This window comes from Phaseolus vulgaris, chromosome 9 (assembly GCF_051622355.1).
Source record: "Phaseolus vulgaris cultivar YP4 chromosome 9, ASM5162235v1, whole genome shotgun sequence".
Taxonomy (NCBI): domain Eukaryota; kingdom Viridiplantae; phylum Streptophyta; class Magnoliopsida; order Fabales; family Fabaceae; genus Phaseolus; species Phaseolus vulgaris.
In genome coordinates this window covers 30,931,898-31,034,883 of record NC_143506.1, presented here as the reverse complement: position 1 = coordinate 31,034,883, position 102,986 = coordinate 30,931,898, and the positions used below count along the sequence as shown (strand labels likewise).

General features: G+C 32.1%; 5 protein-coding genes and 1 long non-coding RNA gene across 18 annotated transcripts; 3 read left to right on the top strand and 3 right to left on the bottom strand.

Moving 5' to 3' along the window:
• Positions 1-18,399: 18,399 nt before the first annotated feature.
• Positions 18,400-21,001, top strand: LOC137820324 (SNAP25 homologous protein SNAP33). 2 transcript variants are annotated; one of them, XM_068624354.1, is made up of 6 exons: positions 18,400-18,564; positions 18,825-19,312; positions 19,434-19,527; positions 19,615-19,745; positions 20,480-20,577; positions 20,741-21,001. In XM_068624354.1, the coding sequence occupies exons 2-6, from the start codon at positions 18,863-18,865 to the stop codon at positions 20,838-20,840; spliced, it is 873 nt and encodes a 290-aa protein (XP_068480455.1). In that variant the 5' UTR covers positions 18,400-18,564; positions 18,825-18,862; the 3' UTR covers positions 20,841-21,001. The 2 variants fall into 2 exon arrangements, with proteins under 2 accessions (XP_068480455.1, XP_068480454.1); XM_068624353.1 differs by having other exon boundaries at positions 18,692-19,312.
• Positions 21,002-25,091: 4,090 nt separating this feature from the next.
• Positions 25,092-40,068, bottom strand: LOC137820016 (heparanase-like protein 1). Of its 5 annotated transcripts, none has more exons than XM_068623778.2 (11): positions 39,633-40,068; positions 38,935-39,014; positions 38,587-38,854; positions 38,398-38,434; positions 38,099-38,282; positions 37,092-37,240; positions 36,771-37,004; positions 26,802-26,991; positions 26,540-26,665; positions 26,306-26,408; positions 25,092-25,876 (listed from the first exon to the last, which is right to left on the bottom strand). In XM_068623778.2, exons 3-11 carry the CDS (start codon positions 38,794-38,796, stop codon positions 25,469-25,471), a joined length of 1,641 nt encoding a protein of 546 aa, XP_068479879.2. In that variant the 5' UTR covers positions 38,797-38,854; positions 38,935-39,014; positions 39,633-40,068; the 3' UTR covers positions 25,092-25,468. The 5 variants fall into 5 exon arrangements, with proteins under 5 accessions (XP_068479879.2, XP_068479882.2, XP_068479883.2 ...); XM_068623781.2 differs by having other exon boundaries at positions 39,682-39,986; XM_068623782.2 differs by lacking the exon at positions 39,633-40,068 and adding an exon at positions 39,291-39,486.
• Positions 28,216-31,818, top strand: LOC137820017 (uncharacterized). The gene is made up of 2 exons (XM_090294818.1): positions 28,216-29,175; positions 29,504-31,818. Exons 1-2 carry the CDS (start codon positions 28,216-28,218, stop codon positions 29,954-29,956), a joined length of 1,413 nt encoding a protein of 470 aa, XP_090150944.1. The 3' UTR covers positions 29,957-31,818.
• Positions 40,069-40,414: 346 nt separating the features above from the next.
• LOC137820973 (uncharacterized) lies at positions 40,415-44,281 on the top strand. 6 transcript variants are annotated; one of them, XR_011082721.2, is made up of 5 exons: positions 40,415-41,742; positions 42,181-42,293; positions 42,597-42,924; positions 43,515-43,627; positions 43,891-44,281. It is a non-coding gene; the product is annotated as an uncharacterized LOC137820973 (long non-coding RNA). The 6 variants fall into 6 exon arrangements; XR_011082723.2 differs by having other exon boundaries at positions 40,472-41,591; XR_011082722.2 differs by lacking the exon at positions 42,597-42,924 and having other exon boundaries at positions 40,468-41,591.
• A 3,768-nt stretch (positions 44,282-48,049) lies between these two features.
• On the bottom strand, positions 48,050-75,462 carry LOC137821998 (SNF2 domain-containing protein / helicase domain-containing protein / HNH endonuclease domain-containing protein). Of its 3 annotated transcripts, none has more exons than XM_068626837.2 (24): positions 75,107-75,462; positions 74,659-75,021; positions 74,418-74,550; positions 72,430-72,602; positions 68,132-68,205; positions 67,903-67,938; positions 67,718-67,808; positions 67,177-67,236; positions 66,394-66,574; positions 65,640-65,785; positions 64,919-65,020; positions 64,272-64,382; positions 61,558-61,623; positions 61,357-61,455; positions 60,273-60,476; positions 60,029-60,148; positions 59,840-59,950; positions 55,560-55,892; positions 55,250-55,437; positions 55,073-55,175; positions 54,780-54,925; positions 54,541-54,620; positions 50,021-50,193; positions 48,050-48,943 (listed from the first exon to the last, which is right to left on the bottom strand). In XM_068626837.2, the coding sequence occupies exons 1-24, from the start codon at positions 75,419-75,421 to the stop codon at positions 48,851-48,853; spliced, it is 3,501 nt and encodes a 1,166-aa protein (XP_068482938.1). In that variant the 5' UTR covers positions 75,422-75,462; the 3' UTR covers positions 48,050-48,850. The 3 variants fall into 3 exon arrangements, with proteins under 3 accessions (XP_068482938.1, XP_068482939.1, XP_090151931.1); XM_068626838.2 differs by having other exon boundaries at positions 59,840-59,944; XM_090295805.1 differs by lacking the exons at positions 72,430-72,602; positions 74,418-74,550; positions 74,659-75,021; positions 75,107-75,462 and having other exon boundaries at positions 67,903-67,948; positions 68,132-68,207.
• A 7,283-nt stretch (positions 75,463-82,745) lies between these two features.
• On the bottom strand, positions 82,746-85,925 carry LOC137822620 (flavin-containing monooxygenase FMO GS-OX-like 9). Its single transcript, XM_068627533.2, has 7 exons — positions 85,271-85,925; positions 85,032-85,102; positions 84,721-84,879; positions 84,441-84,523; positions 84,058-84,193; positions 83,718-83,891; positions 82,746-83,338 (listed from the first exon to the last, which is right to left on the bottom strand). The coding sequence occupies exons 1-7, from the start codon at positions 85,827-85,829 to the stop codon at positions 83,141-83,143; spliced, it is 1,380 nt and encodes a 459-aa protein (XP_068483634.1). The 5' UTR covers positions 85,830-85,925; the 3' UTR covers positions 82,746-83,140.
• Positions 85,926-102,986: the final 17,061 nt, after the last annotated feature.

Below are 102,986 nucleotides of genomic sequence, written 5' to 3'. Positions count from 1 at the left end.
AGTTTTGAAGTTTATCACACTATAAGTAGTCTTTAAATATGAAATCAATTACTATCAAATCAATATAATAATATTAATAAATTATCTTTTTTTCTTGTCACGGTTCCTAATTTTTCTTAATTATATTGCGTTCAATAATTTAATTATTATTAATTTGATGAAAACAGAGATTTACAACTTTTAAAATAATATCACTACAACAAAATCAGGAAATAAAAACTAATTTTAGAGACAAAAAATAATTAGTTGCAATAGTAATTAAATTAGACACAAAAAATTTGGTTTCTAAAATTAGTTTCTATTATTGTAAAATAGTTTCTAAATTAGTATTTAATTCACTACCAAGATTTTAACTACCAATTATTTATATTCTAAATTTGGTAGCAAAAACCTTGGTTGCTAATTAGATATCAATTTAAAAATCATTTAACAATAGTAAAAACTAATTTAGAAATCATTTTTTTTTTAATCTCTACAATTGGTTTTTATTTCATGATTTTTCTGTAGTGTATAAATATTTGAATTATAAAATTATTATTAAAAAACTATAAAAAAAAGAATGATTTGTAGTTTCAAATATATAGATATTAATTTATAACAAAGAGTCTTCTTAAATATTTGACGCTCTTATCCTAGGTCTTTTAGCTGGACTTGATGAAAGTTAAAGATATATTGTTATAATTATGACAAATGGAAGACACCATAAAGTTTTAGATACATAAAGCTATGTAGTAGGTGACATTTCCATTTCTAGAATTTGATAAGGTCAAATAGATTTAAGGGTTAGTTTTTCAATAGGTTAGTCATACTTACCATCATTATTTATTCAACCTTCTTCTTATTTTTCAAATATTTTAAAAACTATAAAACCGATTTTATTAAATAGTTAAGAATTTTGTTTTGTAAAGTTATCTAAAATAATGGTTTCGTTTTTATTAACATAAAATCAATCTAGTATTCATTCCTAAAATTTAAAGAACCAAATTTAAATTTAAATTATAGATTATAATTATTCTGTATATCCATTTTGTCAAAATTTAGTAAAAGTGTAAAATATAATTTTTACAAGTGTTAGGTCGCATAAAAATATTAAATTAAAAGGAACACTTCAGGGTGTCTTAACCCTTATATACTCTCAACACCTATGTAACTCACCAAAATATTCATCGAGCACAAAGGACTACTTTGGTTTTAGGTAAAATAAAATAAAAACGTAGCTAAGTCAAAAAGGGCCATCTATATCAGCTTCTTCCACCACACTTCCTATCTTGTAAACCTATAGGCTCCACTTCTCATCATCTACTATGCAACAATAGGATGCATAGTATAGCACCAAACTTAATTATGCAGGCAAAGAGTACCACTATGATGCATAGTACATGGCTCCACTAACCATATAATTATGTTTACACAAAACAGTCGTTGTCACATTAGATATTAGTCTAAACCAGTACCAACTTAGACTAACTCCTATATAGCAGCAACTGGCATCAAGCTGCAAAAAACCATAAGTTTCCTTCTGAATCCAATCATCAGGCCTTTTGTGTGGCTCATGACAACAACTTTAGCTGACTCCTCTCAACTGCATCCTAGAAACCTGAAAAGGTGAAAACTAGCAAACCTGCACCACACGCACACTGGAACCAGCTGACATATGTTCTGCATTCTACAAATCTTTGTATTCCTTGACAAATTGTCATTGTTCTCATAATTCTTGACCACAATCATATCTCAAGCAATCTCTTGTAGCAGCATTTGTATTGTATCAGCAACAACAACATCCATTTTCCATTATCAATGATTGACCGAACCAGAAACCAGCACTTCAACAACTTTTTAGGCAGAGAACAGGGTTCAAAAGCCAATCCGATAAAGCAAAATTAAAGAGTGGAACCTGTACTTCATTCTTAGCCAAAAAATAATCTGAGCTGAATGAAAAATTTCCTCAGCATCGGGAACTCCTTCATTAAATACCACCAGATTTCTCTGTTCCCAAATACACCGGACAATGGTCACCCACATACCTTTCCAAACCTTATTGTGATTGGTAGACATAAATGGTAAGTGAAAGTTCTCAAAATGGTATTTGATATTGTTATGTTGTACAGATAAGATACCTATCCATCTAAAACAAAGGGACCAAACTCGGTGTGCATAGATGCATTCAAGAAACAGATGTTGAGAAGATTCTTCCATCGCTTTACAAAGCATACAAACTGAAGAGATACCCACCACCCCTCTTCTGATAAGGTTGTTACTCTGTCAAGTAGAATCCTCCAAGTTGTGGTTAAAGCTTTAGGCGTCGCTTTTGATTGCCACAAGAGGTTAAACACATCATCCATATAGCCACTGGGTTGATTATTCAAGCATCTATAGGCAGATTTCACAGAGAATGTTCATGTCGAGTCCCCTTTCCATACAATCTGATCCTTAATTTTTTTAACTATGCTTCCTTTATTGATAAGATTAAACTTATCTTCCTCCAGGATGGATTCCCAGTCAAACCTCACTCTCCTCCAACTTAATCGCCATAGCCACCCATAATCCCCTCAAATACCTACCTCCCTCACCGTCTTCCTTTGATCTAAAGATAAAGAATACAACCTAGGGAACATGAAGCTGAGTTTCAGTTGTTGTCAACCCACGGATCCTCCCAAAATCTGGCTTTGTCTCTAGAGCCAATTTTCCAAGCTAGTTTTTCTTTAAACCATTTGTCTCCTTCTTCCTCACCAGATACCTTAGACAAGTCTTGCCACCACCAGGAGTGATGTTTTTTTATAGGCTTGAGTTCTTCCTATTCCATTGTAATATTTATAGATAATAATGTCTTTCCACTTCCCTTTTTCCTCGCTCAATAGTCTCTATTTCCATTTCGCCAACAGTGCATTATTAAACTTTTTGATATCTTTGATCCCTAATCCTCCTTCCTCCCTAGGTTTGCAAACATTCTCCCATTTAACCCAAGAAATACACTTATGATCACTGCCCCAAGCCCAAAGGAATCTCCTTTGTATACTAGTGATTTTGTTACAAACCGAAATCGAAACTTTAAAGAACCAAAGGTAAAAGAGAGGTAGAACAGTAAAGACTGATTTGATTAAGCAAACTTTACCTGCTAACGACAAACATCTCCCATTCCATTTGCTCAATCTAGCTTTAATTTTCTCCACAATTGGCTCCCAAAACTGCTTCCTCCTTGGGTTACCTCATACTTCTAACCTCAGATATTTGAAGGGAATCCGCATCATGTTACAATTGAGAGTTCTTGCATATGTTTGAAGAGAATTCCTTTCAACCTTAATGCCCGTCAAATTCGATTTGTGAAAATTAATTTTAAGACCGGAAGCCAACTCATAACACCTTAGGATAAACTTGATTGTGAAAATGTTGGCATAAGAATCTTCGCACATGAATAATGTATCATCCGCAAATTGTAGCATGCAACATTCAATTTCAGACCTCCCCACCTTTAGCCCTTTAAGTAGGTTCTCCTTTATAGCTTTTCTTACTAGACTAGTCAACCCTTCAGCTACAACAAGGAAAAGAAATGGTGTCAAAGGGTCTCCATGCCTCAACCCCCTCGTTGGTTTAAATTCATTCGTAGGACTACCATTAACCAAAATTGATGTCGTTGTCGATTCCAGACAGCCTTTTACCCATGTTATCCATTTACTATGGAAACCCAACCTCTGTAGCATATTGAACAAGAAATTCTAACAAACCAAGTTATAGGCCTTTTCATAGTCCACCTTTAAACAAAACACACTTCTCCGACTTCTCCTCACCTTTAAACAAAATTTAAGAATAAAAATTTCTAGAAATCTTATTTATGATGGGCATTACAACGAAATGGCTAACGGAATCCAGAATTCATCAGAATTTTAGTTGAGATATTTATATTAAAAAGTAAATATGAAAGAAAGTTTATTTAATTGTAAATCAAATTAATAATTTTCATTGAAGTTTTAAAATGTTTACAAAAATCAACTTAATTAGTTTACTAGAAACTTAGTTGTAATGATTGGAAATTGGCTAGGGACTAAACTATAATTACTAAAAGTATTCAATGACTAAGTTGAAAATAATAAAAATAATAATTAAGGATCAATTTGCAATTAGTGGTTAATTTGTCATTTTAATAAATGGTAAGGGTTTATATACAATTATAAAAATATTTCTAGAGTTAACAATATTACTCACTTTTACTTTTCAAGGATCTAAAATAAATTTTTAATTCAAGTAGAAAGTCAAACAAAAGTAATAATTAATATTTCTTCCTACATTATGTACATATAAAAAGAAGGTGTTACAATGATAGGCTAACGTATGATATAAGTTACTTCATAGAGCTTTTCAAAATTTTGATCCCTATATATAATATTATACTATAGTTGATACATCATATAATCTAATATTTTCTTATATATATTTGACTAGTCTTAGTTAATGGTACAATTCCTAAAATTTCACTTCTGTATTAGTTTCATTAAAAAATAATTAAATAAAAAATAATTTTAAAGATAAAAAATAATTAATTATTATATTAAATAAATTCAATAATGTTTTATAAATTAAAAAAATTATTGAATTTAAAGTAATTTTTATTATTAATAAAAAATATAAATTAATTTTTAAATTGATATCTAATTAGTTATCAAAAGATTTTAAAGTAGGTATTTAAAATCTTGGTAATTAACTAATTTATAAATTTTTATTAAAATAATAAAAACTATTTTAATCAACATTAATAAATTTTTAATTTATAAAATAATATTTAATTTAATAATATTTATGAGACGTTCAACTTTAACTTTTTACATATTAACATCATGTTATATATTTTACTCTATCTTTTTTTTTTTCATTCTAGATCACTAAATTATTTCTTTTAATTCCTTATATATTTTTGTCGATCTTGGGTGAATATGCAATTTATTTTTTTATGTTATTCTAAAGTAAAATTCTTTCTCTCTTCATCGTTCAATATATATTACGTACTTAAATCTCAAAATATTATCCATTTATAAATTAAATTCTTTAGCCTTTTTATTCCTATCTAAAATTTGATTTTTGCTTTATAGACAACAGTTAAAAAAAAGCCAATGAAGACGGTTCCAAAGCCATTATTGATACATACATTATTAAACGTTTTGACAACATGGTTCAAGGAAAACCGTTAATGTAGGTGTGGGGATACACTCAAGGTTATAAGGAATCCATTGTTATATGGTTGTCATGCCACTATCCAATATATAATGTTTGAAGCCATGCAATCACTATTGTGCTCATAATCGGTTTCATATGATTGTTTTTATGACATCTGGTGTTATAACCATAATCGTCACATATATTGCATTATTTAAATGTTTGCTTTTTTGTTTTGTTTTTGTTATTCCATACCTGCAATCCACAAACAGTTCAAAAAAGTCTACTTCATAACCATATTCTTCGTAATCAACCATATTTAAAACAATAGTCAATCTTCTAATATAATAATTATAAAAAACTATAATATAAAAAAAAACAATAGTGATGGAGGACCATTCAACAATCACATCGTTGGCTAAGATGAAGGGAGAAGATAAAGTCTTTTGGAGGGAGAATCAATATTTCAAAATCATTTTCTTATTTTTAGTAGTCTTGTAAAAATGTGTAGGAGTAAATAAAATGGAAGTAGAAAATTGTATAAGACTAGGATTTTTCTTATGTAAAAAAATTAGATGCATAAGTGGGCTTAATTTGGGCTCAAATTAGGGTTGGAGTCAAAACCCTAATTTGAGGAGCCAACATGCAACCATCTCCATTAGGGAAGTCAAGACCTTAATTGGAGAGACATGGAGAGAGTGCAACATGACCCACTATAGACCCACATGGCTAAACAACAAGTGGAGGAGCATTAGAGCTCATAAACACTTTGAAAATCAAAGAATTGAGTAATGTGGGACTTGCATCATATGGGGTGATGAAAATTCTAATGTACATTTAGTCTCACATATCCTTGATCATTGTGTGTATAAAGCTCCTTTTACTATAAATAAGAGACATATCTCCCTTTTGAACTCACTTTTAAAATGAATAAGACTGAACTTGCATATTAGATTGTCTTTTTATTCTTCACTTAAAATTTTCTATCATGTCACTTAAAATTTGGGAGTATCTTTCTCTTCGGTTCTCCACCTCTCAAGTTTCTCTTTTGAAACTTGGGAAAAAGTTTTAAGTTATTTGTGAGTCTTTCAAATGATAAAGGGTTGGGCGAATACAATACTTAACCATGAAGAAAGCCCAAATTCGTTCAGAAAGGGCTCAAGCCTAAATGCACCGAAGTTGGGACTAAAAGAATCTCACTTGGAGCCTCTGACAAGCCAATCCTACATCATGATTAAAGATTTGGCAGAGATTGGGAAGATCTGAAGTCAATCTTTGATGAATTCCTGACTCTGGAATCCTAAGAAGCCCAATGAATTGCTTTGCGTTGAGTGAAACACCAATTACCTTGGATTCCTTTGAATCCTAATTCTAAAATCTTTAAATAGGGACCTTGAGGTAACGCCCAAACATTGAGAGTCATTGAGAGGTACCAAGATGAAGTGAGTGATAGATAGTAAGAGGCCTCAAAACATCAAGAGGTACTAAGATATTTAGGTAGAAGAATCAAGTGAGATCCTTAAAGAGGCTTAGATAAGGAGGTTCTACTAATTTAGACTTAGAAAGTATAACTTCATAATCTAATCAGGTTAAGAAGCCCAAAGCCTCAAAAGAAGTGAAGATCAATTTTTGGAGAAGGGAATCTATAAGCCAAGTTGGCCACAACATTCAAGGATCCGTGTTTGTTGTAGCTTCTCATCATGATATGTAATTTAGCTTTCCACTTGGATTTGGAGACATCAAAGCACCTTGTTCAACAATTCCAATTCCAACATTTGTGTTATCTTATATCTCTCTACTTCAGTGATTGTCTAACACTTCACCTCTCAATCTAATTAATTAAGTAGTATTATTAGTACTATTATTATTTTTATTTACATATATTATATGAAAACCACTTTTAAACACACATCACTTCATTATAAAATATAATCATATTGTGTTATCATTAATTTTCTGTGGATACAATAACATTCAACTGCACTACAGTTGACTCAGTCCACTTGTTGAGTAAAAGAATGAGATTTTCTTGAATTAGAACTATATTTATATGTCCCACGCACCAGCCATTCACTAGGTTTTTTAATGTGCTAGTTTTCAAATTATGCTTTATTTTGTTGCTTGTCTTTTCTTCTATCTTCTTTTGAGTATTGTCATTTTCCCTAAATCACTTGATGTTTACCTTTTCAATTTGAGCTTTTCTAGTTTGAATCGCTTATTACTTCTATTGAAGTCATTTGGAACTTGAAACTTTTCTTTAAGCTTCTTGCTTGAAACTCAACACTTCTAAGGTAGCATCTTAGGTGTTGATGGGAGAGATAGTGCAAGGGTTCTTGCATACAAGACTTTGGAGGACAAGGAGCTTGAGAGAGGCTAAAAACTTGAGAGGAAGATTGACTGAATTAGCTCGATGTTCATTTGTTCTGGTCACATAATTTTTATGTTTTATCTTTGGTTTCTTTGTAATCTTTATTTTACTTTGATGTTTTTGAACATGTCTTTAGTGTAATTCTATTGAAAATTTGTAATAACTAGGACGTGTTAGTTGTGAAAGTGTGTCAAGGGGTTCTGAGTGCTACTTGCACTTTCACTTAGGAATTTGTCTAGTTTATTTGATTTCTTTTTCTTACAAATTTTACTGTGCTTCTTTGTTCTTATTTAGGTATCTGTGACACTTAGGGTAAGTTCTTTAAATAGTAACCTTTCTTTGGTCAATAGGACACTTTACATGCACATTAGAATTCTTTTTTTTTTTTTTTATGTTTTTAACAAGGAAAATTGTAAAGGCATTATAAGGGATCTTTAACTATGAAAGACTTATTTAAAATTCAAAATACAAAAAAAGTGATAACTGAGTTGAAGGACATGTTTGCTCAATTCATTAAGAGTCAAGAAAAAACTAGGAGCAAACATGGAGTGGGGTCCAGTAGGAGAAAGGATTATCATGATGATCCCTATTCTCAAAGTGATGGATGTTTAGTAGTCATCACAATGTTGACTACTACCAACAACCCCCTAGGCATCATAGGTCTAAATATCCCACCTTTCCTAAGGAACCAAAGGTAGACTTTCCCTCATTCTTTGGAATGCCACCAAGTAGACGAAGAAAGAAAATTGTCCATGAGTACTTTAAGTTTTCAAGAATATGTTGTCTTGGTGGAAACAAAGGCAATATAATGTTCCAATTAGAAAAAAAATAAAGATATTGAATTGGCACGAGTTAAAGGTGTGCGTGAGAAGAAACTTTGTTTCGTTTGTTAGACGCTATGTTTGATTTGTTTTTCAGGTTCGTAAATTGATTTCATGCTCCATTCAACCCCATCCAATCTAAAGTTGTTTTGATGTAGACCTTTCTCGTTGACCTTTCCTGTAGACCTTTGTTATGTTTCGTTGCGGTCTCCTTCTGATCTCAATCTTGGAGATACACTTCGTGGACTCTTAGGACCCTAGAAACTTATCCCAAGTAAGCATCTTCAAGTCACAAGCTTTCTTAATGGTAGTGGTTTTGGGTTCCCACACCTTTGGCATGTTGTCTAGCAAGTTCTTATTTATTTGAGCTTTGAATAAGCTTTCTCCTAAAACTTCTAGCTCTTTTAGAAGAACAAGCCTTCTTCCAAATATGTCATCAACAATTCTTCATGTGAATGACTCATATTGACATGTGAGGGGGACCTTCTTCTTTAGTTGAATATCCTATTTCCCTTCATTGTTGATTTTTAAGGAGTCTCATATCTCCCTGGTCATCTTTAACTTGTAAAATTTCTTATACTAATTTTTAGATAAAGAACAAATAAGAGTATACAGGCTTTGTTGTTCAACTGAATGCAATCAAACTTTTCTCCTATAAATATCCTAGTTCATGGTGATACTCTAAACTATCTAGATATTCACCTACTTGGTAAGTACTTTCTTAGACTCCCCAATAATTTTTACCTTTCATTCGGCATTGTACCTATGACTTTCGAACTACATGCTCTCATCTGTCAACATGGTCAAACAAAGAAACTTAAGACTCATCCTATGTTCAACTAAAATAACTTGAGACACATTTCAAGGATCATAAGATTTTGATTACTACTAAAATACATCATATTTTGTCTTAACCACACAACTAATCAAATATTAAAGAATAATTGAAAAGTATGAATATAACAATAGAGTATATAAATAGTTTCTTTTTATCCAATTTTATTATATTAAATTACTTACCTTTTTATTTTCATTTTGTGTATAAATTTATTAGCTTAAATTATAAAAGAAATAATATTTAAAATATTTTACATAATACATCATAAAAAAATAAGACTTAAAAGAAAAAACTTTAATTAAATAATTAGATGTGAACTAGCATATTACATATAATAATTTTAAACAAAAGAGCATAAAAGAAATGGACCAATATGTTATTGAGAAAAAATTAAACAACAAAAGGATGAATAAATTGAGAAAAATATGGTTTTAATAAATAATTAAATGACAAAAACATAAAAGAATAAAAAAACCACTGCATAATTGGAAAGTAAATTAAATCAGAAATATAAATTAATAAAATGACTAGTACATATCTGAGAGAAAAATAAATAATAAGAGAAATGAGAGTACACAAATCAATGTGCACTAAAAATAAATGAAGTTATAGAAATATAAAATATAAAGAACAAATAAATTAAATAAACATGCAAAATAAAAATAAAATGATTAATGCATTATTGAAAATAAATTAAACAATAGAAACATAAAAAAAATATTAAAAAATATTATTCAAAATAAAATAAAAAATTATTAGAACACATATAAGTCTATAAATATTAATGTAAAAAGAGTTTAACCTCACATTTCTCCTTACCTTTTACTAATTAAATCACGAGACAATATCATAAATTTTGTAATACATAGATAATAAATGTAGAGAGAAAGAAATTAAGAAAAAAAATATTATTTTGACAAATATGTACCAATTTACTTTATGGATGATATGTCATAATATAATTTTAAAATTGTTAAATTTTAAAAAAAAAATATTTTCTTCTCAAATTATAATATGATAAAATCGTGAACATGTCATTATTAATATAATTTTAAAATTATTCAATTTCAATGAAAAAAAAATATTTTCTTTTTTAGTTGTAATTTGGTACAGGTTGTATCATTATTAAAAGAATTCTAAATTTTAAACTTAAAAAAAAAATAGGAAAGATAAAGAAAGAGAAAGAAAAAGAGAGATCAATATTTAAAGAGAGAAAGAGAAATAAATGGGAGAGAGAAGGAGAGAGAAAAGGAGTGAAAGAGAAAGTTTTGAAAGAGAAGGTAGCACGTTAGAAGTATTTATTTTTTATAAATATTAATTGATTTTTTTTAACTAAGGTTCACAAATTTGATAATCCAAAACCTTGACTTTTCTTAAATATTATTATTATTTATTATTATTGTTTTTATTTAAAACTTGTCCTGCAACTTTTTTTTAGTTTGCATTATTATAAAAAAAAATCTTGTTATTTTCATTTTATTTTACTATACTTCTTTTTCTAAAATACTTGATTTGTTTTTTAATTTTTAATTTATACGGATAAAACAATAATAAGTTTTAAAATATAAATTGTTTTAAGAGTTAAAGCGTGAATTTTTCAAACTTTTATATTTAAATTAAAGATAAAATAAATAATATAATTATTTAAAAGTAAATATTTTACAAAAATGAAGATAAAAAACATATACTTATCCATATCTATTTTCATAATTTAAAAAAAAATAGGTATATACATACAAATACCATTGTCCAGACAACACAGGAGAGTTTATTTATTATCCCTAGAAAAATATGTATATATATTAAATTTGTAATAACTATTTTTATTTAATAACGTTTATATATTTGACAAATATTTATTAGATGTAAAAAATTAATTTCGTTTAATAAATATAATATTTACTAATATGATTAATGTTAATTAAATATTATAATTGATTGATGAAACAGTTCATACTAAAATTAATTTAAGAATCATGCATTTCTTTCATACTTAATATTATTTATATTAATAAATTAATTAATTAATATAGGATAAAGATAATATTTATTCAAATACTGTTATTAATATATATTAATATTATCATAAATGAATATACATAAATGAATATTAATAAATTGTACATTTAAGACTTGTTTTTTAGTGTAATTTAACCTAGCATGTTTAGCATTTCAACTATAACTTTTATTTAGATTTTCTTTCAACCATATTTTATTTTCATTCAAAAGGAAAATATCTGAAACCTTACTTAAAAGATATGACCAATTCCACTGAAACCAACATTATAATTTATTTTATATGTGTGACTATAAATATAATTGTAAATATAAATAGAAATATACTTTATTTATATATATATATATATATATATATTATAAAAGAGAGAAAGGAGAGTGGTGATACCAAATTATAATTAATCAATTCAATTGGAAAAAAATTCACATGTATCACTACAAGAAAATCATGAAATAAAAATCAATTTTAAAGACAAAAAATAATTAGTTATTATAGTGACTAAATTAGATACCATTTTAGAGACTAAAATAATTTTTTATTTCTAAATTAGTTTCTGTTAAATAGTTTTTAATTTGATATCTAACTAGCCGAGGTTTTAACTACCAATTATTTAGATTCTAAATTTGGTAGCAAAAACAGTTAATTAGATATCAATTTATAAATCATTTAACAACAATGAAAACTAATTTAGAAACCAAAAGGTTTCTATTTGATGATTTTCTTGTAGTGTATTAATAGATAAGTTAAACTAATATATATTTATAGATAGATAGAAAGATAAACTTTAAAAAAATAGTGAGAAAAATAATAAATATTTATTAAATATGACAACAAATTTATTTAATATATATTTAATTATATGATAAATGTTAATTAAATATTATATTTAATGAAAGAAATTTAATTAATTTTTATTTGGACCGTTTTGTTTGGTCTTTATAAAATATTTAGTTACTCACTACAATAAAATTATTTAATACCAACTATTTTGAAGATAAAAAAATAATTAGTCATAAATATTATTTTATAAAAAAATTATTAATATTTAATTTTTTTTATTATTAATAAAAATTTATAAAATATTTTTGTATTGGTGGTATACTATCAAGATTTTAGTTACTAACTAAATTTTAAGTTAACTTTTATTTTAAATTAAAAACTAATTTATAATAACTAAAAATTTGATAGTTAATGTTAAATACTAGTTTAAAAATTATTTTATAAATTTTATTACTTTTAAAAATTATTTTAAATATCAATAATTTTTTAATTTATAAAATAGTATTTTAATTAGTGATTACAGTGACTAATTTTTTTATTTTTTTTAATGTTTCTTTGATCTTTATAAATTTTAAAAATTAAATAATTAAGAATAAAAAAAAAGAAATTTTGGGATTAAAAGTAATAATAGATACATTAAAAATATAATAAATGTAAAAAAAAAATATGAAGACGAAAACTCGAACACGCATTCTTTAGAGTAAAAAACACAAAATATACTTGGAAGGCTAAAATTTTATTTAAGGGATGTTTATGTAAAAATGGACTATTAAGATATCAAAAGCAATAGTCAACAATATGTTACAAGTCTAATTGAATACATTTTAGGAGAGAGAAAAAAGAATTAAATGAAATAAGTATTTTTCATAATTGAAAATCAACTTATAATTAATATTTGTATAAGTTGGGTATTAATAATATTTCTAAAACCTTATCTTTTATAACTTATACATAAATTAATTTTATCTTAATAAAAATATTAATTTTTTTTTTCTTTTCCAAAACTGCCCATGGAACAATTCCCTCTAACACAAACTTGTAAACCCTAACTTTATACATCTATAAATAGTCCCCTCTCAAACATTCCTTCACACTCACTTTCATTGCCTCCTCTCATGGTGAAGATCATGCACATAACATTTTCTTCTCTTCACACTTCATACACTGTTCTTCCTTAATCTTTTACTTCTTTTTTCCTCAGCTTTTGCTTTCACTCATATTTTTTTTTTCCACAGCTTTTGCTTTCACTCACTTCTAGAAAATAGTTTTTTTCTTTTTTGTTTATCTTTTACAGAAACTTGCCTTATATCTTGATTATGAGTCAATACTCATCATCTGAATCTTACCCTTGTCATGCCAAAAAGACACACTCCAATTCTGTAAATTATTTTCCCATGAACAAACCATTTTATGGCTTTTTTAAATTCATCAAATTATTATTTGTTCCATTTTTTTATTCTACAATTTCTAATCCTTTGTTTTAAACTTGTACAGTTCATGATTGCATTCAATTTTTTTGTGGGTTGTTCATTCAAGAAAATTTAAAACGAGATCCCTTTTGGATGAAAGGAGGAAGTTATATCATTTCAACCAAAATTGTTTTGGGTAAAACCATTTTTTTTGTCACTTTGTCTAGATCTGGTCATTGTGAATGTTTTTCAAATCCACCCATAATTTAATCAAAGAACTTTCTTTCATCACACATTTTTTACTGATTTTCTTGGTTTATAGTATGATATGGTGTATTAAAATCATATCATATCAAATCGTTTCTTTCATAAACTATCAAGAGTTCTTATGGTTTTAAATCTAATTAGTTGATTGTGTAATTTTCTCTTTATTCAATATTTTTATTTTCTTACAAACCAAATCCCTACTTTTTGGTGTATCCCTAATTTTTTATGATTTAATTATCAATTAAAAATTATAAAAATATATGTATTAACTATAAATAAGTATAGATTTTTAATTTGCCCAAACTTTTTGCATGTCATCTAGTACACTAACACTGGATGAATTTGATTTGATAAGAAGGTATTTGACTGAGTTTTACAAGCAAGTGAAATTTTTTAATATTATTTTTAAATTTTTTAATATATATGCATAAAGGGTATTCTCATATGCTTTAGTATGCACATGATTAAACAGGTTGAGATCGTGATGAGATTTGAATATAAATTTGCCATTATTTCAGTGAAGGTAGAGTTGAGAACATGCTTAATTGTTCAAGAAGTTGCTGTTCTAATTCAGAAGGTACATATGGTAACATTTTCTTTTTCTTGTCTTTCAAATTTTATAAGGAATTGTCACAAGAGTATATAAATCAACAATATTTTGTAGAAATGGTTTAATTTTACTACATCATATTAATAAAGTTATAATACTAGTAGTGTCTCATTCTTTTTTCTTATAAATATTTAAAATGCTTTGGTAATGTATTTCAATAATGAGTTTTAATTACTTTTGTTCACATAAATTGTAAATTAAGTTGTTTAATTGATCTTAAACATAACCAAAATTCCTTTCAAGGAAGAGAGAGATGAAAAGTACATAGGGCTTGCCATATTTTTGGGGTCACTTGGATATTCATAGCCATCTTCTTCTAAGATCTATAAGTAACTTGTTTGTGTTGTGGGAAAATGAATGGAGTAATCCAAGTTGAGATCTTCAAAGACTTAACTTGTGGTTCAAACACATTGTACTCTAGCATCAATAATTCAAATCATAATTGAGCAAAATGAGATGAAGCATTGTTGATTATAGAAATGGGTTAAAACATTTTCAAGATTATATGACAAAAGGGCATTTGGAATGAAGAAAAAGACTTTTGCTTCAATGGTTTTCAGAGTTACTTAAGCTTTATGAATTTTTTTGACCATGTCATACTTCTCAAACAATAACATTGATTAAGAAATCCAAAATTATCTAGATTAGTAAATATGTATAACTTGTAATCACTCCTTATGAAAAAAATGTTTGAGAAGATGGTATGTACCCAAAATTCATACAACTTTAAGAACTCTTAAGTGATGTCATTTTCTTTACTCTATAAACCCTTTATATAATGGAATGATATATGTGTTTAACCCATTTATTGAACCCAACAATGTTCTCTTTTGCTCCATTATAATTGGGAAAAATGCTTTTAAAGGATGAAGTGTTTGAATTGACCATTGCAATATCCCACAAATTCTTCAAAATGTTATACTTTGTTCTTGAAAAAGCTTGGCTCTGAATATCCACCTGATCCCATAAGTGTAGTGAGTCTATGTAGCACATCTCTTTCTTCTTTGTTAAATGGATTTTTGTTTAGTTTAATATCAAGATGATTCAACCGACTTAATCTACAAATATGTCCAACAAAAGAATAATTAAAATTAGTAATTTAAATACATTACAAAACTTTTTTATATGTAAGTGGAAATGGAAAAATGAGACACTATTATTATACATCTATTAATATACTCCTTTTGTAGTATAAAATTGTTGTATTAGGTTTACAATACTATGAACATTTACATAATGTGTTTGTAGTAGGAAATATTAATAATAGTACATTATATATATTTTTTAGTCTAATTTGAACTACAATGCTTATTTATTTTTTAGATGATTAATTTTTATGAGAGTATTTTATAGTTTGCTCTATATATATATGTAAAAGAAAAAAAATCGAATTAAATTTCAAATGAATAATCATAATTATAAAAAAAAAATTTAAACATATTGATTTTTAAAATTCACTTTTCATATATCTTGGATTATTTTGAATGGACATACAATGAGACAAAGGATTGATGTTAATGGAGGAATTTGGACAAAAGGAAACACATGGGTAAATAAGTCATAATGGTGTTCTATGGATCTGTCCAACTTTATCATTCAACTGTTTAAGCTTCAACCACTACAGCTTCAACCACTACAGTAGCTGGTGTGCTGCGTGAACCAAATGTGCATAAACCTCAACTTGTGTGGTTGTTGTCCTACGAGCCGATGTGTGTTTAGGGTTTGGATACTTGTATTGGTTGATGAGACACAATAAAGTTTTATACTTGTAAATTGGGTGGGATTAGATATACTTTTTAAACATGTGTTTTGTATGTTTTCTGTCAATTTACTTAGGTTTAAACTTTGATTTTATGTATAAGGGTTGGGGTATCCCTGAAATACCTCTATTAATTTATTTTATTCTTTGTTGATAAAAAATATATAAAATTAATGATGATATAATTTACACAAATATAATCTGATTCTTATATATAATTTAAAATAATTACAAAATAAATCAACTAAAATTATTTATATAATTTTTCTATAGATATATTTATTAAATATAATAATTTTTTTTATTTAATAAATATACCATTAAATTATATGGTAAATGTTAATTAAATATTATATATACAAAAATAATTTTGTTTCTAATTTATTTTCTTAAAATTTAGTATTATGAAATTTATTTATTTTTATTTTCTTCGTTGTTATTTTTCTTTCTTAATAAAATATTTACTTAGTTATTGGTCTTTGTAATATGTTCACATTTTGCTTTTCGTCCTTATAAATTTTTTCAAGGGAATAATTCAAACTAAAAAGAACAATTTGGGGACTAAAAATAATAATAGATACATTAAAATGAAATAAATACAAAACGAAAAAATATTTTATAGGGACCAAAAGTCGATTAAAATTCTTTAGAGTAAAAAATATAAAATAACGTGGAAGGCTAAAGTTGCATTTGAAGGATGTTTGAACGAGATTTTGTCATTAAGATATTGAAAGCAATGGTCAATAATTTATTATGGCTCTAATCCGATAAAAAAAATAAGTTTTTTCATAATTAAAATTAACTTGTGACTGATTTGTATAAGTTGTATCCTAAAATAACTTTTCCAAATATTATATTTAATCTATACATAAATTAATTTTAACTTATGTAAATTGATGCATTAATTATTTTGTAAAATACAATCCCTTCATTCTAGAAAAGGAAGTTGAAAAAGAAAAAAAAAACTTTTAATTTTGATAAAAGTATAAATTTATAATAAAAATTAAACTTATTAAGTGGGAAAAAATAATTCCAAAATATAAACACGTGACATTAATTAATATTAGACAAATTTATTATTAGCAAAAATAAATAAATCATCTACGACTTTTAGTCTAAGATGGCATCCACCCTATTACATCTTAAAAGGTCCACCGTAGATTAATTCCAAGGAGGAAAAATTGACTGAACACATATTTGAAAAAATATAATTTTTATTTAATAAAATATAAAACAAGTTTAATTTGATTCATAAATAAATGGGATTTTTAATTGATTTTTTTTTTCAGTTCAGTTGTTTATATATATATATATATATATATTTAACTGAAATTTCATATTGTAACTTTTTTATATACATTATACAATTATAAACTTACTTCTTTTAATATAAAGTAATAAATAAATTAGAAATCAATACTATTACGTTTCTAATATTATTATTATTATTTTAGTTTTTCATGAAAATAAATATACTTAAATGTTTATTTCTCTAATGAATAAAAGAAAAACCAGAAAATTGTTTTATGACCTTAGTTCAATATATTTAACATTTTAGTCATTTTTTTTCAAAACTATTAATATTTTTTATAGATTTAAATATGGATTCAAAAAATGCTTTTTCGCCTTTGGTTTTTTACATAAATTTTAATTTTAGTTCTTATACTTTAAAAGTAGATTAATTAGTTCTCAAACTTTAAACATATGTAAACTTAATCATTGTTTTTTACATAAAAGTTAATTTTAGTTCTTATACTTTTAAAGTAGATTAATTAGTTCTCAAACTTTAACAACATGCAAACTTAATCCTTCTATGATAAAACAATCACTACTAAATATTAAATTTAAGTATAATAAAGAACAAATACCATTCATATAAATTTATTTCTTTTATCAACTTTGTAAAAAGTTGCCACTAAATATTAAATTTAGTTATAAAATAATTAAAACTATTATTTCTAAAAGTTGAATGAATTAATATACCAATTTGAAAGTATAAGGACTAAAGACAATTTTGAAAAAGAAAAATAAAAAAATAAATTTCTATTTTTAAAATAAAATTAATTATTTTCTTAACTTATACTGCTTTTAATTTTGATATATTTTTTCACACTTTCAATTAATTAAGTTATTTTAAATATTCTAAAATCAATAAATTTAATTAATCATAATTGGATGATATATATATATATATATATATATTTATTTATTTAACACGTAATAATAATTTATTCACATGAGATACTAAATAATACAGTAATGTTTTAATTTAGAGAAAATAATAATATTTAAGTTTTATATATTAATGTTAAATATCAACAAATAGAAACAACTTGGTGTAAGAAAATTGACAACTATAATTTAGTGCAATAATAATAATAATATAATATTAATTCAAACAAACGCATACGTCAGCAGCGAGCAATTCCCACAGGAAAATTTCAACGCCATTTCGCAGAGCTTCCGCGTTGAAACCATCCAATCTCTTAACCTTAAATTCGTTGTCTTCACTTTCTTCCTTCTTTCGTCTCATTACATTATCTTCTGCAGGTACCTACGTCTCTTCCTTTCTCCTTCTACCACCGTGTTCTGCTTTCACCATTCTTTATATATCTTTTTTTTCACTTTCAATTTTGTGACTCTCAGTACGTTTTAACTGCAATTTTGATGATTTCAGCTTAATTTCTATGAACTTGGATTCATCGTAATTTCAAAATTCAATTTTGAGTAGAGGGTTCGTGCTATAGAGCTTGATTTTGATCTTTGGATTTTTGCTTGTTTGTCTTTCCGGGGTCAAATTGATACACAAGATCATTGTTTCCTTGAGAAAGAGAGAGAGAGAGAGAGGATGTTTGGTTCAAGGAAAACTCCTTTGAGAGAGGCTAAACCTAGCTCTGTTGGTCCTGTCCATAACCCCTTCGATTCTGATCAAGAGTCAAAAGATAAAAAGTATAATTCCTCTAAGAAGACTTTAACCAACACCAACCCCTTTGATGATGGTGTTGAGGTCAGTGGACACTCTTCATCATCTTCCTATGGCCTTTCTTCTGCTCATAGAAATAGGTATAAGAACGATTTCCGCGACTCCGGGGGGTTGGAGAGTCAATCTGTGCAGGAATTGGAGGACTATGCTGTTTACAAGGCTGAAGAGACCACAAAATCAGTGAACAGTTGTTTGAAGATAGCTGAGGAAATGAGAGAGGATGCTACCAAGACTCTGGTGATGCTGCACCAACAGGGGGAGCAGATTACAAGGAGCCACCATGTTGCTGCTGATATTGATCATGATCTGAGTCGGGTATCGATCTTGCTATTCCTCAGTTATATGGGCAGCTTCTTCATCTTGTGAAAAAAAAATGTTGCTGCTTCAATTCGTATTCTTCGCTACTATTTTGACTGTTTTGTTGATGTATTTACAGGGAGAAAAACTTTTGGGATCTCTTGGTGGCATGTTTTCCAAAACTTGGAAACCGAAGAAGACAGGCACGATAACTGGCCCAGTTGTTTTTGGAGGTTGGTATTTTCTCCCCTTTCATCTTTTTTATTTCAACTGATTTGGGTTGTATGATAATTGTATTTGTTATGTTCTTCACGATATAGATGATCCTGTGAGAAGAAAGGGCAATCACTTGGAGCAAAGAGAGAAGTTAGGATTGACTTCTGCTCCTAAAGGCCAATCAAAGTCACGGACAACACCTTCTGAGTCAACAAATGCGTTTGAAAAAGTCGAGGTTCGTATTGATTTGATGCAGATTTAACTGTTCGTGTTGAAGTCATTTGAAGTGCTGAACATGACAAAGCTTCAGTTTCTTAGTGCTTTGATGTGTGATTAATATCTGAATATATGTGTTCTTGTGTATGACACTCTTTTTAAATCTTTTTAAATCAGTATTTGTTAGATTTATGACAATTACGGTTGTAATATAATTTTAAAAAGGAAAAATATATTAATTTTTTAAAAATTTAAATTTTATTGTATAAATTGTTATTATGATTATAAAAATAAGAAACAAATCCTTCTGAACCAGTCATGAAAAACATTTTTTTTTCTAAAAATAATTTGAAACATATTTGTGCTTATAAATCTTTATTGTCAATTTATATAATTCATAATTATATAATATATATCTGTGTTTTCGTGTCCTACATTTTAGAGATTTTATGTATCTCCGTGTCCGTGTCGTATCAGTATCCTGTGTTACATAGGTTCTTGTAGTATTATTCTGCTTCTGCTTGTCCTTAATGACTACCATATCACTAGTATCGAGCCAACCATTTTATTCAAAAAGAGACAATTTTGCAACTATCCTCCCCCTTCTGCACATAAACCATCTTATTCTATAGTCAATATTAGTGCACTCTGGATACTAATTTTTGTTTTGTGACTTTCTACTTTGCCTTGTAGAATATTGTAATACATTTTCTTAGCGTCGAACTCAGCTAATGACTAGAATGTCCTGAACAGGTTGAAAAGGGAAAGCAAGATGATGCACTCTCAGATATAAGTGATCTCTTGGGAGAACTGAAAGACATGGCCATTGATATGGGATCTGAACTTGGGAGGTAAGTTTATTGGATTCTATGCTATCTCTAATTTTACCTTACAGACATTCTTTGACGCTGACAACAATGTTTGCTCAGGCAGTACTACTAGTTAATAATTATTCAGAACCGTTTCACTTATTTCAAGATGTCATAATTTATACTGTTTTTGATAATGTTGCAGGCATAACGATGCCCTGAATGGTTTTGACAAGGATATGGAGAAGTTGACCATCCGTGTGAATGGTGCTAACCAACGTGGCCGTCATTTGCTTAGGAAATAGGGGTGTATATCATGAGACTGATACTAATTTTTACTATACATTTTTCAATTGAAGGAGCTTCCAATGTTCCAGGATTCTGCTTTCAAATATAATAATGTACAATCCACTTGTGAAATATTTGTCTCTGAAATATATATAGTATTGATTGATTTGTGAGATTATTTATGATTCTATTATCCACATCGTGATTCCTACTTTACCTTTTCTGGGCATGGTTCATTCTATAACTCGTATTTTTTTACCAAGAAATTATACTTTGTATTGAAGAGTTTTTTTTTTAACTATCAGGGAGTTCTTCGTGCTATTTCTCCTTTTGATTTGGGGTAACATTATGTAGTTTTGCTCTCCACTGCTTTGGTCTTTTCAGAGTTTCAAATAATTCTCTTTTAGGTCTTCCATCTTAATGTTTGATTAAGTTTATTTTAGAGAAATAATAGATTATTTTTGTTAACTTGTTACGATAAATTTCCAAATTTCAAATTTAAACCATAGTAGACGAACTAATCTAACATCTTAACAAAAGAAAATTTAACATCATACCTTCTCAGGGCAAATTCTTCCTATGACCTTCATGTGTTTCTTCTTACACCTCCATTATTCAAAAAATACTAAAATTATCATTCTCATTTAGTTTTTAGGAAAATTGGTATACAAATTTTGCATTTAAATTTATTTTTTTTAGATAGCACAAATCAAAATATAAATTTTATATTCTGAATTCTACAATTCAAAATACAAATTTTTGCATTTAGCATTTCGTATTTCAGAGTTCAAAATGTAATATTTGCATTTTGGATTATACAAATGATGCAAAATTTCATAAATATTAACTTTCAAATTATTAAGAAAGTCTTTAGATTCCATATTCAATTTTTTTTAAAAAATTAATAGAATATGGGGGATAATTTTGGTATTTTTAGAAGTATGGGTGAAGAGGAAAATATGGAGGTGTGGGAAGAGTTTACCCCTTCTCAGTCTAGGTGTAGAGACCAACTTTGTCTAGGGTTTTGGGCTTTTATATTCAACTTTATATTGGGCTCATTTTTACTAGGCCCATGCATAGTCATGCTTAAAGGCTTTTTCTTCTTGTACCCCATGTTTTCAAGCTACAATCCATAAATTTTGAAATTTCAATTTTATCATTATGAAAAAAAAATAATTATGGTGAGTATTGAGTGAGTTGGTGTTGTAGTGTTTGGATATGTTTGTGAAGGTTTTGTGCTTGGTAGGTGGTGGTAGTTAGTAGTTGGTGTTGGTTGTTGATTGTTTTGGATTGTGCAATTCAAACATCTATCAGATTATGCAATTTGGAACATAAAACTTAGATCTTTGTATTACAAAATATATAATTCAAAACGACAAATTTGTATTCCATGATGTACACTCTGAAATACAATATTATATTTTCGATAGTACATTTTGAAATACAACTTTGTTATTCTGGATTGTATTCCAAAATGCTCAATTCGAAATACAAAATTTGTATTTTGGTACGTATAATCTAGAATACAATATTTGCATTATGAATTGTGTGTTTTGGAATACAAGTTGTAAAAACATAGCATAACCACCTGATTGCGGTGTTTGAAACTAGTCATACATGTGGGCAAGCACAACAACCTCAATTTGTTTGTAAGGGATCACAAGTTTTCTTAACTTGCGACTATGGGAGACCAACTCCAGTTCCTCTTAAACCTAACAAAATATGGTTGTATCTAAATAAAAATAATAACATGTGACCAAATAGCTTTATATTAAGTGCAATTTTTAAGGGATGGAGTGGAGGACTATAAAACCCAAGAAAGGATTCAGGAATAACATAAATAATAATAGATATGAATCATAAAATTTAGTTTTAATTACCTTTTTGGTCCCTACATTTAGGTCAATATTCAATTTACTACAATGACTTTTTTTAAAAAAATTAATTTGATTTTAAGGTTTTTTAAAATGTACTCAAGTTGGTCAATTCTGTTAAATTTGGACCAACGACATTAAGTTCTTGTGATGTGGCAAAAAGAAGTGAAAATGTTGACCGTGAAGTGTTATACACATTGAAACTCTTATGTACATGTAGGACACATTTAGGGTTTAGGATTTGCCCCCTTTTAGGGGTTGGTTTTGTCCTTTGGATTGAAGGTTTTGTGAGGTTTGTGTTCTTTGTTGGAGTTTTACTACACTCCATGTCCACTTTCTGGCAAGGTTATGGAAACAGTAAACATCAACAATTGTGATGGTAAGGTAGTATCAAGATTTTGGAGGTCTCAACACCACATCATAACTGAAATTGCGATTGTAACATCATGGTTTCGGATGCCTCAGCTACCAAGTTGCAACCAAAATTGTAGCCACAATTTTCAATAACATCAACAATGACAATTTCAAACCTTGCTCTGTGGCGTCTTAACAAAATTGTAACACAATATAGTAAAGTTTGAATAAAATAATTTAAGTAAATAGTAAACCCGTGAGTGACGCACTTACTTAGTAACTAGAATTTTCTCAAAAAGTACTCTGACCATGTCATGTCTGCACTTCACTCTTAGAAGATTCTGCGTGTGACTACCTCCCTTCCTAATAGTGCCACCACCTTCAATCAATTAGAGAGTGTAAGCTTTGGATAAACTTCAATGCCTCTGCTAGATCATGAACTTGCATCACCACATCAAACGATCAACCACAATCCATTCCAGAAACTAACATAACAAACAACATCGAGTGAAGAGTACCTAACCTTCAAAATCAATGATCTGCACCACTAATACGCGAACACCAAAACCAACATTGTACCACAATCAAGAATCCAAATTGCCATAAACCCAAATTAGTGATTGCAATTAAACAAATCCTAATCTCTCTTTTCCCAATTTCGTCATGTTTAACAATCTCCCAAACCCTCCAATTGCCACATCAAAAACCTTCATTATAAATTTCTCCCATTTCACAATCCACATTTGCACTTCTTTGTGCCACATCATAAGCACTTAATATCGTTGATCTAAATTTAACGGAAGGGACCAACTTGAATATATTTTAAAAACTTCTAAGACCAAATTGATTTTTGTAAAAATCACTGTAGTAAATTGAATATTTACCCTAAATGTAGGCATCAAATAAGTAATTAAACCTAAAATCTACATAAAAAATATTTACATAACACAATATTTGTTATACATTGATGTTCCCAAAAGGTATAAAATCAAACTAAAAGCTAATCCATATATTATATTTATGAGTTTACAAGAAAAATACAAAAAGCTAACGAAGCAATCCATAAGTTGCATGAAACTTTAAAGCTACTTTATACTATATAACTTACTTTTGAACTACGTTAGATTAACTCAGGGAATAATGATATAACATACAATAAATAAGTTTATCATTAAATTTTTTATAATTAAACATTTTATAAGTTAGTATTTCAAAAGCAATTAAAAGAAATTATATCTCAAATATATTAACTAAATCTAACTTAAGAAGTAGTAATGTTTGTTTGTTTTACAGATTTCTTTGACTTTTCTTTTTCATGTTGTTGACATAACGGTAGCTCAATCATTTATGAGAAGTGTCCCTCTCCTCATCATGAATGAGTTTACGATGTTTATATCCCACTCAAAGTTATTCAGAGACAAACATATGAATACTCTTTCAATGATAAGTTTTCCACAAGTATATTTCACAATTTCTTTTTCTAAACAACTTGTGAAATATGAACTTCTTAAAACTTTATCACACTAAAGTTATGTTTAACTTTAAAATAAAAATAACTTTCAACAATTCTCATAAAACATTTCATAATCAAAGATTTTCATATGAAAGAACAATGGTGATTCTAAAAATATTTCATATAAAATGTTAAAAAGAAAACATATATCTTTTATAAAATGAATCCGAAATTAGTCTTTCATAACCCCTAACCTTATATTTCTCCTATATCACATTTCTCACCATAAAACGAGGAAAATGATAGAAATAAGAGAACTAATCATCCTAAGAAAAATTAATCAGTAAAACTTAAAAAATATGAGAAGAAGCGAAATCAAGTAAAGATGGAAGAAGAAAAATCTCTTGATTTATTTTACAATTCAAAATAAAACGATTTGTGTATCAAATTGTACAATCAATAGTTACAATGGAATAAGTAATTCTCTATTTCAAATTAAAAAAAATCCAAAAACAACTTTGAAAACCATAACTTAATAGAAAATATAACGTGGTTATTTTGAAATAAATGGTTATGCAAGAAGAATATGAGAAGCTGGAACCACCTTTCAAATGACATTTAGAAGACTGAGTTCTCTCAATATTTCTCTTATACACACAAACTTGAATAAAATCTCTTAACCACACTAAAAAGAATATTATTTGTCAACCATGTTGATTTCTTACAACGGAATTAAATGGCTTTGCCAAACTAAGAGTGAAACAAAATCACTTCTTTATCATTGGACTTGAAACTAAAATTTGATCAAACAATTTGCTTACAAGTAGATGATACAACTTGCATGTTCCTTCAATACTAAATTATTGCAAGGTTGTAACTTTCTTCTGAAGCCAATAATAGCTCACTACTTACAATTACCATGAGCTTGCAATTGCCAAGTTATTTGCTATATATAATCCTTCAACTAATGTTTTTGCTGTGAAGCACATGCAGGAGCATCAAAGTTGGGGTATACAACAAATGCAATGGACAAAGGAGTGATGTATATTGGAGATCGCACATTACTACTCACTGGATCCAACCTTGGAAGATCTCCCTGCTCTGTTAACTCCAGTGGAATACCATTAAGCACCATGGTTTGGCTTTTGAGATAACCATCTTTTGGAGTTAAGTGGTACTCTTCCCTAAATGTCACCTCTGACCCTTTTGTTCCTACCCAAGAAAATGCCTTCTTCAGTTTATCAAAGAATGAGTCTTCCTTATGGATGTTTGTGGCCACTTCCTTTTCAATACTTGCACTCACAGGGTTTCGAATACTGAGAGTAAAGCGAGTCTCATTACTTAAGTTGATTAGAAGTAATGTCACACCAACCTGTAGAATGAAATTGATAAGAACTAGAAATATGCTAAAAAAAGTACTAAATGAGTCAGAATGATAAGTCATATAATGTAAAGCTCAAGTTCTATCAAATTCCATTTATTTAACAAATTTTCCCAAATTCATTACCAACAATGTCATATATAACAGACCATCAAAAACAAGTAATCAAAGATTTTTATTGGGTGGATGAGCTAAAATTCAATTTTTATAAACTTTTGAGCCTATAACTTCCCTTGACATATTCTTGAGTCTAATGGTCAAATTTAAATATCACGTGTAAGTGTGCTAAGCTTCATATGATGTTATATCATGTTTGATTTTGTGGTAGTTGGAATGCTAATAAAAACATATATAGAAGAGTGAACCAGATAATAATGTGATTCAATAACTATCCAAGTTGAACTAAATTATGGAACTTACCCTGTCTTTTGAACAATGGCCATAAGTGCGTAAAAAGGGTGAAGAAACATCACTTGAAACTGTAAGAACTTTCTTTCCCATTAATCGATGCCACAAAAGTGCACTGTTTAGAAACAAAACCAGAAACTAGGTTTAGTTATGCTCAAACATGATAGCATAAAACATCAAGTGACCTTAAGGAAAAAAAAAGGGTATTCTTTTTCTGTGTTTTTTGCAATTTCTATCTGTACTTGCCTGTAGTAGTCAGGATTGGGAGTGAAGGTGGTGGTATTGAGAAGTCCATAGTTCCCTCCAATTAGAGTCTGCCTACAATAGACTTTAGTGTTGTATCTGGATGCTATTCCAAGTTGATCTAAGTACCTAAGCCATTTCAATTTCAAAACTTTAAAAGAATCACATCACAAGTAATTGTTTTTGCTAATATAACATCATAACTTCAGCTATGAATAATTGGAACATAAAATGATGGAAGGAATAGACAACCAATATCACCTACCAAAAACTGTTAAGAAAAGTATTAGATACATGATTGCCACCACTGTTGTATGCCCCACCAGCTTCTCCTACCCATGCAGAAGACCAAGGACCATATGTTTGAATGGTTTCAGAAAGATTGCCAAAAATCGATTCCACCTTGCTTAAGCGTTCAGGATCTAGAATCTTACTTTCAAGATGCTCATCACTACCTGAAAGAGAAATCAACTTAGAAACTGACCATGAATGACAAACAACACTATTTTTCCAACTTGTAAACAAAGTATATCATCTTTGGTACAACATAAGCTGATAAGGTTAAATGTTGAAATAAATATATCAATTGCCAGCGCATGTCTCTAGCATTTATGAGAAAAATAAATTAAACAGAAATACTGACTGTATTGAAGTACATGAGCAGGTAGTTCTACACAGGACAATTTCATGTTACCATTCATTATTAGCGTAACAATCTTTGGGTGGCTTTGGAGATAATCAAGGATACAACAATCTTCATATATTAGCCCTCTGGATAATGAGTTTTGTCAAAAAAGGTTGATCATACTCTACTCTAGCAAACTCTTGCAATTATTTAGTTTTTAAAAAAATGCAGCATTTTCCTTTAAAAGAATGCAATACATAAACAAATATGATAATAGACCTCAAGCTTTGCTTGAACAAGTTTCTCCATAAGCACTTCAAGGAGAGAAAAATAAGAACAAATGTAATAAGGTTCTCCATAAGCTAAAATGAGCTTATGTATTATAAGCTAATTTTTAGAAGTTAATGTTAGCTTGTGGAGAAACTGATTTCAATTTTTTTATTCTTTTAAAAGTGTTTATGAAAAAGTTTGTCCAAACAGACCCATCATCTATCTTGTCATGAAAGAGAAGCAATGAACATGCCTTATTGCCTCAACTGATTTAACTCAAGCCAGTATTTTTGTTAGAAATTGTCAAAACTGTTTAGGAAGTTTTATATTTTATCCTTATTATATTTTTATTTTGTATCACAGTTGTATCTTACTATTAATATTAGGATTATGTATTTAGAAACAATCCCACAATCATAGGGATTTGTTTCTCTAGAATTAGTTGTCCATATTTCCTAAAATAACTAGCAAGCTCTCATGTATATATAGGTCTAATGACCTCATAATTTATATAGAAGAAAATATTATTCCTTCTAAACTTGATATGGTATCAGAGCTCCTGATCTTTAGGAGTCTCTGACCGTGCCTGAAAACCCTAAGTTGCAGCCGTCATTGCTGCACAACATTGAGCCTTGCTGCAGCCTTCATTGCTGCACAACCTTGGCCTAATCGCAGCCTTCATTGCTGTGTAGCCTTCACCGCGGCTACTGTTCACCGCGGTTACTGTTCACCACGCACTGTTCATCACGGTTACTGTTCACCGCCGCTACTGTTCATCACTGTGATGGCTGAGATCACTGAGATCGTGAATCCTATTGGGGACAGATCCCAAACTGCTGGAGAATTGCAGAATGTTCATTCTGCTTATAGATTAAATGGAAAAAATTATCTCAAATGGTCTCAACTCATTAGAACCATCTTGAAAGGAAAAGGAAAGGTCAGTCACCTGACTGATATAGCCCCTGATGAACAGGATGCCAAGTTCAAATCATGGGATGAAGAAGACTCCATGATCATGGCATGGCTGTGGAATTCAATGGTCCCAGAAATCAGTGATACCTGCATGTTCCTTAAATCAGCAAAGGAAATTTGGGAGGCAGTAGAACAAACCTATTCTAAGGCCAAGGATGCTGCTCAAATATATGATGTAAAAGTGAAAACCGTGGCTGCCAAGCAGGGAAACAAATCTGTTACAGAATATGCCAATCAACTCAAGTCCCTATGGATGGAATTGGATCACTACCGAGTTATAAAAGCAAAATGTTCAGAAGACTCAGCAATCCTTAAGGAGTATATTGAACAAGATAGAGTCTATGATTTCTTGGTAGGCCTGAATCCTGAATATGATCAGGTTCGAATCCAAATCTTGGGAAAAGAGAAGGTCCCAGGGCTTAATGAAGTGGTAGCCATTATTCGAAGTGAAGAAAGCAGGAGAGGACTGATGTTGGAGACCCCAACTACTGAAAGCTCAGCAATGAAAGCTGAAGGAGAAACAGCCATGCTAACTAACCAGAAGAAAAGCGGGTTTTCCAATATAGAGAAAAAACAGGAGGAAGTCTGGTGTACCTACTGCAACAAGCCGCGCCACACAAGGGAAAAGTGCTGGAAATTACATGGAAAACCCCCAAGCAGAGAATGGGGCCAGAAAGGAGGCCCTCCAAAAAGGGAAGGACAAAGACAAGCACACATTGTTAATGGACAAGGAGAAGAATCTGTCCAGCTGAATCATGAAGAGATAGAAAGGGTAAGGTCCTTTCTTAGTAAATTGGAGAAGCCCTCAGGTATGTGCTCCTTAACATATTCTGGTAGATTCAGGTGCTACTGACCATATGACCCCTCTACCTAAATACTTCTCCACATATATCCCATGTCCTAGCAACAAGAAAATTTCCACAGCAGATGGAACATGTATAACTGCCGCAGGTCAAGGAGAAGTCCAAATAAGCCCATCTATAACATTAAAACATGTCCTTCATGTCCCTAAATTGTCCACCAATCTGATTTCTGTACAGAAACTCACAAAAGATCTCTCTTGTAACGTTGTTTTTCATAACAACTATTGTGTATTTCAGGACAAAAACTCAGGGAGGACGATTGGACATGCTAGAGAATGGAATGGCCTATACTACATGGAGGATCCTAATCTTGGTATCAATAGTCACTCTCTCATATCTGAATCCACCATGACCAGTAAAGAGAAAGCTCAACTATATCATTGTCGGCTAGGACACCCTTCATTTCAAGTTGTAAAAGTGCTCTTCCCTTCCTTGTTTCAGAATTTAAATGTGGAGAGTCTCCATTGTGAGGTGTGTGAGCTTGCGAAACACAAGCGTGTACCTTTTCCCATTAGTAATAAAATGAGTCCTTTCCCTTTTTTTCTTATCCATACTGATGTCTGGGGTCCTGCTAATATTCCTAATATCTCAGGTGCTAAGTGGTTTTTAACCTTCATAGATGATTGTACACGGGTGACTTGGGTTTTCCTATTGAAACATAAATCTGAGGTTAGCTCCATTTTTGTTTAGTTTGTGTCTATGATTAAAAATCAATTTGGAGTTAATATCAAGAGAATTAGGTCTGATAATGCCAAGGACTACTTTAACCTGGTGCTAAACTCTTTTTGCCAAAAGGAAGGGATAATTCATGAGTCTTCATGTGTTAACACACCCCAACAGAATGGGATTGCAGAAAGAAAAAATGGGCACTTATTAGACCAAACTAGAGCTCTACTTTTTCAAAATCATGTCCCTAAGAAATTTTGGGGGGAAGCCCTTCTTACGGCCACCTACCTAATCAATAGGTTACCCTCTAAAATCTTAGCATCAAAAAGCCCCATGGAAGTCCTATCCTCCTTCTACCCACACCTAAACCCTACAAATAAACTCCAACCTAGAATATTTGGGTGTGTATCCTTTGTGCATGTTCATAGTAATGAAAGGGGAAAGTTGGACCCTAGGGCTGTCAAATGTGTATTCTTAGGGTACTCAACCACACAAAAAGGATACAAGTGTTTTCACCCCCCGTCAAAGAGATTCTTTGTGTCAAGGGATGTCACATTCAACGAACACGAGAGCTACTTCCAGCCTCATCTTCAAGGGGAGAATGTAAGAGAGGAAGATGAGCCTCTCATGCTTCCAAATATGGCATTTGGACCTGAAATTGGGACAAATAGCATTGCTGTCCCTGAAACTGAGACAAGAACAAAACAAGCACCTGAACCAGCAGCAAGACCTGAATCAGCTCCTGAACAGGCACCTGAATCAGCAGCTGAATCTGCACCTAATGGTGGTGGGAAATTCGGAAAAAATCTGGTATATTCAAGAAGAGGAAAGGTCATTCCAGAATCTATCCATGTCCAAGAATCCAACCTACCATCTTTACATGAGGTAACAGTTTCTAATCCTAGAAATTCCAATAATTCTAATGAGTTTATTTTGGAAAATTCAGAAGCACAGGAGGATCAAAACCTGGATCTTCCTATTGCCCTTAGAAAGGGAACCAGAACCTGCACCCAACAGCCACTTTACCCTCTATCAAATTTCCTATCCTTTGAAAAATTCTCTCCTACCCATAAAACCTTTCTCACAAACTTAAACTCTACACCCACACCTTCCTCTGTATCTAAAGCATTATCTGACAGGAAATGGAAACAAGCCATGGATGTGGAAATGGAGGCACTAAACAAGAACAGGACCTGGGAGCTTGTCACCTTACCAACTGGAAAAAAACCAGTAGGGTGTAAGTGGGTATACGCTGTAAAGTATCGGGCTGATGGGACTATTGAGCGTTACAAGGCAAGGTTAGTAGCCAAAGGATTCACTCAAACCTATGGAGTGGATTACTTGGAGACATTTGCTCCGGTTGCTAAGATGAACACAGTCAGAGTAATATTGTCATTAGCAGCAAATCATGATTGGGATATGCAGCAGTTCGATGTGAAGAATGCATTCCTACATGGAGACCTTGAAGAAGAAATATACATGGAGTTGCCCCCTGGCTATGATGGACAGGTTGCTGCTGGAACCGTTTGTAAGCTAAAAAAGGCTCTATATGGGCTGAAACAATCCCCAAGAGCATGGTTTGGAAGATTCACCAAAGTTTTGACAAGTTTGGGCTACAAACAGAGCCAAGGAGATCACACTTTATTTATTAAACATTCCGTTTCAGGAGGAGTAACAATATTATTGGTGTATGTAGATGATATTATAATAACTGGAGATGACAAAGAGGAGCAGCAAACGTTAAGTCAATGTCTTGCCACGGAATTTGAAATTAAGACATTAGGGAGACTTAAATATTTTTTGGGAATTGAAGTGGCCCATTCCAAGAAAGGAATCTTCATATCTCAACAAAAATATATTACTGACTTGCTTAGAGAAACAGGAAAGACAGCCTGCAAACCAGCAAGTACTCCAGTTGATCCAAATATAAAGTTGGGAAGTGCGGAGGAGGATAATGCCGTGGACAAGGAAATGTACCAAAGACTCGTGGGCAGGCTTATTTACTTATCTCACACTAGGCCAGACATTGCTTTTGCTGTGAGTCTAGTCAGTCAATTTATGCACCAACCAAAGGAGGCACATTTGCAAGCTGCCCTTAGAATTGTGCAGTATTTAAAAGGGACTCTAGGAAGAGGGATTTTGTTCAAACGAAACAAAAGTGTTCGTCTTGAAGCATACACGGATGCAGATTATGCAGAGTCAGTTGTGGATAGGAGATCAACTACTGGATACTGCACCTTCCTTGGTGGAAATCTAGTGACTTGGAAGAGTAAAAAACAAAGTGTAGTAGCTAGATCAAGTGCTGAAGCAGAATTTCGAGCAATGGCCCAAGGAATATGTGAACTTCTATGGCTGAAGATTATATTGGAAGACTTGAAGATAAGATGGGATGAACCTATGAGGTTATATTGTGACAATAAATCTGCAATTAGCATAGCCCACAACCCAGTACAGCATGATAGAACTAAACATATCGAGGTGGACAGACATTTTATCAAGGAAAAGTTAGACAGTGGCTTGATTTGCACCCCATATGTGTCCACTCAGAGTCAACTTGCAGACATACTCACCAAAGGACTGAACTGCAGTAACTTTGAAAGAATTATATCCAAGCTGGGAATGGAGAACATCTATTCACCAGCTTGAGGGGAAGTGTCAAAACTGTTTAGGAAGTTTTATATTTTATCCTTATTATATTTTTATTTTGTATCACAGTTGTATCTTACTATTAATATTAGGATTATGTATTTAGAAACAATCCCACAATCATAGGGATTTGTTTCTCTAGAATTAGTTGTCCATATTTCCTAAAATAACTAGCAAGCTCTCATGTATATATAGGTCTAATGACCTCATAATTTATATAGAAGAAAATATTATTCCTTCTAAACTTGATAGAAATTAACACTATTTTCAAAGAAGAATAATGAAAAGAAAAACTTCTATATATTTCACCAAACATACAATAAATGTTAAAAAGGAGCACTGTCCTTTCCACTAGATTATTCCAATTACAAGTCTCTCAAATCTCAAAAAACTCCTCTTTTTCCATCTGAGCTTCCTATTAAAGGGCTCCTTTATGCTAACTAACTCTTAGCCGCAAAAACTACCGTACAATTGTATTCTTAGTTTTTCTTTTAAACCTCCTATATCTTGTTATCAACTTGGTGTGCTTGCTCTTGCCATACAATACCACCCTCAAAACCAAAATTTTCCTCAAGGCTAAAATCAGGAAATTTATTTGGTATAGTACACAAATCTTCCCACGTGGATTCCTGTTAGGCAGGAAAATAAAGACAGCACTTGGAGGGTGTATCATAGAAGGAAATTTAAAAAATAAGGGTTGAGCGGGTTAGTTAATTGTTGGGTTAGTTAGTTGTGGTGAGGGGGTCTTTAAATAAAGACCAACCTACTGTGGGGAAGGGGATCTGAATTGTTGTATGAAGTTGACAGGAATAAACCTGTGTGAAAGGAGCTATTTTTCTTTGTAACCCTTTTGGGTGTTCTGTTCTGCACTGTAATAAAACAGAGTTTCTTTCTTCTTGCTGTGCTTGGGAGGGATTCTGGGTTTTCTGTTTGGGAACCTAACAATTCCTCAGTTGTTTTCCCCTTCCATTGCACCCCTTCCGTTTCATTGATACTTGTTGTATGGGTGCATCATTTTGAGTAATACCTTAAATGTAAGCCCGAATTAACACATGTTCTTGCACTTCTAATGGTAGTGCAACTTCCACTTAATGATCCCCTATTTCCTTATTGAGCTGAGATATGTAGAACATAGGATGAATTCAAGCTAGTTGCGGTAATTGTAATTTAAAAGCCACCTCATTGATTGCTTAAGAACCAAATATGGTCCATAGTAACATGTTAACAGTTTGGGATGAAGCTTGTTAGACTTAACTCCGTCTACTTGGCCAAATTTTTAGAAACACCAAATCACCTAGTTTGATCTTAGAAGGTATATGATCGTTATCATGAATTGTCATTTTGAGCTTGATTTCTTCGCAAATGAAATTTCAGTTGTCTCAAAGTATCATCTTTGTTCATAAGGTTCTGCGCCAATCAAATAAAGGGATTGCTCAATTTTGCAGATTGCACAATTTTGCAATAAATGAAATATATTCCTAAATGTCCCCGAATGTCCCGATAGTCGAAGAATGATACTCTTGTAGTAACTTATGAATCCACTGTGATGATGTTTCCAACACCAATCTTCCTTTATGATACAATTGTTCATGTTCCAGAATATAATGGGAGTGCAAGTTTGGATCCTTGGTTAATTTCTCCTTGATTTTGACAAAATCAGGTCAATATTAACCTCCTCATCAATAGACACAATATCCGGCCAAAAAGGTTTAGATATGGCTCATAGCTCTTTGTCTTCTTCTTTCCTTGATAAGGCATCCACTATCCAATCTTATTTTATTGAAAATGCGAATACTTGCTTTGACAGGGATGTGATGGTCTACTTCTCTGATGTAAGCCTTTAGGTTCTTTAAATAGTAAGTATTTTTTTTTTATCAACAAAGAATGAAATTAAATTAAGAGGGATACAAAAGGGGTATCCTAACCCTTTTACATAAACCAAATCACATTAAGAATCTCCAAGAATAAAGAGATGAACAAACACCCCAGAAGCAATAGATAGATAATGTTTGCTGCATAAGCTAGACATCCTATTCCAGCTAGCACCGTGCTCGTATAAGCACTGCAAACTGCAGCTACAAAACCATCAAAATACACCAAAATATTGGTTATCTCCACCACCTCATTGACATTCCTTCTACCCAGCTTGCAGTGGCACGATTGTAGCACTAGTCACAGAATTAATCACTTCAATGCAGCAACTTCCATTCGCTCCTTTTTGGACTTTGGCTTCTCCCTGTTTGCTCCTTTTAAGCTCACTTTTATCAGAAACCAACTTCCTACTTGCTAGGGTCCATCTTGCACTTAGATTGGTTGGAACTCTAGAGATTTGTTGAAGTTTCCTATCCTTGATTGTAGAAACCATAGACGTTTTCCGTTGTTGCTTCTCTAAACTTTAAGTGGCTTGGGCTTCTACTATCCAAAGCCTAGCAACCACTTCTATTTTTGTTAACTTCAACAATGCTCGGGATGAAAAAAAAGCCTTTGATAAATTAGGATCTCTTATGATTTCTACCCTTTGATCTCAATGACAAAAAGTCACAGTAAAGGTCCTTCAATTGATGTTAACCTCACCTATAGTAGCAATAAAGTCATCCCAAAACTATAATCACCCACCTTCACATTTAGGTCTTATATTGGCCTTGAGTTCTTTTATACCCACATCCAAATCTCACCTTTTACAAATTTGTCGGACCAATCTTCAACCCCAAATTCTATACCTAACATGTTGATATGAAGTTGTCACCAGCACCACTATCAATTAGAATCAACACCTTTCGACGCTATATTTCCCTTTATAATTTCATTGCTTGCGGTCAAATCATATCCCCAACTAACCAAGTTAATAATTTTAACCACTAACAATTTAACTCTTGGTGTTCATCCTCCTTTTTTCAACAAAACCCTCTTCTTTTGACATTAATTGCCATATCTCTCTTGCCTCATTAAGCTAAAAGAACAATCCTCAAACTCTTTTCTAGACACTTATGATTTGGACCAAAAGCTTCGTATTCAAGATATGAAAGGTTCATGGTTTCTCTAATCTCTAACCCTATCTGACCCAAATGAGCCTTGGCCCATTGACAACCCAGAGAACAATTTCCTACCCCATGCCATGTTTGTCCAAACTCATTGAACATGCACTAAGCTGCATCCTTGAGTGTCCATTCGAGACACAATTCCTCTTCCACCTTGATAAAGAAAACCTGAATTAGGTTCCTGATATGAAGGTCTACTCATGTGCTGCACCGTTTATTGTAGCACGTTTAATATATATATATATATATATATATATATATATATATATATATATATATATATATATTAAACAACAACTAACTCTATTGACACGGTAACTGACTCTCAACTATTTGTAATTACATAATAGTTTTATTCCCTTTTTCTCTTATTTCTTCTCTCATAATAAACCTTCATAATAGGAGGTTGTGTCCTATCAAAAGGATTCTTCGATTTTTGTCACTAGAATTTGAACCAATGGTTAGCATTTCCTTCCATGCTAATGAAGCCTGGGCGTAATTTTCCAACCTTTTGACGATTTGTACTTCAAAGAAGTTTTTTCCCCTTGCTATCAAATCCTTGTAGATCACTCCCTTCAACAGGTAAAGTCTTTATTTCTCTCATGTTCGGTATGCTTTCTTTCACCAGAGTCGTGTTTGTTCTCAGGTCTGCAATCTCCTTCCTCTGTTCACCAACTCATCTCTCCAAAGCCCTCACTCTACTTTTCATTATGCCACTCGTAGATCTTACAGATAGGACCAAAATTGTTAGCAATCAGAAGGATAACCTCTTTATATCACCAAACATAAAAAAAAAATGCTACAAAGGAGCACTCTCCTTTCCACTGGATTATTCCAATTACAAGTCTCTCAAATCCCAAAAACTCCTTCCCTTTTTCCTCTAGGCTTCCTGTTAAAGGGCTCCTTTTTGTAACTAACTCTTAGCTGTAAAAACTACCTTAAAACTGTATTCTTAGTTTTTATTTTTAAACCTTCTCCTATAATAAAGAAGCAATGCTGTCTTATTATAACCTTGTTGTGCTTGCTCCTGCCTAACAATATTATTACCCACAAGAATGAGAAATAGAAGCAAAGGAAGGACTTTCCAGCAGTTTCAGATTATTAAACATTTGGCAAGAAAGCCTATAGTAGAAAGAATTAAGTGACAGTCAAACCTGGGCCCAGATTGTATAAATGATGAGTCAGAACATTGATTATGCCTGAGCCAGAAACCTGAAGAAGCTTGTCATACCACTGTCTTTCATAAAATCCTCCCGGTGCCACAAGTGAAGGCTTGAACTTGGAGTTCTCGTACAATGTTCCTAGAATTTGCTTAAGCTTTATCAAATCTTTCCCATACTGTGCAACCCCAACACTTGCACCAATGCCCTTACCACTCAACTCATTCCCTACAGCAGCAGATTCAAGAATAAAGGTTAATTCAAACAAAAATAAACATAACAAATAACCCTTCCACTTGTTATATTTAGTCCTACCAAGTTCCCATGAATCAATCTTGTATCCCTTTGAAATAGTGTATTTTATAAAATCATAAGCATTTGTCGGGTCCCAGGTTCCTTCCCAAACATTATGACTAATCTGGTGCTTCCCATGTAGTGCATTCAAGCCAAACGTCACAATGGCCCTGCAAGTGCCAAACTCCAGTTAAATTACATCACAGCTAAACAATTCCTCCCTTATCCTTTCTTCTTTACCCTTTACCATTACATAATGCATATAAAGACATAGTATACTAATCATGCATGTACTGACATTCGTATTCCATGTCTTAATTTATCTAGACAAAGTCACGTAATAGGAATGGAATCAAGCCTACAGATCATAGACTAATATCTCAGATATTCACCAGAACAAAAATCTACACCAATACTTGCAAAAATGGAATATAGAAGCTATAATAATTAAAATAAATAAAGCATCTAGAGAGTGTGATAATCAAGTTAAATAATATGCTTTTATTTGCACGGTTTAGAGATGCAATTATAGAGCCTATAATACCAGCAATGACTGCATATAAACTGCATGTTATTGGAATAAGAAAGTAAGTCGGTAGAGTCATATAAGCTTTTATTTGCAAGGTTTTGTGATCAAGAGTGGTAGAATAACTTAGTGACACAATTATAGAGCCTATTATACAAGCAATGACTGGATATAAACTGCATGTTAATAAACAGCTAAGTCGGTAGACTCATTCAAAACAAAGTTTAAGAAAATAACTAAGAATGCCACTAGTGAGTCTCAATTACCAATGAAGGGAAGTTCACTAGCATATACTTTTGTGATGAAACATTTAAACAGAAGAAGAGACTCCTTCAGCATCTATTAATGTTAAAAATGTGACCCAAGCAAATTAAAGTCATTACTTTGTTAAAGTACCACATTAAATAGCTCATCTTATTTTTCATACTTTTGCTTTGAGTTGAAGGAAGAGGGGACAATGGAGGAGGTGAAGATAGATAAGTATCAATGTTAAACTTCTCACCCTGTCTCATTGAAAAACTGATTCAGCTCATCCCACCTTTTCATGTGTAAACATCCCTTTGAAAATCCAAATAATCCACCTTTAATCTTTTGCAAGGGATGACAAGGAGACTTCAAACTTCCTACATCATATAGAACCTGGTCTTGCAAAGAACCTCCAAGTCGTATCCTCAATGGCTTGAGTGCTATCATGCAACCATTACAAAAAGAATAACATCATACTTAACATAAATACTCCAAAGTTAAAGATATCATAAAGACTTTCTAGATCATAAAGAAGTAATGCAAATATACACACACCTTGGATGGCCTTGGAAAGGAAAGGAAGAGACAAGTCCTGGAAAATCAATCCACATTGAAGTGAACAATGAATAAAACAGATTAATTGGTATCCATGGTTCTAAATAGGAGAGGTGGGAGTGGAAAGGGATGATAAATTGTAGAGTGTTTCATTTCATTTCCCATACAAATGAATTTCAAAATACTCACCAAATTTACAACAGATGAATATCCCCAGGGGCAATGGTTGTAGTCACACTTGTCATGAGGCCACCAATCAATAGTGGCACAAATAAAGTTATCACCTGTTTCAGCCTTTGTTTGAGCTCCATCTACTAGAAGTGAACCATGTTCAATATCTTGACTTAAATTGGCTTGAAGAGAAGCCAACAAAAGAAACAATGCAAGGAGGAATCTCATTAGTTGATCAACTGTATAAGCAGCGGCCTCCAAGTCCAACACAACTAATCCAAACCAACTGCAGCAAAGGATATAAAGAAAATTTTAAGAGAGATTTTCTCAAGCTATATAATTGGAAAACATTTAAATGAACACTACCTAATGATTGCTCATAGTTAAATTGTTGGGTGGAAACCAGAAGATTACAAGGGGAATATATATTATGATCGCCTAATTTCCTGAAATGGAAAGTAATAGTGCTCAAAATTATTTAAAAAAAATAAAATAAAATGAATATTATGATCACCCAAATTGATAGTTTCAAAACATAAGCTAGAACTACTTAGTTGATGTTACCAGTGAAGAGTAACACTGGTGTCCTATCATGGTGTGTCCCAATCATGAATTACAGTGTCCTAAACAACTTTATTGTAGCGAAAGGCAACTAAAAAATAGAGAACCACTTTTCAAAATTTGGAGCATTACAGAAATAATTTCAAAGTCAGAATTCTTACCATGATCAAAATCACACGCTAATTAAATAAAATAAATCCATTAACAAGGTTAACCAGAAACAGAGACACCGGAAGCGTAACAGCACTCAGATATATTTTATATGCAGAGATCGAGATCCGAATGAAACATCAAAGAATTATGAGATAATAGTATTAAATAAGAAGGTCCAAGGTTTGAAAAAATATCAGTGACCACGATTTCAGCCACGGTATCAAGATTTAAAAAAAAAATTATTAGTGACTGCATCTATCACGTTTGTCTGCCACAATATTGAAGATCACGACAAAACTGCCACAGTAATTTAAAATCTTCAAAAAGAGTGAAATGAAGTGGGTTTTGACCTTCCTTGACTAGTTGATGCAAAAATGTGGAGCTCTGAACTAAACTCACATGACAAGAAGAAGAAGAAGAGGAACCCAGAAGAGAAAATTGAAAAACCAGAAGCAGGGGCACAGAAAGGAGGAAACTTTGGAGATGGGGGTTGTCAACTTGAAGCTTCTTTCGCCATTGATGAGTCTCAGGAGTGAGTGTCAATAATGGCGGAAAAAAGTGTTTTTTCTTTGCTTTGGTTTTCAGTGTCGGTATGTCTGATGCTCAGAGGCACCCACCATATTAATAAGAAATAAAAAAATCCAATAGAAAACATGGGTCCTTTCTCTTCTACGTTCTTCTCTTGTGAGACTGTAGAGTCAAACATTAAATAAGATAAACTGCACAACGTTAACAATGATTAATCAAACAGGGACAATTATTGCTCCATTATCCTCTCATGTGTGCTCTTTTATGGTTATGGAAAAAGTAAGAAAATTTAGAGAAAAATGAAATTAGAAAAGAAATCACTGAATATTCTTTTATTTTCTAAAACAAAAAAGAAATTTAAGTAATTAATGAATACCACACATTTTCCATTAAGAAGATAATATATAAGTCAATGTTGATCAGTATAAGTTATTAATTTTTTTTTCTCGTGTTTGTGGTATATTTTATTAAATATTTCAAAAGGTTAAATATTTTTTATTAATCAATTTAGAATTTATTTTTAATTGATTTAATACTTATAAAAAATAAATATTTTACTCTGACTTGACTTCTTTAACACAATCTAACCTTATTTTTAAGCATTATTATTTTACTATTTTTGGAGTTTAAAGCTAAAGGGATTAGCGAGTTTTAGAAACCTAGAACTCTTTTCTCAATTGCTCGGGTATTGGAACTCCTTTTTCGGAGGATGAATGTACATTATCAAGAACAAGAGGGTTTTTTTTGCTACAATTCTTGTGGATGAACTTCGAGTTCAAGTCATGGTCGAGAGATAAGGTTTTGCCCTGGTGGTAAACCTGGAATATGAGAAATTTCGTGATTTCTGCACACTTTGTCAGATGATTGGGTTGCGCAATTGTAGACGTCTTCAAGCCGATTCGGCTAGTCAGAAGAAAAATCAAGTGTATCTTCCAACCAAGAAAAGGGTTTAGCGGATCCTGAAAGGGATGGCAATTCTAAGAAGGCCATTCATCGGGAGGAAATGGCTGCCAGACATCGGGAGGAAATGTTGGTTTCTTTAAATGTTATTAGGTTGTCAGACAAGGAGATCCTCTTTCTCCTTTACTTTTATGCCTTGCTGAAGAGGGGCTGGGATCACAATCTGTCAGCTATGGGATCTCTGCAGCAAATGATTAGCAAGAAAGGTAAGTTGTGTGTTTATTTTCTGCAGAGGTAACAAAACCATTGCCTGTAGCACTTTAGCTAGTTGTAATTCTGATCACCACCTGATCTTTCTGAAACTGGGAGATTTGGTTAAGAGGAGGAATTCTTTGTCTAATTTTTTGGCTATGTGGAATGAAAGAAAAGACTGCCAGAATATTGTTCAACAAATCCGGAGTACTTCTGTTGCGGGTTGTCCTATGCTTGGCTTGCAGAAAAAGCTGAAGGCACTCAAAACAGCATTGATTGAGAGGAATAAAAGTACTGTTGGAAATGTTTCTGTGCAGGTTGCTCAGTTGCAAGAAAATCTAAAATTCTTACAGCAGAATATGCTGTAGTTTGGGGAGTCGGATAGAAAGTGTGAAAAAAAAAACAATCCAACAAAATATAAGCCAGGCTTTGCATATGGAGGAATTTTTTTGATGGAAAAAGGAAGTCTAAAGTGATGGTTCACTGATGTGGTTTTAGAGAAGCCTGAACATATTGAGGAACACATTTAGAGAAGCTTTATAATGCTAATTCACAGATTGATCATGATTCCAAATCTTGTTACCAAGAAAGAAAATCAAATACTTACTGCTCTTCCATCTTTAGAAGAGGTAAAAGCTGCTATCTTCGGTATAAATAAACATAGTGCACCATCCTAGGATGCTTTTGGTGGTCTTTTCTATAAAAAATATTGTCACAACATAGATAGGGATGTTTATGAGGCGGTCATACAATTCTTCACGAAAAGTTGGATCCATACATGTAAGAATTCCAATATTCTTAATCTCATTCCTAAAATTAACAATGTTTCTATAATATCGGATTTTTGGCCTATTGCTTTGGCCAACGTTAGATATAAAATTATTTCTAAAATCTTGGCTGATAGATTGTCTTCTGTTGCTACTAGAATTGTCTCCAAAAATCAAAACGGTTTTTTTAAAGGTAGGGATATTAAGAACTGCATCATTGTTGCTTCTAAAGCTGTCAATTTGCTGAATAAAAAAGCTTTTGGCAGTTATGTGGTTCTCAAAGTTGATACTAAAAGAGTTTTTGGTACTTTGAATTGGGGATATCTTCTTTCTGTCTTAAATGATTCTGAGTTTAATGATAGGTTCTGTTATTGGGTTAAAACTATTCTAGATTCTGCTAGCCTGTATATGAATAAACGGGAGTTATGTTGGTTTCTTTAAATGTTATAAGGTTGTCAGACAAGGACTTCCTCTTTCTCCTTTACTGTTATGCCTTGCTGAAGAGGGGCTGGGATCACAATCTGTCAGCCATGGGATCTCTGCTGCAAATGATTAGCAAGAAAGGTAAGTTGTGTGTTTATTTTCTGCAGAGGTAACAAAACCATTGCTTGTAGCACTTTAGGTAGTTGTTATTCTGATCACCACCTGATCTTTCTGAAAATGGGAGATTTGGTTATGTGGAGGAATTCTTTGTCTAATTTTTTGGCTATGTGGAATGAAAGAAAAGACTGCCAGAATATTGTTCAATAAATCCAGAGTACTTCTGTTGCTGGTTTTCCTATGCTTGCCTTGCAGAAAAAGCTTAAGGCACTCAAAGCAGCATTGATTGAGTGAAATAAAAGTACTGTTTGAAATGTTTATGTGCAGGTTGCTCAGTTGCAAGAAAATCTAGAATCCTTACAGCAGAATATGCTGTAGTTTGGGGAGTCGGATAGAAAGTGTGAAAACAAAAATAATCCAACAAAATATAAATGAGGCTTTGCATATGGAGGAATTTTTTTGGAAGGAAAAAGGCAGTCTAAAGTGATGGTTCATTGATGTGGTTTTAGAGAAGCCTGAACATATTGAGGAACACATCTTGAATTACTATGAAAAGCTTTATAATGCTAATTCACAGATTGATCATGATTCCAAATCTTGTTACCAAAAAAGAAAATCAAATGCTTACTGCTCTTCCATCTTTAGAAGAGAAGAGGTAAAAGCTGCTATCTTCGGTATAAATAAACATGGTGCACCGTCCTAGGATGGTTTTGGTGGTCTTTTTTATTATATAGTATTGTCACAACATGGGTAGGGATTTTTATGAGGCGGTCATACAATTCTTCACAAAAAGTTGGATCCTTACATGTAAGAATTCCAATATTCTTAATCTCATTCTTAAAATTAACTATGTTTCTATTGTCTCGGATTTTTGGCCTATTGGTTTGGCCAACTTTAGATATAAAATTATTTCTAAAATCTTGGCTGATAGATTGTCTTCTATTGCTACTAGAATTGACTCGAAAAATCAAAACGGTTTTTTTAAAGGTTGGGATATTAGGAACTGCATCATTGTTGCTTCTGAAGCTGTGAATTTGCTGGATAAAAAAGCTTTTGGCGGTTATGTGGTTTTCAAAGTTGATACTAAAAACGTTTTTGGTACTTTGGATTAGCGATATCTTCTTTCTGTCTTAAATGATTCTGAGTTTAATGATAGGTTCTGTTATGGGGTTAAAACTATTCTAGATTCTGCTAGCCTCTATTGGAATAAACTGGAGTTATGTTGGTTTCTTTAAATGTTATAAGGTTGTCAGACAAGGAGATCCTCTTTCTCCTTTATTGTTAAGCCTTGCTGAAGAGGGGCTGGGATCACAATCTGTCAGCTATGGGATGTGTGCAGCAAAGGATTAGCAAGAAAGGTAAGTTGTGTGTTTATTTTCTGCAGCGGTAACAAAAAATTTCTTAACAATTTGAGGCAGCAGCCTGAAATGTATGGTAAAGTCTCTAGTCAATGGGTGAAAAAGGATAAAAGAAGTTTTTTTACTGCATCCAATGCTTTATATCTCAGAATTTGGGTTTCTCAAAAGGGAATCTTCCTTTTACATATCTTGATGCGCCAATTTTTAGAAGTCCTCCTGAAAAGAAGTATTTCACTCCCCTTATTGATAAAATTTAATTGCAGATGCAGAAATGGAAAAGAAGGTTGCTTAGCATGATGTGAAGGTTCCAAGTGGTAAATTCTGTGTTGCTATCAGTGGCCTATTCATCTTATCAAGTATGTGGAGAGATGGATTAGAAATTTTATTGTGGAGAGATGGATTAGAAACTTGATTTGGTTTGCTGACTTGGATACATTCCTGATGAGGTTCTACATAATTTTGCCTTGCTGCAATCTACTTTGGATAACATGACCTTAGCTGATTGTGATGATGAACCTGTCTGGTCTGGTCTGCTAGGGATGATGGTTTGTCTCTTAAAGCTGCTAAAAATTATATACATAGCAAGCAAACTGGAATACATTCCTCCAGCCTTTTACATAGATATTATTTATATAAAAAAAAATTAGTAAGTAATCTTATTCAGGATGAATTTTAAGTTAACTACTAAAGAATTCATTATGATTGATTAATAATATAAAATACAATATACAATTACTTATACTATTTTCTCTTATAAATATGGATATTTATAAATTTTTTAAGGATTTTATTTCCCAAATCTTTCTTTTCTTCTTATTCTATTGAGTTAACATAAAAAAAAAAAAAAACTAACCAAATTTGTGTAGTCTCAATAATCGATAGACTGAACTTGATCAAACGGAACTTACTCAGCCCATGAATACAAACATGGGGACTAGACCAAATCCATGTTAAGAAATACAAAGTAAATCCCTTGAACAACCTAGACAAAATGATATGGTCCAAGGGATTCCCAGGGACTTCATGATCAAATCCTTAGTAGAAGAAAAAGTCATCGTGGGAAAGATTTGCTGAAGTCAAGACTAAACTTTTCGAGCGGCAGAACATTAAAAACTAAGATGAGAAAGAGACTCCTCAAAATTATTACACATAGAACACAGATTCAATCCTTTCTGTTGAACCTCCATATCAGTGAGCAATCTATTTTGTAAAAGGAGAGAATATGATCCTAAATCATTTTAGAGCCTTCTAATAAATTTCCATTAACTATGAGCCTATAAATAGTGCATGCATTGTTTCTTTTCTTGATCACAATATGAAAAAAAAAATTGTGTGCTTGTCACCATCAATGAACCAAAGCATGTGTGCCTTCTCTTTCCAAAAAAATATGATGACATTCCAAAGCATATTAAAGATCATCTTTTGCCTTCTATTCCTAAGCAACAAGGGCATCAATATGCTGTAAAGAGGCTTTGTCTAATGGTTGTTGAACTAAAAAGAGAATTTTCTGCTTATCAGCCACCACAACATGAATATTTCCAAAACCATATTCATTCTAACTTCCAAGAGATATCTTTAGACGCTGCAATTTTCTCTGAAGAAACAACATAGTACATCCACTAACTGGAACAACCCAAGACTGTCTAATAATATCCAAACAATCAGGATGCTAAAGCCACATTATAAGGAACTTTGAAGAAGAATATTTGTGGCTAGAATTATCATTAGATATGGAAACCAAGGGAGGAGTATGATCAGAACAACTCTTAACAAAAACTTGGTATCTTTAAGAAGACCACTCATTCAAGCACTCCAAGTTACAAAGAGCCCTATCAAGCTTTCTATCAATCCTTCTATTCCCAATGCTCCCATTACACTGGATGAATGAATGGCTAGAAAAAAGGCATATCAAGAAGATTACTAGTGCTAATCCAATCAAAGAATTCGGTGCAAGAAACTTGATTAGGAGTCGAGCCCCTTTTGCATCCTTCAGAAAAAGAATAACATTAAAATCCCCTACCGGGCACTAGGGGCCTTGAAGGTTGCTCAAATCATTCCAAAGAGCTTTCCTTGTAGAGTAGGAATTTTTTCCAATAGACACCAACAAAATTAAAATCCTTTACCAACATATTTTCTAAAACAACTACAAATTGCGCGTGTGCATAAAAATTGCATATAAGATTAGGATTAGTAAGGCACCAAAGCCTAAAAGATTTTTGGTTACTTTGAGACACCGCAATAATGGAAAGATTAAATTCTTGGAATAAGGAAGCAAATTGATTAGAGAAAGCAACCATTGGTTAATAAATAAATAAACTATGAGGGAGCACCTGTTCATAAGCCTCCCCAACATAACCAGAATTTTTTTATTTGTAGTCCTCTAATATTCTAGAACATACATTTCTCTTCAATTACTTTTTCTTGGATTGATCTTCTTTGGAGGTCGTATTGACTTTTAATCCAACTTTAGGAGGACATCTTGGTTTCCTAGAGGTCTAACATGTTCATCATCTATTGCACTTAATGATTCTTCCTCATCCATCCCATCAGCCCAATTTTTTGTGACTAATTTGACTTTTTCATTAAAGTTACTAGTCAAGGTAGTATTCTCAATAACCTCGTGTTCATCACCTGAAAGAGACTCAAAAAAATTTCCAAGACCAAATCATGAGAGACAGATTTGAAAAAAAACTCATTTTGCAGAAGCAGATCTAATTCGCGTTGCATTGTTTGCTGAAGTACATTGAAAAGAGTTTTCAAACGAACCAGAATTAATAGCAGAAACAATGGGAGATTCATGAACACTCTTCAAGGATACCTTTTTAGTCACAATGTCAAAAATTTGAACGTCGTTAGCATGCTGCAAAATGTACATGTTTTCCTCCTCTACTCTTTAAGAAACCACATGAGTATCCTCGTTTTGCCTATTAGTGATGTTAGATTCCTTGTACTGAGCAACAACATACTTATATTGAACAACAATAGGTTTAGACAAAACAATAGGAATTTCCTTAAAAAGAGTTTATATAAGCAATTAAGAAAATAATTGTTTCTAGCCATTGGACAACTTCAACTCACTTGAATGTCCTTTTTGTATCTGGCAAGATTGACAGTGGACCATTTATTAAAAGCACTCTATGCATTTTTAAATTATCTTTCTTATTTATACAACATCCTGGATAACTGACAATCCTTAGCATAGCCTTTTGCACCAAACTATGGTAAAATTGCACATCGTATTGGACATATAGTTGGATAGAGTTGAATAATGCTTGTGTTAGCTTGTTGTTGAAGAAAACAATTTTAGCTCTTTTTTCAAGAGATCACATTTCATGTGACTTGTGTTTGAATGGATCTCTTTAGCAGGCGAAAACAACAAACATTTCCCGCAACATAGAATAAACTTATAGTATAGATATTCGAGAAGTATGAGGTTAGCTCAAACTATGCGTGTATTGTTTGAGCATATAAATGTCATATTAGATGGAAAGAAAGACTACATAGTATTGTGTCGTGTGACATACAAAACACTTGCATCTTACGTGATTTGTTGTTGAACTAAGCATTTGTCTTATAAATGATGCAAGACCATGTTTTATGCTTTGTTGTATTTAAGCACTTATTCAAAATTATGGGTGTTGGAATTTTTCCTAACAATCTCCCCTTTTCTATGGTGCTTAAAATAATAAAATTTAAACCATGATATTTTCAAGAGCAAGTTTAACGGATCAAGTTTTCATAAAAAGGTTTTAACATAAAAAAGACTCGTGATATATAAAAGGGATAAGTTTGACGGGTTGTTAAACTGTTGAATCTAAATATTGAATTATCTTTAAGTCGGATTATATCTAGTTGACATATCTTTTAACTTTTCATTACATTGTAGATTTAGTACAAAGTTAGATCAAACCATAACTGTATCAGAGCCTAAGATAGAGCGATTTCAATGGATACTACTTTAACAAAATAAATGTCATTGTTTTGCTCAAACAATCTAAACTGACTCTGAAGGCTAAAAGCTCCCCTTGAGCTTGTGAGCTTTGTCTTTTCTTCGTTTTTTGTTCTTGATTTTCTCTTCTTTTCTTTTATGTTCTCTCCTCCCCCTTAGCACATGCTCTTATGATCTTCAAATAAGCTCCTCCCGAGGTAATCATCATTTCTTTAATTTTCCTTATAACCTCTTTCTCCATGCTAGCTCTTTATATAATTCTCCCCTTTTTAAGCACCAATAATAAAAGGGTGAACTCTTCAATCAACCTCCTCCCTTTCTTTATCATCTGGTGAGAGTACCATTGGAGTAGACAAGGTTGTTGGATGACTTGACCACAATGGATGAGACATTAAAACAATAAAGTAAAACTAAAATGACATTTATAGATATTTTTTAAAAAATAGTAAAACAATTGATATCATTAAGATTAATTATACCAATAAAAACGTATCATTTAGTCAAATCATACAAACCAATATTTTATGCAGACAACCATGGCGAACAATCAATGCCTTTACATTATACAAAACGGCAAACAATCATTGCCTTTACATTATACAAAAACGGCCTGAAAACAAGGCAAGTACTTCCTCCATCTCCATATTTTCCTCTTACACCCCCATACTTCCAAAAAATATCAAATTACTCTCATTCTATTGACTTCTTTTTAATTCCAGAATATGGAATCTATTGACTTCACAGCTTACAAAATCCAAAAACTAATATTTGTATTTTTTATTTATTTTAGATTGAATAATCCAGAATGCAAATTTTGTATTCTAGATTATCCAATTCGAAATGTAAATTTTCCAGAAAACTACCCAAGAAGGGTAATTTTATTGTCTTTTGAAATATGGGAGTGCAGGAAGAAACACTTGCCAGGCCATAATGATGGGCTAGAAATGGATGATCCAATCAGTGTCATTACAGTGCCAAAATGATCTATATCTTGGGCACAATGACCTTTTCCACGTATACATGCTGACTGCTGCATGCTTTTCACCTATACAACAACACAGCATCTGTTAAAAAAGGACGTTATGGTGTAAGTAATTCTTCCTTCATGGCTCGACCTCTTCCACGAGAATATCGTTTGGAAATCAACTGCACTGATGTGCTAGTTTCCATCATGAGGCTACCAAATTTTACTTTTTCCTTTCACAAATAAATGATTGACTCTGGAAATTCTCTGTAATTGTTCAAAATCCCTTCCATGGTGCATCTCTACATCATTAGCTATCCGCTAAAGAATAGGCACTTCCAGGAACCTCGACTAAAAGCTCATCCTCGATTATACTACCTCGTTCATCGATAACCCTATGGTCCTGAATTTGATTCATGAAGTGATGTCATTTGAAAGCTCATAACATTCAACAACTTTGGTTAACATATATTGTTAATGGTTTTACATGTGCGTGTAAACTGTAAATAACTTGTGTTTGTTTAAACAATTTTGGATAGTGAGGTGGAGAACAAAATCATATTTTACAACTAGCTCAAATTTACTTCCTAGGCATGCAAAAGTAATCAAAGCAACTTATGAAAATACCATCAGGAAGCAGGTGTAAAAGTAATCAACAACCTATATAGTACAATAAAATAAATACAGAACAGCTGAGTGAGTAACCAATAGTAGAACACAACAAAATAACAAATCTAAATATAATTATTTTCCAAGCTTGCTGCATACAATTTTTATGTTCCACCTCGAGAAGGAGTGTTAAACAATATTCATTAGTTGTTGTATAGCTTTTATAAACCTTCCCTCTTTTGGACTATCTATTGTCAGGGTTAAGATTCAGGCTTTTCCTTGTAGTGTACTTGTTCACATGTTTTCATATATATATATATATATATATATATATATATATAATATAATATAATATAATATAATACATCAGCTGAGGGCCGAGGAGGAATCACTGATTTCTGGCCATCATCTAAATTCAAGTGGGCTTTTATATGTAAGTGTGTGTGTGACAAGAGAAAAATATAGGAGAAAAGGAACATAAGAGATCTTATCTTAGGTCTCTTTTCAAAGATGTGAATCTTGTAAGAAAGTCAAGGAGGGAGAAAAGAAATAAAAGATAGTTCACCCCTATAACCTAGATTATATATAGCTAGGACACAACAACTTATATAAAGTTGCTCAAAATATAATATAAATTATTTTAACACTCCCCCTTCTCAAGTTGGAACATACAAATTATATGTACCAAGCTTAGAATATATATATTGAATTTGAAGTCCTCCCAAGGATTTTGCAAAAATATCAGGGAAGATTCTTTCCATAAAGCTAGTACTAAAACACAGAAAGAATAGCAACAGATTCTAATTACAATAAATTTTAATATTAAATTGACAAAATGAAATCATCTAATTCTGATTACAATAAACAATACCTTAATATTAGCGCCAGCAGAACCCTTAATACCATTTTTCATACTATTCATTAACTCTTTCAGTTTTTTCTTAGCATTTGCTTTTGCTTTACATCGTTCAGCACATTGTGCGGCAGTAACATCATAATGACAGGCCACACAAAGAGTCCTCAGATTCTCTAGCTTGCATTCACCTATAGAAATAATTAAATAAGGTATGAAATTAAAATCAAAGGTAAAATCCATTTTTTCATCCAAAATAGCAGAAATAAATCAATGAGAAAAAATTAACTAAGATATCAAATAAGCACTAAGCTAAAATATAACTCGGATCAAGAGTAAATAGAAAGGAGGGAGAGACACGGATGCATTTCAATAAAAAAGACTAACAGAACAAGGAAAAATTATAAAAAATGTTAAGTGATTCAGCTGCTGAATATTTAATGACGTTTGGATCAAATCAATCACCATTTAAGGATTCTTCAAGTATCAATTACAATAAATAAAGTACAATGATGGAAAAATGACACCAAATCATTTCCATTCATTCACGATAGATTATAAGGTCACTCAATAATCAAGAACAATTGGACTTAAGTAAAAAAAGTTAAAGAAGATGGTGAAATCAATAGAAAAAGAACATTGGATAAAAATAACATAATGTGAATTGGAAAATTCAAAGAAAGAATAGGACACGAGGAAAAAAAAAATTTATACTAATTATGTCAATGTACATCTATCCGGTAACAAATTGGATGGAACTAATTATGATACTTGAGCATTAGCTTAAGAGTTAGGGTTGATCAACTTACTCAAAGCGTAACAACTATTGCTGAAAATGAAGTAACCAATTGGATCAAAATTGATGCTCAATTATTCATTGTTCTCAAATATACTATTCACTCATCTTTAAAACAAATATTTCACGCTTACGAGACATTTTCATAAGTTTAGGAACAAGCCAAATTATTATACACCAATGATACTCAACATTTTTATGGTGTTTTACAAAATCTCCTCAATATTGTTGCCCCCAGACATCTTGATGGTTCAATGGCTAAATATTTGGGTAAAGTTCATTTTCTTCTTCACCACTTCAATGAGTTATTGCCTCCTGCCTCCACTCCTTCTCAAGAACTCGAGCAATGGTCAAAGTTCTTCATGTTATTGGCTTTACATGCCTTCTTGTTGATTATTCACATGTCTATGATCAGATTTTGGGATCCCTAGTTGTGCCTAATTTTACTTCCACTTGTTCCACCCTTTTACGTGTGTCAGGTAAGCCAATCACTGATATACTTGCTTCCGTTGATGACTCTTTTGCTTTGGTATCTCAGTGTGATCATCGCAATCGCCCTCGCAAGCTGGGCAAAGGGCATCACAACTATGAATATTGTCATAGGCTAGGCCACATAATTGACAGGTGTTATGCCTTACACGGTCGTTCTCCTCGATCTGCTGCAATTGTCCAAACTGTTCCTTCGTAACCGCCTACTTCATGTAATATGTTAAAACAAACTGTTATTTTCAATGAATTTCTGAAGTGGTATGAGAACCATCAGCACTCTAGTTCCACTACTTCTATTCCACAAACAGGTACATCTTTTGCTAGCCTCACTCACTCCAATTCTCTTGTCCCTTGGGTTCTAGACTCAGGTTCCACAGATCACATTACTGGTAATAAATCTTTTTTCTCTTCTCAGTCTACTTCAGGTTATTTACATTATGTTACCATGGCCAATGACTGCAGCGTCTCATCTCATGGGTCTTTATTTAACTTATTATTTGTTAATCGTCTCACTCGTTCCCATGATTGTGTTATTTATTTTACCAAAGATTTTGTTTGTTTACAAGAGTGGAATTCAAAATGAATGATTGACACCGAATGTGAGTCTCATGGTATTTATCACCTACAAAAATCTGTACATGTTGGCGGCACTGTAATTGACTCCCCATCTCTCATTCATGCTCATTGGGTCATCTTAGTCTTGCCAAGATCCAACAGCTTGTTCCATCTTTGTCAAAGTTATCGAGTTTGTCATGTGAGTCGTGTCAACTAGGGAAACAAAGTCGCAATTCTTTTTCTAGTAGTTTCTCACAACGTGCTTCGTCTGTTTTTGCCTTAGTTCACTCTGACATTTGGATACCAAATTGTGTTAAGTCCAATTTAGGATTTCAGTATTTTGTTATGTTTATTTATGATTATTCAAGATGTACTTGATTGTTTTTAATGAAAAATCATCTTGAGTTGTTTCCTATATTTCAATCCTTTTCCAATGAAATTAAAAATCAATTTGGAGTTTATGTTTGAATTTTGTGCAGTGATAACGCCCATGAATATCTCACCAAGTGTTTAGTGTATCTATCTAGTAGTAAATGTTATCATTGCTCTTATAGGCAGTGATCACCATAACATCTCGCAAGTAAAGCAACACCTTTGTCACCACTTTTAGACCAAAAAATCTTGATAAACTCATATTTCTTGGGGATTGAGGTAGTACAATCAACAATGGTATCGTTATCTCTCAAAGGAAGTGTGCATTAGATATTTTGGAAGAAATTGGGTTAATTAATTCAAAATTTGTTGACACACCCATGGATCCCAATGTCAAATCAAGGGGAGCCTCTCTAAGATCCTGAGAAGTACAGAAGATTAGATGGAAACTTAAACTATCTTATTGTTACTCGTCATGAGATTTCCCTTGCAGTTAGTGTGGTAAGTCAATTTCTTAAGTCCCCATATGTAGATCACTGGAATGTAGTCATTCATATATTTAAGTACACTAAAGGTTCTCCTAAAAAAGGTTTGTTATATGGTCACAATAACCATACTAAGTTGTTTGTTACTCAGATGCTGATTCGACAGAACTCCTTCTAATACATGATCCACTTTGAGATGTTGTGTCTCCATTGGTGATAACTTGATCTCTAGATAATTTGTTTTTCATATTAGCTCAAATCCCGCCTTTCATGAGAGGACCTAACATATTGAGATTGATTGCCATTTTATTCGAGAAAAGGTTGTATCTAGAGACATCTAAGACTGAGTTTGTTAATTTGAAGGATCAATTGGCAGATATTTAGGTACCTAGAATTGATTATATTTGAAACAAGGTTGGTACATACGATTTATATGCACCAACTTGAAAGGAAGTGTTACAAGAAACGGGTTAGTCCATACGTTTTGTATGTTTCTTATCTATAAATACATAACCCTATGTTTTCAATATACACAAGGGATTAATCCTATTCCTCTTTTTACTTTATTTTCACATATCTCTTCAAAAATTATGCACCTTGTTATTATAGACAATGGATCCAAAGTAGCATATAAGAAAATATGCTAATTTTTGTCATACAAGAACATGGTATGGGTTACCTAATTAGCCAAGCACATGAATCACGTGAACTTTATTATTTGGAAGGGAGTCCACTTGTTTCTTGTTTCGCTGCCTCAACTCTCAAGCTTTTGTAAAGAGAAAAAAAATAAAAATCTCATTTAAATTGTATGCCTTTTAATGTTGAATACAAATACTCTTGTGCATCATTATGGAGATGCAATTCTCGTTACCTGTTTTTTAAGAAATAGAATATCTTCTTCCTCTCTTGAAAATCAAATTCCTCACTCCATTATTTTTTCCAAATGATCTTTTATATCATGTCTCTCCTAGAGTGTTTAGTTGTAATTGTTTTGTTTTTCTGGGATATTCTCACCTTTAAAAAGGATACAAATGCTATTCTCCAACTACCAAAATATATTATATGTCAGCTGATGTCACCTCTTTTGAGAACTACAATACTCTTGTGCATCATTAGGGAGATGCAATTCTCGCTACTTGTTTTTTAAGAAATAGAATATCTTCTTCCTCTCTTGAAAATCAAATTCCTCACTCCATTACTTTTCCAAATGATCCTTTATTTCATGTCTATCCTAGAGTGTTTAGTTGTAATTGTTTTGTTTTCCTGGGATATTCTCACCTTTAAAAAGGATACAAATGCTATTCTCCAACTACCAAAATATACTATATGCCAGTTGATGTCACCTCTTTTGGGAACACCTTTTTTCTCATCATCCATGAACTTGCTTTCAATCAAGAGGTTCTCCCTGTTCCAACCTATGGCCTTCTAATGATTCCAGCTTTTTCTACTTCCAACCATAATGAAACCAAATTAGACATTGCTCCACCACCTTTTGTTACATACAAACGCACAACACAAATAGCTCCTCCCACTCTTCCAAAAGTCTCATTATTAAGATCTTCCTCCAATACTCACCGTAACTCTTTCACATGACTTGCTTCAGATTGGTCTATTACTTTTAGCAAAGGTATCCAGACTAATAATCTATATCTTATTTATAATTTTTTCAGTTATCATCATTTATCTTTATCGTATTCTATTTAACTAATTTCAAATAAATTTTAAATTTGAAACACAATGTATGGGTCATTTTGTAGGAAAAACATGTCTCTATTACAAGAAATTGATATTATATATCTTCCTAAGAAGAAAGTAGGATTAAACTTTCAAATAAATTCTACCTCCTCCTTCATATACTGGAACAATATGATCAGCATGCCATGCATTTCCTTCAGTTGGTTCATTGACAAGCTTCTCAAGCCTGCAAATGGTCAACTAGTACTTTAGAATACTGTAGGTGTAAGGTTAACAAGCAAGTTTACTAACACTCTTCTGTATGGACAGTATTTCAACAAGCCCGTAAGCTTATTAACATAAGAGAATTAACCCTAGCTATTTCACTTTCATACTTTATACTTACATGTTCTTCCGTTTAGCAACATTTGGTGCTATTTTTTCTATGAACTCTCGTCGCCTTTCCAATGACAAAGGTCTTGTATCCTTAACAAGCTTATGACAGTCCAATTGGCAATTTGTGCACACACCATGTTCAATTTTGAAAAGTTCCTGAAGATCTCAACTCAAGTACATTTAATGTTACCTCAGAGACAAGACAAAACTACAACATACTGTTTGAGATAGAACATTCAAATTACAAAAGCAAAATTAATAAACGAAATCTTAATTTGAAGTGAATATGATCAATGTTCTGACCTCACGGAGGAATCTGTTGCTAGTTCTCATTCGATACTCCTCATAGCAGACAAGGTTACAAAAAAGATCTTCTAGAAATTCAGGTCTCTTGGCATTCTTACCCCTGAAAGTAGAGTTGCTAACTATTGAACACTAAAATTAATAATAAAGGCAATATTCGATTGGTACGGAACTTACTGGCACTGCTTTTGACAAAGCTTACAGAGTGGATCATCTGTCATAGTCCAGCCTTGAGTGTATTCTTTTTCCTTCTTACCGTGACCACTTCGCAAATAAACCTTCCTCCAAACAGCATCTAGTGGTAAAGGATAGCTGATCTCTATTAAGGGTGTCTTGCGTCTTTTACTTCCACCATTTAATAATCCCTGTCAAACATAGACTTATGTTCTGTGACATTATATAAAACGAAAAATATACCAGCAAGCATGGATTAACTTCATGAAAAATAATCATATCCACTCAAAAAAGTCAATTTCGCTATAGTTACTTTGCTGTTGTGGTTGTTGCTTTCACTCAAATAGCATAATTCAACATCCAAAGGAAGTTGTAACGGTTTTCCAATTAACTTCCTGCGTTCAATTGACCTTAAGTTCTTCCATTCTTCCGCAAAAGCTAGAAGAGCATGCTTACAGGAGGGGTTGTCCTTGACAGATACATATTCTCTTTTTTGTTTTCCACCATGAACTTGTTTCTCATCAGCAGCAACATAACATAACAATTCAAGTTCCTCTGGTCGAAAATTTTCATAAAGTGGTTGTGGTCTTTTATCAGTACCCAAAATACAAGTATACAAGTGGATCCTTCCAGTGTATGGGCTTACCTGAAGAAAAAGAAAATGTTATTGGCATTTATAAATAATAATCAATGGCACAATTCAGCCTATACGTATAGCACCAAGAGTGGCAAATATACAGTTGAAAATGTGCACATTATGCTCTAACAAAAAGTACACCAAGGAAATCACATAAACCCACACTACAACCAGAATTTAAGCTCCTATATTCTTTCAAATACATGTTTAAAAGAGAGAACAATAGATGCAAGAGATGCTGAAAAATGTGTGCATGGACTACATACCAGAGTCTATTTTATATATAAACTGATTATAATAAACACAAATTATTATAGTACATTAAATTCCTGTACACATGATATGACAGCCTATTATTAAGTATGATACTATGCAAATAGGGAAATATGTATAGCTAACACAGATTATATCCCTTATTACTCTCTATTTTCTTTCCATATTTTGTATTCTTGACTGTTGGAAATACAAAATTCTATGTTCTAATAAACATTCAGAAAATCCTACATCGTTTCAGCGAAATAGGTTTTTTGCTACACTTGAATTTGGATACCAAGGGTTGCAAGAATACCAAGGGTTGCAAGAATACCAAGGCTTGCATGAGAAATCATGCCCATGGGAGCAGAAGGAGTTAACTTGCAGAGGAAGTTTAAGTGACAATTGATTTTCTTAAGGTTCTTGAAAGTTTGAAACCATAACGTCATATGATCACGACACTACTTTATAGGAGGCAGGATGAGCCTTTCAAAGATATGGGTTGGCCTCTACTCAACTTTTTGTCAACTCTCAGACCCACCCTTTATCAGAAACTTTGTATTCAATGCATGTGATCTTCAGTAGACACACGTGCAATGTTATAATTTAGCACATGCAATACATGAGATAATGGGAAGTCTACTTATGCATTACATTGCATGTGGCACTTCACGTTGGTCTGCAAAATAGAGTTAGTTTGGGTATTCTGAATGAAAAATCACTCTAATGTTTTATCCATTGTACAAAAGTTTTACAAACTAACAATATATGTAATTTGTCTTCCTAGTTTCAGTCTAACCTACCTTGCAGGAGTTCTAAGAGAAACATTTTGTGCCCACACACCGCACAAAAAATGTTGTAGTTGAGAGAAAAATGGTCACCTAATTGTTACAACTCACCCTCCTCCTTCACTATAATGTACCTCTTCGTTTTTAGGGCCATGTACTTCTACAAAGTGTTATTTAATAAATAGCATGACCTTCTACATTTTTTTTTAAATTGTCAAAATTGAGCAACTTATTCATAGTTTCCTACCTAAACTATATGGTAGGATTTCTCATTACTTTTATGTATATTTAATGTAAGGCTCTCCTATAAACTATTGAATGAGCTAAAGAGATGATACATACTCTCAAGCTCTTTCCTCCATTTTTCTATCTCTAGTTGACATCATAACATGTTGATCATGCCACAAATTTTACCTACGAGCACCAAATCAAGAGCAACTCTCAGAGCGACTAGAATCCCACCAATCCCGGAGATAAATTCCTCCACATGTGTCAGTTCATGCACATCTTTGCATGATGAACCCAAGCACGTGCAATCCACACACCACCTTCAGATCACCATAGAGACGTCGTGTTGCCTCTGTTGCTCTTGTTGGCCTCTTTTGTCCCTGATCCAACCTCCTTTTCTTCCTTTCCCATTGATTGGAGTTTGGCCTCCCCTTTGAACACCTTCAAAGTTCCTTTTTTACCCTTTTGCCCTCCTTTTTTTTTTGCAATGGCTTTTGGACATGATCACCGTCTTCTAGGTCACCGACAATTACTTCAAAGAAGCCTAATAGAAAAAAAATCAAGAAGAAGAATTTTACGACCACTTAAAAGATGGTGGTGCAATACCATTACACATTGTTGACCAGTCGAAAAAGATAGATTTTCAACTTTAAGCCTTGTTGTGGCAATATGTTGAACCCAATATATTGAGAACTCTTAGAGCATTCAAATCATGTCACTCTTTATTGGAAAAAGACTAAGTACGTTATGACTCTACTCGTAAATTTGCATCTCTTCAACAAGATCATGACAGGACTTCTTTCATTATTGAGCCATGTATTATGCTTCAATTATAAACAACATTATTATTGGTTGTTGAATTCTTTACAACTGATCAATAAGTTCCCAACTATAGGCTTCATTAATAGACCGTCTTGCATTCATATCACCAACAAGGAGACACATTCCATCACCCTTGTTTACGAGGCCCACATCAGACATATGTACCTAAGAATACGCTTCAAATCCACTGCTTAAAATTTCTTATTCTATGTCAATTTCAGACAAAAGACTAAAATACTTCTTGTGAATAGGAGTTCTTGTTGAAATATGGGTGTAAATATTGCACATTTACTTTACAATAAATATAGATTGTGATGGAAGAGGCCCAAGCACAAGACCAAGTACAAGCCCAACAAATAGAAGATCAGGGCCAATTACTAGAGCTATGGCAAAGAAGGTTCAAGAGGACTGGAATACAGTTACTGATGGCAGAGAAACCTCCCAATATATGTTCAAAGATGCCATAACTCTAGTGTAGATTAGGAATTTTATTTGTTATTTTTCCTTAGATGAAATTTGGCACCAAAAAAACCAACCTAGGTTAAATTAGGGTTCTTTAAAACACCTAATTTAACCAAGGCCGGTTATGACTGAGCCATGGAGAAGAGTGCACATGTTCCACATGTGCTCCCCATCACATGCTCCATGTGCGAAGTCCCAAAATAGGCGCCAAAATTCAAATGCAATTTCCATTTGAATTTAGCTTTCATTTCACTTGTATTTGGCTATTCCAATTCCGGCCCTCCAATGCTATAAAAGGAGGTGCTTGGTTCATGTAAATGAAGATTAAATCTAGAGTGAATTGCTACTAGTAGGATCGATTATGAGGAAACTTTTGCTCCAGTAGCAAAAATGAATACAGTCAGAATTATTCTCTCTTTGGCAGCGCACTTTGATTGGGAGATGCATCAGTTTGATGTTAAGAATGCCTTCTTGCATGGAAGCTTGGAGGAAGAAGTATACATGGAGATTCCACCGGGCTATGGTAATGTTAATGAAGAAAATAAGGTGTGCAGATTTAAGAAGGGCTTGTATGGTCTTAAACAATCACCTCGTGCTTGGTTTGGAAGGTTTACTCAAACTATGGTATCAAAGCCATTTCGAGTCTATCCTAGCGAATGTTTGTGTTGGGCCTATCATGCCACCTACTATCGGACCGCTATCTGACCACCTATAATATATAGTCTCACGCACGAGTTGGTAGTCTCGGCGTGAGGACAATTCATTACCTCAACCTCATGAGCTGGTTTTATGGGGTTGAGTTAGGCTTAAAGTTCACTTCTTAATATGGTATCAGAGTCATTTCGAGTCTATCCTAGCGAATGTTTGTGTTGGGCCTATCGTGCCACCCGTTATCGGACCACCCATAATATATAGTCTCACGCACGAGTTGGTAGTCTCGGCGTGAGGGGGGTGTGCTGGAGATCCCACATCGACTAGAAATTAGAGTCTTTCATAGTATATAAGTAAGTGCAAACCTCACCTCATTGAGCCAATTTTATGGGGTTGAGTTAGGCTTAAAGTCCACTTCTTAATATGGACTATTGGAGATCCCACATCGATTATATGACAAATTTATAGTATATAAGTAGATGCAACTCTCATCTTACAAGCTAATGTTGTAAGTTTCAGTTAGACTTAAAGTTTACCTAATAAGAATCATGTTTAGGGGAAACAATATCCTTTGATCACATGTAATGAATGCAATAAGAGTACATAATCATGCATCAATGGTGTATTCCAGCACACAATTTTATGCTGAAGGTGCCTCTATTTTCTCCCTTGTAATAATAACTAATAAATGACTAAAATGATATCAATTTTCTTGTACAATGGATTTATTCAACCAACAAGTTATAAATTTACCTCAAATCGCAGAAAATCAACTTGATTAGAACAATGACTATCAGCTTCAACCAGCTGAACAGACTGGTTGTCATCTGCTTCTGTTGTTGAAACACATTTCATATCCTGCAACTATAAATAAGACAATTAAGCACTCAGGCAGTCATTCTATACATTAGGAAGTTGAAAGAGAAACTGGACCCCAATTACTGGATTTGTGTCTTCAAAACTCTTTCCAGTATATCTCTCCATATCTTCAAAAACATCAGCATCACAACTTCCATTCAGAACTGAAGCTTTGCTTAAATCTTGGCAGGAGACATCGTCAGCCTATTCTAGCAACAAATTAGAATAATTTAAGAAAAAGCAAGTAATATAGTGAATAAACAAAGACAATGAAATAACAGGCTTAATTGAGGCAAAAAAATTTAAAGTTTAAGTACCAATGTATTACCAAAACATTAAAACTCTCAGTTGACTTGTTAACAAAAGGAGATCCCTCGCCAGATTTATCATCTTGACTTGCTTCTGAATCATTTGAATTTACTGCAGGAGGTTGCTCATCCAATTGTGTTTCTTCTACTGCAACTTTGCATGCAGATTGTTCTTTACGATTATCACTTTTAAAAGATGAGTCTAAAAACGAAATACCTTCAACCTGCCACCAAATATCCCCAAAAGGAAGAAGATATCATATGAGGAAAAACGTTATAAAATGTAGCAAAATATCAAACATTTTTGTTTTCATAATAATGGCAAAAGAAGTGTATCTTGTTAGGTTATCAGAATATTAAAATTTGTAAGACAAGCTTTCACACCAAAGACATGTACAGTGTTGAAACCAAAATAAGCTCTCAACAGGTTGGAGACTTTATTGACAACCAATGAGAAATAAGTCATTCAATATAACGAAGTAGTGAACTTATGATATGTCATTACTTGCAAAGAGAATCAATATAGGAAAGGGAATTCATCTATGCATCCCACATGCATCTTCCAATCCATTTATTTACTGCATAAATTTATTTGGTATTTGATAGGTTCAGTAGGAAAAGGTAAGGTACAGCTGTATCTAGGGGAGTTAGTAGAGATACTTTTGGAGAAAAGAAAAATAGAAGGATAGCTGGAGAGTGAGGTTCTCTCAAATAACCTCTGATTGTATTGTGTACCGTTGTCTTCTTTGTATTCCTCAACTCTATCCCTACTACATTGGTGTGGGACTGGAATTCAAAAAGGGCAATAAAATTCAAGATTGTGTCTTTTCTTTCCTATTCTCATGTCAGTTCTATCAGTATTATTTTCATTTATTTGAGAAAAAATAGCACACTGTGACCAAGTGTTACACTCTGATTTTTACAAATATCTACACGAAATCTGTCAATGATAAGTCACTTGAAATAGATGGTAGACCCACAAATCGTAATGAGCTAACTTAAGATTTAAAAATAGCTTACTAGGGTAAAGAAAATTTGCAAATACATTTGCTTTTCAACATGAAGCTAAAAGTGACTAGCTAATGAAAAACTGGTATATGATACCTCTATCTCTTTCATCGCATCATATTTGCCATCAGTTGTACGTGAAACACGTTGCAAACTTTTGTTCATATTTTTCCAATGTGATTCATCCAATGTATCCTGCAGAGATATTATACCAAAAAGTGCAGCTTGTAAGAGACATTAGGCATATCACAACAAGCCCTAATCCCAAACTGTCAGAATGAATGAGAACCTAATCACCTTTGCACAGAATATGTAAACATTAACCGCATTTGTTTGTCCTCGACGATGAGCTCTATCCTCAGCCTTCAAAACATATTAACATTATTTACTTATGATACACTGCATCTATGGCACAATAGAAAAGATTTCACCAAATGTAACACTTTGCACAATTAGTTGTAAGAAAGATGAACCATTAGTTCCATTAGATTTATCGGCTTACAGTGAGCTAGTTCCAAATTTGCAATAAAATATTAGCAACTACCGTGTACAGATACACCTAAGTGTCAATTCCCTTTGTTACAATTCCATTATTGTATATCATTCACCAATAGGACTACTTCATTCCCTTTGCTATACTAACCAGTTCTATTTTAGGGTTTCCCACTCATTGACACTCCACTAACGCAAAATATTTCAAGATGTTATAATTACATAAAAAACGATCCCTTCATAATTAGAAATATCAAAATCATATATGTATTATTAGTGACATTTATTCTAGAATCATATTTATTCACAAATAAATAAATCATTTCTGCTATCATAGAAACACACTATTTCAACTCAATTCTTATTTTACAAATAGTTTAACGCGGTGTCTAGAGCCTCTTGAAAACTATGTTTCCCCAATGGACCCACGGTCTCTAAAGGAGATTTCTTTATGGCAAACCCTTTTATTCCTTTCGAGGTTTACTTAATGTTCCTAATGGTGGTTTTCCAGGTCTCTGACAACCTTTTTAGTGACAGTCTTTTTTCTCCAATGACCAAAAGATTGGGATTGTGTTGTGCTAATCTACACAAACATACAAAACACAACCTAAATACCTACCCACACACCCTCATGCATGCGAGAGTTGACCACCTCTCGCCTAGGTCGCCCCTCGTGTGACCATACACCAAAAGTTGCAGTTCTATTGAAATTGATTAGGTGGTTCGACCTTCTTTTTTTTCTCTCCTTTTATATTCTAATGTTTTTAAATTTAAAAAAAAAACATTTTCCAACACCAACAGTATGCATCTCGAATATATTCTCCTATCTTTTTAACTATATTGTTAGTATTGAGAAGATGGACAATCTAACTATTCCAATTGGGCTTCCAAAATTAAGTTGTGGTTCAAAGGATTGGGCAAAAAATCTCATCTCAATACCACTACTGAATTCGTACAAGTAGATGAATGTGAACAATTGATAAAAATTGATGTTTGATTGTGCAATGTTCTCAAGTCCACTATCGACACCTCATTCAAACCTATTTTCCATCCTTATGAGACTATGCATTTTATAATATTTGAAGTGAGGGCCAAGCCCCCATACCAATGATACCTAGCATTTTTATAGTGTTTGACAAAGTTCTTTTGCCATTGCTGCTCCACGACAATTTGATGGCCTATGTCTGATTGGGCAGATTCAAGTTATTATACATGATTTTAATAAACTTCTAGCACCATTTGTAGATGTAAAGAAGGACCTGGAGAACCACAATACATTTTTTGACTTATGCTTTGTATGGCTTGCCACAAGAGTATCATGCTACATGTGATGGGGATTACTTTGCAAGATCACATCTCAATATGGACAATTGTCATTGAATGTGAGTTGCAAGGCCTCTACTATCTTTCTCCATCAACACTTGTTTGTACATCTACTTTCTCCCATGATGATTCATGCACAATTAAGACTCCCGAGTTGAACAAATTGTAGAAGATGGTGTCAAGTTTAAAAAATGTCTAGTTTGAAATGTGATTTATGTCAGTTAGGTAAACATATTCATCATTCATTTTCTAAAAGCATCAATAAACAAGCTTCATCTCCTTCCTCTACAATTCAGTCTAATATTTGGGGTTCTTCTTATATTGTTACTCATTCTAGTTTTAAATATTGTTTCCTTTATTGATGACTAAAGTAGATGTACATCCATTGGCGGTAAGCTAAATTAACTCATTGTGACTCATCCTGACATTTCCTTTGTAGTGAGTGTAATAAGTCAATTCTTGAACTCTCCTTGTCAAGATCATTGGGATGCAATTGTACAAATCTTAAGAAATATGAAGAATGCTCTTGGAAAAGGCCATAAGGTTTAGCACATTGAAGCTAATTGGGAAACCTCGCCTACCGATAAACACTCTATTTCTAGATATTGTTTTTTTGTTGGGAATAGTTTAATATCTTTGAATAACAAAAAACAAAAATATTGTGGCAAGATCAAGTGTAGAAGAAAAATACAAGGCAATTGCTTTAGTCACCTATGAGCTGATATGGCTAAAGTAATTTCTCAAAACTTAAATTTGAAGAAAATTCCCAAATGTGTCATATATGTGACAAGCAATCAGCATTACAATTGCCTTTGGTTGTGTACCATGTCATTTCATACGAGAAAAAGTTGGAATCTGAATATATCACCACGAGATTTGTCAACTATAGTCTAAGCTGAACTCATATGACTTATATGGTCCTTGAGGTGGAGTGTAATTACAAAGTTAAGGATCATATTTTTATTACTAGTGACATTTATTCAAGTATTATATCAATTTTTTTCTATTTATTGAATTGATTTTATTTTCTCAATATAAATAAATCACTTGTATTGTCACAGAAACACGATTTAACACGAACCAAATCAATGTCACAACAGAAAACGCAAGTCACTAGCATATGATACCAATTCTACAACCCAACAATAGTTATAAATACAACTTAATCAATGAAGTGGTATTCAAACAAACAGAACCTGGAGCATTAGAGTTGGGCATTGTGGTAGCTCCAAGAACACTACTTCTTGCGCTGTTGAGAAATCAAGTCCAAAACCTGCTGCTAGAATACCTATTATCGCAATTTTAACCTTACATAAAAATGTAACCCATAAGTCAGTAATCATAAATGAAGCATGAAACTCATAAGTCAGTAACCTGAAATTCAGAACACATGTTGCATGAAGTGCATAAGAAAGTACGGTAGTAAAGGGAGTTTGATGTTGACGGAAATGCTCAAGGTAGTTTATGTTAGGAATGACATGGTTCTTACTTTTAGCATACGCAACAAAATGTCCTTTTAATAAGTGGAGCAACAGACTTGATATAATGTGACATTAATTTGCTTAATAAATTGGTCAAGTATTGATGCATGCCCACAACAAGATTAAAAAAACATCAATTTGGAAAATAGAACAATGAAAATAAAACTCAGTCTGATTGTCAGAAAATGCTACTTCAAAGTTTTTAATTGTGCAACAGGAGATATAGAAAGTAAAAAAAATTACAAGTTATAATTTCAAACACAATAAACATAAAAATAGAAAATATCATAAATAGGGAATAAAATAAATAGAGCGGTAATTTTTCACAATAACTTGAGGAGAAAAGGCAATGGTTGTGATACCTCTGGTGATGACCGAAATGAGACTACTGCTGATTGCCTATCTCTGGCAAGAGTATTTCCATCAATTCGTACAAAATTTATACCTTTCTCGCATATAAACTCCTGAATGGTTCAGAAAGAAAAACTTCACATAAAAAATGCATATAAATGTTTGTCAGACATAATAGTCATCAAATCACAAGAGGGAAAAATAAATAGCCAATGAAATAAATGAAGACAGCAGGAGAAGATCATGCTCCAGTCACAAAACAGGATCAAGTAGTCCAGGTATTCCAAAAGTAAATTGTACCTCCTATTTACTTCATGAAGGTAGGCTAGGAGCATGATTTACTAGGGCAATATTTGCTTTAAAAGTTCCTTCAAAGTTAAAGTTCAAAAACTAGCTTTAAAATAAAGTAGAAGCTGTTGACAGTTTTTCATTTCTTTTAACTTCTAAAAGCTCCTTCTTCATATTTTTTATTCAAACAAACTACTTTTCCTTTTCTTTTATAAAAATAAGTTGCTTAATTTTCAAGAACTTTTAGAAAATGTGTTTGGCCGAACTTCTCTTTTTAAGAAAAGCCTAAAACAAGTTGGACCAAACACTACCTAAAGCTGAAATATGATAGTCGGCAAAAAGCAAAAAGAGAAAGGCCAAAAGGAAAAACATTGAGTCACTGACATCACTCCACAATTTTACATAACTGCTAAGCGGATTTACAGTAAGCAATAGTTTCCAAACCTGTACTCCATCAAGAACTTTGAGGTGATGAGCAAAAATTATCATTTTTGAAGCATTCTCTGATCCAGAAACAATTGGATGGAGGGCAAGCCATTCACGAAAACCAGAAAGCTTAGCAATTCCAAGTTCCTGATAAGAAAGCTTTCCTGACAACAGGTACAAGAGATGAATGAAGAAACTTATATAACAATCTTCTGCATTACAGCCATAACATATATACACACACACACACACAAACGGTATTATTATCTTGATACAAGAGAAATAGCACAGCCATTTTCTTTGAACAACACAAAAAATAACTACCAAGCAACCCTTTTGACAAGGTGCATTGACAAAGAAATTTGACAAGAACATGAAATTTTATTTAATTTTCCAATTTTTGCATAGTTCAAAAGTAGGTTGGTAAAGTTACATATTGCAGGTAACAATTGAACATTTTTTATTACTTTTTTGGGTCCTATTGGATATTCTTGTGACCATCAGTATTATATGTCTTTTTGGCATCAGAAGAAAATTCTAAATCATCTAGGTTTACAACTAGAATTGAGCTATTCATGTGGTAAGCAATCAAATTCATTCTTTTGAAGTAACAATTTCCAAAGCTTTTGATCCTGCCTTAGCAGTACGTTTTTACGCGAAATCATCCCAATCTAGTAAAACAATGATGAACTTAAGGCTATCATGTGACACATTAGATGACACACAAATTCAACATCTCACAGAAGTAGAGTCAAAGATTCCTTGACAATACCATCAGGTTCATCCAAATTTTCTAAAGGTATGTCTTCACTTTCCCTTTCAGTGGCCTCAATACTTAATTCCCCAATTGCAGTTTTAGCAGCAACTATATCTGATCGCTTTATCAACAGTCTTATAATTTGCCGACGTTTCGGAGGTAACTGTAGCATCACATGTTCCTTCAGACGCCTTATCTACAATGGACGACATCATATAACCGTATTCTTTGCAATCAAGGAAAAAACAAGAGACATAATAAAAAGAACAATAAGTGTTTAAAAGTAAAATGTGGCACTCAATAACCAAATGAAGATTTAAAATAAAAAATCACTCAATCTAAGTCATCTCTGAAGTACTACCTAAGCGTTTTTTTTTCAAAATAAGCAGTAGCTTGTAAGAACTTAATGGAAAATACTATTGTGAAGCCAAAATACAATTATTTAAAAACAACAATGATTCCTAGGTCTTGTTTGATACACTAGAAAAGGATATAAGCCTATATGAAATAACCAAATCATCAAATTAGAACAACAATCAAGCCATATCCCACAAGGAAAAATTGGGTAAATAAAATGAAAACTATCAGATCACATTCATCTAAGAGTCTAATTTAATTGTGCAAATTTCACAGCCAAACTGCTCTCATTGCTTCAAAATGCCAGGCTAGTCATTTGAAAAGCAGATGCCAAAACAGACAAATGCTTCTACAAATGTAATTGATGTCAGTAATCCAAAAAAAAGAAAACACAAAAAATTGAAGTACTGATCAGATGATTAACATGGGATGAGATCCAACCATAACAGTTTGCTTTAGTAACACGTTTAACTCTTCCAAGCGCACACCCTTTGAATAATCCTGCGGCATAATCCCATCATTACGTCAATTTCTTAACAGTGAAGTACAACCCAAAAAAGAAATATGAAACTGAATTATATATATATTCCACCACTTTTCCCTCATCATAAGTAACTAAAGATTAAGAAGATGACAATCTTTAAGTAAATGATGGGTATTAAACAACACCTCCAAGAGGCCAAAACAGAATCTAAAAACTCTATAACCTTTGAATTAGCCTGTTTTCCTAATAACAATTTTATAAAATTTTCATTGGTCGACTGCAACCATATTTAAAATATATTTATACCAACCAAGGTATGGGAATAACACAAGTGATCATCCTGAAATACATCATAGGAAAGGTAATGATCTTCTATAGTAAGAAATAACTTCTTAGCAGCTAGAAGATAATTATGATGTAAGCAAAATATATAAATACAGATGTTCTCCAAGCACACATTCATAGAGAGGATATGAAGTACTTCTATATCAGGATTACCGCAAAATATTTGCCTTGATTGCCTTTGATATATTTTAAATCACAATAAGTTTTTGCAAACTCGTATTTAGTCTTCCCCAGCAAACCAGGCCTGTAAATAGAAGCATGTTGCAGAAAATTGCATTCAGAGGCTTTGTAGATAGAAAAATATAAATATGAAAAACACTCAATGTGAATATACTTGCCATAACATATTTATCTGGTTATATATGTCATACGGTCTATGAGCGCCTAGGAAGAAAGGCACCATAAGATGTAAGAAATTTGAATTGTTAAAATAATAAAATCAGGAAAAGTGGACACAAAGAGCAGAAAGTTAAATATAGAGTCAAAACCAAAATATTAAATAACATTTTTCATTTTCGTTCCAAGTTGAAAGCAAATGCAGCTGGCTTGCTGTGATTATGCTACAACCTTGACAGAGAAGGAGTCCCTGATAGCAGAATTATACGATTGACTTTTGAAGCCACATCGAGAACAGCCTGTATCTGTTTAAACAAAGATATCAAAAAATAATTTTTTGACTTTAGCTAAATAGAAGATACAGAGACAAAGGATAATACAATAAATTACAATTACAAGGCTGATATTAAGAATATGAAAATCTGCCTTCTGAAAGCAGTTCTTCAAAATGAAAATAAACTAACATGTTTGATTTTGGACTCTAAGATGATAAAATATAGTTATTTGATTCCCAGACCCCAATCAGATGTTCTTATCTCCCACTAATATAAATCTCCTCCCTCAATCCAAATTCATACAAGTTCCCAGCAAGCAATTATAAATTAGCCCTGCATTGGTATATACTAACTTTAATAAATTGTAAATGCAAATTCACAATCCAGGGCAAAAAAGAGAAACAGTGATAGTAATTGTAGCTACAACAATTATGCTGTCACCACCATTTACAAGAACCAGGAAGCCTCTATCTTACGAGTAGCACAGCAGTAGTTTCCACCCAAACAATCATGCACACAAAGGCAATGGAAATCAGTGTTTTGCAAAAATAAATACACAGGTATTTAATCTTTTTTCTTCATTTAAATTTCTTTAAATGTGAAAAGATTATTGAAGAAGCCTGGAACAAGCCTTGGTATGGCTGCCCTGTGTATATTATAAATCAAAAGCACAAGGAAGTTACAAGTAGAATTAAAGTATGGAGTAAGCAATTTTTAGGCAATGTGCACCAACAAGTTGTCTCAGTTAATGACAAAGTTAACCAGATTCAGTTGCAGATTGCTAATACCAGCTATGATGGGAATCTTATGCAAGAGGAGCAGCTTGATATCAAAGAGCTCAATCAAGATTTATTATTACAAGAGGAATTTTGGAGGAAAAAATCTAGAACCAAATGGTTTGCTGAGGGAGACAGGAATTTTTATAGAAACTGGATCAGAAAACTCAAAAGAAAGGAAATTCTCAGATGAAAAATGAGAACTTCATATAATACCTTAAATGTAGAGAAAGAAAACAGATATTGGCAACTCTGTTGATAGTTCAGCTCTAGCGACTGGCAAGGGCCCTATAAGAGGTTCATTTCCTTCATTTGGAAAGCCTCCCAAAAAGGCTAATCGTCATGATCGTTGGTGCAATTATTGTAAAAAGACGGGTCATACTAAGGAAAGGTGTTTCAAACTTCATGGAAAGGAGAAGGTCTTGGAACGTACTGGAGGATTCAAAGGTACCATACAAAGGCATATTAATCAAGCATCATCTGACTCTGAAAGTGCGACCCTACCTTTCCCTCAAATAGCAGAGGAGGTCCCCTCACTCATCAAAAAAGAGTTGGAACGTTTACGAGCTCTCATGAACTCTCTTAGTAAGACTAGCTCTTGTTCTTTAACCATGAGTGGTAAGAGTTCTAGTTTCTTATCCTTTAATCCTTCTAGTACTGAGAATATCTGGATTATAGACTCTGATGTTACGGATCATGACACCTCATTCCTCTTAATTTTTCCTCTTAATTTTCGTCCTACAATGCCTTATCTTGTGACCAACATATTACTGCAGCTAATGATTCCAATACCCCCATTACTGGTCGTGGTAATATCCACCTTCAACCTTTCTTTCCTTTAAAAATGTGTTTCATGTTCCCAACCTATCTAATAACCTCTTGTCTATTAATAAGATTACCCAAGATTTAAATGTGCAGTGACATTTTCTTCTTCCCATTGTGTTTTTCAGGATCTTGCCACGGGGAAGACAATTGGACTTGCTAAAGAGCAGGGCGGGTTATATTACTTACAGAAGAAAGAAAATAAAAAGTGTGCTTAAATACAGGCACACCCTTCTAATCTTCAGCAAGGCACTGAATCTTGGTCATCTTCTCAGATATGGCTTCAACACAGACGTCTTGGTCATCCTCCTTTTAGTACCCTAAAGTCCTTATTTCTTGTTTTATTTACAAAATTATCGATTGAGTCTTTTCATTGTGATGTTTGTCAGTTTGCTAAACACCACAGAACAACTTTTCCTTCGAATAATAATAGAAGTTCTAAATTTTTTTATCTTATTCATTCAGATGTATGGGGACATTCCCATATTTCTAATATCTCGGGTGCAAAATGGTTTGTTTCATTTATTGATGATTGTACTCAAGTTACCTGGATATTCCTCATGAAAGATAAGTCTGAAGTTTTTCACTTGTTTGTAAATTTTTAAAAAATTGGTTCAAACACAATTTGAAAGTCCAATTAAGAGATTACGTTTTGATAATGGAAGAGAATATGTGAACCAAAACCTTTCCAAGTTCCTTAAGGAAAATGGAGTTGTTCATGAATTAACTTGTGTGGACACTCCTCAACAAAATAGGGTTGCAAAAAGGAAAAATCGTCATCTCCTTGAGGTTACTAAAGCTTTACTTTTCCAAACGTTTGTTCCTAGATCTTACTGGGGGAGACAGTCTTGATTGCCACTTATTTGAATAATAGATTACCCTTTCGGGTTTTAGAGGGTGTTACTCTTATTCAACTTATGACCACATTCTATCTTCTATTCCCATTTTGGCTAGTCTTCAGAGTCGTATCTTTGGTTGTCTAGCTTTTGTCCATGTTCATAGTCCGTATCGGGGTAAGTTAGATCCACACGCCATCAAATGTGTCTTCATCGGTTATGCCCCTAACAAAAAGGGACATTGGATCGATATAAGACAAGGTTGGTTTCTAAAGGATACACTCAAACCTATGGGATCGATTATGAGGAAACTTTTGCTCCAATAGCAAAAATGAATACAGTCAAAATTATTCTCTCCTTGGCACTTTGGTTGGGAGATGCATCAATTTGATGTTAAGAATGTCTTCTTGCATGGAAGCTTGGAGATTCTACCTGGTTATGGTAATGTTAATGAAAAAAATAAGGTGTGCAAACTTAAGAAGGCCCTGTATGGTCTTAAACAATCAACTCGTGCTTAGTTTGGAAGGTTTACTCAAGCTATGGTATCTTTGGGGTACCGACAAAGCCAAGGTGACCATACTTTGTTTATAAAACATTCTCAGAGTGGTAAACTCACTCTACTTTTGGTCTATGTAGATGATATGATTATTACAGGTGATGATGAGATTGAAAAACAAAATTTGAGGGAGAGACTAGCTGCTCAATTTGAGATGAAGGATCTTGGGAAGCTGAAGTACTTCCTTGGGATAGAGGGCATCTTTATTTCTCAAAGGAAATACATCCTTGATCTTCTCAAAGAGACTGGTAAGTTGGGATGTAAGACCACTGGAGTGCCAATAGAGAAAAATCATTGGATTGGAAATGATGAGGAAAACCCAAAAGTGGAGAAGACACAATATCAAAGACTTATGGGAAAACTCATTTATCTATCACACACTAGGCCAGACATAGCTTATGCAGTTAGTGTGGTTAGTCAATTTATGCATGATCCAAGAGAAAGACACTTGCAGGCAGTAGATAGAATTATTCATTACTTAAAAGTCTCTCAAGGAAAAGGATTGTTATTCAAAAAGGGGGGAAATTTATCCATAAAAGTACATACTGATGCAGACTATGCAGGATCGATTGTTGATAGAAGATCCATCACAAGCTACTACATGTTCTTGGGTGGAAATCTAGTGATATGGAGGAGCAAGTAGCAAAATGTAGTTGCAAGATCAAGTTCAGAGGCAGAATTTAGAGTCATGGCTCAAGGAGTGTGTGAACTATTATGGATGAAGATCATATTTGATGACCTAAAAATAAAATATGAAGCTCCTATGGGCTTGGCGTGTGATAATAAGTCTGCTATCAGTATTGCACACAATCCAGTTCAACATGATCGAACAAAGCACGTAGAGATAGACCGACACTTTATTAAGGAAAAGTTGGATGATGGTCTTATAGCCACTGAGTACATCTCTTCAAGACTCCAATTGGTAGATATGTTTACTAAGGGACTTCCCACAAAACAATTCGAAGATCTTACTTACAAGCAAGGAATGATAGATATACATTCACCAACTTAAGGGGAGTGTTGCATAATCAAGTGAATTATGTTGTAATTAAGTGCAGATTCCATTCTATATTTATTAGGACAGATTTGCTAGTGATTTGATTTTATTTGATTTGTACAATTTTAAACACTCATTATTTCAGACTTTCATTACATATTATTTATTTCCTTAATTAAGTTGTAAAACAGTCTAAAAATAGATATTGTAATCACATTTGTAATACACATCAGAAATACATTCCATCTATTTCTTTCAATAGCGTACCTCTCCTGGTTCTGTTTTCTTCGTACATCGCACATGATGAGATTCATCAACAATCAGAAGAGCCCATTCAAGTTCAAGCATGTTCTTTCTTAAACGATGAAGCATGGTATAAGAAATAACCACAACTCTAGGGCTTCGTGTTAAATATATAGGATTGTCTTGATGGCCAAAAACTGAAATTGAAGAAACATCTAAATGTCAACTAGCTAGCACGAGAAAGTAAAAATTATGTAAAAAAGACATGAATAGAAAAAAGGCCAAGCAACAAAAAAGGAAAACAATGTACATAATTTCAAATTATTTAGAGTAAAATCTACATTAGTGATCACCAACAGCTTTACAGTAGTATTGAAAATAAATTACCCAAAGACCATTTAACTGAATATACAGCAGACTAAAGTGAATTGCTGAACAGCTTTTTCATTCTGATAATTACCGTGGGGTGTGGCTTTCATGTATGTTATTAATGGAAAGGGCAAAGTGAGGCCCTGCAAGAAAATTCTATTTTCCAAATAATACTATCATTTTATTTTTAATAAGCTATTTATTTTAAGCTTATCTTTCGTAATGTTATCATGTTGGCTTTGAAATCTGTGCCACGTTGTTTTACTCTTAAACAGTCACAATGCAAGAATCAACTGTGTACCCAAATGCAAATTTGAATATGTGAGTATTCATGTGGATTTCACTGTTATTTTTTTGTCTCATTCATAAGGGGTTTCAACAAGCTTTACATTGGCTGTCAAGGGCTTGGGATTGGCCATAGAGAAATCCATAAGGAGAAGAATACAGAGGTGGACAATGAGTCCTTTTATCACAGCCAAAACTAAGCAAATAGTAACAGAACTTATTTGATGGCCTAGTAGTAGTAGAAGGTTGTATTACTGAGAGAACAAGCATGGCAAAAAGATAGAAAATAAGGACCAGATCTCTACTGAAAGCAGTACATATAGTGTACAACTCACTTCAGCTACAAATATCAGTGGAATGTCAGTATCATCAAAAAATAAATGCAGAGAAAATAGCAAAAATAAATTGTAAAATAAATACAGATTATCCAAAGCCATCGAGAGGGTCTATTCCTGCAATTCCATCTACTCGGATCTTTCCTGCTTCTTCTCTCTCTTTCTTTCCCCTCCTCCCCCTTTCTCCCCTCTTCCAACCAACTGAATAGCCCTATGTATATTCCCATTCCCATGCCTCACACCATGTGTACAGTTAGTTGTGCTTTTACTCATTGCTTTCGGTGATCACAGTGAATGCACTGATCACATGAGGAGCTAATCCCCATTCCGTCTCCCTTTCTTTCTGCAATAAGCTTGGATAATTGGTGACTTACTAATGCAAACCCATGTTTCATTTAAGTTTCAGAAAATTGTGGCCTTGAATGCACAATGCAATCACACCAAGTTGTAAAGCACTGAAAAGTTGGACTTACTTCCATGACCACATAACACCAAACGTTCTTCTAAAACTCATGTCCAATATTCCTGAATCTAATCATGAAGTCAGCTTAGTTCCAAATCTTCTAAGTAGTTAATGTGGCCAATTGCCAGCACTCAAAAATACCCTACTTGATCATCAACTCATCCTGTGTAACTACAAACCACTCTTAACTAACCACCTAATCAACAAAACACCCATCCACACAAAGTGATTTCCACAGTAGAGTGCTCAAAACATATATTTATAAAACATGGCTGATTCATTTAACCAATCTTTCCATTTAGTCCAGGTACCATATCCAAAACCATCTTTTCCTTTTACTGTTCAAATCTCCCAATGTCAAACCATCTTCAGTACAATCATCTATGCATCCTAAGAATTCCATTAACATACTATTCAAACACATGAACTTTACTGTCATCTCAAGCACTCAACATTTCTTTCAAGAACAACACTTTCACAGTTTCCATTGTCAACTGTGACCAACCCCACCATTGATCATTAACAAATACCACAACCTTGCTTAGAAAGCAAAACATTACCGAGATGTATATCAGCCGGCAAGCAGAAAGGAAGCCATCGCTCCAATTCCTCCGCCCACGAAAACCGCAACACAGCAGGACAAACCACGAGTATAGACCCTTCATCCAGAAAACACCCGGCAATAGCAATAGCCTTATACAAAACAAAAAAACCATCAATCAAACAATCACATCAGAAATTTACAATCACATTTACACAGTTCAGCCAAACACAAATCATCACAACAATGAATTTCGTTACCTGGAGCGTTTTCCCGAGGCCCATATCATCAGCAATGAGGCACCGCGCGCCTCTTCTCAACGCGAACCGCAGTCCGTCGTGCTGGAAAGGGAGCAACACGTCAAGGAGAGTCCTTGGGAGTTTGGCGATCAGGCGCTCTACCTCCTCGTCGGCCAAGTGCTCCGGCCGCACCGGAGTCCACCGCCCAGCAGCGACCGAATGCGAGAGACGTTCCACCACGTTGAACGTCGCCCAGGGGATCTCCTCCACCTGCAGCGCCTGCGCCTCGGCCTTCAACTGTCTTAGCACGGCGTGGTACTCCGTGAGCTTGAACACACAGGCCTTGACCCCGCCGGTGGTCTGTGTGAAGTGCGAAAGCATCACCTGAGAAACGAAAAACGAAATTAGGGTTAATGAAAACAGAAGAGTGGTGTGATCATTAAAAATGAGAGCGAGAGAAGTGAAGTACATTTGAGAGAATAGAGTTTAGAGTGGAGAGGCAGTGCTGGTGACCGGGGAAGGGGAATGAAGGGAGAGGAACGGGCGTGACGGAGAAGGAATCGGAGGAGCATATTTCGAGTCTTGCAAGGAACTTTATGGGTTGAGGTTTAGGAAACTTTTGGCACTTGAAAAGGTGCCAAGGGTTGGGATTGGTGGTGATTTCTCCTTCGCGATGAGGTTGTTCTTGTTGTTGTGCTTTGGATTCTAAGAACGCTTTGCGTTTTGCGATCGCCGCTGCGCGGTTCGCTTCCACTTGTCGTTGTTGTTCTTCGGTGAGTTCCATTTGCCAGTACTGGGCATGCAGCAGAATGAGTGAGTTTGATTTTATTTTATTTGAATTGAAGCGATGAGCGCAGTTTTTAGATTTGAACTAAGCACGTGCCAACTCTGGCGCGTACATTCACGCCCTTCTCGGAATGGGGAGAAATGTTGTAACAATTCCTCAGGAAGTAACTCAAATTGCTTGTTAAATGTAGAACAAATATATATGATAGGAAATTTTATATATTACAACTTATCATTGTTCTATTATTTTCTAAATAAATTATTTATAGAAGAATATATAAGGTAAAGATGACAATTATAATTGTCTAACACAAATTATTCGTATCATTTCCACTCCAATTATTCCTATGATTTCCACTCCAAGTATATATGTGATGTTTACTCACATTTCAAAATTGTAACAATATTACTCATTCAATATAATACTTAATATTATTATTAAATCATTTGGATAGTTTTTATTTATGGTTTAAGAAAAAAAAAATAATAGAATATCATCTGAAATGTTATTTGACTTGTTAGGTCATCTCACAAATCCAAAAGTTTAGATGAAGCTTCATTCTGTAAGATAGATAAATCCATCGTTTTTAATTCAACAAATTCTAAAAAAAAAAAGGTGAATTCCAAGTTTCGTCTGATACATCACATTTTGAAGAACTTCGAAATAAGACAAACTAAATTTGATAGAATAACACTTGTCCGGAAGATTTGTAAAAAGACTTGTATGAAATACACATAATAGTAATCATCAATCTAAATAAAAGCATGCATTAGACAAAAGGTCCAAAGAGAAAGACTTACACTTGACTTATCAAATGAAATTATAAATAACATCTTTAACCTATTGGTTATACCAAATTATTATACACCTTCATTGGATGAAACAAAAATAGAATCTTGCGTCTAACAAAAATGATAAATTAAGATAGAATTATATGTATTAAATGTGTTTTATAAGAAGGTGTAACAACTTAATGGTATCATAACAATGTTTCATGTGTGACCTGTGAAATGAGTTCATCGTGACAATTTGTTATAGACTCTTACATGTGTGATTATAGATGGCAAACAAGAGAAGAAACACCGAATTGACTGAAGCAGTGCAGGCTATTAAAGATATGGTTGTCACTTTGATAAGGAATTTCTTTAAGGCTATGTGTTAGAATTGTGTAACCACTTGAGAATATTTTTTTGTAAACTTTGGTATTATATTTTCATTCTACTAAGTTTATCAATTTGTGGGTTAATCCTATTTGTATGCTCTTGAGTTTTCAAGGGTTGAATTGGTGTCCTCTTGAAGAGATTTCAAGAGTTGTGTGTTGTATCCTCTTAGGGTGATCCTAGGGTTTAACTATATCTGTTTAACTATGTCCAAGACTTGATTTGTTGTGCACTTATGTTGTATGTGATTTGCGTGTGTATGTGTTTGTATAAACTCATATAAAAGATAGTGAAATTCGGTTCTTTTGAGGTTGAAGAACTAAGACTGGATGTAGGATCAGTTTAATCTAAACCAATATAAATCTTTGTATAATCTTTTTTCAACTTTTTTTGTCTTTACATATTAAACTGTGTTTGTGAATATAATGTGTGATATTTATCAATTTTGATTCCAAATTTAATTGCAAAATGATTTCAATAAGTATTGTTTTTCAAAAGAGTATAAGAAGGGGAAATATTTTTCACGAAAGTTTTACAAAGCCAATTCACACCTTTTTGGTTTAGCTCAACCATAAAAAAATTCCAACAATTGACCTCAAAGCTTATTTTTTAAATTTATTGAAATTAAGATCTTAGAAAAAAAATTCTCATGATTATGCATAATTTGTGTTTCTAAGGAGGTTGAAATTAGACCCCGCTTATTCTTTAGAGAAAAAAATGTTCATATGGAAAAACATAATGTAGTTATTTATTGAATATGTAGATTGTAATATTTGGAATATTATTGTGATTAACAACATGGAGGATAAGGAAGTTGTTGACTCTTAGACTGAGGAAGAAGCACAAAATAATGCAAGGGCAAAACACATCATATTTTTTGTATTAACAATGGAGATTTGTATTAAGATTTTATCATGCAAAAGCGCTAAAAAGTGTATAAAAATAGTAAAAGTTTTGTTATAGATAAATCTTACACAATCAATACAAAAAAGAAAGAAACTTGTTACATAGCAAAAGCTAATACTAGAAAACCATTTCAAAATTAAGAACTAATTTGTGTATGGTACCTTGATAGAGGTTGCTCAAGTCATGACTGAAGACATAACAAAGTTTGTTCAATTAAAAAAAAATAATAAATTTGTCACTTATGATGATGACAACAAAGGCAAGGAGAAATTGGTATAAATGATTCAATTAAAAAAAATGTATTACTAATAGAAAGGTTGCAACACAACCTTTTCAATATAAGTCACCTTTGCTACAACGCTTTTTTAATTACATTTTTGTATAATTGTTCAAAATAATTATGATAAAATTGCCTTGATTAGAGAGAAACATAACAATGTCTATTTAGTATACTTAAATCATGCATAGTCTAATATATTATGCTTGATTACAAATGATAATTGTTCATAATTGTGGCATAGAAGAGTCATGTATATTCATATGTCTCACCTAGGAAAGTTAAGCTCTAAAAATCTTGTAGAAGTTTTACCAAAGCTAAAATTTCAAAATGACAAAAATCATGTTGCATGTCAAGAAGGTAAGCAGGTTAAACATTTTTTTAATCTAAAATTGTTTTATCAACTAAAAAGAAACTCTTGAACTGATTCACATGGATTTGTTTGGCACATCCAGAAAAAAAGAATATTGGTGAAAATTATTATGCATCCATACTAATAGATAATTTTTTAAAATACACATGGACATTTCTTTTCTTGCGTCAAATAATGAAAATTATAAAGCCTTTAGAAATTTTGTCAAAATCATAGCAAATGAGAAAGATTTAAAAATCAAATCCTTAAAAATTTGTCATGGTGGGGAGTTTCAAAATGAGTCTTTTGCAATTTTTGTGGGAAAACAATGGGATACACACAATTGTTCAACTCCCAAGACATCACAATATAATGGTATGGTTGAAAGAAGAACAAATCTTTAGAAGAATTAACCAAAATAATGTTAAATGAAAATGATTTATTAAATTATTTTTGGACAAATGCAGTAAATACTATATGTCATGTTCATGATAGAATTCTTATTAGGCCTATTTTGAAGCTCACCCCATATGAGTTTTTCAAAGAAGAAAACCCAATAATTCTCATTTTGAAAGTTTTTTTTTGTGGTAAATGTTTTGTTTTAAATAATGACAAAGAGAATTGGTCAGATGACCCCAAGTTATCTCCCAACAAATCCAATAGTGAAATCAATAAATCAATGTTCAAAATATATCTACAAGCAAGAAAAGTTAACAATAACAATAAAAATAAAAATGAGGGTTTTAATTTATTTAATAGTAAACATAAAATAAATTATTAAAACAACAAATAAAAAGCGGTTGATTTTCAAGTTCTTCCACCACTGAATTCTTCACAGGTTCTCTAAATATTGTTCATTTCTCAATCCCTCAAACAGAACTAAATCAAATTGAACATGTGTGTTATTATGATTCAACTTGAAACTTATCAGTAAACCATGTGTCTACTTTCAACCAAATGAGACGCAATCCAAAAGCTCTCTTCTTTCTTCCTCTGGAATCACTTTTATAATAATATTTTCCTTGGACAAAATCATATTCAAAATCTGCCTCATAATATTGTTTTACAATTATCAGATGTTCCTTTTCTTGTTTCAAATTATTAGACAAATATCTTCATTCTATCCGTCTCAAATTTTATTCTTACTTCTCTTCTGGTATATTATTTCCAATTTTTCTTCAGATTTTGGCATTGATGGTAATTGATTCCAGCACTGTTGTGAGAGATGTCGCAGAAGATTTTCTTCAATAATATCTTCAAATTATATTTTCTTTATTTTTAAAGGTTTTGTAAAGGAGGTTTATTTACAAAATTTTTGGAGAATATCCATACCGAAGATTTGCTTTCAAAATTTTTTTTAGACATTTGCAGATTTAATTCTCTAATTTTGTTTATCTTAGATTTGTTTCCTATTTTGATTCAAAAGAAACAACTTGGATTAAAAACACAAAATTAATAAAAATAATAATTAAAACCCAAATAAAACCAATTAGAAGAATATTAATTAAACAATTTATTTATGATTACATTTCAAGAATCTATGGTTAAAGTTATTAAGTGTGAATAGAATTATGTTCATCAAGAATCATGGAAAATTGGACTCTGAGGCTTATGAACCTACATTTCTTGGTTATTCTTCTCAAAGTAAAGCTTACAAAGTTTTTAATAAAAGAACTTTAGTTGTGGAAGAGTATATCCGTGTTGTCTTTGATGAAATACTGGATCATAAGGCAACACCTCTGGACTGAACGAAGTCTTCTTTTAATCTTGATGATGTAGAAAAAATAGATGAAGAAGATGATTCCTTCCCAATTATTAAAGAAAGACAAGAAGAATTTATAAGTGATTATGTTTTACTAAGGGGATAGAAATCTCCAAGAAGCTTGTCCATTGACAATATTATAAGGATATATCTATGGGAGTTAAAACAAGAGGAAAGGTAAGTAACTTATGTTTGCATGTTGCTTATGTATCTCATATAGAACTCACGGATGTAAAATAGGCTTTGAACAATGAGAAGTGTTTTTTGTCAATGCAAGAAGAGTTACATTAATTTGAAAGAAACCAACTGTGGGATATTCTGCCAAGGTCCAACTACCAATAGGTAATAGGCACAAAGTGAGTCTTTAGAAACAATCTTGGTGAAAATGGCTTAATAATTAAGAATAAAGCAAAATCAAGAAAAGGGAATAGAATATGATGAGTCTTATGCACCTGTGGTCGAACTTGAGACAAATAGAACATTAGTTATTTTTGCTTTTCTTAAGGAATTAAAATTATTTTTTATAGGTGTAAAAAGTGCATTTCTAAATGGTATGTAAAGAAGGAAATATATGTAGAACAACCTCCAGGCTTCACTAATTTTGAACCTAAATCATGTATACAAGCTTAAGAAGACATTATTTGGATTAAAACAAGCACTAAAAAGGTTGAGTAGATTCCTTATTAAAAAGGAATTTACTAGAGGTAAAGTTGATTCTACATTTTTCATATTAAAATCCAATGTTTGGGTCAACTAACCCCTCTTTATGTCAAGATTTTTTAGTATGATATAGGGTGAGTTTGAAATGCCTATGATGGCAGAATTGAATTTCTTCCTAGGACTTCAAATCAGGTAGCTCAAGGATGGAGTTTTTGTTTCACCAAATAAATATTGTAATGAACTTCTCAAGAAGTTCAATATGAATTCTTCCAAAGAGATTGCAAGACCAATGACCACTAATTGCTACTTAGTTACAAATGAGGGAGAAAAATCAGTTAACTAGACCACATATAGGGTGTGATGAAATCCTTAACATATCTTATTGCAAGTAGATCGTATATCATGTAATTTGTATGTGTATGTTAGGTTTCAATCTAATTTTATGGAATCCATCTAATTGCGACAAACTCTCATTGGACGAGACAAACTCCTGTTGGGTGAAATACTTTTTCTAAAAACCCAAGACCTTTGGTTGTTTGACGATCCCATTCTCGTTGAGAGAATTTTATTATTTGAAACCTCATGTGCAATGTTTGTTAGGCTTGTCAAGTGCTCGCTTGGCGACAATGCTGATTTATGAAATTCTATAGTCTTTGTATTTTAATTTATTTTTTTAAACATGTTTTTCCATATTAAAGTTTATAATATTAATTGATATGGTGTGTGATTGATTTATTTATAAAGTAAAATGTGACATGGATTTCATGTTAGCGGTGTTTGAATTTAGTTAGAAGTATATGACTATCTGGTATATGATATGATGTATGATGAAGACATATTATCCTCAGGAAAGGGAAATTTATGTTGAGATGTCTAGGATATGTATTGAATTCGAAATTCTTCTAGAAGAATATATTTTGATTCTACTGGTATATTTGAATCATATATATAAAAATTATTAGGTGGTGAGAGTCGAGAGATGTCCATGTGACTGAGTCTGTGGTTTGTAGTTGGTCTAACAAGTCATATGAATTTACCCTCTCATATGAAAGGACTTAGTTCCTATTTTCATGAGTTGTGTTGGAGAGATAACATAGTGAATGTAGTATAACTTGTGTAGATCTCTAAGTCAAATTCAAGGCATCAGTCAAATATTTTTATGACGTTTGCCATTGAAATAGAGTTCTGACATGATTTGTAGATTTTATTTATTATAAAAAAATATTATTATATAAAATAATGAATGAGAATGAATATTTTTTTAAACTCTATCCTACTCTATTTTTTTTTCTTGTTTGTGTACGTTTATCAATTATGATAATTGTGTACGTTAACAATTATGATAATGATCGTGGATCACACGGAATAGACTTAAGAGTTAAAAGAATTAGAAAACTATCTATTGTAGTTGTTTATTTTTTTTCCTCAATATGAATATGTATATATGTTTTGAATTTCTTTAAAGAGAGAAGTTTATTTTGAAAAGTTTTAAATTTTTTGTAATATATATAAATAAATGAGAAGTTGTACGATGTGATATATATATATATATATATATATATATATATATATATAATTAGGATGTTACGTTCACGTTAGAAAATAAATTGTAAACGGTTAACTTATCATATCTTTTACTTGTTATTATTTTTTATTACAAGTAGTTTTTTTGTAATTATTTTTAGTTTTATATTTATATTTTTACTTTGATATTGTCATAAGTATTTATTCTATGAATTATATATAATAACAAATAAGTTAATATACGTGCTTTTAATTATATTCCTTAGAAACATAATTTTAATTTCCTATCTAACGTATACCAACATTTAATGTTGAAACAAATCTCTATCATTTCAAATTTTCAATTATAAAAAGCTTAAATAAAGTTGTGTGATGCCTATTTCAACTTACCAACACATAACAATTGGATTAAAAAAAAGTCATATTCTTAAACCAATTTTTTTAACTTAAACATAATGGACAGATAAACAATTGAAGTAAAGAAGGTCATATAGTTAAACTAAATTTTTGAAAATATTAGTTATTAAATTCGAAAAAAAGTATTGTTAGACATTTAAAACTTAATTTCAGTTAGAAATAATTTATATTTTTTATCATCATTATTAAATATGCAAGATTAATTAAAGATAAAACTAACTTATAATTTTCTTACAAGTAAATTTTGTAAAGAGAAAGTAGACTTAAATCAAATCCTTAATAATCATTTTCTTTTCACATAGTATTTGCTATTTTTATACAAGTGCTTTTGTTTTCTAATTGTTCAAGAGATTCTCCACTTAGCCAACTCTCTCATGTAGAGTTCTCCTTAACCTTATTACAAAACAAATAAATTAACCTTATTACAAAACAAACAAATTAACCTTACTACAAAACAAATAAATTGCAACAAAGATACAATCAAAATTTCAGCTCCACAATCATTCGTCTTCTCTGTATCAAACCCAATATTCTTCTCATTCAATCTCCTTTGTCTTCTCCAATGTTTCAAAAACAGAAAATACACAAACAAATTATTTAAGGGCTAATCATGCAAAATTTTCTTTGAATGATACTTTTATATTTAATTTTTTTGGCTTTACAGGGGAGAATCTGCAAGTCCAAGTTGAGTGAAGTGAGGACTTTGAAGGGCCTCTTGGAGTAGTTCATGATCATCCCACAAATCTCGATAAGTCTCCAAGTTCACATCAGCATTAATTATGGCTGATAAGCATAGTTGTTTCCTCCATTCTTCTGTATGAGGGAATCCCACATTCTCCCCATATTTGTCACAGTACTGCAATTCAACAAAAACTTACTCAAACCAATGCTAATAATTCCAAGGATTAGAATGAGATTTACATCTATGTTAGGAGATTCACGTTAATTAAAGATAAAAATAATTCATAATATATAAATAGGTATAAATTTCATCTTATAAACAGTTTTATAAGATTAAATTAGACTTAAAGTTCTCTTCTTAGAATGATATCATAGTCATTTAGATTACAATGAGAGTTTGTTGAGTTTATCACTCATAATATGTAGTTTCATGTAGGAGTTGACAGTCTCGACATGAAGGAGATTTTATAAGTTTGAATTAAGTTTAAAGTTCACTTGTTATTTGTATAATAAAAAAGCTTTAAACTAAAGTGAAAAGTTTTTAATTTCTTTACCTCAAAGTTTGCAATTTCATGAGTACAGTGCTTGGGAATGCCTGCTGCTTCTCTTGAATGGTAGAAGTCCTTGATGGATTTCATCATTTCCTCCCATGATGGCAACACTTTTTTCCCTGAAAGCAGTTGAGCTATCCATATTGCTTGAGACTCAAAGAAAGGGAATCCTATGATCTGTAAGCACACACACACATGCACTCTCCTCAATCAACCAGTTTATTGTTACATTAGAAGCTCACATGGGAAAATACAAATTTCCATTGCAACCAAAAGGAATTTGTGTGTGTGAAAAACATGAGAGCTTAGACAAATTGAAACCAGTGGTTTTGGGGTAGTTTACCTTTCTAGGGATGCCTATAAAAGAAAGGGATGGAGCAAGTGATGGGGGAAAAGTGTGCTCATACAATGGCCCCACTCTGTCATCATCTACAACCACCATTCCTTTGGTGTCAAGAAAGGGAAATGCATAGGAGTACCTACACATAACCAATTTAATTTGAAATCCATCATCATCAATGATTACAAAACACAACTAATTAAATCTAAAAGGATACATGGAGACATGTTTTGACATTGCCCCACGGTGAAATCTCCAACCCTAAGAGATCATAATTATTCAATCATGCTGCCTTTTGGAACTTAACTTAGTGAAATGAAATTTATTAACAATAGTTTTGCTCTTTGATTAGGTGTACTATGCATAGGTTGGTTATAGGAGGTTACCCTGTGCAGTACAAAATAGAGTCTGCAATAATGGAAGAACCATCCAAGAAGGTGACCCGTCCATCCTCTTGAAGGGTCTCTATCTGAAGAAAAAGGTACCACATGTTAGGAAGCTAAAGAAGTTATCAGTGAACTAAGACCCTTCATTAAGAACAAATTTATGTTAGACTTAACTTACTAAACAAGCTGACTTCTGTTTATCTTTTTTATTTTATTCATTCAAAATGGAGCTGAGTGAGTATCTTTTGTTGTATTTGGTTAGAACTTGAAGTAGCAGTACCTGTGGATGAAGATAGAAGTTTGCATGTTTGCATATGACTTTAGATAAACCCTCAGAGATGTTCAGAGATCTGGAACTCATGTGGACTTCCTTTGCTACTTCCACAAGCTCTATTGATATGTCTTGCCCACTCAAGGAATTTCCAACCACCACCACAACCTGTTACATGAAAAATTGCCTCTATTATTAAGTTTAAGAGTGATAAAACATGACAGTTCAATAATATTTATCACTTTTAAGCTGGTGCACATGTGCCTGTTTCAAAACCTGTTTACTCTATTGAAAATAAAGAGATTACTTAAGTCACATACCTCATTATTGAATGGTTCTGGGGTCCTGTAAATGTGACTATGCATTTGTTTCCTTTTCCATGTATCCATTCCTGAGCATCAGAAAGACAGAAACTAAGGTAATTATGCTTGAGCTTAGCATTTACAATTATATGTGGATGATCTGATATTTTCTGTGGCATGAAGAAATAGATAAGTACCTACAAGGTGTTAGAGATAGTCATAGAAGAGATAAATCGATTGCTATGTCTTTCACTTACCTTGAATGGAGGGCAATCTTGGTTGAGAGTAATGGCCAGTGGCCACAACAACTGCATCAAACACCTCTTCCACCACCTTTTCACTCTTCTTGTCTATGCTTCTAGCAATCCATTTCAAATCATTACTACAGACACCATAATCCAACATTCCCACATGATCTACCCTTGTGTTGAACCTTATGAGCTCTCTCAAGCCAAAATATTCACAGAAGTCCTTTAAGTAGAGAAGAAGCTCTGTATGGCTAGGGAACCTTCTCATGTCTCGACCCTTCTTGACCAAAAATGGAAAATCAGAGAACCCCATGATCTCACGTGGAGATGTAAGCCTCAAGGATTCATAGATACTGCTATGCACCTTTAGAAAAGGCTTTCTCCCTAAAGCGTCCTCGCCTTCCACATTTGCTGCATAAAGCCACTGCCCTCCAACATCATGATTCTGCTCCAACACAACCACCTTGTGACCCTCTTTTTTCAACTCCCTGGCTGCCACTAGCCCTGAAGGTCCAGCTCCAATCACACACACGTTCTTGGATTGGGTCTGGACTGTCTCAGAAACCATGGTGGCAGAAAGGTGAGGGGTTGAAGGAATGGAATGGAATAGATGAGAATTCAAAAGCAAGGTGGTTTCATGTAATGTGGGGAAAAGGGTTGGTGCTAATGGGGGCCTTTTATAGTTGAATATGTTTCACGTAGCCAAAGGAAAACCATAATTTGAGGGATAGCGATGGTTTGCTGGCTGGGAGACACACGTGATGATGCAAAATCAGTGCTTTTGAAATCTGTCTACTTTCAAGTTTGGACTTCAATAGTACCACATCGACTCTTCTACCTTTACGTTCAATACTTCATTATCTTTTCTGCTCTTCCATGTATTCTTAAAAAGAACACCCAACAACAACAACACTTCATTATCCATGCTAATTTTATTATTGTTTCAACTTGGTTGTTTTCCTAAGAAGAATAAATATGTAATATGAAGTATATTAAAAGGAGGAAAAAGGAAAATATTACTTTAATAACTGCATATATAATATAATGAAAATGCAACAGTTTATTTTCAATTGTTATTGAGTGTAAAGTTGTGAATGCATCATATTTCTTAAAAAGAACTTATGAAGGAGAACTTTGTTAGAATTTCTTATTTTCAAATATCAAAGCAATTGTTAAAAGTTGAAGCTATAGTGTTATGCCTTAACTTATTTTTTTCATGTCTCTTTTTCCATTGGTGTGGAGAAAGTTCTCTGGTGTGCATACTGCATGCATGCAATTGGTACACCCCATATGATGGTGATGGTCTTTGGTTCACACTACCTAAGAAAAAGGACCAGAACAATTTCACATAAATCAGCGTTAGTTTTCTGTCCCTCAAATATCCATTGATTGCGGACCTCATTTCTTTTTTCAAAAGTTATTAATACCTATACAAATAAAAAAATATATAGATAATATGATGTGATAGGAAGAAAGGTATAAAAAAATATTAGTATTGATTACGTGTTTATTGTTTTAAATTTTTTAAATGAAGTATTATGTTATAAATTCCAAATCGATTAGAGATTGAAACAATTCATTGTATATAACTGGGTGCAAACCTCACCTCATAAACCAGTTTTATGGGATTGAGTTAGGCTTAAAGTAAAATGGTATCAAAGTCAGGTTCGAACCTATCCTAGCGAATGTTTGTTAGGCTTATCAGGTCACCTGCTATCGGACCGTTATCGGACCATCCATAATATGTTGTCCCACATTAAACGTGAGGGGATGTGTTGGAGATCCCACATTGACTAAGAATATAAATTAAAAAATATTTTGATATAAGATTAAAAAGGTTATGTAGTTAATGATTTAGATTAGGAAGGTATTTAATGTGTTTAAACTTTTGAGGCAGTGAGGAAGAGCTAAACAGAAAGGGTTGAAACTTTTGAGGCCATGAGCCCCACAATCACACTAGGCATGCCTCACCTTGAAGCGAAGGAAACATGAATAATATATATAATCATTAAACAGTTACCCTCTTCATTTCTTAATTTATTTGTTTTTTTAATTATACTAGAGAATATAAGTGTTATATAATACAATGAATAATGAAGGGAAAGTTTCTATTTTTTATCATTTCTTTTTCCTATACCATACATCAAATGCTTTGAGTAGGTTCTAAGTTATACTTGTTTTTCATCCCTGTTGTCTTTGGGTGAAGTTAAAGTATAGCCGTCCATTTTTATTTTATTTATTATTTATTTTGTAATTAGGGAAAATGATATAGGGTTGCTAATAATTCATACAAATTTTAGTAAGTAATTAATTAATTAGCCCACACGTTTCATGCATGGGAGACTTTCATTACAAATATCATGATTCAAAAGTCAACATAATCATTTCTATAGGAAATATTTTTTTTTAATATTTTTATGTGGTCTACTATTTATCTTTCTGTGTTACATGACTTACAATTTGCACTTACATTGAATAAGTTAGGTGTATATGCATGCTATAATTGTTTGATTACGTAATGGGTCAACATTATCTTAACAAACAAATTAATTGAAACTAATGATGATTGTTATGAATTTTGCTCCTAAATTTTAATTTATATAAAATTATGAATTCATTGGATTGATGATATTTTATATGGCTACCATGTAATATTTTTAGTTAAATTGAAAATGTCATGCTATTTTAGCTACTGAATTTACTCTTTAATCACCATAATAGTTTAATCTCACACTCTTTATTTGTTATTTCTATGGAAAAGATACAAGTTTGGCATTCTTTTGCTTTCTTTCCACTATTATATTTGTATAACTTGTAAGATTTGTGACCACTTGTAGGTAGTTGAATATTGAAAAGAACACCCAATAGATTTGAGAATAGATCTTAAGAAAACAATGAAAAAAAAGTGTCAATAAAATATTTAATCTGTATTATGTTTTGTAATGAAATCATTATCATCATAGTAGTTATATTAGCAATATTATTTCTTTATATGCTTTGAATTGGTTTTTATTTGAGTCCATTTATTACCCCTAAAGGGAAGAGAAATAGGGGTTGATGAAGCCTACTAACATGAACCAACATTTTCCCTTCTCAAACAAAATTGTGTTAGAAGCAGGTAATGAGTTTATGCCTCTGTCTCAGATCTTGAAATAATCATCATAGAGGTTCCTGCAATCTTCTAGAACTTTCAATTAATTACTTTGACATGTTTAACCAAATAATCTCTTTGTTATGTGACTTGAAACAATCTAATCTAGTAAAAAGGTAGAAATTTTTTATAATATGGTTTATTATTTCATCATAACTTAGCATGGCTGAACAATCTTACACTTAAAAAAGAGAAAGTAACAAGTTTCAAAATATATATATAAAATTGGGAAGACTTGAATTTTGAATTACTGTGTGGTTTGAAAGTAAGTCTTGGTCATATCTAATGATTAAATGAGAAGAGAAAAGTGTATGGTTTAAAATTGAAAATAGTGAGAGTAGTATAATTAGTTAGAAATGTGTATGAGGATAAACTCAAAACCTTCCTTAAAGGGAAAAATTGTGATTTGAGAAGAGCACAAGGGTGATAGATTGTTGAAGTTTATTGGGTTTTGGTCAAAGAGATTAGGCAGGAAATAACATCAAACACATAATCTCACTCTTTCTCATGTTATGATTGAAATGACATTATGTGAATAACCCTTTTGGAAACAGTTAAAACTGGAAAATAGCTGCCACATGCACAATCAAACACACTGTAATTGCTGTAAATACACTGCTTTTGAGAATGCTTGGAAGCAAGATCAAATACACATTTTCCCTTTACGCTTTGCATAATCCTACTCAAGGGAGATACACTTTTTATCTTTTATTTACCACTATCAAAAAGCTATATATTACTGTGAAAAAACTATATGTTATATAGTATGAAATTTTTTTTCTCTTGATCATTAATAAAAAATCATTCATTCCCTTTAAATTTAATTTAATCTTACAAAATCAATTTAAATTTAATCTTATAAAATTAATTTATAAAATAATGTTTGTAACTATTTATGTAATATTATATATCGTTCTTATTTTAATTGTTATGAGATCTTACTATAGATTAAGATAAAGATAGAAAAATTTTAAAAAAAATACTTTTAATTTATTATGTATAAGTTAATTTTAATCTAGAAAGAGATGAATTCATTTTTTCTAAATTCTTTTATTAAGGAAATAATAATTATCAAATTATATGCAATTATTGTATGCAATATTTGACGATATTGTACCCAATTATATGCAATTAATTTAATAAGTATAGAATCTCATGATTAGTATCCTACCTAATTAGATTGTAATTTTGGGGAGAGAAACTCCCTATATATTATATATTAGGGATGGCAAAGCGGGGCGGGCCGGCCCGCGGCCCGCAGGTAAAAAACGCGGGGCGGGATGACCTTTTCAACCCGCTAACCCGCATTAGCCCGCCCCGCATTAGCCCGCAACCCGCGCGGGCCAGTTGCGGGGCGGGGCGGACTGGCCTGCAAACCCGCAAGAAAAAAATATTGACACTTAGTAGCAGCAGGGCAACCTAAACTGGGTCATGCCAATTAAATCAATTTCAAACATGATAAAGGAACAAGACACCATTTAGAGAAGGAGAAGTAAGCAGAGGGTATTTTAGAAGTTACCCATGGCCAAACCATCAATTGAGTCAAAAGTTATCTTATTTTTATTGTATTATTTTTATGAAAAATTAATTAATTAATTGTCATTGTTTTAATATATGCAGATGACGGGGAAGATTATAATTATGAAAAAATGGATGAAGGTTCTACTAAGGTGGCATCCAATGTTATTGAAATGGAAGAATGTCAATAATGTTTATGTTTAATGTTTTTGAATTAATGTTTATGTTTAATGTTTTGGAATTAGGTATTTTTAATGTTTTGGAAGTGGAAGAATAGTGATATTTGATATTTATCTTAATGTTTTGATGTTTGACTATATTTGAAAAGGAAGGAAAAAAAATTAGGTTTGATAATAACAAATATATAGGTTTAATTTGACAATTTTTTAATAACAAAATGTAAAAAAAAAAAATATTTAATTTTTAAAAAAAAAGAACGCGGGCTGGCCCGCAAACCTGCGGACCAGCTCTTATGCGGGGCGGGTTGGGAATTCTAGCCCGCAATAACTTTGTGGGGCGGACCAACCCGTCCCGCATTTTTGCGGGCCAAGTGCGGGGCGGGCCAATGCGGGGCGGGCTGGCCCGCTTTGCCATCCCTATTATATATTTCCTACTATACAATGAAATGATGTAATAAACACATAAGAGAATAAGAAACATCTCTTCTTCTTACCATTTTTTTTTTCATTTTCTTATATGGTATCAGAGCACCGATCTTGGTGCCCTGACAGCCTCTCCATTTTTATCCCCTAAATAATAAAAAAAATCATGTCTGGCAAAGAAGGCACCAGTAACGAGTCCGATAGAAACATCGTACAACGCTTCAGTGCCGAGTAAATTCAGCAATTGACAAGGGCTATTCTGCAGGTCTGCTTGCCCATAACTCCTCTTCTAATTCTGCTTTTACGAAACCATGGATTTTGGATAGCGGAGCAACAAATCACATTGCATCTAGTTCACAATTTTTCACACACACTTCATCATCATTTATTTCAAATGTTAATCTGCCCACAGGATCAACTGTGCTCATCTCATCTACAAGCACAGTTAAATTCAATGACAAAATCACTCTCAAAGAGATGTTCTTTGTGTTCCTTCTTTTAATTTAAATCTCATGTCCATTGGTAAGATAACCAGTTCACTAAATTGTTGTGTCGTTTTTACTCCACATGGGTTTTACAGGACTTGGCTACGGGGAGGATGATTGGCTCGGGTAAACAACACGCAGACTTATACTACATGTCCCCTCTTCCAAACCAAGCCCACGCATCTCAAAATCTCATTCTCCATTTAATCTATTGCATTGTGACATTTGGAGTCCTCATAAAACCCCAACTCATTTTGGAAAACGTTTTTTTTTCTCACTATAGTCGATTACTATACTATATGTACTTGGCTATTTCTTATGAATCAGAAATCTGAAACCCAACATCTCTTAGAGTCATTCATTACATTTGCACAAAATCAATTTCAGGCATCTATTAAAACCATCCGCGTTGACAACGGACTGGAATTTATTTCAATATATGATTTTTTTTTTCAAAAAAGGTATTGAATGTCAACGCACTTGCGTCTACACTCCTCAACAAAATGGAGTAGTAGAACGCAAACATAAACATATTTTAAACACAGCACGAGCCCTTCTATTTCAGTCCAATTTACCATTAGAATTTTGGGAGAATGCGTTTTAACCGCCACATATATCATTAATCGCTTGCCATCACCTTTACTAAAAAATAAATCACAATCACCTTTTGAGCTACTATATAATCAACCACCTTCACTTTCTCACCTAAAAACTTTTGGTTGCCTCTGTTACGCAACTGTTGTTTCACCTAAGCAAAAATTTGATCCGTGTGCCCGACAATGCATCTTCATTGGTTATCCTCACAGTCAAAAAGCATACAAACTATTTGATATAGATGCAGACACTTTCTTTACAAGTCGGGATGTCATCTTCCATGAAAGTGTTTTCCCATTCTGCCAACAGTCACAGACACAATTCTCACCTCCATTACAAGGTATTTTGCCCACTATTGACATTGACTTACCCACTCCTGTCCAACATTCACTCGATCAACCTTCTTCTCTTACTCGTCACAATGCACCTGAACCTCCATCAAACCAACCTTCTTCTCCTACTCGTCACAATACACCTGAACCTCCATCAAACCAACTCTCTTCTCCTACTCGTCACAATGCACCTGAACCTCCATCAAACCAACCTTCTTCTCCTATTCGTCATAATACACCTGAACCTCCAGTAGACCAACCTTCTTCTCCCATGCCAAGAAGTTTAGCACCTATTACCAAACCTTCTCCAACCGACCTTCCTGTTCGACGATCCAGTTGCACATCAACCCAACCTTCCTGGCTTCAAGACTACGTAACGGGATCCCAAGCCAATCATTCGACCACTGCCCAATACCGACCGAATGGAACCAGGTATCCTATGCATCATTTTCTTTCTAATTCACGATTTTCTTCTACACATAGTGCATATCTTGCTAACATCACAGCCACCAAAGAACCCCACACTTATGCTCAAGCTATCCTTGATCCAAATTGGCAAAAAGCAATGGACGAAAAGCTTTCCGCCTTGCAGCTAAATCAAACGTGGACCTTAACACTGTTACCCGCTGGACAGAAACCCATCGGATGCAAATGGGTCTATAAAATAAAGTACAACTCAGATGGTAGCGTCGACAGATATAAGGCGCGCCTTATCGCAAAGGGGTACACTCAGATTGAAGGTGTCGACTATTCTGAAACTTTTTCACCAACAGCAAAATTAACAACTTTGAGGTGTCTCCTCACTATTGCAGCAACCAGAAATTGGTTTACTCACCAGCTAGATGTGCAAAATGCCTTCTTACATGACACATTGCATGAAATTATTTACATGGACTTGCCACCCGGGCATCATCGACAGGGGGAGAACATTGTATGTCGACTCAACAAATCCCTTTATGGTCTCAAACAAACATCTCGAACATGGTTTTCAAAATTTTCTCATGTGATTAAATCTGTAGGATGACAGATTACTCTCTATTCACAAGACAGAATAACTTATCATTTACTGTCCTTTTGATTTATGTGGATGATATTTTTTTGACAGGAAATGATTTGACAGAAATTTAGCGTGTTAAAGATTGTTTATTACAACAATTTCGCATTAAAGATCTTGGAGACCTAAAATATTTTCTAGGGATTGAATTTTCCCGTTCCAAAGCTGGTATTTACATGTCCCAAAGAAAATATGCGCTTGATATTTTGCAGGATACGGGACTCACAGGTGCTCGTCCAGACAAATTTCCAATGTAACAATACCTAAAACTCACACCAGACGACGGAGAGTTATTAAAGGATCCAGTCAAATACAGGCGACTCGTGGGACGACTGATATACCTCACGGTTACTCGGCCTGACATAGCATTTTCGGTTCGGACCCTAAGTCAATATATACAGGATCCACGGAAACCTCATTGGGATGCCGCAATTCGAGTCCTAAAGTACATCAAAGAATCACCAGGACAGGATTGTTATTGCCATCCGAAAACAATCTGACATTGACAGCTTATTGCGACTCAGACTGGGGAGGTTGTCAGACAACTCGGAGATCAGTATCTGGGTATTGCATTTTTTTTGGTTCCTCTATTATCTCATGGAAGTCAAAAAAATAGACAAACGTATCAAGATCATCAGCGGAAGCAGAATATCGCGCAATGGCCAAGACTTGTTTGGAGATAGTTTGGTTACGATATCTGTTGCAGGATTTAAAGGTGCCATGTAACTTGCCAGCTCAACTTTTCTGTGACAATCAAGCGGCATTACATATAGCAGCAAACCCAGTATTTCATGAACGCACAAAACACATTGAGATAGACTGCCACATTGTGCGAGAAAAATTACAAGCTGGGATAATCAGTCCTTCATATGTACCAACACAGTATCAACTCGCAAATATTTTTACGAAGGCATTGGGCAAGGAACGATTTTTGACGCTACGACACAAGTTGGGGTTCTTGATCTTCACCTACCAACTTGAGGGGAGTATTAAGAAAATAATAATTATCAAATTATATGCAATATTTGACGATATTGTACTCAATTATATGCAATTAATTTAATAATTATAGAATCTCATGATTAATATCTTACCTAATTAGATTGTAATTTGGGGAGAGAAACTCCCTATATATATTTACTAGTATACATGAAGTGATGTAATATACACATAAGAGAATAAGAAACATCTCTTTTTCTTATATTTGTTATATTTTCTTATATCTTTTAAAGGCTTATAACATATATACCACTAATTGACTTGCATGTTATGTTTTTCTAATAGTGGTCTAAAATGACCTAATTAGTACTGATTTGCTTACATATTGATGATAATAGTGATAGGCACTATATTGTGATTTGGAAACAAATCATTAAAGCTTGTTTATCAAGTTCTAAACTTAATGGAGGCATATCAAACTTAAAGTGAGTTAAAAGCTGGTTAATCTTCCACTCGTGCGTGATCAAATCGGTCCCAATCATCATTCTTCTATATGTTATTTTTTCTTTTTCTTATTTTTAAAATATTTAAGGTAAAAAATATACTTATTTATTTTTAAATGATTTTCTCGTTAATGATAATAGTTAAGAACCAAAAATAAAATCTTTAAACTCTAACTTTTAATGTCAACCGTACATATTTTACGCAAGATATAAGGTTGGATGATACAAATTATGGAAGGAGGATAGATTGTTGCCTTGAAATCTCTTGTTGAGAAACTTATAAAAAAATAACACATATTTTGGGGTGATTCTCTATAAAAACTCTTACTAATTTACTTCAAACATTTTGTGTTTTTTAAAGTTATAACTAACTTATTTATTTTGAAATTTATAAGATATATTAATATGAAGAGATTTTTTTACAGTATTTTTTCTCCTCTAAATTATGCATGTGATTCTTAACCTAATCAATTTAAATTTTTAGTCATATTCTTTTTAATAAAATTTACATTAAGCAACACGTGCTATTATATGAAAAATAGTATAAAAACAAAAAAGAAAAAAAAAACATGAGTTACTATACCTGATGGATATCCACCAAATCTATGGAAAAGAAAATATAAAATAGCCTAAGTAACTACATTGTCAGTTTAAATAAAAAATAAATAAATAAATAAAGACAAGACTACAAACAAAAGAACATTATCTATTGTGTAGCTTCTATAAATAGAACAAAGAGGAACGATTGAATTCCAAAAATTCAATCAGACTGACCCTCGTTTGCATTCAACAGCGGTAATAAAATCATATGATATTGATGCACGTCTCTACCATTACTTTTTCTTAGGTTGGCCTGTTTTGGATGTCATCTTATTGGATCTCACTCTAGCTTTAGGATATCGTTTTGGTCTCCTGAAGGTTTGAATTAGTTCATCGTTTTCACTTAATGATTTCTCCTTATCCATCTTTTCAGCCTAGAACTTAGAGACCGAATTTACTTCTTCTAAGAAAATACTAGTCAAGGTAGATTCAACTATATCGGTTGGAAAGATAGTGAGAAATTACTCTTGAGCCTCTTATTCGTCACCCGAAAGAGATTCAAAACAATTTTGCAAGACTAAATACTAAGAAACAGACTTAGAAGTAACCCGTTTGGAAACAACTAATTTAGGACTTATTGTATTATTTGCATATTTGAGATGACAAAATCCTTTTAAAAGACTAGAATTTTCAATAGGCAAGGAGTTATTTTTTTGTAACAAATAATCTGATTCATGGATATCCTCCAAAGAGGACATATCAGCAAAAATATCATCATCATACCCTGAAACAACCCTTATATCTTCAGCAAATTTCTTAAAATTTTAAGCAACAAGAGATTCACCCTCCAACTGGCCAATAACAAACTTCAAGAAGGGTATCAAGATCAATAACAACTCCCTTAACTTCCACCACCCCTGCATTTCGAATAGGTGCATCACATATATGTACATCTGCCGCAAAATTTTGTTTCTGTGACACCAACCACTTTCTTGTGAGGGATATCATTAGTTTCTTTGGTCTAGACAATCACATGTTTTTATTGTATAACAACAGGTTTGGACAAAATAGTAGGCGATTTTGTCGTGTTATTGAGCTTATCAAGATGTCGTATGCATTTAAAAATATCATGCTCTATCATTTTTCATGAAGAGAAAAATGGAGCCAGCTTCTCAAATTCAATATATGCAATAAAAAAAAACCATGTCTTTCCACCAAAATTTGACTAGGAAAAATAGATAGCATGTCAATATCAATCAACACTCTAGCAAATAAATCTTCTAGTTTTATTCATGGTGCAGTCATCAAGAAAAAAAGGAGTATTAATCTCTCTCGATGTAGAGAAAATTGTTTTTGGTTGTCAATATTCCATAAAAGGGTCGTGCATTCTGACCCAACATTGAGCTTTGGTGAGTTTCGTGAAAGATGGCACAAAGTCTTTAGCCCAAGAAAATACTCTCTAGATACCCGGATTGAGATTCCATAGGACTCTTCTCACGTCTTCAAAGGAAGAAAAATCAAAATTCGTAAACCCGTTTTCCTAGAGGAATAACTTTCCAAGATCCTAAAGATTTCCAAGCAAATTTTAGCTTTTTGCACACGTCCATATGAGTAAGATGTTTGTCACCCTTGGATAGTATTATTTTTCTATGAAGGTGATTTTTACAGTCTTCAAGACATGCGAGATGCATATCTTTATCAATCTAAACAAATATCAAATCTTCCTATTGTTGGACATCTCAAGGATCCAACTTTGTTGTGTGATGAAGCCATGTTGAAGACTTGTTGCCTTAAGTATCTAGGTAGTTTAGTTTTTTATTTTGTGTGTCTTGATTTATCTTTTGCCTTAAGAAATGATGATGAATCCAATAACAAATATTTTTAACCGATTAAAACTTTTTTCAACTCGTTTTAATTTGTTTTTTGGAATGTTACAATTTTTCAATCTTTTATCTTTTAAATCAATTGATTGAAAATAGTGAAAAGTTTTTAGATTTTTCTGAAATATGTTTTATATATCGAAAACCATGTTTTAATGTGTAACATAAGAACTATTTTTAGTCTGAGTACTTTCTATTTGAGAAAAATAAGTTTTCATGCATATTAAATTTTTAAGTGAAATCAACAAATTTTTCAATTTTTGAACAGGTTGATTTTACTTCACTACACCTTTTTAATAAAAACTATTTGTGTTAAATCTCTATAAAAGGGTATGCGTCATTTCAGAAAAAGACTACTTATACAATTTACAATTTTACATCTATGAGAGTCTTTGTGTTAAAAGTTTTTGAAAGAAATAGTCTTTGAAAGATCATTGAGTTTTCTTGGAGCAAAACTTTCATCATCTATGATTGAGGTCAAAGGTATTTCATTGCAACTGTGAATTTGAGAGATCCTATTCTATGTATTGGTTCACGGTCCATGTTTATTCGTTCCCTTCTATTATGTTTTGTATATTTGTTATAATTGTTAGGGCCAAGATAGGATTTCTTGATGTGTATCAATGTTGTGACAGGGTGTTGCATTGATTGGTTTTTGTTCTTGGAATGTTGAATAACTGTTTTTTATTTCTTATAAAGAAATTGTGTTGTTTTAGTGGAATCCACCTGGGTATGAGGTGAGACTAGATGCAACTCTATTGTGAGTGAACCAGTATAAAGTCTTTGGGTCTTTTATATGTTCTTTATCCTAGCTTTATAATATTTATGCATAATAATTTGTACTAGTATAATCAATCATTTGTTTTCAAAAATCAATCTGTGGTTTATGTTCTCTGCAGACTTGTCTGATTCTCTATGATAACTGAAACTACTGTGATAAGTGATATTGGTGTTACATTGAATATTGATATATTTTGTATCAATTTGTATTAGTTACTGATTAACAATGTAAACTAAAACAATTCACAACTTAAGAAGTTTTCATTAGTTATGATATAATCAAAGATTTTCTTAAAAACATTGATGGATACTTCTGAATTATGCACTTGTCATATAATTTGTAAAAATATCTTTCCAATAATTCTTGATCGTAAAAAAATATGTTAATTTTAAAAAAAAAATATTGAATTTATTTCAAATATTTGTTTCTTTTAAAACAGTTTTAGAACTTTTCAAACTTTTTATAAGATCTGTGTAATAAAGATTTAAATCAATTGTGTTTCATAAAATAGATTCATTTTTTGTATTAGTGTATTTCAACTACAAAATCAATATGTTGTTTTGGAAAACAATTTGTTAAAGTTCTTTCTGATTTGTTGTAAACAATTATTTGCGAAAATGTTTCTAAGTATATTTCACTCCCTCTTGAACTTAGCTTCTCTTTATTTCAACACCTATATGCAAGGAGAAAACAACTATGAAATAGGAATATCAAAAACATTATTCAAGGCTTGTGCAAAAGTCTTCTTTTGTACTTGAGCCACATAAGATGAATTGGCTTATGAAGAACAACCTTGGTCCTTAAGACACCCCCAAGGAATTTGAAAGCTAAAGCTGGAAGAATTCGTCCCCATCCCACAAGGGAACCAACATTTTAAATGTGCGACAAATTGAGCCTTTTCAAGGATAATTGTAATTCCTTGGAGTTTCTTTTTCTTTTCTTTTTCCATTCTTAGTTAAAATTTGTATTTTCTGTATAAAATTAGAGTTTTTACAAAAATATCATAAAAATTGCATTTTTCAACTTGTATTTTGTTGGAATCGTCTAACAAATGTTTTGATCAATTGTAGGAACATTTTTTGAATTGGACTTTAACCTTAGAAGATTAAATGAAGATATTGATGTCATAAAGACAAGAAAAAGATGAATTAAAAAGAGAAAATATGACGAAATCGACATTAGATGGTAAATAAGTCCTAGTCAACGCTACACTGAAAAAGAAGATGTTGAAGTAGTTAGCTTAGTTTTAGAAATGCTTTTGTGGGCCCAATTTCGTCTAACACCAAAATCACATTCATTTATAAAGCTTTAAAACTTCTATGAATAGATATTAGAGTGAAGTTTAGAGAGAGAGATCACATAGTTAGATAGTGCACTAGGTTAGTTTATTTCTTCAGAAAGTAACCAAATCACAAAACTCGTGTCTTACGACTTTAAAGTGGTATATTTAGTTGTAGATCATCTAGTCCTTGTTTAGCATAACTTTTCAGACTTTAAAATAATTTTATCAAGGTACAAAATCTCTACGGATAATTAGAAAAGAGAAAAGTGAGAGATTGTGCTTAAAATTTAAGTTTAGCCAATAATCTCAATTAAAATCCAATTAATCCTGATTAGGTAAATCTTATATAAAACAATGGATTTATTATCAATTATAGTCTAAGAAATTTAAGGTTAAACACTCTAAATGTGATTAGAAATGTACTCATCACTCATCATTTGATGATGATGAAGAGAGTGATCTCTCATATGAGTAACTTCTTAATAATTGCAATACTTTTTTCAAGCAATATTTAAAATTAAAACAAAAATGTAAAGTTTTTTGTTTAGATAACAAAATACTCAAGGAAGATAAAGTTGCATCTGATGAAAATGTTTCCACTATGGAACAAACTGTATCATCAGATGCAATCAAAATAAATTACAAAAACTATAGGAAAATATATCATGTTGCAAGCATGATTTTGTAAATTATTTTGAGAATTGCGAAGCTCTAAATATTTTGATTTCCACCTCCAGACATACATTTAATTGACCTAGTCTAGGTATTTTCAAAGTAAGGGAAAACATAATCAAGTTCTTAGTATAAAGAAAATAAACTTCTACTATAGTATTAGCAAAATTAAACATGCTAGTGATTATGAAATGCTAGCAAAGCCAAGAGATGAACATTACTTGCAAATAAATAATAAGTATTCATAACTCTTTGATGTAAATTATGAAATGCTTAAGACTTATCGTCTATCAAATAAAGTATAATTATCGTCTGTCTAGGAAAAAGTTTATAAGATGAAGCACATAACAAATAACATTTACATTTGTTCAACCAAAAGACTTGCCTTTGTTTGACTAAACAAGACACTTGCATCTAACTATGCCTGATGTTGACGAAATTGTGTTTTATACTTTACTGTTTAAACACAAGATCAAAACTACATTAAAGGGTAAAAGTTAAGTGTTTCTCTATTTCTTCTTCTAATTTTCTAAGTATTTCTCTTGTGAATCTCCTTTAAAATATTTTTTTTTCTTCTTCTTTATTTTTCCTTGTCATACTTCTTGTCTTTATTTGCTCATCTCTATCTTCAAATAAGTTATTCCTTATCATTATTTACATAATCTATTTTGTTTTTCTTTGCCTTTTCACTAGATGGTTTAGTCTAGTTGTCTACCAGAAGAGTTTAAGACACTATTCAACTCCCTTTCTAGAGTTAAATGTTCTAATAAATATTTTAAATTTTGTGGGAGAGTTAAAACCTTTTTATTCTTCACTATATGAAATCACCCAATAATCTTAAATTGCCCTTTCTTTTAAAGTTTCTTTATTACAATCTTTTCAGTTTTTAGTAGAAGACTAAGATAGATTAAATAGAACTTGTGTACTTTTCAAATTATTGATTGATTAGTCAAAATTTTATCTTAAGGAAAACTAGAAGTAACTTTTAAGATTGAGTGAACTGACATAAAATTGTTGTGTTTGCTTTGTTTGGTTGTTAGATAGTTTATTATTTGCGGAAAAAAGATTGAATATTGGTCAAAGTTCACCGATAAGACCAACCTTGTAATGTTGATAGCCTAACTTAGCTACTTTTAGGATGCAACTTTGAGTTTTAATTACTTTATCCTCGTGTTGCAAAAAGTGTCACAAGTTGTTTATTTAGTTTTAATTTCAGGTTTACGAATTATAATTTATCTTTATCTTTTTAGTATATGATCAAGGAAATATTCCCAACAAAATAAATAAAAAATTACCATAAAGAACCATTAAATGAAAATTGTTTCTTTTTTACTTTCGTTGTCTAATTTTATTATTAAGTACAAGATTAGAAAGTTATCCTATAGTTTGAAGTGATAGCCTTTATAAAAAATGTAAATCTTTTTGTTTTTATTTTTTTTAATATGATTTAACATTTTAAAATGATTTTATTAGTTTCAAAAAAAATATCTTTATTAAAAATATATGTACATTAAAGATAAGAAATATAAACATCAAAATATATATATATATATATATATATATATAAAAATTATCTACGGTTAAAACTCATTAAATATTGAAAAGTTATCTACAGTTAAAACTCAAGTAATATTGAAAAGTTATTTTAATATTGTATAGAAAACTCAAACTACTCAAATAATTGCATGTCAATATGGACTCACTTATTCTGTAATGACTCATCTTATATTTGGTCAATAAAATGTGGGTTGAGTTGATCTGTCCCACGTAAAAAGTTGTGGGTTGATTTTATTGGTCAAAGTTGGTCTACGGGTCTATGGGCTAGCTTGCATAATTCTTTTTTAAATTAATGAAAAATCAATTTTTAAATAAATTTATGTTTTGTTTATTAAATTATTTTTTTTCTTATTTACATGAATTAAGTAAATGTTATCATATTATTATACTTACGAAAAATGTGTAATAAGATACGGATAAAAAAAAGTTCTAAATTTCAATAAAATTTGAATTTTAATCATATTAATAGATTGTCTAATAAAATATTTCATTAAAAATACAATTTTTTTAAGGTAATGGATGTAGATACATCATTACCATTCTAATTTAAAAAATAATATAAAATAATATATATATATATATATTACTATATTTAAATTTTATTATAAAAAAAAATTATTATTGAATGAGTATTGAAATATAATAAATGTATACATTTTAAAAAAATAAAAAAATACTATTAAATATTAAAAAGTTATTATCGAATTTTGTGAAGGTGTTCTAAATTAGAGATTGAGGGGAGTTTCTTCTTGCACCTACATGTCTTTCTTTTTGCACCTCATACTTCAAAAAATACTCAAATTACCCTTTGAAATTTCTTAATGAATATTTTTTTTCTTTAATTTTGGAATGTGGAATTAAGAGACATCTCGATTATAGAATTTGAAAGTTAAAATTTGTGTTTAGAGTTGTACAATATTTTAGATTGCACAATCCAAAGTACAAATTTATATTCCAAATTGTAAAACTTGAAATGGATAATTTTAAAATTTTAAAAAATGAGACCACAGAAAGAAATTATGAGAGTGCAGAAATAAATTTCTATATATTTTAAGATATGTAGTAAAGTCCGCACTGCCCCATGTTTTTTCTTTGCAGGCCTGAGTCAACCTACAAGTCTCGATCGACATTGACATCCCTACAAATAATCCATTAAATTCATTTTTACAATAATATATATGCCTTGTAAATAATAATAATAATAATTATTATTATTATTATTATTGTGAAATTAATTCATGTGTGTTTATAACATGAAACCGGTAATAGTGCATGTTAATATATGTATATTGTTGATCTTCTTATTTTTTTAATATTTAATTGTGTATTCAAATATATTTATTCGGATTAGATGCATTATAAAATATAAATATTAATAAGAACATAATATAAAATAGACTCTAAATATAAAATATTTAAATGAATTAATTTAAATATATTGTACTATATTAAAAATGTAACAATATATCAATTCAAATTTCATATATACTAACATTTTCTTTACAATATAAATTTTAATAATAGGGGAATATATACAATTTTTTTTAAAATCAAATATAAATATAAATTATAGATATGTACTGTTCATTAAATGTAATAATATAATATTATATATATATAATATTTACATTTGATTATATATACTAGATAGCATTATACATTAATGAATAAAAAATTAAAAGTAAATTTTAAAGATACTAAAAATATCATATTATTATGTATAAATTTCACATTCAAATACTAACCCCTTCTTTATTTATTTAATATTTATTTTTAAGAACAAATAATTATAGTTACTAATTTCACTTGAAGATAAGAAATTATTAATTTGTACT

Excerpts from the sequence above, each read along its gene's own strand:
- LOC137820324 (XM_068624354.1), top strand. The coding sequence starts at position 18,863 with ATGTTTGGTTCAAGGAAAACTCCTTTGAGAGAGGCTAAACCTAGCTCT. Across the intron at positions 19,313-19,433 it reads TTGATCATGATCTGAGTCGG|GGAGAAAAACTTTTGGGATC; the intron begins GTATCGATCTTG and ends ATGTATTTACAG. Across the intron at positions 19,746-20,479 it reads ATGCGTTTGAAAAAGTCGAG|GTTGAAAAGGGAAAGCAAGA; the intron begins GTTCGTATTGAT and ends TGTCCTGAACAG.
- LOC137820017 (XM_090294818.1), top strand. The coding sequence starts at position 28,216 with ATGGCTGAGATCACTGAGATCGTGAATCCTATTGGGGACAGATCCCAA. Across the intron at positions 29,176-29,503 it reads ATCATGAAGAGATAGAAAGG|GACAAAAACTCAGGGAGGAC; the intron begins GTAAGGTCCTTT and ends TGTGTATTTCAG.
- LOC137820016 (XM_068623778.2), bottom strand. The coding sequence starts at position 38,796 with ATGAGATTCCTCCTTGCATTGTTTCTTTTGTTGGCTTCTCTTCAAGCC. Across the intron at positions 37,241-38,098 it reads CAGTTTTTCAATGAGACAGG|GGCCATTGTGACGTTTGGCT; the intron begins GTGAGAAGTTTA and ends TGGCACTTGCAG. Across the intron at positions 26,409-26,539 it reads CCCAATCCTGACTACTACAG|TGCACTTTTGTGGCATCGAT; the intron begins GCAAGTACAGAT and ends GTTTCTAAACAG.
- LOC137821998 (XM_068626837.2), bottom strand. The coding sequence starts at position 75,421 with ATGGAACTCACCGAAGAACAACAACGACAAGTGGAAGCGAACCGCGCA. Across the intron at positions 67,237-67,717 it reads ATCAAGGCAAATATTTTGCG|GATTATTCAAAGGGTGTGCG; the intron begins GTAATCCTGATA and ends ATTATGCCGCAG. Across the intron at positions 54,621-54,779 it reads GTTGCTAAACGGAAGAACAT|GCTTGAGAAGCTTGTCAATG; the intron begins GTAAGTATAAAG and ends GACCATTTGCAG.
- LOC137822620 (XM_068627533.2), bottom strand. The coding sequence starts at position 85,829 with ATGGTTTCTGAGACAGTCCAGACCCAATCCAAGAACGTGTGTGTGATT. Across the intron at positions 85,103-85,270 it reads AAGATTGCCCTCCATTCAAG|GAATGGATACATGGAAAAGG; the intron begins GTAAGTGAAAGA and ends TCTGATGCTCAG. Across the intron at positions 83,892-84,057 it reads TTATAGGCATCCCTAGAAAG|ATCATAGGATTCCCTTTCTT; the intron begins GTAAACTACCCC and ends GTGTGCTTACAG.